At 33.7% G+C, this 144,179-nt stretch overlaps 2 protein-coding genes across 2 annotated transcripts in view; one reads left to right on the top strand and one right to left on the bottom strand.

Moving 5' to 3' along the window:
- The window catches only part of LOC118194961 (uncharacterized), a 35,043-nt gene extending 7,546 nt beyond the window's left edge, over positions 1–27,497 (bottom strand). The window contains exons 1-3 of the mRNA XM_085824191.1: positions 27,360–27,497; positions 15,193–15,432; positions 1–2,266 (exon numbers count right to left, since the gene is read on the bottom strand). The exon at positions 1–2,266 is cut by the window's left edge and continues 7,546 nt beyond it. Of these exons, the coding sequence (XP_085680317.1) occupies positions 1,448–2,266; positions 15,193–15,423 (1,050 nt within the window). The 5' untranslated portion in view covers positions 15,424–15,432; positions 27,360–27,497 and the 3' untranslated portion in view covers positions 1–1,447. The remainder of the gene's footprint in view (positions 2,267–15,192; positions 15,433–27,359) is intronic.
- A 29,093-nt stretch (positions 27,498–56,590) lies between these two features.
- LOC118196522 (tyrosine-protein kinase Src64B-like) lies at positions 56,591–139,447 on the top strand. The gene is made up of 11 exons (XM_035367982.2): positions 56,591–56,747; positions 76,684–76,814; positions 89,263–89,356; positions 100,973–101,071; positions 108,918–109,018; positions 113,447–113,599; positions 116,692–116,856; positions 123,865–124,124; positions 124,234–124,384; positions 126,040–126,171; positions 139,091–139,447. The coding sequence occupies exons 2-11, from the start codon at positions 76,715–76,717 to the stop codon at positions 139,297–139,299; spliced, it is 1,464 nt and encodes a 487-aa protein (XP_035223873.1). The 5' UTR covers positions 56,591–56,747; positions 76,684–76,714; the 3' UTR covers positions 139,300–139,447.
- Positions 139,448–144,179: the final 4,732 nt, after the last annotated feature.

Below are 144,179 nucleotides of genomic sequence, written 5' to 3'. Positions count from 1 at the left end.
CAATGCTTTAAATTTTCTGAATTGGTCTGTAACATATTGTCTTAATTTGAAAAATTAAAGGATAATGGATTATGAAACTGTAATATCTCTGGAAATGCAATATGCTAAATTATGTGGATGATAAATATCCTGGGACCATTGAGACAGTGATAATAAAAAAATGGGAAGACTAAGCTAAAGATGTTTCTAATGTCAGAGACAGTCAAATACCAAGAGTACATAATGCATCAGAAATATATTGTGAATATTTTTGGCTTTCATTTTCAGTACTGTACAGTAACTTATACTCATCTCTGAAGATTATAGATAGTTAATCTTTAATCTAATTATATATTATATCAAATATATGTTACCGTGAAAGACCGAAATTGCAGAATGTCGACTTTCACCGGAGAATGTCAACATTCACCAAATATGTCGGCGAAAGATTGAATATTGCATTACATTCTTGTACATTCGGACCTTCACCAGTGTATGTCAACAATCACAGATATGCCCTGGTGTAGGTCGAAAAAAGAGGAGTATATGTACACGCTGTCATTGCAAAAGAAAGTATTCCACAAATAAATGCAATTGTAAAAGCAAGGGTGTCTTGTGCAATTCAAAGTGTCATAATAGTTTAAGTTGTTGCAATAAATAACATTTGAATCACATAATTTAATAAGTTTTAAACTTCTATGATTTTCCTTTCTCATTTTGAATGTACTGTGAGTTTTAAGTTCTTATATTCTGAAGTTCTTTTTTTAAGTCTCAAGTACGTTTTTTCGCGACTGAATTACGGAAAAGAAAATATAATATTCTTATATGTTCAACATTCACCATTAGTACATGGTGAATGTCGACATTTACCGGTGTAAGTCAGAAATAAGAGTATTTGGAAAATATTTCGGACAAACACCAAGCAACTATGTGAATGTTGACATTCACCTGTGAAAGTTGACATGCTCCAAATTTTGGTGTTTCACCGTAACATATATACAAGTCAAATTTTTTTTTTTTTGCTTTTTAAGTTCTGTAAAAATAAATTATAAAATGCAATAAATAAAGCAAAAGTCCATTAAGTTTGGCTTCCACAAAGAATTAATAAAATATGTTAAAACTGAGTGACATTATTCTGTTCTGTTTTTGGCTTTCATTTTCACTAATGAACAGTAAAATCTACTCATCTTTGAAAATTATAGATCACTAAATCTTTAAACTAATCAAATACTATATCACATATATTGCAAGTCACAGCTATTTTGCTTTTTAAGTTCTGTAAAACTGCATTAAAATGAAACAAATGAAGCAAAAATCCATTAAGATCAGCTTCCAGAAAGAATAAATAAAATATGATAAAAAATTGAGTAAAATCGAGTGACATTGTTCTGTTCAACTGAGCATTATCTGTACGATAAAACAAAAGAGAATGTCATATTTATTACAATTCTACATAAATAATACCCAGTTACAGTTGCGTACTATATAGCTCTTTTTTTGCATCATGGATATTAGTCTCATCTCCATGATTATCTGTTATCTCATAAATTCTGCCAAGTTCCATGGCCCCCCCAAAGCAAACATGACGCTTATTTTTAGTTACACGGATCGACTGCCACCACAATCTGAGATCAGGAACAGCAGACCTTGCTGTTACAATAACAGCCAAAATGTTTTTCAGGAGAAACAATGTAACATCATGATCATATAAAGTCCAAAGATACACACGGATAACAAAGTATGGTATGTTAACCAAACCAAGATGCAGACCCTTGTACAATAACTGCAATCCCAAAGAACGTGCCTGAGCACCAAACTGTGATAAACTTAGCTTATACAGTGTCATAGTAGGAAGAATGAAATTTATACAGGAAAGCACAAGAACCGCATTTTCTAACTCGTAAGTTAGTACTATTTTTGACTGTGTTGGGAAAAGTATACCTAAAAATGTAACACTGTCAAAAATTTCAAACACTGTAGAAGTAATGAGAAAGTAAATATAAGCTTGGTGATCAGAATGTGGCTCAGCATTGTTATGTGTTTCTACAAGTAGCAAGAAAACAACTGCAGCAGATGCTATAATAACTTTCAACAATTGGGGACCAAATGCTGAATCAGCGTCCAAGGACTGAGCTACATCAAGTTTGAACAATAAAACAACTTTTGCTGTTAATAAAGATGAATAAAAGAACCAGACAACATATACAAGAGGTAATGAGCCAGTCTTTGAAGCTGACACTGTAGATGAACTTTTCTCACCAGTGACTTCAGGTTTTCTTTGTCTTCCCTGCACGGAGAAAAAATCATATCTAAATAAATATTAATTAAAAATATTAAAATACTTTTATAATGAACATCTGAGTATGCATAATTTAAGACAAACAATTTAAATAGTTTAAACAATAATTAAATCCAAAAAATTATGTTACAGATTTATAACCAGAAATTTGATATATAATTTTCAGTTCTACCAATAACCATTTTCATTATACAGTCAAAAGTTGTTAATCCAGACTCATCGGGACTTCGGCGATTCCGGATTATAGATCATCAGTTTAAATCTGGTAAGATGGCATGCAGAAATTATAATATTAAAAATATGAAACTGTAATTTATGAAATAAAAAAACAATTATGATCTAAAGGGTATCAAAATTTACAACAACAACAACAACAACAACAAAAAAAAAAAAAAAAAAAAAAAAAAAAAAAAAAAAAAAAAAGCTCAATATTTATTTGTTTACTTTATTAAACATTTCTTTCAATGTAAGTTGTTTAAGCTGCTTCGTTTTATGTGATAATACTTTCTCTTTAATTCTATAAACAGACATAAATTCTTGTTCAGTTACAAAGTTCCGCTGTTCAAGTCCTATAATTGCTGTGTCGAGAATACCGACTAATTTGTCATCTGAAATTTTTTCGTTTTCAATAACCTCTGTGTCACTTTCTTCGCTATCGGAAGCGAATTATAATGACGAGGAATTTTATTTAAATCATATCAAAGATGGAGTACATCAAGATGAATTACTACATTTAGTAAGGAATTACAGTCAAAAGTCATTAATTCGGAAACCAATAATCCGGACCTCAAAGATACAAACTTTCTGCGCATGCATCGCGTTGACGCGAGCGCATAGGTGTTTAGCGTGGGCATAAGACCTTTACAGCTGCGAATATGCGTGTGTGCATGGGCATAATACGTTTACGCATGCGCGTTTAATGTTTAAGGGACGGTATAAGCTAAAATTATCTAATTATCTATTTCAGTTAATGTTGCAGATAGCGTTGTTCCTTAATCTTCGAATTGGATCTGGCTTATTATTTTTTTGCAGACTGTTAGAGCAATTCTATAGAAGTAAGCTTGAACTTTCGATTATGTCAAATAGAATTTCCGATGCTGGAGCTCCCAAAGGATCTACAAAGCGAAATTATGTTTCAATGTCCATCAAACAAAAAGTGGAATTGCTGCAAAAAATGGATAAAGGCATAATCCTTTGTTTCTCAACCATTCCGAAATCTGTTTATCAATTTCACGCTGCTCTGCAGGGGGAGGAAAACGACGCGGCGTGCAATGAATTGGAAGTTGATCTGTCTTCAGGCAGATCAACCTTAAAAATTGTTGTCTTCAGGCAGATCAACAATTTTTCCTTATCTTCAGGGCAGATGTTTTTATTTTATTTGGCTTATAATTCCTTACTAAATGTAGTATTTCATCTCGATGTACTCCGTCTTTGATATGATTTAAATCAAGTTCCTCGTCGTTAAAATTCGCTTCTGATAGTGAAGAAAGTGACACAGAGGTTATTGAAAACGAAAAAATTTCGATTGACAAATTAGTCGGTATTCTTGACACAGCAATTATAGGACTTGAACAGCGGAACTTTGTAACTAAACAAGAAATTATGTCTGTTTAATAGAATTAAAGAGAAAGTATTATCACATGAAACGAAGCAACTTAAGCAACTTACATTGAAAGAGATGTTTAATAAAGTAAACAAATGACTATTAAGCTTTTTCTTTTTGTAAATTTTGATACCCTTTAGATCATAATTGTTCTTTATTTCATAAATTACAGTTTCATATTTTTAATTTTATAATTTCTGCATGCCATCTTACCAGATTTAAACTGATGGATCTATAATCCGGAATTGCCGAAGTCCCTGTTACATCTAAACTCTGGAATATCAGCACCACTACATCTAAACTCCGAACTATCAGCACCATTACATCTAAACTCAAGAATAATCCTGCATAAGAACGTAGTTAGAACTCTGAATCTGAACTCGAATGACTGTTAGATGGAGAGTGCGTATTTTTCTGTAACCTAATAATTGTAATAAAATGTATAAATGTATCTAAATATAATATCTTTATTTATACAGAAGTGTCAGTCTTTATGCAAAAGCTTGGAATTATTTAGATATTTCATCGAATAAGAATTTGGAATGGAACAAGCTCAGCTCCCGGATGAAAGAAAAGATAAGAGATCTTTTTTACCTTTTAGAATTCTATTGAGAGACACAACAATTTTTTTGGCATCCCTGCCGGGACACAAACCCGGGGGAAAAAAGGGGAATCCTTATCAACGACAATCATGAGAATGGAAATCTCTGTCTGTTTCAAGAAAATCCGGAAGAGATTCATATGCTGTTAGGAGCGGACACCGCAGCACAATTGTTCACTGAAAGAACTGAACATTTTGCGGGGGATTACGTAGCTTTTGAGATCAAGTTAGGCTGGACTTTAATGGGCAAGATTAAAGAGAATGCGAATACGTCGAGTTCCCTGTCCGTTCTTTCTTTATCCTTACATGTTTCCAATACAAATTTGTCCAATCTTTGGCGTTAGACACCTTGGGGATTTCAAGCTAGGAAAACAAAATGAAAAGTTGGAAGAAGAAACACGAAAACATTTCTTAAAAAGTGTAAAACGAGATAGCTCAGGGAGATATGAAGTAACCTTACCCTTTATTTTAGATAAATCCGTCTTATCCAGTAACCGTACTATGGCAGAAAGACACCTCGTCAAAACCGAAAGTAAACTAATTAGCACACGCAGAAGAAAAGATTACGAAGAAATATTTGATGAGTGGGAAGCGAAGGACATTATTGAGGTAGTAACTGAGGAAAAGGAAGAAGGAGTGCACTACTTGTCACACAGACCTGTAATAAAAGAGTCTACTAAAACTACAAAGATATGACCTGTTTTCAATGCATCTGCACGTTCTAAGAATTCACCCTCTCTCAATGATTGTTTGAGTAAAGGACTAAATTTAATAGAAATTATTCCACGTATATTGAATCGTTTTCGAAAATATCGCATAAAAGTGTCATCTGACATCAAAAAGGCTTTCTGTCAAATCAAAATAGCAGAAAAGGATAGAGATTTTTTAAGGTTTCTATAGTTCGATAATCAACATAAGTTTAAAATTTACAGACATAACCGAGTTGTTTTTGGACTCACATCAAGTCCGTTTCTGCTAGCCGATACACTTAGTCACCTTTTGACTACAGTCCCAGAAAAGTTTGTAGAAACTTCTAATATTTTGAAGGATTCATTTTACCTCGATAATTCGTTAATTAGCTTGAATCAAGTAGCTGAAGCTGAAAATTTCGTTCAAGAAGCAAGATTGATTTTGCCTTCAGGGCATTTCAATTTGAGATGTTGGCGATCAAATTTTCGCATTGACGTGATCGATGAGATAGAGAATAAGACGAAAGTTGTCCCAGTATTAGGCTTAGTATGGGATTTAGAAAAAGATTGTTTGAGTTGCAAATTCGAAGAAACATTTAACTTGAGGGAACCTATTACCAAAAGAAAAGTTTTGTCAATTACCCAGAAAATTTTTGATCCCATTGGCTTTACTGCACCGATAACTGCAATTCCTAAACTAATTTTGCAAGAAACCTGGAACCAGAAGATTAAGTGGGATGAAGAGCTTCCTCTTCACCTAAGTGAGCAGTTTGGGACTTGGTTGAACCAATTGCCTCTGCTATCTCAGATTGAAATTCCTCGTTGGTTAAATATTGATTACAAAAATGAAGATACCGTAGTGCTCCACATTTTTTCGGATGCTAGTAAAAGAGCCTATGCCACATGTGCATTTTTAAGAGCTGAAACCATCGAAGGTGTAAAAGCTCAGTTAGTAAGCGCGAGAAGTCGAACAGCCCCTATTAAGGAACTTACGATTCCATGACTTGAACTTCTTACCTGTCTGATAGGTGCCAGGCTTGGCAAAACAATTCTGTCAGATTTGAAACTTAAGAATTGTAGAACAGTGTTCTGGAGTGATTCTTCTACAGCTTTGGGGTGGATAAGAAGAGATCAAGCATGGGGTACATTTGTTCACAATCGAGTACAAGAAATAAGATCGCTTACCAGAATATCTGACTGGAGACATGTACCTGGAAGTTTAAACCCAGCGGATCTCCCATTGAGAGGATGTACTATTGAGCAATTACAGAAATCGGCATGGTGGGAGGGCCCATCGTGGCTTTACCTACCAGAAGATGAGTGGCCCCATGTAGAAGAAAAGCCTGATGAAGAACTTATAAACAAAGAAAAAAGGAAAACGATTCTGACTCTTCTAGATCATAGAGACAATTTGGACCGGTACTACAAATACTTCTCTTCATATAGAAAAACCGTGAGAATGATCGCTTGGATTTTCAGGTTTTATCACAATTTAAAGAACAAAGATAAAAACCTCACTCCTGATGTCTCAGTTGATGAATTGGAAAATGCTGAAAAGGCACTTTGTAGATTGGTACAGAAAGAGTCATTTACAGGCATAAACGATCCCACTATTCGTGCACTGAGACCAATCGTAGACCAAAATGGAATTTTAAGAGCCAAAACGAACGTCCTACAGCGTCAAGATAATGAAAATTTCCAATATCCTATCATTTTACCTTCAAAACATATTCTTGTTGAGAGACTAATTTACGAGAAACATCTAGAACTCCAGCATGCTGGTGTCAGCACTTTAATGACAAATCTTAGAGAAAACTTTTGGATATTAAAATCCAGGAAAAGTATTCGAAATATTATCAGAAAATGTGTAAGATGTAAAAGATTTGTTGCACAAAGAGTGGAAGTCGAGCCAGGATTTCCACCCGAAGACCGAGTCAGAGAAGGGTCTTCTCTATCTCCGTGAGGGGTCTAAAGAGTGGATATTATTGAATACGTGTGCCATTTATAGAGCCATTCACCTCGAACTAGTTACTTCTCTATCTACGGAAACTTTCATCCAATCTTTACGTAGATTCATTGCCAGAAGAGGTAGACCTTATGTGATATATTCTGAAAACGGAACTAATTTTGTAGGGACTAACAGTGTTCTTAAGAAAGTTAATTGGAATGCCCTATGTTCAGCTGCTTCTATCCAAAGGATACGATGGAAGTTCAACCCTCCGACCACCGCCTGGTGGGGAGGTTGGTGGGAGAGGCTTGTGCGAATGGTGAAAGAAAATTTAAGAAGAGTGTTAGGTCGAACGTCCTCAAATTATGAAGAATTATATACTATATTATGTGACTGTGAACAAGTGATTAATTCACGACCTATCACATACGTATCAGAGGATAATCAAGATCCATCACCACTGACCCCTATGATGTTCCTGCAAGAATTGCCGTCATCAGGCATTCCTGATATGGACTACGTTGATTCCAAAGAACTAAACCGCCGAGCCAAATAACGACAGAGAATAAGACATGATCTACGAAACAGATTTTGTAATGAATATCTTGGTCAGTTGAGACAACAGGCAATAAAGAAGAGAAAATTTCAAAAGTTGCAAGTAGGCGATGTCGTTCTATTGGAAGACAGCCAGACATGACGCATACATTGGCCTTTAGCCAAGATAGTCGAGCTTTTCTCCAGTAAAGACGGAATAGTTAGACTAGCGAGGGTCAAGACAAGAAATGGAATTCTGCTTCGTCCAGTGCCCCGGCTTTTCCCGTTGGAGATCTCTACTTCCGAATCCATTGGCCCTCTGTTCCCCGACAGAGCACCTCGAGATAGAAACGACCATGCAGCTGGTCAGGCTGATCAGGCTGCTAGTATTCCAGAACCTGCCTCAAGTCCTCGAGTGATGACCAGAGCTGGACGAGTTGTTCGGCCTCCTCATCGAATGGACCTGTGTGTATTGAGTTCCTCCGCATCATCGGATCTCAATGGTAGGAGGTGATGTTACATCTAAACTCCGGACTATCAGCGCCACCACATCTAAACTCCGAACTATCAGCACCATTATATCTAAACTCGAGAATAATCCTGCGTAAGAACGTAGTTAGAACTCTGAATCCAAACTCAAATGACTGTTAGATGGAGAGCGCGTAATTTTTCTGTAACCTAATAATTGTATATAAAATGTATAAATGTATCTAAATATAATATCTTTATTTATACAGAAGTGTCAGTCTTTATGCAAAAGCTTGGAACCACTGTTTCGACTGTTCCTTGGTCTCTGGTGTGTACCAGTGAATCCATGTTTCGTCAACGGTCATGAAACGACGCAGAAACTGCTTCGGATTGCGCTTAAACAGTGTCAAACACTGCTCTGAAGTGGTCTCACGGATGCGTTTGTTGTCCGGAGTGAGCAAATGTAGCACCCATCGATCCGACAGCTTTCTGATGCCCAATATTTCATGCAGGATATGACCCATGCAATTTTTTGAGATGCCTACTGTTTCAGCTATCACGCGCACCTTCAATCGGCAGTCTGCCAATACGAGATCGTGAACTTTTGTCATGTTATCCTCCGTGGTAGCCATTTTTGGGGCACCTGGGTGTGGCTCATCAAAAACTGACGTGCGACCACGTTGAAACTCGTTAAACCAATTTTTGACGGTCGCCATTGAAGGAGAAGAGTCACCGTACACAGCATTCAAGCACTCTTTGATTTCGCTGCACGATTTCCCTTCCAAAAACAAGAATCGAATCACGGACCGATACTGCTCTTTTCCCATTTTTCTAAAATCCGCGGACACGCCCGCTTCTACACGTGGTCAAAACAAAACTACAAATCCAATATGTCTGAAATTTTTGACAGTAGCCATCTACAAGGATGTACTACACGATAATAAATTTCTCTTACGATAGTGGTGCCATCGAGCGGTGAGGCTAAGTACTTATCGGAAAAAGGGAGTCTTTACTCAGGAATAATAACTAACATGTGTAATCAAGGTTACACGAAACCCAGTGTGTTTGGAGAAGATTTTTCCATTTTTGGCGAAAAATCGCTTAGTTTGGCGTCTTTTCTTTAATAGGCAAAAATGATCGACAGGATTTTCCATAAGTACTTTTTTTTCCGTACAGTTTTGCCATTGCTCGCTTTGAAATTGTTCAATTTGTTAATCAAAAATTCGTTGAAGTGTTACAAAACTAGAAATGGATAATAAAACAAATTCCAAATTCAGGCTTCCAGATGCTTCTATTTGAGTGAAGGACTATGTTATTCTAAATTTGAAGTCCCTCGGTACCTTAATTTTTTCACAGTATGGGGAAACATACATACATATACACATACAATATAGGGCAATAATATTTGGTAGCAACAATTCCAAAAGTAATTTGCCGTTTATAGTGAATTGAGCAAAATGCCAAAACGAAATTAGTAGGCCTTCTGAGTTAACGCTCCTTTGCGTTATTACTCCTAATAATTTAAAATTAAAGAGGAAGATAAGAAGCGAGTTTTGCTCTATTCAAGCATGAAATTATCCGATAATGGTCAAATAAAATTTACACAGATTTAAAATTGATTAAAAATAAAATTTAATTTAAACTTAAATTGAAAACAAAAAATCTTTCATGCAGATTCGCTTAAAACTGAGATACAGCAATAACCTTGCATAGCCTGGCTAATTGGTCCACCATTTACCCAGACTATTTAAAATCGGACTAACTGAAAAATTAATACATACAGAATATGGTAACAGGTTTAACAAAATCTTTTCTCCCCTTCCTGTTTTTCAATAAATAAAATGCAATTTAAAAATTCAAATTTCTTTATTATGAATGATTTTTAAAAACTCATATTTATGGCAACTTCATTGCCTAGAAATTTTCAGTATCGATGTTTAGAGATGTTTCTTTGCCCTATTCACTTTAGGTCAATTCTCTATAGCAACTAACTGTATAGTTTATTGTTCAGCTTTAAAATACAATCATATTACATGCTCTGACAAGGTTTCAATCATTCCAGTAAATTTTTGCAACTCTTCGGCTTTAATAATGATGATAATGATAGTTATTCAATAGTGGCCCATAGACAGCTGTTGGAGTTCAAGAACGAGGCCTTAGCATAGGTATATACATAAGCAATGGGCAACCACAGAAAAAACTGAAATATACATTGTATTGCATAACTTAAAAATCTTACAAAAAGAGTCCTGATTATATAATGACTTTTTTTATCTTTCGTTTATTACTCTGACTTTATTTAATGTGTTGTATGCATTTTGAAAATATTATACGCAAATAATGTTCTCAAAAATTTACGTTACTGATACATAAAAACAAGAATCCTAGCATGAAGATATTTTCGTTAAATTTTAATTATATTCTTCATAAATAACATTACCGCTTATTATGAAGCGAGCCACACGCGGCTCTTCAGTTTGCTGGAGCAAGTTTTTACGAATTATAAAATTTTCGACTGTACTACAACAAATTATAATCAAAACTTATCAGTGCTTTGCACTTCCAGCTTGTTTGCTTAGCAGCTTATTGCAAAGCACTATTTGCCTAAATTAAGGATACCTTAGTGGGAGACCTTTTAAGGGAAGCTGGCTTCCATTCATGTTACACATGGAGAAAACTCCTATGCAACTGCTAATTCAACAGCTACACATTTTCTGAAATGATGAAAATTTTATTAAACTGAAATGTAGTTTAGGAAACGTTGTTGCAAGTAAATTCACCCAAAGTTGATAAAAGTTATGGGATGTCTATTCCTTCTATGTCAACCATTAAAAAATGGGCAGTTGAATTTAAACATGGTCGTACACCCCTCAAAGATGACCCACGTGAAGGACGACCAAAAACTGCACCCACACCGGACCGGAAGCCATCGAAAAAGTGCGTGATATTGTGTTGAACGATAGGCAAGTGAAGGGGTGTCTGAGATAGCTGAAGCTGTGGTAATATTGAAAGAAAAGGTACAAAACAACTTGCATAAAGAATTAGGGATGGGAATCTCTGTGCAAGATGGGGGCCGCATTTGCTGAATGTAGATCAAAAGCAAACATTTTTCACAGCAATCTTTGGACCGATTCAAATGAGATCCTACCGATTTTGTACGGTGATTTGTCATCATGGATGAGACATGGATTCATCACTATGAAACAACAGTCCAAGAAGTGGGTGGAAGCCAGTGGTTCAGCGCCAAAGAAATCGAAGTCAATCACATCTGGTGGAAAGGTAATGGCCATTGTGTTTTGATATATGTGAAAGGAATTCTGTTACTTGATTACCTTGCAAAAGGGAGAACAATTACAGAACATTACTTCAACCTTCTTGACCAGCTGGATGCCAAAATTCACGGGAAGAGGCCTAACTTGAAGAAGAAAAAAATCATCTTTCACAGGTGAAGAACTGTGCACAGGAGTGTGTTGGCGATGGGAAAACTGTGGGATTTGGGTTAAGATTTGCTCAGCCTTCCCTCCTATTCTCCTGATTTGGCACCCTCAGACTTCCATCTGTTCCTAAACTTGAACAAATTTGTTTCTGGGAAGTGCTTCACATCCAATGAAGAAGTTGAGAGGGTCGTAGATGAATATTTTCACAACCTTCCAGACTCTCACTTCTGAGAAGGAATACTGATAATGAAAAAACGCTGACCAAGTGTGTTAAATTCAAGGGAGATCAGATTATGTAGAAAAATAAAATCATTTTTAGATGAAAGTTGCAGTCTTTCATTGTCAGGCTGAGAATCTTTCACCTTACCATCACACTTCAACAACACAGGCCGAAAAAGAGGTTGGTCTATGTCCAGTGAGCCCGCCGGTAGCACTGCAAAGTGCAATTTGACTAACAAAAAGATCATGCTTTCTGGCAGGATTGCTGTGGTATCTGGAAGGTAAAAAGTATCAAACAGTACACAAAAAGTATCTGGAAAAAGGTAAAACCCTCAACAGTATGGTGTACAGCTAGACGCTATTCCATGTTGACACTGCTATCAAGAAAAAATGTTGAACTGAGTTCTGACACAAAAAGGTAACATTCCATCAAGATAATGCAAGACCACATGTGTCTGCATTCATCGGCTGGGCTGGACTCAGTACGGACTCGAATGGTACTTTTTTGCCACACCCACCATATAGCCCCAACATCGCTTCTTCAGACTAGCCATCTTTCTGGAACATTTGGATTTTCATTTTTTTCTTTACTGGGCTGCGGACCTTTTTCACACCTGCAGCTACATCTTGCTAGTGCTATTTTCCATTCTGAACAGGACATCTGAAATGAAGTTGATCTGTTTTTGGACTCAGGGCCACCAAGTTATAATGACCATATGTCTCCAAAGGGTGAACAGAACTGGCTCGGCCTTTTAACACCTGAATTTTCCAGTTATTCAAAGGAAGCAAAAACTGTTATAACTTTCAGTCCTTGATTATGGCTGCAATTCAATATATTTCAAGCTTTGCAACCATGATACTAAAATAAACCTTGTTGTCAATGCCCATGATAGTTCCTGGACTCACAACACAGTCTACCCTTCTTCAATGATGCTTAATGATACTGCATGTTCCAAGAAATGTAGACAAATGGTTCTCCATGACTGTATTGAAGTTGGTGGTATATATGGCAGCTTTCATTACTAAACATTATCTGTAAGAAGGTGAAATGTTAGACCTGCATGACAAACCCTTTTAGAACTTGGTAATAACATCACCTGTGCCATTGTTAAGATTATAGTCATAAAAATTACAATTTATCTGCAATTTTTATCCACATTTGTTCACTGCTTCATTTTGGTACTTAAGTATTAATGCCACCGCAGCAGAAGTTGCACTGATACGCCTATAAAGAGCAATCCTGTTGTTCACACGCAGTTAATCTTTTGGATTCCTTTTTGCCTTGTTGTTTGCTGATTTTTGATGCCATTTTTTTAGTGCTACGAAAATGTGTCTTGTAATTCGACAAACACAGAAGAAGATGCAATTTTTTCAGAAGCGAAATATTTTACAAAAAAAAAAAAAAAAAAAGTACCAATTTGCATGATATGAAGCTGTATTTTGGTAAACATATGTTTTGGAAATATAATTTAAGATAGGGTGATCAGCAAGAGGGACTTTGAAAAGACAACTGGTTTGAAGGAAGCATAATTGCATTTTGTTCAGCTTTGAGATTCATATACTGTTGATGTCGATTAAATTTTGTGAAAAGCAACTTGATTTATAGAATAAAACTGTTATAGATTGGAACAATTACATGCGTGAATTATGTGTCTTGGATATGGAGAATAAACCAAACAAGAAGTAGGTGGATCAGATTGCATCGTGGATGAAAGTTTTTTACTAAGCATAAAAATAATATTGTGGTCGAGTATTACCGAACAGCGGGTGTTTGGTGGTATATGTAGAGAAACAAAAGATTCATTTATTGTCACTGTTCCTAATAGAACTGGCTCTACCCTTCTTAATAACATTATTGAAAACTTTGCAGATGGCAGCACAATTTATTCTGACAGTTGGAAACGTTGCCAAACAAATAGAATAGAAAAAGAAGAATTCCTACATGCTAAAGTTAATCATAAATACAATTTTATTGATCCTGATACAGGAGTTCATACACAAATAATTGAGAGAATGTGGGGCAGTGCTAAATGGAAGAACAAGAGAGACATAGGGGACAGCGAGACCATTTAGAATCTAATTTAGCAGAGTTCATATGGCAACAGCATCAGGTCAAAGAGTATAGAGACTGTTTAACTGTTTTGAATCTATGTTAAACTCTATATCAGCCCATTTTCCACCAAAATCCGATTGACTACTTTGATTTTAAATGAAGCGTTTTTATTTTTGAAAGTCTTTTAATCTACGATTTGTCGCAAAAATTTTAGGTGTAGATTGGCAGCACTTAAAAACCATCAAATCTGCAGCTGCAGTGGCATTAATAATATGTAAGTTCCCATTTTTCACTATTTTAAAGTCCAGCAGGTATGGAGTGTACAACTTTTAATCTTTTGTTATTCACATAACTCTTCTCTTTTCCAAGATTTACCAGTTACATAAGTTTTGAGTTGTGCACTCAGGAACATTACTGGGAATGACTGATTGTATGCCATGCACTGCCTTTAACTGCCATATGAGACAGCATGTGACAGACATTTCTATTCTGAAGAATTTTGTTCATGTATTTTTCACTTTTCACATTTTTTTTTTTTAATTTATATAATTTTTCTATGTGCTTTATATTTTGATGGTTATTTTACTGTCAACCTACAGATACACAATTTTAGTAATCTCTTGTAATTTGAAACTGCTTTATTTATATTTTTATTCTATTTTGATCTACAAAAAGTTTATTCCTATACTGAAATTCTGAGTGCTTACCTTTTTCTTCTGTTTTATTTATATTTTTTATGTTATTTTGAAAAAGTTTATTTCTAAAGTTTAAAATTCATCATTAAGTTTATTTTACAGGAGTCAGAGTGCTTACTTTTTTTTTTTTTTTTTTTTTTCAATTTCTTTAACTTCCTATTTTAATACATATACATATATATACATGGAAAGAGATACACACGCAAGCATAAAAACTATTCCTTTACAAGCAACATCAATAAAACTTTTAGCCTATACATATTACTAAGCTAAACATCAATTAATATACATGCTTTGGCATAAAGTTACTATGTTACATCCAGATTTTGGAGGGGGAGGATACTGGGATTCAAGTCCAGTCCGCAACAGAACTGGATTTAAATTATCTCCAAGAAATATAAAATTATCAGTATATAAATTATTTTAAATACTTTTCCCTATACATAAAATTAATGGTTGAAAGGCATATTTTTAAATCATATTAAATATAATGACACACTTATAAAATTTAAATACAAATTTTTTTGCCACTATCATGTAAGCATAACTTTTTATTACAAGTTATTTTACAACTATGTTATGATAGAATGAACAGATATAATTCAAACTGAACTCAGTTAAATTTTGTTCACAGCAGAATGAAAACAGGTTATTGAATGGCACTTACTTTCTTTTGATAATGCCTGTAAGATATCACGGCTGCAGCCATGAAGGCTATAAGAATAAGGAAATCGGCCAGAAACCAAAAATACCAAGCTGCATTCCCACCATTATGCAAAATTAGATAATAATCTAAAATGCTTCCTTGCAAAACAATAATTAACAACAATCCTAAGCAATCCAGGACATGTTGAACCAATTTAATGCTGCAGCTGCAAGATGACTCAGTTTGTGTCATGATGAAATTCTGAAACAGAAGGTGAAAAACTCTTGAACATGAAACCGTTTAAAATTATTATAACAACTCATAGTATACAGCAACTAACTTCAATAAAATATACAACTGTATGAGAATTACTGCTTCACTATGTACAATTTTTAATATCTTTTTTACATTACAGATCACACATTTCCTGCCTCTGCAAACAAATACTGTAATTATAATAATAAACACATTTCTATAAATTAAATTTGTGATACCAACATTTTTCAATTAAAGACACATTTACTTGAACAATGTGTGACTAAATATCGTTTGACAAAGTGATTTTGACAATTACTTTCCTACACAATAGTTGACCATGAAAGCAGCATGCCATGAAAATTAACAAGACACTGCAGCAGAGTCGTAGCTAGGGTTTTGCAGCGCCCAGAGACAACTGAAGATTTCGCGCCCCCTACAGCTTGCCAAGGATGAAAAACATTTCATTTTAAAATGTCGTAACATCAGTTTGGCGCCCCTTGGATTCTGCGCCTGATGACAGATGCCCCCCTTGCCCCCCTCTAGCTACACCCCTGCATGGCAGAAAAGTAACAAAATTTGTTTCATGAAACACAGTATGTATTCATAAGTTACAAATCAAATGTATCTCTTTTAAAAGAGCTCCCTTGAGAAATTACACACCAGTCATATTGTCATCTCCAATCTTCATAATACTGATGGAACATGTGAAAGAGAAACACTTTTAAATGAAATATCACACTTTTCTCCATGCTGTCCAACAAGCCAAAACAGCAAACTTTCAAAACATTTTTCAATCTAGAAAGAATAAAGTTTACACAAACTCAGATCTGGAGAGTAAAGAAGCTGCAGAACTACTCAAATGCCCTTTTGAATTAAAAAATCAATAACTGACAGCACTGTGACAACAGCTGTTATCATAGACAAGCAATCAAGTGCTTCAAATTCTTTGCATGCAACTTTTATTTACTTTTATTACTTCAGCTTTTATTTAAGCCTTTCAAAAGTTTCATGGTAATAATGATGATTTAGTTTATCTTAAGACTTGAATTTGCTGTGAATAATTCTTACAGTCAAAAAACAAATCAGCAGGGTTGGGAGTAGTCATTTTGCTTTTTTCAAGACATAATGAACTGTGTGTGCCACTTCTGGCTTTGAAATTTTAGACTATGCATAAAATGTAATTATCACTTTCTTGAGGGAATTTTTCTCACTTTGGATGTTTTTCAATATATTCACACATAAATTTATATATATCTCTCTTCTCAAATATGACTTTTTTTTAAAATTATTCTGGCATATACATGCTTTTGTATCACTTGAAAACTGGTATCCTCAATAAAGTTTCTTTCTACAGATCCATTTCCTTTTATCAAAAGTGTCAGTTGCATTTCCATTAAATTCAACAAAATTTAGTTTATTTTTCTAAATTTTTTTGACATACTGGGAGAGAAAGCAATATGATCTGATTACATCCTATGCTCTGAATAGCATGTGCTTATGAAAGGAAGTAACTATTTCGCCTGGAGATGAAAATGAGGTTACCAGATATCTTGCACATATAAAGTAGCTATAAAGCTGCCAATTCATGCAATTACTCTCAATATTTTATGTCATACTTTGATTTTTTTCAGCTATCAAACTCAACTACTGCATTTACAGTCGAACCTCTATGAACTGAAGTCTCTGTTAGCATAGGCAGCAATCGATTTAAAGAAATCATTCAACACATACAAAAATACTGTACAGAATACAACAAAAATTATTAATATACATAAATTCTCTTATCAGCAATCTCTTACTTTTCTTGCCAATAATGGAATTTTTAAAAACCTTCTTATTTGTAGCATGCAGGATTAATGTTTTCTCTCCTTATTATTCCAAGAATAAATTCTTTGGACATCAGGCAGAACTCTGCAGTACATTATCTACAACACTATCCCCCCCCCCCATGATCTCTTAGTATAGATATTTCTATAAATAGTCATTACTCAGTGTTTTCTTTTTTTGATGTTTGCCAAAAGTGCCCTGCCCCCCCCAAAAAAAAGGGTAATTTATTAAACTGTAAGAAGTTGTTATGATAGGGGAAAACATAGAAAGCTGTAAAGAATTAATAAAAGTAACTCACTGAAAAAATATTTCAACTGAATTTGTCATCTGTGAAATAAACTGTACAGGACTAGAAGCAAAACAGTTTTGAAACAGCAGTTGAAGATTTTTGCTGAAACATTGTTTTAAATAAGCCTTGGCTACAAGGTCAATTCTTAAAAAAGCAAAATTGACAAAGCTGGCTATCTTTTTATGGTTCAGCCAACAACAAGAATATGGAAAAAAAAAGGTTAATCTTTGGATTATGGTAACTTCACGATTTTTTGGCGAAAATTTGGCGACCAACCCTGCTACAGCAACCTGCTAGTTTTTGTCTGGATGCCATTTTGTTTTCACGAAGTAAAGGCATGTTTTTTTTTTTTTTCCCTCAACATTTTTTCCCAACAATCTGCTAGCCGAATTACACTTATGCTAGAACTTTTATGGAACAAAAGTGCTTAATCATGACGAAGATTAGGTGCGAAATTGGGAGAAACTTCAGAATCGCAAACTGCTTGCTGCGTTTTTAAGAACTGCACATATACATGGTATCGATGTACACGTCGACCTATTTTTGCTTAAAAAAAATCCCAGAATTGCACAAAAATGACATTGTGCACACTCTTGACTTTATCCATATATACTGCTAAAGTCCTAGCTAGTAACCTTTATTGCCTTACCAAAATGTCGCCAAACTACCTGTTACCATATTTCAAAGATTAGCCAAAGAAAAAGATGATAATCCCTGGATTGTTTGATACAATTTCAGAAAGAAATGAAAAAGACAAAAACATTCTAAATAGTGAGGCACCAATTGATGATGAATTTGTAGACATATTTCAAAAGTCAAAAAGTAGCGAAGGTATTGTCAAAGATGATGTTTTAGGAAAAGCTAATATCAAAAACAATAAAACAAGCTTTCAAAATTTTGAATTGAAAAAAAAAAAAAAAAAAAAAAAAAAACATTCATGCTGTGGATCCAGAGAACATAAATATTTGGTGATGTGAGTGATGCTGAGGATGACAACGAAACACAAATGGATAATGTAGAAATTAGCTACCTTAAGAATGCTGAAACTTTGACCAAAGCTCTTAAATACTTGAACAAAGTAATCCTGCTTCTCCTATGGAATTTTTGTTGATAAAATATGGCCTGACTGTCAGATTTATATAACTATCACAAAAAAAGAGTAACAGCCCCTTCCTCCTGAAAAAAATGAATATAAGAAATTTCCAAATTTCACAAGTTATGTTCATTTAAATCAAGCTGGAATAAAAGGCTTTATTCCAGTTTTTATCATGAATATTTTGGCACAAAATAAAATCTTGCATTGATTATTAGTTTAAATAAAGGAAATAAATTTCATCTGCAAATAAAAGAGTTTGTTAAAATGTCAAAAGTAGTATTTTTGCATTTATATTTAGAACTTCAAATACAATTTCTGAAAGCCTTGTTGAAATAAAAATTGGAATGCTGTAAAATTTAGTCTCTAATCAAGTTTCTCATTATCTGAGGTGGTTATTGTCAATTACCTTAGATAATTGAAGTTCTACTATATTACCATGAAGAACATTTACACATTTTTTCATTTCTATTCCAATTTATTCCGTTTTACGTTAAGAGTAAATATTTACCAATATTTCATTTATCAAATGCATAAAGGAATAGCTCAGACTGGTATAGCAATTGAAATATTTTTGCTAGATAGGGGGGTTGGAATGCAGAAGAAAACAGAATGCAAAGCAGGTAGGTTGCAGTGAATAACATAAAGAAAAGATGGTAATATAGATGTTATCTATCATATTACCTGTTAAATCTATCATATATATATATATATACATATATATATATATATATATATGTAAGATAAAATTATATGAATCAGAATTATAATATAACTATAAACAATAATTCTTCCTCTCTATTCTAAAATCGTAATAACTTCTCTGCATTGCATCATTTCTAGATCACTCTATGGCCCGTGCAGCTCTGATGATGTAATAATTGGGAACTGAAACTGCCTTTGTAAACCAAAACGTTTCTCTTCGCCGTGCTTCCATCCTTCATAACTACGCACTTCAGCTTTTGCTCTTTACTGTGCTAAGATGTAATTTCGCTGGCTTGCTTTCTATCTCAACAATATCAAAAATGTAAATCTTCTATGGAAAGGCACGACTAGAGTGCCAAGTGATTGTGGCCACAAATATCAGTTGCCAATAAAAATGAATTAAAACTGCCTCGACTGCCAAGTTCTTTAGATATTACCAAGTTAGCATTACTAGCATACTACACAATAAAAATCGTCTTCAATATGGGTCTAATCACGCATCTACAGTGTTCTGTCTTTCCTTCTGTTTTTAATATGACATATATATATATATATTATGATAGATGTTATCTATCATGTGTAGAATTTATTTGACTGACATTAAACTAAGTATAAAAAAATTTCCAAATTAAATTAATGATTTATGATGAGTTCTTGATGGCAAAGTTCCTTTGGTCCTTTCAAGTTCAATAATAAACCCTTTATTTCTTCATAATAAATGTCTTTAATATCAGAAAAGAATTAGGAAGTCTTAGAATGTTTTCTGCTCTACCTAATGATGCAAACCTAATTTTCTGCTCTACATAATGATGAAAACAGTAAAATTCTGAGATTTTTCAGTTTACTTATTAAACAAAGGTATGAAAAAATAGTTTCAACATTAAATTTTAAAAATTAAAACCAATTTTTTAAAAAAAATCACTCCACCATATTGCATTGTCATCATAAAAAATTTAAAAAGTTGTTTAACTAATATTTCTTATCTATCTAATAAAAGAAAGGAGAAAAATAATCAAAAAACATAAAGCCATGGGGGAAGAAAGATAAAATCAGAATTACAGATAACAATAAAATAACAAGAAAAACAGTGCCATTAAGTCCAACTGAATGACATGATGCCAAAGCAGCTAAAATAAATAAATAAATAAATAAAAATATGTAGAAAATCACTCAATTAATATATTTTTATCAATCTTGTTTTAAAGAATTTGAAAACTTTACAGCAGATTAAGACACAATAACACGCCGAATAAATACTAATTCAGAAGTCAAACAACAAAAATCAGCGTTATGTTTACAAAATTTTCACAGGACTAGTTTCGATGGTTTTACCGAACCACCATCTTCAGCTGCAAAACCGCAAATGAACAAGATAGGAAATAATGAGATAGGAAATATAACTTAAAAATAAAAATGTAACATAAACAAAAAATTTGAGTGATTTTTGAAAATTCATCTCCCCCCCCCCAAAAAAAAAAAAAAAAAAAAAAACAGAAATTTAGTTAAAAGTTTCATATGGATTTCACTTAAAAGATGTTTTTCATTCTATATGATTATGAAAATAGTAAAATTCTAAAATTTTTTGTATGCACATTAAACAAAGATATGTTTAAAAAATCACTTCAACATAAAATGTAAAAGAATCTAAGCCAAAATTTGAAAACATGGCTTCATCACACTGTATTGTCATCTACAAATAGTGTGGGCACAAAATTTAAATGAGTTAGCTTATCAAGCAATTTAAAAATTGCTGACAAACTTCTGATCACAGCAACAAACACTATGAGTGAGCTAACTAAAAGCTTATAAAAAAGAAGAACTTACAGAAAGTTGTTTTTTTAAAAAAAAAAAAAAAAAAAAAAGTTCCCATTTTCTAGACAAAATTCCCAAGGTTGAAGATATTTTGCTCAATCTTGGAAAATTTTTTTAAGTTTTTCACTCCGTTCTTGGCATTACATATTCCAGTGATCAGTCTTTGCTAACGGAGGAGATAAAAGAAATAGCACTGCAACTGAGTATGAAAGATGCTTATTTTGCAAGCAGATGGTTGTATAACTTTGATTTGCATTATGAAATCCCAATAAGCAGAGAATTCCAAGCTGTCCCATACAAATTCTGTTGAATATTGCATCAAGAATTTATTCAACAAAATGAATGGATATCAGATGAAACACATTTTTAATGCTGAAGAATTTGGTTTATTCATTTACATTAAACCTTACTTTAGTCAAGAACCTGAGTCTTTAAATGCAATCAAAATAATATAGTCAAGAGACATACAGATTGCTTCTGTTCTGTACAAATAGTGACAGAAAGGAAAAGACAATATCAAGGAAAGTCAGAAAATTGCATTCGAAAGAGCCCAAATCTTGTCATTACAGAACAAAAAAATATAGATGACCACAGACACTGACTCGAGAAAATGAACATAATAATGAGAAGATAAAAATTCATAAAATTATACTTTACATTGATTAGTATTACTGCATATCTGCATTTGTCTTTTCGAAAAATGTCAAAGTTATCCCCACACCAAACAATTGAATACACTGCAATCTTTCGAGATGATTATAATAAATATGTTACGGGTAGAGTAGACTTTAAGGTACCCCTTGTATTATGGTGAAGCTGTTGTTTCATTTATTGCCAAGTTGTTGTTTCATTTATAGTAGCCTGAGTAGTAGAATGTTATGGAAACCCTATTGTGACGTAATCGGGTGCATGATTCTGAGAATTTTTGAATCATGGGATGTTTTGTAAGGGTTTTTGTGGTGTGTGTTGGTTTGATTTCTTTAGACAGTAGAATGGCCGAATGTAGCAAGTTTAATTTGTAATTTGAAGTTTCTGTACGATTTGGAGCAAAAGGGGAAAAAAGCTTTAATTGATTGGTGTGTAAATGAAGGTTTACTTAGTAGCCATTATAAGTGTCCTGCATGTAGGAAAGATATGCGTCTAGTCGAACGTAAAAACCGTTTAGATGGATTTGAATGGGTTTGTAGGAAGAAAGGTTCAGATGGTCATTATGTGAAGCGTTCGATCAGAAAGAGTACCTGGTTTGAAAAAAAGTCATTTCAGTATGATTGATATTTTGATTTTTACGTGGCTCTGGATGTACAAAGCAAACTCGAAAATCATGGTAAGCAAATATTTGCTTTTGGTAATGTTTAAATGTATAACATGTTTTTCCTTTTTTATGTTATTATATTGTTTGGTTTAAAATGTATTTTATTGAGATTATGTATTTTTTGTTTGCCTATATTGTAGAATTTGGTGCTCCTTTGACTGTTTAAGTGAAAAATATATCATTGTGTGCATGGACAAAGTAAAGAGTGCGCAATGACATTTTTGTGCAATTCGAGGATTTTTTTAAAGTGAAAATAGGTCGACGTGTACATGGATAAAGTCAAAGGAGTACGCAATGCCATTTTTGTGCAATTCGGGGATTTTTTCTTTTTTTAAGTAAGTCGATGTGTACATGGATACCATATACAATTGCACATAGTTTGTGCAATTGTTTGTTTTATTATTTTGGCTTTGTGTAGCAGCAATTTTTGGCGCAAAAATCGCCACTTCGCAAGCCAAAATAACGAGTCAAAGAATTGCACAAAATCAGTATCCATGTACCGCCAAAAATCGCTAAGTTTAGCCAAGGGGTACCCTAAACTATACTTTTACCTAAGTTACAAGTGTTTTACAATAAGAGATATATTCAAATCATTCTTCAAAATATTAATACAGAAAATACTCAGAGGAAGATAACATTATCAATCTACCTAGAATTCAAATAAAATAAGGAAAAATTTAAACTGGTTTGCCAAAGGAAAATTATTAATTTCAGAATCTCCAGAGTATTAATTATTAATTTCAGAATCTGAAAAGAATCTCAATATTCGGTTGATCTTTACAATATGGTAACTGGTAGTTTGGCGACATTTTGGAGGCGATAAAGGTTTACTACCTGGGACTTTGGTAATAATGTGAGCAGTACTCAGTTCCGATTACGCATTATTTTGTGTGAGGGAAATGAGAGATCATGGGATATGTCATGTGATATTAATGGACAAATTATGGTTCTTTAATCGGAAAAGGGGGGGAATCGGAAAAAATCTGGAAATTTTGTATTTGGCTTTATTCTGTGTTGTGTGAAACAGTGTTCGTGAATTTTTTGATCCCATGGCCGTAACTAAAGTGAATTTGAAATGGGTATTTATGTATGTATTAATTTAATGTATGTGCTCATTTATATTTTAAGTAGTGTTTTTGAATTTAATTATATTTTAATTAAATCATAGTTATTTTGTGAATTTTATGCTTGTAGGAATTTGGTATACGTTTAAGTTGAAATAAACGTGCATGGAAATAATTTAAATATTTGATACTAAATATTTGTAATGCTTCATGTATGAATTCGTTGGTGACGTGTATAATGTAATAGATGATTTAGAGGTAAAAGTTTTTGGATATTTTATTTATTTTATATGTGGAAATGTTCATATTTGGAAAGGGTAAATATTTTTTTGCGATCAGGTAATTTCATATATGTTCTTTTTACCGGGTTTAAAGATTGAGAAAATTGTCATGTATTTTCGTGAAATTTTTCTAATTTATGAGAAAAAAGCAGTGTACATGGATATAGTGAAGAGTGTGCGCAATGCCATTTTTGTGCAATTCTGGGATGTTTTTTTAAGTAAAAATAAGTCGGCGTGTATATGGTTTATGCGTATGTGTTATTTTGAAAAACGCGTAAGGAGTATGGTATTGTGCACTTTTCCCCAATTTTGCAGTGAATATTTGTGATGATTAAGCAGTTTTGTTAGATAAAATTTCTAGCATAAGTGTAATTCGGCTAGTAGATTGTTGGAAGAAGTGTTCAGTAGATAAAAAGAAAAAAAACATGTGGCGGCGGGGGAAAAAAATAGAGGGTTGCTGTAGGAGAGTTGGCTGCCAAATTTTCGCCAAAAAAACGTTAAGTTACCATAATGTAAAGATCAACCCAATATTCCTTTCAGAAATATTGAGTACAAAAGATAAGATGGAATTATGATTATAAATGAAAAACAGTGGAATATTCTGTGAGCAAATATGATTTTTGTGGAACTTACACAGTGGCAATCTAATGACTTCAAAACAATGCACAGTTGAAGAACGGTTACAGTACAGAGAAGGGTACCCTTTGTATCAGTATAGTTCAATGGTATGGAAACCCTATTATGATATAATCGGTTGCACAATTGCTGTAAATTCGTAACGACTTGTGATGTGTGCGTGTTGGTTAGGAAGTATATTTATTGCTTAACTTAGAAACCACACAACAAAAAAATCAGCGTTGTATTTTCAAATTTTCTCAGGATTAGTTTCGATTTTTTCAACGAACCATCATCCTCAGCTGCAAAAGCGCAAATGGGTTGATCTTTACATTATGGTAACTTGGCGATTTTTTGGCGAAAATTTTGCGACCAACTCTCCTACAGCAACCCTCTATTTTTTTTCCCCCGCCGCCATTTTGTCTTCACGAAGTAAAGACATGTTTCTTTTCTTTTTATCTCCTGAACACTTCTTCCAACAATCTACTAGCCGAATTACACTTATGCTAGAAATTTTATGAAACAAAACTGCTTAATCATGACAAATATTCACTGCAAAATTAGGAAAAACTGCACAATACCATCCTCCTTACGCATTTTTAAAATAACACATACACATAAACCATGTAAAAAAACATCCCAGAATTGCACAAAAACGGCATTGCGCACACTCTTCACTATATCCATGTATACTGCTTTTTTCTCATAAATCAGAAAAATTTCACAAAAATACATGACAATTTTCTCAATCTTTAAACCCGGTAAAAAGAACATATATGAAATTACATGATCGCGAAAAAGTATTTACCCTTTACAAATATGAAAATTTCCACATATAAAATAAATAAAATATCCAAAAACTTTTACCTCTAAATCATCTATTACATTATACACGTCACCAACGAATTCATACATGAAGCATTACAAATATTTAGTATCAAATATTTAAATTATTTCCATGCACGTTTATTTCAACTTAAACGTATACCAAATTCCTACAAGCATAAAATTCACAAAATAACTATCATTTCATTAAAATATCACTGAACCATGTACACGTCGACTTATTTTTACTTAAAAAAACATCCCAGAATTGCACAAAAACGGCATTGCGCACACTCTTCACTATATCCATGTACACTGCTTTTTTCTCATAAATTAAAAAAATTTCACAAAAATACATGACAATTTTTTCAATCTTTAAACCCGGTTAAAAGAACATATATGAAATTACATGATCGCGAAAAAGTATTTACCCTTTCCAAATATGAACATTCCACATATAAAATAAATAAAATATCCAAAAACTTTTACCTCTAAATCATCTATTACATTATACACGTCACCAACGAATTCATACATGAAGCATTACAAATATTTAGTATCAAATATTTAAATTATTTCCATGCACGTTTATTTCAACTTAAACGTATACCAAATTCCTACAAGCATAAAATTCACAAAATAACTATCATTTCATTAAAATATAATTAAATTCAAAAACACTACTTAAAATATAAATGAGCACATACATTAAATTAATAAAAATTACCTTACAATCCTAATTACTTTAAACTAAATCACTGATAATAACAATTTTCCCAATAATACCAAATTCCTTTCCACCTTACATTTACAACAATGCATAAAAATAATATCCTCAAATAATTAAAAATACTAACTTACCTAATCTTCTTCAGAATCTTGATTACGTGGCGGATACACTTTTCTTCCTTCTGTATCAGAATCTTTAAAATCATACTTATCTTTCAAAGCAAGATACCAGGTAAAATAAATAACATAATAAAACACCTTTATTTCTCTCTCGCACAACCTTAAAAAACATTTCTTACTATCCTTTTCAATACCACTAAATACCCATTTCGAATTCACTTTACTTACGGCCATGGGATCCAAAAATTCACAAACACTATTTCACACAACACAGAATAAAGCCAAATACAAAATTCCCAGATTTTTCCCGATTAAAGAACAGTAATTCGTCCATTAATATCACATGACATATCCCATGATGTCTCATTTCCCTCACACAAAATAATGCGTAATCAGAACTGAATACTACTCACATTCTTAACAAAGTCTAACTAACCTAATCTTCTTCCGAATCTTCCTTACATGGTGGATACACTTTTATTATGGATTCAATAAAATTACTGAACGATTTTTTTTCCGAATTTGATAGAATTTGATAAAAAAAAATTCTCTTTATCACATCTACAATTCACTTTAGACAGCGCCATACAATCCCAAAATTATTCAACCCTACTTCACACAACACACAATGAAGCTTAATACAAAATAATATACATCCACAGATACTTATCCAAATTTCCCCCTTTTCCGATTAAAGAACCGTAATTCGTCCATTAATATCACATGGCATATCCCATGATCTCTCATTTCCACCACACAAAATAATGCCTAATTGGAACTGAGTACTGCTCACATTATTACCAAAGTCCCAGGTAGTAACCTTTATCGCCTCCAAAATGTCGCCACACTACCAGTTACCATATTGTAAAGATCAACCCGCAAATGAAATGAAATGATTCAATCGCCAACGGGTTCTTTGCGGATGAAAACCGACATTTTATTCTTATAAAATTTTTCGTTTTCTGAATTTTTAAAACTTAATAATAGCTGTAATTTTCAATGTAGTAAGACAAACGGAGCAATAACTTATTGAGCAACCAGTCCCCCCCCCTGGATTAAAACCATTCTAGTTACTCTGAGATAAGAATGCGCACAATACTCAGGTTTTGATAAGATATTTTGCACTTATTACAACTTTAAATGAAATATAAAACATACATATTATCCTAGCACCAAACCAAAAGTCAAAATTCGAATTTACAAAAGAATCTTCATATTAATAAAACTGACAAATAATAAAAGCGATATTCTCTCTTACCAAACACAGCAGTAATTAATTCTGCGCCGTCCTTTTAAGTTAGTACGAAAACAACGATAATCCATTAGAGAAATCAGAGCTAATCACATTCATAGCAAACAAATGCGTTAATACAAACATCCATCTTTTAAGATTAACTTTGTAAACAAAGACAGACACGCAAAGCAGACAGATGTCTTGTTTTGCACTCGCTAAGTCTTTGTGCCCGAATGGGCGAAAACTCAAGCTCGATGAGAAGAAAAGGTAACTAGAAAGATGGGCAATTTCGTGGTTTCAAAGGAGAGAAAAAAGGAACTTCGTACAATTTTCTACGAGTTCAAAATGCCAGGAAGAAAAGATGGGATAAAATAATTTTTTTTTTAAAAGGCCCATAAGTATAGAAAAGGAGGGGGAAAAAATGGGAAATGAAAAAAAGGAAAAGAAGTAGAAAATATTCCTAAAATTTGTTTGAATCCATGAGTGTAGTGAAAAGGGGAGGGAAGCTATGTTCATTTACTATAAATAGTGTCTCATAGGTGTTTGTGTGTGTGTAGTTAAGGCTCCTCTAAACCAGGCTGGATCACCAACTTTTCTCTCTTGGCGAGGGAGGGAACGCGCTACCAATTTTGGCGCGTTTATCGCACACGCTGGCTGAATGTCTGCTGTTTTTTTTTTAAAGATTTATTTTATAGACGCGCGGCATTCAGCGCACATAAACTTTTCGGATAATTAATTAATTCTCGAATAGTATATAGACGTTTTCACTTAAATAAAAATTTCGCGTATATTTTGTAAACATATTCAAAATAACTTATTCTTTAGATGTTTCAGTTTCGTTAGCAGACTAAAATAAATAAGATATGAATAAAAACTTTCAATAGTGTCAAATGGGGAAATAGTTAAAGCGTAGAGTGTGCAAATAAATTTATCTTAATGACATTTTAACAAAAATTTCCATAAAAACACTGTAAATTCATACTAAAAAAATAACTTAAGAATATGTTGTCATTTTAGTCTGAGGTATATGGAAATAATTGTGCAAGACTCTGAAGAAACACTTTCTTTTAAATGTGTGAAATATTTCATAACATATATGGAAGAAGAAAGTACAGCATTCTGTGTTTTGGATGACTTTCACCAAATGTAATATAAATACGAACTAGAAACCGTAATAAAAAGTCCTTCCTCTCCAATCAGATCACCTTTGTGTTGCATTGTATTTGTAATATTTCTAAAAATCCAATTTTTACCTAAATTAAAAAACAGTTATTCCATAAAAGATAATAAATTTGAACGTATATAGAATGAATTTTGTAATTTGAGTTATGTTACAAAATAATTCATAGTTTATATATTTTATACTAATAATTTAGATAAAACCTGTCCAATTTAAGAATGTGTGTTAACCACATTCTTAAATTGTAAAAGGACGACTTAACCACATGTAATTCATTTCAACACATAAAAGAAAGCTTATTTTTTATTTTACACAGCAACAGCATTTTCATGCAGTCAAGTTTTTTTAATTGTTAGTTATTATACATAATACTTAATTTTTAACACATTCTTATTAGAAAGCCTAACTAAGAAACTTCTTTTTAAAGCCCCACAGTAATTGCAAAGAATGTCGTTAAATTTACAAAAGTATTGAAGATATATTGAACAGCATTATAACAAGAAACTACTGTACAAAATATGTAAATTTAACATAACTTCTTTTTTAGTATTTGCATAGTTTCCTCCAAATGAACCTTAATGGGAAGTTATCTTGCAAAAATTTAAAAGTATTAAAATGGCCTCTATTTAAGATGTAACTGCATTTATAATTATTTTGTAATTGTGAATAGATTATATTATTGCAATTAGATTATGCACTTACAAAATAATTGCATAAAGTAATGAAATTAAGAGTTCACAGATACAATGTAATATAATTACAAAGCAATTATCTAAATTGTAATTATAATCACTTATTTAATACCACAATATTATTACAATCACAATGTAATTTAAATTGGGTACTATATTTGTATACCCTCCACTCAAAAGGAGGTACTGATAAGCCTGGAAGTTATTATCAACAAAAAGCCTGTTCAGTACAGTTTGATGACAATTTCCACCGGGCGAAAAGTACATTCTTAAGCCCAGGCAAATCATGACAATAAAAATCATTTAGTCTCATGATTCACTATATTTCAAACCCTAAATTTGAATTCTGCACCAAATTATTTACCTATATTTTAATATACTTTATGAATTATTAGAAGCGATATGGCAAATATCTTCTAAAAATAACTGTAAAATATTTGTATCCATTAATTGATTCAGATACACACTTTTATTATTTAAGTATATCAAAATAACAGTTTCATGTTCCTGAAATACAAAAGTTATGAAAAAAGTTAAAGTAATATTCTTAGAAGCATATGATATTAGTCACCAGCTGCAAAACAGTTAATTTTTTGCCCTAAATACAAGTTTATTACACAGTAGTCATACGTGTAACTTAATAACATGGTATATAAAAAATTAATGATAATAAGTTTATCAGAAATGAATTAATTCTGCAAATAAACTTTCTGCATTTGAAAATTTTCTACACCTGAGGGGAGGGAGAGATCTAGTAAAATTAGATTTATTATAACTTCAGTTGGACCAAATACCTTCTCTCTCTCTATATATATGCATCACTAAAGAAATAAATAAAATTATCATGCTTAAAAAACAGATGTACCATACCAGTTTTTTTCCCCTTGTTACCCTTTACATTGAGAAATAACAAAGAGTACAACGCTGAAAAATACTATCTTTGAAATTTTATTTAAATGAAGAAACACACACCATCTTTTTATTTAAGCATTACACTTCAAAAACAGATACACATACCAATTTATTTTCACTAGCCTTTATACTAATAACATGCCATATAAAAATGAAAAGAATTATCCTTGAAATTTAGATAAAATGAAGTAACACAATGAAAAATTTATGCACACGGACATCTTTTTTCTATTGCATGTTGTCTGACATGATCCACAAGTGCCTAAAAATGTACCCAAGGAAACACATTTCAATATTAACAAAAAATTGTTTACAGATTAAAATTCATTCATTTCATACCAGTATTATAAAGATCATGCATGAAACAAATCTGCTTTCCCATACTTTTAAGTAAAACTGAACTGAAATTTTATACTGGAAAATATGCTATATTTCTATATATTAGAAACAAGAAAATAATACCATAATAATATACTCATAGCCTAGCAGAAAGTAACATATATAACATCAAACACAGAAATTTATATACTCGTAGCCTAGGAAAAAGTAATACATATTACATAAAACACATAAATTATTTAATATAAAACATACATACCTTCTAAAATTATTTTACTTTTTGTTTCTTATTGGCCGATGTTGATGAATATGAAACGTTATGGGCTCTTTTGTTGATAAGATGCTGTGTAAGGCCTTTGCATCTAGTAATAAAAAAATTATCAATAATTACTTTCTTAAGATTACAGCATTCTGGCATGGCCACATGCGTACATTTATCAATTATTCTTTCAACTAATTCTTTTGTGATGGCTGATTGTAAACGAAGGAGTACATCTTTACATTTTTGAAATTCTCGTTCAGCTTCCCTACATATTTGATACATTCCTGAAGAGATGACCTTCAGTCCACCTTTATTGCTATGTTTTGTAAGAATTGTGCGATGCTCGGGTATGTCAGGTTCCAGCATGTCCTCTGAAATGGTCATAGCTGTTTTACAATTTTCACATATGCTTTTTTTTTTCAACAACTTATTATATATGGCTCCTGCGATGTAATGTATATCATTTTCTTCCACAGGTGGGGGCAAGCGACGTTTCACTGCCACTGCAGAAGAGGTAGATGGCACTACAGAATTGGAGATAGGATGCAAGACCTCCTTTCTGATAGCAACCTCTAATTCAGAAGCATCAAAGAGGCTGTGGTCACTTTCAGAACAATAATTTGGATTATTGATATCTGAAATGAACTGTGATAGGCACACTAATTTCAGTGCTCTCTTGGCTTGCAAAGCAGTAGGCTTTGCACCCAACTTTCGTCTAATCTGTGAAAAGGCATTTTCCAGCGCATCTTGTGTCAACCTGCCTGGTAAGAAAAATGTAAACCCCTCGGAAAATAATTTTTTTGAGAGTTTCACAACACTCAATGTGCTCATAATAATGCCAGTTTGAAATGGCTTCCATGCTTTCCCAAACTGAACAGTTTCAGTCACATGAATGAATTTCAATAAAATATTAAATTTCTCATCTTGATTTTTGATAGTGATGCCTTTTTTTGGATGCCTTGTAGTCATAATTGTAAACCATTCTGCTACAAGTCTCAGCCACCATGCAGAAGTTAATGCTTCTTTTGCAACTTGGTGTAAAATACCTGCTTTTTCAATAGCAGCAGCTGTTTTTACAGAAAACAATTGCACAGCAGATGCCCCATTCATCGAGGAAAAGTGTGTTGGGAAGAGATGAACTCTGTTCAAGTGATGTAGAGATCTCAGGGCAGCATCTGCTTCTATCTCACTTGACCAGAGTCGTTTCACATACACTGAAGATACTATCCTCGATGGCAAGGCATGCTGGTGGCGAAATTCCTCTGGTAATATTATAATACTTGAAAGAAATGTATTTCTCATATTTTTAATGAGATGTGGTACATCTGCAATACTGTGAATGAAAACATCAGGTCCTCCAATGTTGTAATTTGTCTTCCTATCTCTTCTAGAGACAGATACATCCAATGACAACCACATTGCTCTGTTATTGCTTCCCATATCTGAAACAGAGGCTCTTACAGTTAAACCTATTTCTGTAGCTGCTACTACAGTTCTATGAATTAGATCTTTCATGTCAGAACCTGATGTTGAAGGCCCTGTTAATTCATTGGCAACAATCTGTTTCCATGATGTTTTAAGGCCTCTAAGCATTACAATAGTGTAATGCTTAGCTTCCTAACGTAATATTTCCAATGAATGACTTAGACGATGTATCAAAATCTTGATATGAAGCTATTTCCATTTCGTCAACTAAAAGGCAGCAGTTCCTATCAAGAGCATCCAATGAATGAACTTTTGTCTTGAGGAAAAAAAACAAATTTTCTAAAATGCCGAAATTAATTTTTATGTCCCTAATCCTCCTGTTCAAGGTACTGTACGATGGTGCTGGATATCCAGTACTTCTGAGGTAATTATATCCATGTTTGCTCAAAGCAAATCGCATCTTCAGTCCTTTTATAATGGACTTTTCTGACCAGTTCCTTTTTGACTGCACAGCAAGGGTTCCTACTTGCTCATCGGACAAAAATGATGTCAATTTTGCATCTTTTTCTTGAAGCTGTTGCTCAAGGAATTCTATTTTTTTTTAACAACTCTTCATTTGAAGCAGGTAGAGTTTCCTAAATTAAAAAAGAAATAGTAAACATGTTATGCTGTGATTATTTTTTTAAACAATGGTTGACTGAATTAATATATTTGTAATAACAATGATTTTTTCAACAATTTTTTTGGAGAATATTAAATAATTTACCACTTCAGTATTTGGCTTAGGACATCTTACTTCTCTTATCCTCTTGTCAGTTACAGATGGTGGTGGATTTGGAATGCTAAAGAGTGTTGGTACTGCAGTTTTTCTTAGTTTTTAACTATCTTTGCATAGTGACTCAAATTGAAATTCCTCAAAATGATCCTGTAAATACATAAAGTAATAAAAAAAAGTATACAAAATAAATAAAAGTACAAAAAACAAACCACACGAAAGAAATGTGAGAAAAGTGTTTCACACAGTGAGGTTGTGCCAAAGGCAGCAAGCATGAACTGTAAGTAAGTATAGGCAATAAATAAATATGCAGGTAATTAAATTAGGCCCAGTATTATAAAAAACTGAAACAATAAACAAACCATGTCTAACATATCAGCAGCAGCATCTTGTAAGCTTGGGCAGAATTTAATTATCCAATATTTATTTTTTGCCTATAATTTAAAGTGTTCTTTAGAACATTATCCAAAAATTAAATGAAGTAGTGTTTTGCTATAAAATTAAAAACAACTAAAATAAAACTTTATATTTCTTGCTATAGTGCTCTTACAATAGATAAGAAAATATGAGTTCACTTCACCCAACTTTTAAGATACTAGGCCGATAAATACATTTATAATTAGAGCAGACTATGATTCTTGTTATAATTGTAGTAATGTTTATTGCTTTAATTGAAATATTTAATTTTTAATTCTCTAATCATTCAAAACATAGGCCTAATTTAGAAGCACAGTGCCAACATGCATTTTAAAAAGCATCAAGGCCAGTTTAAACGACAATTTTTTAAATTACATCCCCACAGACATATCCAATTAAAGTTATTAAAAACTCTAGAACGTAGTTCAGTAGCTTTCTGAATTTGTAGGCAATTTCTTATTTAGAGATGACAACACAAAATAACGCTTCAGGAAATATTATTTATCATGTATAAAAATCTGCTTTGTAACACATATCAGTAATAACTGTTTATCAATGTCATGAGGATTTAATTTGACGAGATCACATTCTTTAGAAGTATCAAATTCATGAAAGGATTTTGGCTTGGCCTTTGAAATTCATCATTATAGGCAGATTTATTTGATTGTTATGCATGCATTAAACACTACACATGCATTAAAAACACTACAATTATTTTTGAAAAATACACATGCAGTTTCACAAGTTTTCTGTGCTTATTTGAATGTTCTGCATTCATTTCTAAATCTTTACTCCATTGCCAAATTGTATAATACTGTGATTATAAATATATGGTACTTGCAATTATTGAAGTCAGATTATATATATTTTGTCTCATACTATTCAATTTATTCTATTGACTTCAGATGTCAATGTCAAAATTCTGGAAGTTATTTTAACCAAGAAACATTAGTGGGCACCGTGCATAAAAAACTCATCTAACTTTTTAACAATAGTGATTATAAAATAAAGAAAAAAATTATATATCATTCCAACGATATTGCAACTATAGTATAATGTTACATATATCTTTAGCAAACATTCAGATTTTATCTTGACTTTCCAAATTATGATTTGTTTTTTAATAAATTTCAATATGCTAATGATTTTCATGTTACATTAGTATAATTTCCACAATTAGCACAGGAAAACAAAATTTGCGCTTTATATTAGAAGAGAAATTTCTTTTCCACATTCAAAACATCCACATTGGCGATGTTTGGCGACGGGTACATTAACCCTAGACTAATTTAATTATAGCTATTATTACAGAAATTAGCAGATACTTAGGTTATTGTACACAAGAATTTCACTTTACTTACACATTATAAACATCAGAGAAGATATAAACTCTAAATCAAGGCGTAATTAACATTATACTTACTAAGCAAATTTCAGCGCTTGGACCAGGTTTCCAATTGTCTCTTCGGCAATTATTTACCCATATTTTTCTTCTTTCTTCATTTTTAGGAAATTTTACCAATGTATGACCTTTCCGTGAATGATTTGAACAATTAATAGCTGCACATCCGCCCATTTTACACAAAAAAAACAAAAAAATTGTTGCACCGTAACTACACAGCCGCCATTTAATCTCCCACTTGGGATAGCGAATGCCTGCTTAAATGCTAATTGCTTATGCTTATATTAGCCCAGTTTGGCTTTAATAAGCTATATTGATCTAATCCCCTAAGGACAATCAGAATGTCAACTATCAGCTAGTTCCCAGCCAGGAAATCGGAGCGGGTAAGGAAAAGAGGGCCCATCGGCCATAGTGACAAAGTCCAATCATCAAAGTAACTTAACTCTTACCCCTGAGACAAGAGTAATAATCACGTGTATGGAGCTATGAAGATGCAAAAGAAATGAAAATACATGAAATGTGCATAGGATACAGTGTTGAACATGTAATAAACAAATGAAAGTGAAGTAATGTACGCATAAAAATGTGTTATTTACATATTTGAAAACGAGTGGGCTAAGTGACAAAATTGTGATCCCTCATTCTGTGAGCCGTAAAAGGCCTGATATTGTAGTCCTCAGGAATGCAGACATAGTTCAGTACAGCATTAAAGTTTCCTTTACTGCAATTCAAGCCTTTGTCAAAGAACTTGCTGTTAAGTTTTTGCAGATATTTGTCAATATATTCAACTTGTAAATCATCGTGCAGGAGTTTGTTACGGATGTAAAAATGCGCTCCTGTCATGGTGCGTAAGATTGTGTTTTGAGTCACCTGCAATTTGTTGATATCTGAGCTCGTAGCAGTCGCCCAGACAGGGGACGCATAACACATAATTGGTCTTAAAATGGAAATATAAATCTGTCTTTTCCTTCTCAGATCTAACTGCGAGCTGCGCCCTAGCAGTACTTGTAATTGTTGAGCAATTCCTCTGGTCTTGTTTGCAATGTAATTGACATGCGTACTCCACGTGAGTCTTCGATTCAAGTAAACACCTAAATACTTGGCCTTGTTTACCATCGGGACACGTTGGCCGAATAGGTAAAGTGGCTGAACTGAGACCAGTATTTTCTTCCTTCTAACAAGAAGTAGCTGTGATTTAGTCGCATTGATGGAAATCTTCCACCTGGAGCACCACTCCTCAATGTCCATAATTATATCCTGCATAACAGAAATTACCCTGTTAGGCTGAGTAGATCTGACCGCTACAGCGGTGTCATCCGCATAGCAGGCCAGCAATGTATTTCTGTTGAGTTTATCCCGCGGGAAATCAGCCGCATAGAAAAGATAGAGTACTGGGCCAAGACAGGAGCGAATGCCTGATGATTCAGCCTGGTATATAGGAGCCTTATGTGTAGTGAGTGTGTCTGGTTAGCTGAATAGACGTGATGATTGAGGGGGGGATATTTATAAAAGCTTGAGGGTCCAGTATCATAAAATTAGGAGGATTTATGGATTCGGAGCTGAGATAGCGAGTGTGTCGTACGCATAGCAGTTTGCTCTTACTCTTTTGCTGAAATTGACGTAGTAACCGTAGGCGGTCAGTAATTTATTTCTTCTAACTACCTTTGGGTACTTCATAATGTCCTTTTTAGGACACCTGGCGATCTCACAGATGACGATGAGCTAAGCGAGAGGAGCCAAGGCCAACTCTGTCAGTTCTTTTAGGTCCAACAAAACCTTCCCACTAAGGAAAGAAAACTATCTGCTTTCTCCGAAGGGCAATAATTAAAGATGAACATGGACATTGCAGCGGGAACAAGCACTGTTTCGGCAGAGGATAAAGCTAAAAAAGATGAAGAGTATATAAAGACCATGCAGGATATTATCGCGGATCATGGAATTCGGAACTTTCTAGGATATTTGCGATCACCCAAGGATTAAGCTGCAAAGAAGCCAAGGTCGGATTTAGAGCAGTCGCGCGAGGTTGAAGGTTTGACTCAACAAACTAGTGATGAAGGCTTGGATTTTGCCGAAGAAAACGGCCAAAATTGGGGAAAAAGAGGAAAGGATGGACATTTCACAGTCTAACCGATATGAAACATTGCAGGCAGAGTCGTAGCTAGGGTTTTCAGCGCCCAGGGACAACTGAAGATTTCGCGCCCCCTACTGCTTGCCCAGGATGGAAAACATTTAATTCTAAAATGTCGTAACATCAGTTTGGCGCCCCTTAGATTCTGCGCCCGGGGACAGATGCCCCCTCTAACTACGCCCCTGATTGCAGGAAGCCGAAAGCTCAGAAGTAGGAGGAGCCAATCAAGAAGAAACGCCCCCACCGATCGTTTTCCAGCAGCGAAGCGTGGATTGGATGCAGATTGATGACTTTTGCAAAAGTCGTGTGCAGAGGAATTTGAGGCTAATGTCAAGTCAACAGCGATCTATGTGAATGTTAAAACTGTAAAAGACTATCGAAATGTTACGAAGTTGCTGCAGGCGAAGGGAATAACGTACCACACTTTCCAGTTGGGAAGTGAAAAACCATTAGGGGTCGTTTTAAAAGACTTGCCGAACACCATCAAAGAAGAAGCTATATTTGCTGACTTAGAAAGGAGAAAATTTCCTGTTTTAAAGGTTAAACAATTCTGCCGAGGAAAGTCAAGGAACTTTGACAAGCTACCCATATTTCTCCTGGAATTGAAAAAGAATCAAGCTGCAAATAACATTCACCTACTGAACAACATGTTCAGTTTTACTGTGAGAATCGAGAAGTACAACCCCAAGAAGAGGCCGGTTCAGTGCTACAGGTGTCAGGAGTGGGGTCACTCCCAGCACCTGTGCACAAATCCTGAGAGGTGTTGTAAATGTGGTGAGCCCCATCGCAGCAAGGAATGCCCACTTAAGTCAGATGACTAGCCAACCTGCATTTATTGCAAGTTAAGAGTGAATTTTGAGAAGTACGAATGTAGCCTTTTGATAATAGATGGCGCTGATCGTTGCAGCTGTTTTCTGATGTCAGAATAAGGGGTTGCTACCTTTGGCAAGATTCTCGTCGAGGTGAAAATGAAATTATTTGACAAAGAGAGTTGACGCTAATGACTCGGGTAACCATAGCAACACCGCATTAGGATTTAAATAACACAGCCCCTTAAGCTAAGAACAGCATCTGGAGTACTTTAGAATGGAAAATGACTTCATATGGGGTCTATAGGCTTTTTTACAAAGCAGAAAGGATATACATTCAGTGATCGTCTTTCACTTGTGCAATGTTAAGCGCTGTAATGAATTAATACTTTCTATTCGTTCATTGCCTTCTGTAGATTTAGTAAATTTTACTTCCAATATTTAAAAACGCTGATTCGCTTTTCGATAAGATTATAAACTCTAGGATAACAATAATTAATAATCAAAGCTAAATAATTAATAATCAAAGCTATCTTTCTTTCTTCCCCCCTTTTTTGTCCTTGTGTTGCATTGGTCCTATTTTTATTCTTGTTTTATTTAGGAATTTTGATTTGTCTATTCTGCATCGGACATTATAAAATTTTTACCGCATTAAAAAGTAGTAGGAGCTGTAAAATAAAAATATAACTCAATCGTTTTATAGCCAAATTTTTTGTGTGATAACTTAAGACGACCCTCTCTTAAAATGACAAGTCTTTCTGAAAATATACATAAAGCATTGCTTTTAAACAATCGTCTTCATAGAAAACCAAATCTTTTAGACATGTTGAAGATTGTCTTAGAAAGGCTATAATCTATTCTGTAAATTTCTTCAATTTAAATGATATTCGGCATAGCTAGAACATTTGCCGTCTGGGGCGGACTCTGAGTGTGTCCGCCTAGGCAGTCTTTGAATTTATCTCTCCTCTTGGTATAAGCAAATGACTGAATGTGGAAACGACAAAGAAAAAATACATTAAATATCTACCTTTAATTATGAAAAACATTTTAATTCCATCATTTTAAAATTTAAAAACAGACAAATATTTGTTTGCAAAGCCACCTATTACAGAGTACTATGCTGATAGTACAGAACTATTTCTTAAATACAAAATTAATCATTTGTAGTTCTAAAATTATTTTTATTTAAAAAACTCTTATCATAACTAGAAACACAACTGTGAAAAAAATTCTCAGCAATAAAAAGTTACATTATCTAAAGAACTGTGTTTTAGAACAAATAGTAAAACGTCAATTAGGACCCACCTTTTCATATTCCCGTTTCGCTTTCTTTAGTAATAATAACGGAAATAAAACTGAAACACTTCTCTTTAACTGAGGGAATACTTCCTTAATAACTTTTTAATAGTCCTCAACCGAGCTCAGCTCATATTTCAGTTACGCACTGCAGTGGGCGCAAACAAACGCAGCTCATATTACAAATTTACCTCTGACAGATATCGCTCGTATTTGGAAAGAAAAAATTGCTTAATCTCGCTGCCCCCCCGTAGGTTTAATGTACCGATATCACAATTTAATTGATATTCGTAATTTTCAAGTTTTGAATGAATAAAAATGGTATAAGACTGCGTAGCTGTAGAAATCTCTCGGTGATTCCTTTGAATACTAATCTACAGAAAAATGTAGTTTTCTTCTTAAACTAATTTCATAAAGTAGTTCAGAATCATATTGTTCTTTATTTGCTTGAAAGATTCACAGGACTAACCTCCATCAAGTATTATTTCATACGAAATTGGAAATATTATTTCATTCAAAATTATGCTGTCTGTGGCGAACTAGCCCCCTCTAGCTATGTTACTATGTCTGACATCACATGAATTAAAGAAATGAAGATGGAATTTTCGTATATAATTAAAAGCCTTTATTAACTTTATAAGAAAAATACAAAGAAAATGGAAGCAAATTATTTGAATAAAAATGTGCGTCTATAAATTATAAGATATATAAATTTAGGTTCTTATTTCTGCATTTCAACTTTTTATTAGCACTTGGAAGTAGGTCTTACAATTTTTACTCGAATGGGAAAATTAAAACTTGCTTCTTTTTAAAATAGGAAACGTTGCTAAACCACGTGCTATAATACCTATGATAAGGAACTCGCTGAACAATTATCTATTGATATGCAATATACATCAAGTTATGCACCATAAAGAATGTAAGGAGCAGTGTTGCAAATCATGCATTAGCTTCAAATTTTTACCAGTATTAAAACTATTTATTTTTAAGATCCATTAGCGGCCCACTGTAATATTGCTGAAAACAGCTAGATCAACTCCATTTCACATCCCGGCGAATGAGCTGTCTATACGGGAGTTTTTCGTGGTTCCCTCCGCAAGAAAAGATGTATACTTTTATAACGTGTAAAAATGCAACCAGGATATCTTGAAGCGAGGTTGGTAACATTAGCAAAATTGGACTGGCTTTTTATGGATGAAAAAAAAAGTATTAAAAAAAGGTACGACATATTGTTTCGTATATGATACTTTCTGAAAGTATAAATGAGATCATAAAGATTCCGAAGATTTATATAATACCTTCTTTATTTAATGAATGAGAAACTGAAATTGAAAATCGTACTTGCATAAGGATGCCGATAATTAGTTTCAAGGAGAAACTGAGCTTCAGTTTGTGCACTTTACCTCTTGCTGCGGCACCGTTATGAAGGCATCCCAATTTGATTGCATCCTCGCCTTATGATAAAGTTCATTGAATTACCTAAAACAAATTATAGTTCAGCATTCTAACCGTTACGTAGCCAGGGACTGTTCTCGTCACTGGGAGAACTTTAACTATATTTCCTCGAAAATTCATTCTTTTTTACGTTTTCAAACGTTTATTGAGGTCATTATGTTTTAATTGAAAATGATTCATGCAGGTTTTATCCTGTTAAATAAAATGAATTTTAAAGTAAATCTTTCATGTGATAGCAAAAAACGAGTAGAACTATGAGACGTAAGTTTTCCCATTTTTCATAGTACGCATCTTAAAATATATTAATTTACGATAAATAACAAATATTGAACTCAGGAAAAAAAATATGAAAACTAACAGCCTCATGAGTAGCCGAAAGATTAAACCGCTGAATACTGGGAATTCGATCCAGGCTAATGGGTTAGCTGCAGAGTTGGTTTTCAGGGTTTTCCTTTTATGTTAGGTGACTTTCCCTTAAAGTCTCCCGCAAAGGCATCTCTCCTACTAGGCAGATAGCTGTTGCGTGCTTTTCTATATTTGTATAACCTAACCTGAAAACTAGCAACAAAAGAGAATAAAGTATGATGTGTAACGTGTATACGAGCCAGTTTCCCTTAGAAAGTCCTCCACGAAGGCATCCCTCCCTTTAGGCAGATAGCCCTCTAGGCTTGGCCATAATCACACACACACCAGAATAAAGTAAGAAATCTCCTTATACAAATATCTCATTCTTTTATAATCGTTTAGAAGTACCATACAAAGTATTCTGCGCCAATGAAATTATTAGAATGTATTTTTTAATACTAACAAAAGTGATGGTTGAAAAGGATACGGCATTTCGAAAGGGAGCACTTTTGAAAGTAACTCTTTACCTGAAAAAGCAGATGATTTTTAATTCTGTTTTCAATCGAAAACTTGTTCTAAATGCATTGTGCAGGACCTCCACAAAAGTCAATAAAAGTATGCAACCGCCTGTGGCCCCCCAACATAAGTTCGTTTACTCCTTCCTTTCCCCCGTTTGAAAATTTGTCTCCATGTGACTAATTTTTCTTTCAAAAATTAAGACTAATTTTTCTTTCAAAAATTAAACCTATCTGCTGAAGAAGTAATGAAGAGATTCAAAGAACTGAAACATGTGTGTTTAGAAAAGAAAGGTATCTGCGAGAATCGTCCCGTTCGTTATCTAATCACGAATTTCCACGCAAGAGGTTTGTATTTCGAATAATATTCATCAATATCTGTTCTCAATATTGATGCTTTCCTTGTTAATTGCTCCTGGTTAATTTCTGTGTTATGTGCTTTTCCATGTTAATTGTTCAATTTTTACTCAAAGTGATCCCATTAAAGATAATAGCTTCTAAAGGAAATCTGGACTTACTTATAAATCGTTTTCTATCTTTTACCACAATCTTTTCGATGGCATAAAGAACTTAAACATATTTCAAAAACAGTTTGTGTTTTTAACTTAAAATTAAGGGCCTATTAATCTCTTTAAGCTATATTGCAACTATTAGGAATAACTGTTTTAAATTTTATACCAGAGTCTATCAAACAAAACAGCATCATCTAATGCATCCACCTTGGTTTACCGCGCAGTGTAATTCCCGCCGTCAGTTACTATCAACAGAAAGCTCATTTAAAAAGACTTACCCTTAGTTTCAAAGTGCAACTCTTTTCCTGAATATCTTCGCCCGGGTATAGTAATGATGTCTCATCTTCAAAACTATTAATAAATTTAAATCCATAACCCACGATTGACCGAGTAGGTGAAATCATGGAACACTGGTAGTTTAACTGAAGTTCGAATTCCAGCGAAAGGGTTGGCTTTTCGTGATTCTCTCTATATGTAATGTGAACATAAGTCTGCTTTCTTTAGAAAACTGTGATTAAAGATTTCTTTCTTCCACTAATCCAGAGTTTCTTAAACTGTGGGTTGCCAAAAATTTAGCAATTTTGGTATTTCTTTAACTTATTATAAAACTTTTACAATTACCAAATACTTTTAAATAATGTACCTGAAAATACATAAAGATAAGACAATACAGACAAAGAAAAACCGAAAACGTCTCGAAGTATTTTTTATTTTTTATAATAGACACTTTTATTTTACTTTAAAAATTAAAGTCAATGACCTAAAACTGCAATAGTATATTACAGTACAAGTGAAGAAACTGATAGTTTCACTCACGCGTGTGTCGGATTTGCGTAATGCTTATGGGGTCCCGTAAAATGTTCGTAAATATTAGGGGGTCCCCACGCCCAAAAAGTTTAAGGAGACTCATACACCTTAAACCCCTCATGATCTTCGAATATGTGACTGTTGCAAGAATTGGGATATTTTATTTATTTTAAAAGCAATTACTATTAACTCTTTACAGCTGACTACATAATATAGCTGCTTTGGAAACTAGTAACCAAAAAGTTTGTGTTGTCACAAATATTTTTGTAATGTAATCATCTTTGTGACAAAATATTTCGCCATGTTTTCATCTTGCGCGCAGGATATTTTAAAAATGGCTAATGGTACATACTTGAAATTTGATGGAATTCTTTATATGGGCACTATTTTTTAACTGAACCAACAATCTGATGAATATTTTAATATTGAAAAATTTTATGGACGAAAACAATACAAATTTTGTTAATAAAATACATTTTATAAACTCAACTCAAAATAAAATAAAAATTTAACATGAAATTTTTAGAATTTTAGGTTCACAATAGTTTCCAAATGTTATAAAAGCTATATATGAAGTATGGAATTAAATTATGAAACAGAATGTTTTAAACTGTGCGCGCAAGTTGGAAACATGACGAAAAATGTTGTCACAAAGCGGATTAAATTATAAAAATATTTGTGGCAACACAAACTTTCTGGCTGCTATTTCAGAAAGCAGCTATATTATGTAGTCAGCTGTAAAAAGTTGGTAGTAATTGCTTTTAAAATAAATAATTTATCCCAATTCTTGCAACAGTCACCTATTTGAACATCTTACCGGTTTTAAGGTGTATGAGTCCTCATACACCCTGCACTAATCAAAAAGTCACCTGCACTAATCAAAACCCTGCACTAATCCAAATAATAATAAAAGCAAAACCCTGCACTAATCAAAAAGTCACGTGTTTTCCCATATTCGACTCAAGAAATAAATGTCCATATCGTTATCACTTTAATTCATTCCGGTCCCAATGAAAGTGCTACTTTCACCTTGGCTTAGCATCTTCCAGTATCATGGCCATTCAAATTGAAGCTAAATTCATTACTTACACATTATCTAAGTAACACATTCATTCATATTACTTCTCAAAAGTATGCATTAGTATCAGCAGCGTAGAACTCTTGGGCCCCTATGCAAAAACTTTTGTTGGTCCCAGCCCTCAAAATTCAGATTCTAAATAAATAAATAAATAAAGGTTTTAGACTTTTCAAGCCATTCAGAAGGGTTTTTTACGCTCTCACGCTGAGCGCGCAGTCGACCGGTCTGCTGTCGCACTCCTGCTAAGCGAACTTTTTCTTTTTTTGGCTTTTTTACTCGTAGCTTTATTATATTAAGCATCGTTTTCTTCGCATTTACGCCACATACATTTCAACACCAAAATCACAAAATTTTTAAAAACTGAATAGCAGCACATGTTTAGAACACCCGATGCAGCGTTAAGTGTGGGCGTACATTTTTAATTCGTTTCAATTTTTTCTCCAGTTCATTATATTAATATATAGTTTTATAAACGTATTTGTCAGCAGAATTTAAATTTATGTTTACAATCAAATGGTAAATTATTATATATTTAGATAATATTTATAATCATTATAAATTTAGATATATCTAATAACTAGATTTATTCACAATAACTTTAACAGAAGTTTATGGATGATTAAATCCTTCATTTCCAAATACATTTATAAATAATTTAATGAATATTTACGTACTTTGTTAAAGGCAGATACATGCTTTTTGCAAGCATATGCTTAAATACCCATATATATTTAATATTTTTTGTTTTTTGGCGTGGGCAAATCTTTAATTTCTGTGCATTCACAATCTTTTTCGAGTAAAGCAATTTACAATAATTTAGCATATACTAGAAAATTTTACATAAGAAATATGTATAAAAATAGTTTGAATGAAAATTACCTGTATTATTATGAATACCCACTCAAAGTCAATTTTCCTTCGAAATTCCTTCACGATGGCAACTCTTCCTTTAGGCAGACAGTCCTTGCATGCCTTACCCTATTTAATAAAAACGTATCTATGTTACTGACCTAGGTGCTTGATTACAAATAATTTAACATGCATAATTTTATATATTTACTTCTAACCATCAATTTTCAAACTTTTAACTTAAAAGACATTATAGGATACATTCATTATCAAATTCAAATTTTCTAGTAAATATATTTTGGCAGAGCATTCAATACCTCTTTTAGAGATTTTACTCAGTTTAATATTTCTCTGATAATATAATAAATAAAAACTATAAATTTCACATTTAAAAATTAACCTCAATGTCATCGGATAGCAATCTTGATTGACTTATTCTACATAATATTGCTTCATTTTTTGAAACAATTAAAACATTTAATTCATCGAAATTCGCAAATACCTCAAATTTTCATACTGCGAGGTAATCCAGATGGTAACAATATGCAAAGTATATATTCATATATCGATTAATAACATTGATGATGCTTATTTCATTGTCTTGAAACTCTTTCAGAAATAAGAGACCACTCACTACTCAAGAATATGCATTAAATAACAAAGATTTTTCATTCATAATTTTGTATTACATTTAGTCATCAATTAAACAAGTTGCTAAATAAAATTTTAAGAAAGAGAGACAGAACTTTATATTTTTATTTTTCAGTTAACCCAAAGTGATTATTTTTCAGTTATATAAAATTAAATAATAACATGAGGATGACAAAACATGTATTCTATTTAAAACATTTTGGTGTTTGTAACATAAAATAAAAGTAGCGAATCAAGGGTATCGAAAGACGTGTACAATTTTAAAGTTATCGCAAAATCGCTATTGCAAGTTATCGAAAAAATAACCAAAATGTGATTTTTGAGGAAAATATCACTAAACTATAGAAATTTATATTATTCATTGAAGAATGAATGTTTGTTTTATGCTGAAGTGTCTTGATTTTCGATTTGTATGGAACTGTCGTGTGTGGAAATACTACGAAAGCGCTGTAAAGGAAGCTCTGGATGCAAAGAAAAAATCTACAGACCAAAGCCTGGGAGCAGTGCTTCACTCGTCGTATCGCGCTGAGGCCAGCCTAACCAAAGAATCTCTAGGGGAATACTATAGATTCTTTGGCCTAACTAACAAGTATCAAACGTACTGCGGGGTTGGGACCCTCCTTTCATTCTTACCTGCATGGGGTACCTACGCTTTAGATTCTTTGGGCTTTCCCTTCCGGTAACTTTGGGCTTTCCCTTCCGGTAAAAGCTGCTTTGTTTGCCTTTTCCTCCTCTTCCAAAAGGAGAAATAGATTGACAACTGATATACTTTTCACAGCTAAAGTATCTTAACAATAGAAAAAGGTTTTTTTTTTTTTTTTTTTTTTTTTTTGTTGCCACTCTTTTCTTGTGTAACGTGGTTGTATGGTTAAATTAACTTTCAATTATTATAAATTCCATCCACTGCAGAGCATACAGAATGAAAATAACCTAGGATCTGAACTCTGAAATCCTTTTCCATTTTTATATACTCCCTTCATTATCGAATCGCAACCAGCGATCGCTGTTGGAGGCCCTCGGGTGTGCTTTGTAGTACTTGCAGTGTTCTGGATCTTCCGCTGTGGACCACTTTGGACTTTTGAGCAGATATGATTGTCTTAGTACCTATTTATTTCGATTTTAACTGAATAATTCCCCTGAATACGTGATGTATGACTCCAAAAAAGGCGTGACTGATGCTTATCTGGGCAAGTGTTATGCACTAAATAATTTTTATTGCATTGTTAAAAGTATTGGAGAGCTCGTCGCCTAATGACCTGATGGTCAATGGCCTGGCATTTGTTTAATAATTAAAACAATTCTCAAGACCCGTTCGCGGACAAACGTTAAAACAGCTGAAAATTGCTAGATCGACTATTGTTCAAATCCCCAAAGAAATTCCTGCATGGGAGTTTTCGTGATTTTTCCCACGCGAAATATGGATACGAGCCAGTTCACTTAGAAAGCTTCTCATGAAGACATTCCTTTCTTTAGGCAAACTGCTTTCATATGCTTTGCCGTAGCCAAAATAATCCAGTCCAAAGCAATGTTTAAAAGCTACAAACAGAACAAGAAACAGGTTCAATTCAAAATGCCAGGGTTTTAATTGGAATAACATTAATGAAGTTTAAAAAATTATTCTGAAACTATTACAAATTGCTTCTATGTTTTTCATCCTTCATCACGTGATCGTCAATTACTTCAAATATACGAAGCCGCAAAACGCAACAATATCTTAAAAAAATTGATGATAACGTATGAAGATCATGTTCACACCTATTTACATCTAATACGTACAGCGACAAGCCGAAATAATCATTGAAATTTAGGTAGGTATGCTTACCTAGGTAAAGATCTTTCATGTGCTTTACCATTAATTATTATTTGATGATTTAGACTGAGCTGACAAAGCAGACAAAATACCTACAAAGTAAAGTTGTTATCCATTGTTTGAATTCTTCCGCAAGACCCACTTTTTTACTGAGCGAATTTCCGCAAATTTTAAAGATTTTTCGTAATTTTGCCACATAATAAATAAAAAAAAATCACGAATTTTTCTGATTTATATTGAAGTTTCGAGATAGTTACCAATGTTTAAATGCTTTTAATATTTGCCGGCATCCTTGAACAATTCATTTTCGAATACAAACCACGTTACATGATAGCAGATTAGGTCACCGACGACTGAGCGGGGTTCGAATAGCAGCGAATGGTCTGGTTGCATGGGTGATTTCGTGATTTTTCCCATGTATAGCATGGTACAAGCCAGTTTCACTTAGAAAAGTCCTCAACAAAGGCATCCTTCCATTTATGCAGATAGCCCTTGTGTGCTTTGCTGTAATGAAATAAATAACCAAACCAATAGGAACCCGCTAGGAAAGCAGAGGGATACCTTATATACTCCCCCTTTTTAAAGAATGACTGGGGTTTTTAGGGAACCCAATCGCCAAATCCTGGGTCAGGAGGATCATCATTCAACACCCTTTTAGTTCGGCCGCCACTGTAGAGACATTAGATTAATTGGAAAAGCCGGAGAGATGAAAATTAGCAACCGCCTTCGCCGAGAATGGAACCACCGACCTCTGGAATACCGGCCCAGCGTGCAGAACCACTACACCACGAAGGCATGCTAGGAAAACAGGAGAGATACCTTATAAAATAACATATTGTGTACTGTATAATTCAGTTAAAAATTTAATTTACACTTTAACTGTTTTTAATTAGGTAATTTATAGAATGACTAGTTATTATGAAAAATGACTAGTTAAAGTATTGAATTATTAATCTATTACATATTTGATCAGTTATTTCACGAAATAACTAGGTTCTATATGAAATAACTGAGTTATAAATTATAACGGTAACTTATAAAAGCATCTGATAACCACAGAAAAGAATCAAAAGTTAAAATTGCTGTTTTATTAAATTCTGAAAGAACTATGATACTGTCTTTTAATCGTGCGCAACTCATAAAAGAAATGCCATAGTAGAAGGATCTATATACAACAGCTATATACAAGAAACAAGTGAACGTTTGACGTACTCTATATTGATTTAAGAAAATTGGTGAATTCCTGGGAATTTGGTGATCGAAGTTCATCAGATTGGCACTGTAGTAAGAGATAGAATTGTACTGAACGTCGTCGACAAGGACTTATAAGAAAGAATTTAAATGAAAGGGGATATTTCTTTAATAAGCGTTGTAAAAATATCAAGAGCGACTTTATTGAGTCAAACTTGAGCCCAAAATTTAAAAATACAAATCCAATGTGAGAAAATTCTTTATCAAGGATTCGTAGCAAAAACTTTGGTGATCATTATGGTTTTCAGAATCCATCTGAATCGAAAGGTCTGTATCATCACTCAAATGTTACCGAAAACATAAACGTGGCTAATGGAAAACAGTGGCAAAAGTGCGATAAGTTAAATAAGAGATGATATATATAGTAATAAACAAGATTTACCTCAGAACAACAGTCAGTGTGATTTTGTGAACTCTATACGTATTTTAGGAATTGAGAATAGAACTCCGTGAAATCAGAGGAAAAAATTGTTAATGTTGCTGATAAAGTATTAAATTTTAAGTTAGACACTGATGCTCAGATTAGTGTTTTACTATTACATATTAATTAATCAAAAGATAAGAATTCGAAATTTGAGGGAGCAAGTGATTTTGAAGTCTTATGAAAGGTCAAAATTAAAGCTATTGTTATAATTAATTTTAACTTCAGTGCTAATAACAAACAAACAATTGTGGATATTGTTCTTCTAAATAACAGACTATTACTAGAATTAGAAGGCTACGTTAATCTTTTATCTTATTAAATATGTTGATAAAATAGGCAAATGACAAATTACTTTGACAGATAGAAAACACTGAACAAAAACAGCTATAAAATAATTGGGAAATCTTTGAGAGTTTAGGGAAATTTGAAGGGATACGTCGTATTAAAATTAAACAAAATTTTCCACACATTAGTTTGTGTCGTAAACTTGAGGAGAAATTGAAACAGCTGGTACAGAAGCAGATTATCTCTAAAACTGAAAAGTCCCCAGGATGTGTTAGTAATCTTATGGTGTGGAAAAGACAAGTGCTTCTCTTAGACTTTTACAGTTCGACAAGATATGCATAAGATGGGGCAGATCTACAAGATATTAACAAGATGATTGAAAGAGATCATGCCTTAATACCCAAAACTGAGGAAGTGTCGCCTAAATTGCATAATAAAACCCTGTCTATTGTTGTTGATCTTAAATAGATTTCTTCAAGTTGCATTATAAAAACCAGTACACGTTAAAAGCTCTTGCTGCAAGTTTATGCGCCTTCCAATGGGATTATCATGTGCAAGAAAAATGAAAATAATTTTGGTGACATTCCATAATTTATTAACCTTAATAAATACATTTACTTCTCAATGACTTTGTTTTACTATGTTAATTACAATGAAAACGTATCGTAGAATAGGATTTGAGATGAATTATTTAGACTTCTCTTTTCTTTGGAACTGAGTTTCTTCTCATTTCAAGAAGATTTGAAGAAACTATGGTATTGCACTATTGCGTATTATTAGAAAATCAGCATGATTGAAATTCAGCGCAAGACGGATAACCACAAATTCCATGTCTCAAAATTGAAGAACTGAGAAAGAGAAATTATTCCTATAAAAGTTCCCTTTTATTCTGAAATGCTGTCTCTCACACTTTCCAATGAAAGTCGAAGGTGAATTAACACTTATCTTCAGCTCTTCTGATAGGTCTAGTTAAACTGGATAACTAATTATTCACACACCTGGCAATGAATGCAACTGTGTTTATAGGTGGATTTAAAATTCGGCTTATTAGCTGAAGTTTTACAGAATCTTACCTGTTGGCTTACACATGGATCGGTTATATTCGAAGATATAAACTTTGAGCTAATTTTTAAAATATAAATAATTTGAAGATAAAAATTTAGAGCTTTTATTTTTAGAGCTTAGAGATATACTTTTCATTCAAACAATTTAGTTCTCATTTCGCAGCAAGGCAAAAATACATAAAAGATCAAAACATTTTCATTAAAAATTGTAAAATGTAGAAAAACCTAAATGCAGTTAAAACAGTTAAAAGAATGGCTAATCTTTGGAATATGGTAACAGGTAGTTTGGCGACATTTTGGTAAGGCGATAAAGGTTACTAGCTAGGACTTTAGCAGTGTACATGGATATAGTCAAGAGTGTGCGCAATGCCACTTTTGTGCAATTCTGGGATGTTTTTTTAAGTGAAAATATCTCGACGTGTACATGGATGATACCGTGTATGTGCAATTCGTAAAAACACGGCAAGCAGTGGACGATTCTGCACTTTGTCCCAATTTCGCACATAATCTTCGTCATGATTAAGCACTTTTATTCCATAAAAATTCTAGCATAAGCGTAATTCGGCTAGCAGATTGTTGGGAAAAAAATGTTGGAAATGTTGAGTAAAAAAAAAAAAAAAAAAATGCCTTTACTTCGTGATAACAAAATGGCGTCCAAACAAAAACTAGCAGGTTGCTGTAGCAGGGTTGGTCGCCAAATTTTCGCCAAAAAATCGTCGAGTTACCATAATTCAAAGATTAACCAAAAGAATTTTTATAATTAAAGTTTCTAGGCAAAAACAAACAATTCCGCCAACGGGCAGGAAGACCAAATTTTAGGTGCACGCAATTGAAAGTTAAATTTTGGTCCCACTGTGCAAAAAAGGCATTGAAGTTGGTGCACCAATTGACTTCATTCTCTGTTTTACTCAAGGAGGTTAGAATAGAAGGAGGGAGGGTTCGCAGTTTCCTCCACTATCGGGAAATGAAACTCCACCGAACAAGCGGCGTCCATGTTAGTAACTTCAAAACATTGCATTACCGCAGTGAAACGTACGTGTTTTTAAGCTGTTCCGTGCATGTATTTTCCACTAAAAATATGTAAAATTTATAATGAAATGCTTCGCTATTGTTAGGTTTTGTTTTAAAGTTATAAAGATGATATCCGTAATTTACTACGTACAGAAAATCATTAAGAAATAGTTTGAAATCTAAATGCATGTGCATAACATTAAAGCCTTTAAAAATAACGTTTCTGAATATTTCAAGAATTTGTTTAGGTTTTATTAGCAACCTGTTGGGTGTACTTTCCAATTTTTATTTTAAGAAGTGATAGTTCTGATTTATTCACAATATTGTAATTTATTAAAGAATCATTTAAAATAATTTTAACCTGAAATTAATAACAGATAATTATCTAAAAAACTAGTCATAAGTTGCATTTTTTTTTAAATGAAAGTTTTAAATAGATTCTTTTCACAACCAACAATCTTATAACAACAAGAAAATAAATATTAATAAAATAAAACAGATTTATGTGAATTCAGTGATTTCAGTTTATGCGCGTTTCGTATTTATGAATCTCAAAGAAATAGCCTTAAATTAAGCTGAATTACAGAAATATACCTATATTTTTCGATATATCTTTCCACATGTTCAGTTGCGTAAATATTTTACTTACTTTTATCGCTATACTGCTGACAAATTTGTAAATTTATGCAAAAGAAATTTTAACAACAGAAAAATTAGTTTATCTTGATCAAATGCACAAATTATATCCCTAACAGTTCACAAAATTTAAAAATAAATAATAATTAATACATAAAGAAAAGCATTATTTTGTTTAACACCTTTACAATTCATAAAAATAGTAACAATTTATGTCTTACTTCTCATGAAAATTATCAAACGAATTACCTAAAACGTTCAATTTATACAGTTTAAATCCTAGCATACATCGTTGTATATTAAGGAATAAAGATGCCAGCTATAAACAGAAACATTAAAATGTACACATTTTGATTATTATTAAGTCCTTTTTTTTCACATCTGGAAAGAAAACAACATGACATTGTGATATTTTTTACCTAATTTATCAAATTACATAAAAAAATAGAAAATCAATACTTACGCGTGAAAAGTAATCCTAGGAATCTTTTTCGAAAATCTGTTTGTGCATCCACATACAACACAAGGTGACATGCTTCAAAAAGAAAAGAAAAAAAAATATTGCAATTACAGACTTCCTTGCACATGTCACAGCGATAACAGGAACATGGCCGCCAAGCTTCACCATTTGAGTTGAACCTTCCCTCCTTCTATTCTAACCTCCTTGGTTTTACTAAGAGTTTCAATTGTAAACAAATGTCATCCTCGTTAGGCCTAGCGTCCCTTAAACATGTCACTTGGCTCGTATAAACGTTATACATGGAGAAACCGAAGAAACCATTTAGGCTGCCGATTCACAGGAACACTAGCTGTTCGGTCAGGGTGAACTCCTGGCCGAATCTGATCGAACATCTAGTTTCCAGCAACTTTACCGCTAGGTTGCTGGTGGGCTCGGTGATTTAAGCGAAAATATAAATTTGGCTTATCTAACACGTAATTATAGCAGTTGTGATTGGACTTGTTTCAACTACTACATTCAAATCACACTATTTAAAACCTACTTTCTCAAAAGTCTGTCTCAAGAGTCAACGAAGCTATAATATTACACGACTTTTGCAAAAATTTTGATATATCAGTATTGGAGCTTCGTGCTCAGAATAATGCATACCATGCTGCCCAAGCTGCTGCAATTGCTCAACGAATACTAGAAGAGTACAAATTCAGAATAACAGCTTAAAACAATCAACATTGCACGTACTCTGAATTTTGAGGGATAAATATGGATGATGTGTAGAAGAATTGGTTAATTACAATGATGATGAACTGATTGATAATGATTTGTTTAACTTCACAAAATTAAAAATTTGTAAAAGAAGAAAGCAGTAACCAGAAAAGTCAAAAGGAGAAACAGTCGAAATAATCAATATTATATTGTAAAAGTAAATGCACAATGTGCGTGCCGCTAAAACTCAGAAACGAGTCCTAGTACGATCAAGGAAGTTATACTCGTATGGTGTGGTAGCTTGCTGTAAGTAATCGAAATATGTCAAATGATTTCATTTGCGGTTTGAATTCTGACTTCGTTAACACTTCTTCTGTATATGTTCTTCACTTTTACTATGCTACAATAAATCTCTATGGATTTTAAGTCAAGACCTTTTATATAAAATACATGTAGATAGCTTATACACTTTTGAAAATTCATAATCGGAAAAGTTGTAGTCATATAGATTTCCGGTTTGGTGAACCCTTAATTTAATCTGATTTTTATTAACAAAAACATTTTGCAAAGATAATGCATTCACTTGCTCATTTCTAAAATGATAAATTATTAAGACAGATTTGTTTCTTCTTTAATTCCATCTGTTTTCGCATGGTACAAATAGTCTTATTATATATTTGATCGCTATCCTTACATGAATATTAAGGTTTATATATTATGAATTTTCCCCAATATGTTTAGAATTAAGAGCTCAATCATTAAACAGTGGAAGATTAATGAAATTGGGAGCACATCCTACTGAAAATTCTAGAATTCCTTAAGATACAGAATATATTTATTAACCATTTTATCAATTAAAAAATACAATTTAAAAATTCCATTAATCCATGCCTGTTATTGAATTAGATAACAGACTTAAGAGCTAGCATTACTTATCCAAGGCTATGACTACGTTAATTCTCTTGAATTATCTTTAAACATTTCTAGACTTTTTAATGATATATTAAAGAAAGAAAACTGATGCAATAATTTTAATTATTTAAGACTAAAATCCTGCCATTTATCTCCTGGCAGATACGTATGCAGGCTGATTTGTTTAGTACAAAAACATATAAGACATAAAAGAATAGCATGCAAAGTATAGATGCGCTTCCCAAGAAAAGAGAAAGGTTTTAAATTAAAAACATTCTGACCTAATATCATAAACAATTTTCTCTTACAGTTAATTTACTTTATTCATGTACTCTACTTAGCATACAACATACCACGCAGTGTCATGAAATTTGCACTGAATGCTCATGTTAAAGTTAAGCAAATGATTAAAATATCTTACCAATCACAAGAATTACGTGCGCGCTACGACTTGTACATTAAGCTGTTATTCAAGACATACAACGGCTGTGAGAAGTTATCAGGACTGGTATTCCTCTTTACTTGCTTTGGAAACATGAACTGTCCTGACTCGGAACAGGGAGCTTACTCAAGCTATGTTCAGTAATTTGTGAAGTAGACAATACACACAGGAAGGGTATACGAAACCCTTTATTTTTCTATCTTTACAGAGATTTCCGGACTTCGGAATACAGAGACCAACCACTTGTGGTCTGAACGTAAGAATATAAAAATATTAACTAAAACTCTTACTAAACTAACTTTGGATTAATATACAAGTGCCTACTTTAAGATTGGCCGTTAATTAACAAAAGCCGTATGTAGTACAGAGAGCTGCTAAAACTACGATACGTTTAAAATTATCAAGAGGATTAAACCTCTGGCCTTGAAGGCAACCAGCAAACGAGTAAAACTACTATGGCCAGCGGCCTGCTTCTAATAACTCCTTCCTCTCTCTTGCTTGGCAAAAAGCCACAACTTAAGTACTTGGCGTTAGCAAGACAAATTTGCATAAATAAGTAAAAGCTTTTAATTCTGGCCGGAAGTAGAAAATAAGAAGTGATAGTAAAGATTTAAAATAAATAAACGTTAGTAAAACTTAGGATCCTTACAAAGTATGTGTTTTTATTATGGTGTCTAGAAAAGAAGGCTGCAATGTAATAAAGGCATGCTTTATTTTACAACGGTGCCTTCGAATTTAGCGAAATAATGTCATGAAACGGAAATGGCGAAAACAGTGAAATTCTGTAATCTGATTCAGGTTAATTTACATTTATAGACCTTCCTTACTGGTAGAACGGTTAATAATGCTAGTTGCTTTATCGTTGGGCTCAGGCGCGAATCTTGGAGAAGTCTTTGATGTTTGTATATGTGTATAGTGTAAGGCATGGGAGTACTTAATACTGGCAAGCCTAATATCCTTTTCTTGAGGCATGGTGATAAGGGAAAGAGGAACGGAGATCCTAGGATATGTTCTTCTGTAGGAACAGTGACAGATCTCTAGGATCTATTATTCATTATACTGTTTTTTTACGAAATTGGGACGCAGCTTCTCCCCTGCTAACGAATGTATTTCGGTCACTGCCTGCGTACAGCCCAGCCCATGTTCTGGATGATGAGATAACTAAGTGACCGATTGATGTCTGTTTCCGACAAATTTATAAAGTGCAAGTGTCTGGCCATTTGGAGCAACACAACATTTGTAAGAGTTGGTTTACATAAACCAATCAAGTGGAATTCTAAAGGGGAAAACTCTGCGTGTAATGTAAATATCTAGGTTGTAACAGGTTTTTTTTCTTGAATGAAACAGATTACACAGATAACACATGAAGTGTTAATAGTATTAAGACGCCGAGCTAGCTGCAGTTAAGCCAGGACTTAAAAGAGATTTATCCCTGAGTTAAGCAAGGTCATCTGAAAAGGAAATTTCGCCGTTTTGTGTGACCCGCAAGGATGAACCTATCGTTTTTTATATAACGGTATGTTTTGCGCCTTTCCAAAAACATACTCATACTAAAGTTTTACATTTTGTTTGATGGAAAGAAAAATATATTTTTTAAAATTTTAAACTGTATTGAAATAAAGCAAGATAAGCAAATAAATAAATAAATAAATAAATAAAGCTTTTCATTCACATTATAATAAGTACATGTACTTGACATTTAAAAAAAAGAATGAAAGAAAGACAGCAAACAACTTTATTATTTAGATTTTTGGTTACCCGGATGTGTTGTTAGCAAGGAGGTTAGAACCTCTTTGGTTCTAACCTCCTTGCTAACCTCCTTGGTTGTTAGTAACTGGGTTATATTAGTGATTTTACGCGTTAAAAGTTTAGAACGGTTTACGTACGTTTTTATAACCCATTATCAGCCCTTTCTACGCCACTATCGAAATCTTGTTTCAGCGAATAATTTAAATAAACACACGTTAATGAAGCAATTAAATTAATTTTAAATCATTTTATGGTCTTATAAACTAAAAGCAACAAAAATTGCTGCATCTAATTAATAGCTCACATTTGAAAGCAGAAATTTCAGATATTGTTTTATGGTCAGTTTCCAGCAGTATCTTCAAGGGTGAAAAACTTTTCTTTTCTTACTTATTATACATTACAAACCTAATGTTTTGAAGCTTCAGGAAAAATAATTTTTTTTTTCCTATTATCGGACAATCCCACTGTTCATTTAGTTTCAGAGATGAAGCAAAAACCGTAGTGAAATGAAGGGATGTTTCCAAAAAATCATAAAATGTCTGAAATATAATTCCTCTGTTCCCTGAACTGAATTCAAATCGAAAGTATAAATTCGATGTTTTATTTGAAGAGTTTTATCAGCTTCAGAATTTCATCCTTATCACTTTCTTATCTTCTTAAAAACTGATTGTTGATGACAAAGCTTTCTGCTTCAAACTATTGTACATTTTTTTAAAACTCCTATCCGTCACTATCTCTCCATGCACGGACGAAGGCTGAGAAATCGTCTGATGCCGAATTTTGATCGGAATATTATTCTGGTTCTATCCAAAAATTAGTAAGTGAAACAATATTTTTCTTTTGCTTTTTCATGTATGCTGTCAGTAAATTCAAAGCTTTTTATCAGACACTTTAAACATTAAACCGAGTATAAAGAGAAGTAATATTTATTATCTTCTATTTAGCCCACTTACTGATAGCCAACTAGTAATTGGCAACAAACCGCAATATTTTCCTATTTTCTGCACAGTACACAAATCTACCAGATTTCTGTAATTTGATACAGTTGTGTCAAGAATTACTTTCCTTTTGAAAGCGTGTTCTGAATTTTTTGATATTTATTTTCCTGTATGGTACTTTGCATGGGTTTATGATTTGATATAATTATAATTTATTTAACATAAATAAATTTCTTAAATATTTCTTACTTGAATATTTTAAATTCTACTACGTTATTTATTTCATAGAATCTACCAATATTTAGATTGGATGTTTTGAATAAATCAAATTAACTTAATTTTGTTTTGTCCTCATGTTTTTTCCGTTTCGTAGAAAGCTTCTACGGAAGTTATGAGCTACCTTAATGGTGGAAACAATCACTAATCGTTTCACGAGGGAAATATTGCTTGATCTGAGAACTTAAAATTATAAAAAAAAAATCTGACATTTAATTATACTTACAGAGTATATAATACTCTCCATGAGAAGCATATCAAATAAATGCATTTTAAAAAATTTCTTTTAGGTTTATTAATAAGAAAAGCCCCATTTTTTCAAAAAGCTTTAAGTCCAGCTTTAAAAATTAAAAGGGAAAGGAACGATGCATTAATAAAATTTCTATCATACGAATTTAGTTTTCATGCCAGTTTTGCAAAATAAAATTCAAAATTTGTAATGGAATTTAATTTTCGAAGTATGTGTACTGTAAGATGGCTGTCTTTAAAAATTATTTTTGATGCAAATACGTTTTTACTTGGTGGAGAAAATGGGAAGTTTTGTTACATTGGTATGCAAGTTGCAAGACATATTTATACAGTCCAGCTATGGAAATTGAGGGACTTTTGAAGTCACCACCTGACAGAAACAAAATAAGAAATTAGTCAGCTAAGTTAATATTTATAATTTTGAATGACAGTGTCACAATAATTTTTATACTTTTGCCTATGGAAAAAAGAGGCGGGATTCTGAGACATTGGTCTGAGCTTTTTAGTTAAAAAGATATATTCAGTGAAAGCTATGAACCTGAATACAAACAAATTCTTTCATGGCCAGGTCCAAACATAAGTGAGGCCCACCAGCAGCCGAGCGGTAAAGTCGCTGAACACTGGTAGTTCGGTCCGAGGTTCGAATCCCGCGAACGGGTTGGCTGCATGGGTGTTTTCGTGGTTTTCCCCATGTGTAACGTGTATACGAGCCAGTTTCCGTTAGAAAGTCCTCTACGAAGGCATTCCTCCCCTTAGGCAGATAGCCCTAGTGTGCTTTGCCATAATTAAATATACAACACCAAACATAAGCGACAAATTCATTGATTTTCTGAAAACGCCAATTAAGTTAATCTCTCAAACTACATCTAAATAAAATATACTTTAAATTATTAAAGTGTTTAATTTATATGTAGTGCCAAGTGTATTGATCATCGAAAATACTTCAACCCGACCTGGATGCTTCTGCATTGCATGAGGATAAAAACGAAAGTGTATAGCAGTAGCCGGTCAAATTTGAAAGAAGCAATGAAAAACAGTGTACAAGAATCGTCACAGTACTACATCCAACAAGATGATAAGCATCATAAAGATCTCTTCTGCTGTATAATCTGCATACTATATCACACCGCAGTATTGTCACTATTTATATAGCTGCCAGAGTTAAAAGAAATCTACAGTGATACTTGGATCTTTCCAAATCGATAAGAACTGTACATTATCCGAGAAAGATTTGTAATTGCATCTAATTCAGAGAAATACTTAAGTCTATTTATAGTTTTCAAATATTCTAGTGGCATCATACCACAACTATTTGCTTGACTTAGAAAAGTGAAGTGCTCAGCCATATTGCTCTTCTCTATTACAAGGAAAATATCAGACTTTCCGAAAATAATCGTCACGACAAATTCAGGGGTGCAAGAATGTAAACTTAGCATATTTAGCCATAGATTGGCAAACGTAATACATCTGTGAAGGCTGAAGCACTGTAAGGTCAGCAGTTTTACTTGTCGTATACACTTATGTGACTCCACTGCATAATGAGGTGGTGGAAGAAGGTAGAGTTGCAAACAAAGCTGATATATGCAACAGAAGTAGGTAATGATGGCACTAAACTTAGAAAGAATTTCCTCCTTTATCAGTGCATGCTATCATGTTGTAATTGATAATATGTCTGGCTGGTATCGGAAGATCCGAAGTTTGAATTCCGTTGACAGCATAATTGGTTTCTCGAAAAATTGTAATTAGCTTTGTTGTGGAGCCCAACTAAAATGTGGTGGAGAAAAATTTGTTATCAGTTGAATTTCGTGACTGTTTCTTCTGCAGGCATTCTTTAAGTAGGGAAGAATAAAATTAATTTTCACCTTCTCAGTCGCATGCTATCAGTTTTTAATTTGTAGCACGTCCAGGCTGCATCGGAAGATCCGGATTATGCATGCCGGCTAGGTGTAGTTGAATTTTTACAATAACTGCTCAGAAAAAACTAATAGTTTCTAAATATACACTCATAACTAGATGTATTACATATGTCGCATACAGCAATGCTTATGTTCAGAAGATAAATAGTTTTTTGATGCGTACTGAATTTTAACTTGTGAACTGCTTCTTTGACTCACTTCTTTAAGTGATTCTTCAATTAATTGCGAGTTTCATGCGTCTTCTTGAATTTAATATGCATATGCTGATATAATAGTGCCACTTTGCGTTCCATTCTACCATCTCAAAAGCCAAAACAATTTGTTGCATCCTGTTTTGTGATGCGTATTTAGCCCAACTGCTGCTAAGGACTTTTGTTGATCTGGCCAGGGAAACAACTTCTACACAAAATGTTGAACCATGCCATCTGTGAGTCAATTCTGCGTTACGTTCATGGCTAATATTTGCGCCAAAACATTACAAAAACAAAAGGATTACAAGCCATTTGGATAAGTTTACAACATATGCATTATTCGATAACGTTGCTTGGTAGAGTTCAGATATGTCCGTGCTCTGTATCCGTACTCAGGCAATAGTCAATGCTGTACAGTATTTCCAAAGGATGCTTTCAAGGTTTACCAAAAGCTATTTTCTGAAATGATGCTACACATAGCTAACACCAGCAGTAACGTTTAATGTGTCCGTTCGAGAACATACAGACTCATTTCCAAACTGTACTGATGAATGTATCTCTGCATATGTTTCCATTTCACATATTGAATCAGACAGGAACGAATTTCCGCGATTGTTAGACGACTTTCGCACATTTCATGAATATTAAAATTCTCTACGAATGTCTATAAAAATTATAATAGTTCTCTTATTAAAGTTTGAGACAAATGTATTGAAAATTAAGTACAACAATGATCTAATAGGTGAGACTAGTAAGCAAATTCCAGCTAAAAGAAGCTGGCTCTGTTGCTATTTTCAGGATATTACCCATAAGTAATAGGAAAACAAATTAGTTTGACTTTGAAATGTTCTCCTCAAAGCTGTGTACCTCATTAGGAAGATGATCCTCGCAAGCTTTGCCGTATTAACAGTAAACAAACACTGTAAAATAACCCATTTTCAAGATCCAAACCGGAAATTTGAATACTGAATTATTGCTCAATTTTTACTAGATTTAAGGAACATAAGAAAATGACATTCTCAAGTCGATCTGCGCAATTTGTCAGTACTGAAAAACGGGCTACAATTATCCGTTTTTATAAATTAAAAAGAATACCACTAAATGAAAAAAAAATTTTTGAAAAAACTCAGCTCTCTTAAATAAAAATCTGATGTGTCACATGACTTTCTTGTACGGAATATTAAATAATACGCATTTTTCCTGCATTTCATTTAAACTTACTTCCTCGAATTTCATTAGAGATATATTTCGCATTCAATTTATTCAATTCTCACTTTGCGGCAAGACAAAAATACATAAAAACTCAAAATATCTTCATTAAAAATTGAAATATATAGAAAAGCATAAAACACCAAACACAGTAAAACAATTTTAAAAAATTAAAATTAAAATAACAGTTTCTATGTAAAAACAAGCAGTTTGGCCAGCAGAGAAGAAGGCTTATTTTTCGGTGCACAAAACTAAAAGTTTCCTATAATAAAGATACAATAACACGCTGAACAGGTATTAATTTAGAAGACAAAGCTTTTGCAGCTGCTAGCTTTTGCACCTGAGGATGATGATTCGTTAAAACCATCGAAACTAGTCCTGTGAAAATTTGAAAATATAACGCTGATTTTTGTTGTTTGACTTCTAAATTAATAAAAATTCTAAATTAAATAATTTTAGTCCCACTCGGTAAAAAGGTACTGAAGGTGCAGAAAGATTTTAATTAACTTAAGTTTCAAATATAAACAAATATGGCAAAGTTTCAAATATAAACAAATATGGCAGCTACGGTAAAAAAATTAGGCTTAGTCGCACTTAAATAATTTTTAAATTGTTGATAATTCTACAACTTTTGCATAACTAAAGGCATAAAAACCTTAACTGGAAGACAAGAGTAACGTAATTAAATCATTTTTAAAGCAAAAAATTGCACAATTTACCAACATATAAAAATAAAAAAAATTGAGCTCACTGAGCCGAGTAAAAGAGTGGGTATATATATATTTATATACTTTTGGTGCTGCCGATTACAACCAAAATAGGAGGTGCACAACTGCATGTTATAGCAGTCCTATATACACAATTTCAACGTTTTGAGGCAACTCATTTTTGTTATGCGAGATACATACGTACGTACGTACAGACGCCACGAAACATTCTCTTCAGAATTTATTTTAAGGCAGTTTTATAATTTGCTACCCTAATTATAGATAGTATGTTTATATAAAATCTTAAAACTTAAAACCCATATAAGCACACCTGTCCATGTATTTATTATACAATGTCTTAGTTGAAGCCTTCTGTCAAGATGGGCTTTCTCTGAGTCAAAATATATATATTTACTGCATGGCAAGATAGATTTCATAAAAATTAATAAATAGTTTAAAAAAACAGAAAAATGTATAATATTATGCGCAGTAATAGAAATTTTTAGATATAATTTGAATGATTAAAAATCTTTTTCTTCATATAATGAGTAGTAAACATATGACCGGTGAAATTTTTAAATATGCTTTGAAGTCCTATTAGCGCATCCACATATGGAACATGAACTCATATTTCTTCAAAAACTTAGATGATGTGTAAACTAAGATTCAGGTGTAAAGCCATCTGGTTTTACATCTGTTTTTATCTGGTTAGCAGGTACTTTAACCGTGAAAAATTTCGAGTATCATATTTCACAGGAAATATCCATTTTGACAATTCCTGAATCCATTTGGAAGACTTTTTTGCATGACTGTTGTTAACCAGAGAACAGGGGCTCCATTACCTAGCTGACATGATGTCTGCCTTACACGGATTAAAGCCCCTGCCTCCAGAAGCTGTTTATTATGACTAAGCAGAATAAGTTTACAGTGGCATACAAGGCCTTCAAGAACACAAGAACATAAGTAACATAGTCATAAAAGACCCTAAAGAAAGCATGTTACAAGTAGTACCTATAGCATTCAAACAATAAACCGAGTATACTTTCATAATTTGTACTGAAAATACGAAATACTTTTAAAACTGAGTCCAACTAATTTAAATAAAAACTATAGTACAAACAAAATATAATACATCCATTACTGCATTATACACAATTAATATCAATTAGATTCACAAATTCAAGAAGAACCATTCAATTTAGGAAAAAAAAATGCATAAAGATAAACTAAGACAATAATAAACTGCCAAATAAAATTTTTTCATATGAATTCAGAATTAAGAACCAATAACTATGATACCTGAACAATATTATCATAAAATACACTGAACCTGAGATATTATTACAATGCAAAACATAAATTTGGTTTAAAAACAAAACCACTCCAAGTAATATAAAAACTCTACATCAGGTTTGCTGGCGACGCGATAGAAATACAGTACAAGAATAATGCCAACATAAATATATGAAAAATTCCGATTCCAAAAACCACATACATTCAAAAATAAGTCAAAGAAAATTATTATAAAATACTGCCTTAAATGCACATTTTACAATAGAGAACTCAAGTAAAACCAATAAAATTCACAAAAACAGGTCAACTATTCAATTCAGAAAAGTGCAAAAAGGTATATAAAATAATTATTCTAGATTAGGTTTGCTGGCATCGCTAAGACAAATGCAATACTAGAAAAATGCCGACACAAAATTTTACAGAATTTCAAAATCAAAAACAAAATGCATTCAAGATTAAAGTAAAGAAAATTAATATAAAATAACTATCATGAATGCAAATTTTTATAATAGAATGCACAATTAATGCCTATCAAATTCACCAAAGTGAATCAATTCATTTACAAAAGAACGCATTAAAATATGCAAAATAATAAAATTGTCACAAAAAATTTCTGTTAAAATTAATTAACAATTACAAAACTAATAAGCTACAATTAACTGTTACAATTTATAAGAGCATAGATGCATTCAATGTCAGATACGTCTGTTCTACGTAAAACCACTTCTAATTTTAAATCAGTAACATAAGTAGTGGAAACAACAAAACTGAACAATAATAAGCATCAAACACACAAAGTTAAACAATTACCATTATACAGTAAAAATCTAACAGTCGCTGAAAGTCAATTACTCACTCCCAATAGAGATGATCTGAGAGAATTATTTACAGAAAAATTTAATGCCTGACAGAAAAGCATAATTTCCTTAAATTTCTTACTCTCACTAGAGTTTTTTAATATCATTTCAGCCCATTTTGGCCTGTGTTGATCTAAAGGTTTATTCAAGTGAAGGTTTTTAGTAAATGGACAGTGAAAGATAAAGTGTTCAGGGTCTCCCAACTCCCCGCAAGAACAAAGCTCAGTCGTACGTAGTCCAAATCGAAAGAGATATGTATTAAAAGGTCCATGACCAGTGAAAAATTGAGTATAAAAATTCGATGTGCTTCTTTGACTGAGTGAAACTTTTGGAAAGAAAGAGAAGACTCGTCTTCCTGTGGAGTCATTAGTCCATCTTTCCTGCCATTTCACAAGCAGTGTATTTAAAGTCTCGCTCTTCAAGTGTGAAAAAGGCAATTTCGTTGGATTTTCAATTCCGTTGATATCATTAGCAGCCCATTTAGCTAAAGTATCTGCTTCTTCGTTGCCCAGTATGCCAACATGAGCTGGCACCCAGGTAAGAAGTGGTCTTTCAGATGAATTAAATCTTAGCAATTTCTCTTGAATAACTTGTACAATCGGATTTCTATTCGTAATGTCTGAGATAGCCTGCAGACTAGATAATGAATCACTGAAGATCTTAGTCTTGCCCAATAGATTTCTTTTAACATAAGTGAGAGCAGCGTTTATCGCTAAAAGTTCTGCCTGAAAAACAGTATTTCTGTTATCAAGCCTTCGAGTCCATGTATATACCTTTTGAGTATTGTTAAATACACAAAATGCACAACCTGTTCCACGTTCAGTTTTAGAACCATCTGTAAATAGAGCAATGTCATTGGCTACTGGAGCCGTATAGTATAAATTGACTGCAGATTTGAGTTTTAAAGAGGCAGGATGGCCAAGATTAGATGGAACCCGTAGTTCATAATCATTTACTAGGTGATGTTGGTTCCATAAATCCCCGTTCAATCGTAATCGTAGGATCCGTCCTAAGAAAGAGTCTCTTTGAGCCTGCAGATCTAATGGAGGTATACCCGCCAAAATCTGCAGTGAGGCTGTCGAGGTTGTTCTATAACCTTTGGAAATAAGTAATAGCTGATGCCTCTGTATTGAATTCAGTAAGCCACTCATAGTTTTGTTCATATCAAAACCCCAAATGGAGACTCCGTACAAAAGAACTCTTTCAGTGATTGTTTTATACCACAGCCTCAAGATTTTTGGGGAAGTACCCCAATTAAGGCCCATAGTCTTTGTCATGCCATTCGTAAGAACGGCACATCTCTGTTTAAGATGTTTCACATGTGGAAACCAAGACAGCGTATTGTTGATAACAAAGCCTAAATATTTCAAGGTGTTTGCACATTTTATTGGCCTTCCATGGATTTTTATAGACGGATTTCGACGCATTTTTCTTTTCCTACCGATAAACAACATAGTAGTTTTTTCTTCGGAAATTCTTAATTTATGCATGTCTGCCCACTCTACAAACTTATTAATCGCTTGTTGAGCTCTTACTTCAATGTCCTTTACGCCTGAGATAATTAACAGAAAATCGTCGGCATAAGCTTGCAAAGTTACTTGTTCAGTATTTTCAAACATACCAAAGGCCGAATTAGCGACTAAGTTCCACAGGGTTGGTCCTAAACAGGAACCCTGTGGACAGCCTCTTTGCAAATCTTTTATTAAAATTTCATTATCCAGGGTTAATTGAATTTTGCGTTGTTCCAAATAATTTCGAATTAAATTCAAAATTTCTACAGGGCAGTTTGCGCTATCCAATGCATCAATTATGTCAGGCCACCAGACCGTGTCAAATGCACCACGTATATCAATGGAGATGATTAACGTGTGCCTGTTACCATCCCTGTTGCGTTTTACTGTGTTTAGCAGATTAAAAACAGCCATTTCAGTTGAAACCCCCTTTTTAAATCCAAATTGAAAGTCGCTGATCACTTTATTTTCAGTTAGAAAATAATTTAGTCTGTTCAATATTAATTTTTCAAAGAGTTTATTTAAAGAAGAAAGAAGACTCACTGGTCTATAAGAAGACAAAATAGCAGGATCTTTACCTTTTTTGCCAAATAAAACTATTTCGGCAATTTTCATCTGCCGTGGAAATAAAGCCAATTTCCAACATGCTCGATATAAAGATAACAACAATTGGGGGAATTCTTTGAAAAGTATCTTTATGATAATATTATCAAGACCGTCTGGTCCGCGGGCCTTCTTAGATGGTAGAGAACGAATTGTATTTTCTAATTCCTCAAGCTCCAGGAGGGCAGAGTCACTTAAAGTAGAATTCCAAGTTTGATTTTTAAATTTTTCTCGCATTACTTTATGTAAATCCATATCGTCAATCTCCAAATCCAATGGAAATAACTCATCTAAAATTTTTTTATATTTCTCTCCCAGAGAAGTACAGTCCGGAGCTACCTCTACTGGCAGCTGAAGAGGTCGAAATACTCTGTCCACTGCAATCTTTTGAGTGATGCCATAAGGATTTTCAATAGCAGCACAAAATGCCTTCCAAGATTCACTTTTTGTCTTTATAATCAATCTTTTAAAAATTGCTAGTTCCTTCTTATAAGAAATTTTAAATGAATGCCTTATATTGTCATCCCTTTCTTTTTGCATACGTCTCCTTAAAGCACGAACTTTGTTCCTTTTTATTGTGAGCGAGTCAGACCACCATGATGTAGAGGTTTTAATCCGTACTCTTTTCGACTTATAGGACGCTGTTGCTGCATCCATCAATGAACCAATAAAAAAGTCGTAGTTATTTTCTAAATCCTCTCGAGAAGTATTAGATTCAAATAAATTTATAAATTGAGAAATTCGTGGACGAAGTTTCTCAATAAATTTTTCATGTCCACCATATGAAGTTTTAAATCTACGTTTCAAAATTATGTCTTCCGAGATTCCAATTTCAAACAAAATAATTTGATGATCACTAATAGACAAACCTGTCAACACCCTCCAATTTGTAATAGAAATTGCAAAAGGAGATGAAGCTAATGTAATATCAGGCCAACCCTTGGCTCTGACAGTCAAGAATGTTGGCTCTGAATCGGGGGAATTAAGAACACACAGTCTGTTTTCGTGGATAAAATCAAGAACTTTAGCAGCCCTATGATCTTCTTGATTTCCACCCCAAAGAGGACTCGTAGCATTAAAATCACCCGCAATAAGCAAATGATCATTATGAATAATATGTGAACAAAGTTCGGTTAAATTGCTATCTAAATCGGCCGTCGGTGGAAAATAAACGTTAGTAATATTAATACTTCTATTGATAAATTGCAAGCGAATTGTCACCGCATCTAAAGTTCTCGCAACAAAAAATGGATTTAGAGGGCCGTTATATATTATCAACGCTTTAAGAGAACCAGAAAAGAATATCTTACTACAGTTTGGTAATCCAATAATCTTGCCATCTTTGACATAAGGTTCTTGTAAGAGAGCAAGCTGTATTTCATTTCTAAACATAAAATCAATAAAATTTAAAGTAGCTGCCCTTGATCTCTGTAAATTTACTTGTGCACAAGTCAGACCCGAGATGCTCTGAGTAACAGGTATGTTCATTGAGCCTGTCACTTCTGAGTGTTGCTGAGGTGAAGAATCTCCTGCCTGTATAGCGGACATTGTGATGAGCTAGCCTGATGTGATGTCTCGTACTTCGTTCCTGCAGAGGCGTTGGAGTGAGTACAATTGACGCAATTTGCAATGCTTTCGGAGCACTCCTGAGTAAGGTGGCCCTTCCCGCACTTTGCACAGACCGGTGGATTTTTGCAAATTAGACTTAAATGACCAAAGGCTTGACAGTGATAACAACGCGTCACTTTATGAAATTCTCGAAAGAAGCACGATGTGAAACCAATATAGACTCTCTTCAGGTCCTTCAACAATTGTGCCTGTTCTCTAGACACCTCAACAAGCCAGTTGCACGTACCGTCTGTTCTGGATCTGGGTTCTCTTGGAAAAACAAAATTCTTCTCACCTGATGATAAGAGTTCTTGAAAAGCAATTTGTAGTTCCTCAGAAGTAGTATCCTGAGGAACCCCAAAAACTATGAAAGACACTCTTGGTAGTCTTGGAATTCTCAGGTCCAAATGTTCTTTCAAATCCGAGTTTTCCAAAATGGCTTTTTTCAATGTCACCAATTGCTCTTCCCCTTTACAACGAACAAGTAACTCTTTGGCTCTTGTTGGACGAACTTGTAAAATATTTACTCCGAGCCTTTGCGGTTTAATATTCTGAACTAATTGCGTCTTAATACTGTTTGGCGATCTGCTTGTATCTTTAGCCTTGATAATCAAAACGTGATCCTGTTGAGCTGGAATCTTCCTTACCTGTGAAGGCTTCGAAGTGAGCCTAACAATTTCTGCAGAAGATAACTCCGAATTCACTTTATCAAATTTACCGTCTAAACTATGTGAATGACAAGCCTCTAAATCAGACGCTATTTCCGAATGTGGTAAGACAGTGGCTTGGTCAAGCTGTGTTAACTGATTAAATTTTAACTCAAGTTCCAAAAGTCTTTTTTCCAACAAAGAATTCTTTTCCTCCAATGAAGAGACTCTTTCCTTCAAGCAGGCGTTAAAACCTTCCAGGTGAGCTATGTATAATTCACGTTTGTTTGAATGTGATCTGATATTGCTTACAAACTTTTTAAGTTTCGCTGCATCTTTATTATTTAATTTATGTTTTGCATTGGCATCAACTAAAAATGCTAAGATACCGTCATAGGATTCATTAATAAATGATAGATGGTTCCCAGTTACCTTTTCTGGAGCCAAATCTTGTACAGAGCCAGGAGAAGATTCAAAGACTGAAGAAACTGAATGTGCCGGGGAAAGCGTAACATTAGAATGAGACATTTTATTATAATTCTATAAAATGGGCTTTTCTGCAGAGGGAGTTACTATATAATCATAAAACCCTTAAACATATGACTTAAAAGTGAAACAGAAATAAAAACACTATGAAAAACAAATCGGTAAGCAGAAAAGAACCAATTAAACAAAAATCATTAATTAACAAAAGACTAATTAAAAGTAAGTACGATTTGAATTATTAAATTAACAAAATGGACCCCAAGGAACATTATAGCACAGAAATGAAAACAATTATCACTTGACTTCAAGTAGTAATATAAGCATGAATTTAACATATAGTCTATGGAGTTTTCCAGGAAAGAACCACAGTCTCAGAACGTTAGTTTGACAAGTTCAAAAACATTACTTCTCTAGAGATTATAATCAGTAACAACATATAAATTTAGAACATATTTTCTATGCGTATGGCAACTTCCGGTTACAGACTTAAGAATTTCGAAGAACAGTGGTGTAAGATAGCGTCCTTTTTGTACCATAGTATAAAAATCTTAATTAATTATCCTAATTGTGATAAAACTGTCCAAAAATTTTTTGTAAGTCATAAAATCATAAAAAACATTAATATTTAAAAGAAAATTGTAATTAATTTCACCAAAAGGACCATTAATTAATTCGAAAACAGTCTCTAGCTTAATATCAGTCTATGAACACAAAGTACAATGTAAACAAATACAAAATTGAAGATAAATCAGTAAATACTTATCTAAAATACATATGACGCAAATCGATGCAATCCACGGAAGCTGTAGAACATAATTTCTACACCTGTTTGGCACAAAACACGATCCAAAACTTCACAAAACGAAGACCCCATTGCTGGAATCTCGCAACACTAAACCACAACTAATTATCCAAAATCACCATAACTTTGAAATTTGCAGGTCGAATTTCACAAAATTGGTATCTACTTGATCAGGAACACTTTATGCACACATTTTAAAACATGAAAAATACCGACGAAATAAATTGTAAAATGGATTCAAAAGAGATTATTTTCATGGCGCAGTACGTACGTACGTATGTATATATGTACGTAGTACCACTGTCTCATAACTCAAAGATGATTATTTGTAAATCGCTAAAGTTTTGTGTATGGGAATGCTATAACATCTAGCTGTGCACCTCGCTTTTTTATTGCAATCAGCAGAACCAGAAATATATATATATATGTTCACGGCGGGAAAAAAAATGGGAAAGTTCTATTTTTCCGTTCTATTGGCCCGTCTGACAAAATTTAAACTGGTGTTTTCATGTCTCGAAAGCGCAATTTAGGATATATATATATATATATATATAATTTATTTCCTAAACAGTATTGATTAATTGATTATATTATCTCCTAAGTTTAATTAAAGTAGAATTATTTTAAAAGTGTGCATCCATACTGGTAAGTTATATTTTGAAAGGTGTTTTGAAGTAATTTGAAAGCAAAATGTTAATAATGTTTTAACGGGGACTGGAGTTAAAATCACAAAACACGAATTTTTCAGGAATCTCTCTATATACTAAAACAACGTTCACTTTATCCATATGGACTTAACACTTATATACATAGTCATAGAGATACTTCTAAGAAGTCTATTTTCAGCCAATTTAAACTCTACAGCATCAAAACGCAGAGAGGAAAAAGAGGAAGCAAAATAAAAAATAATGCGAGATTTTTATCCACTTTGGATACACTTGCATTGAAAAAACAATTGAAATGTTTTTTTGACTCAGACTGTTTTCCCAAGAAACTTCTCAACTGGTTACACTCCTGTACTAATAAATTCCTTATCAAACTAAAAAAATTCATTCAAGAAAGCTACGACGACATACAAATCATTAAAGACATGATTCTTGATTTTAGTCTTTTCAGACTCTCTAATAGTCTCACTCAACGCAAAATTTACTTTAAAGTCAATTTTCTGCATCCGCAGTTTGACAATATTCATTTCTCAAGAATCATCAGAGATTGTAAAGATTACTTCCCCGCAGTTGACACTATACCAATGATTGCATTTAAATATCAAAGGACCTTAAGCAACTTGCTTACTAACCACCATGAAATAGATGAAACTGCAGAATGACATTGTAAGACACCAATTTACAGCAATTACGTAGATTCTCATCACCAGCACATAATTACTGGCAACCTGAATATCATACAAAACCATCAACTAAAAACACTAATGAGTTATGGTACAAAATTTAGACCAGTCAGAAACATGACTACAAATTACTGTTACAAGACTTTCGAAAACAACATCAACGAATTTATAGTTAAAGCAAGCTATCAACTGAATTTTCCCATAGATACCTTCTTAAAATGGAAAGCTAAAATTCTTCAACGCATATCCACAGAAATCAGTCACCTCAAATTTAAAAGTACACTGAACTGGTCGCAACTTACATCTGATATTAGTAAATTAAAACAGCTTTTTACTATTACAAAAATAGATAAAGCAACTAATAACTTTAGTATTATATGAAAACAATTCTACACTGAGATTATTCATAAAGAACTTCTCAACGCAACTACTTATCAATCAGCCAACCTTACAGAAACATCTATAATAAACAGGATTAAAACTTTTCATAAGAAACTCAATATTACTTTCAATGCAAACTACAACAGATTTACTAATCTTTATGCGATTCCCAAATTCCATAAAACACCATTAAAATTTAGATTTATAGCTAATGGAACTAATAATTACAAGAAAAATATAGACTATTATTTTTCAATTCAACTTAATAAAATCTGTAAATTTATTTTCAATGATTGTAACACTAATCATAACTATTGCTGGATCATTCATAATAACACTCCTGTCATTAATACCATTCATACCATTAACATCCAAAACATTAACTGCTATGATTTTGAAAACTTATATACCTCACTTCCTCTAGAAGAAATCTATACCAGTCTACTTGATCTACCAAAACTTTTCCCTAATATACTCAATATCATGACTCTTGACAAATGGGAAACCTACCTAAAATGCACACTTTTTCATAACTACATCAAGTTTCAAAATCAACTTTTTAAACAAGTCAGAGGATTGCCAATGGGCTTACATTCCAGCACCTCGATCTGTAATATCTTTTTATTTGTCAAAGAATTTAACTTCCAAAAAAATCTACAACCACAAGAGTTAAATTACTACAAACACACCTACAGATTTGTTGATGACCTTATTACAATTAATAATTTTGGTAAAATTGAAAACTCCGACATTTATCCGAATTGTCTTAAACTTAATAAAACTAATAATTCACAAAATAGCATAGACTTTCTAGATCTTCAAATCATTAACTACAAAAAAATTTTACTTTTTGACAAAACAAGAAACTTCAATTTCAATACTAACAAATTAATAAATTGGAACTCCAACATATCCAAAAAAGTAATTAACAATACTATAATTAATCAAATACAACGAATTAAAACTATATGCACAGATACAATAGATTTACAACGCGAAATTTTGATCCTTATCAAAATTCTCAAAAATAATCTAATTCCCTTTCAATTTATCAACCATTGCCTTAAAAGAGCAGGCGTTAAATACTCACTCTAAATCATTTAACTGATAGGGATATGATAATTTATTCCTAAACCTGAGAAGGCGGTATAAGTTGGATGACTGTCAGTTGAAAGATTTGTATATAGTGTAATTACTCAATTGTATATATTGTAAAAAGCTAATTGTCTTCAGACATATACTGTTACTATACTGTTACTAAAAAAATGGGCCTATTTCCTGCCTTTAGACTGTCTACTAGCTCTTGGATAGCGAAAATGCCTTTTTCCTTTCTTAAATTCTTAATCATTGCGACACGACAATTAGCCAGAAATTAATTAATTTCCATTCACTAGTATTTTTAAAAAAATCTTAACAGACGGTCTCTCTCAGATAAGAACTCCACAAAATACATCCCTCAAGAATTCAAAGTCCCACCCACTACCATAAATTTCTTCAACCAAGTCTTACCGACTGATATAATTCAAAGCCCCTACTGCCGCTAAGAATTTTCGGACACCCTACACTTCTGAGTCAGACACGAAGAGAACACACTGCCAACTCCCCCACTAGAAAGAATGTAAGTTACTTAATACCTTTCTGGCCTTTATATCTTCATGTACATTCAGTGATCTTATTTATATTATTTTCTATTTTATTTTTATATTATTTTTATATTATTTTTATGTTCTCTGTGATTTGTTTTTGCAAAGTTTGCATTATTTATCTTTTTTATAATCTTCTATGTTTATTTCAACTTTACTTTGATTTCGATTTCATAATGACAATTTCCAATGTTTAATTTCTACAAATAATATAGTACTCAAATACATAAAGATGATAGTGTCGGGGACGATTACTCGAGTTTTACAAGATTTCTCTACAGTAATTGATTTTTACTCCAAATTGAATTGACTAAAATGCTTCATGAGAATCAGTTCTTTGAGTAACAACTATTCGCGGAAATATTTGGCCTGACTAGAATTGCCGGTTTGGCTTTAACTTATAACTCGAGTAAAGACGAAACACTTTCATATTTACGTATTTTTATCAATTATTGATCATTGAACGGGAGTTGGTTTGTTCCCCTTGAAAAGTCAACTAATTTCCGATCAATGACAATAATTACATGTTTTATTTTTTACTTTTACAATTGTAATATTATTCCTCGTGATGATTTAACTCCAGTCCCCGTTAAAACATTATTAACATTTTGCTTTCAAATTACTTCAAAACACCTTTCAAAATATAACTTACCAGTATGGATGCACACTTTTAAAATAATTCTACTTTAATTAAACTTAGGAGATAATATAATCAATTAATCAATACTGTTTAGGAAATAAATTATTATTAACTAACTTTGCAGCAATTGCGCAAGTAATAATAACTTGTATTCGCACTAAATGGATTTAAGTTCATACAACATTATATATATATATATATATATATTAAATTTATATATAGCATTCTTCTAACAATTTTTTTTTTTTTTTTTTTTTTTTTTTTTTTTTTCAGTTTGGCCAAGATTAATTCACTTGGTGCACTTCTTAATATATGAAACCAATTTTCATTTCCCTTCTATTATGCCGGAGCGGTAAAAAAAGGCACCTCTTTCCTACATTTTTACATTGTGCATGAGAGGCAAAAAAGTTACATCGTTTCTCCTTCCAAATAATTTTAGCAAAGTGTTTAAACTACATCTGATGTTTTATCGCTTTCAACAACAAATATGCCAAATTTCAAAACGCGCCAATATATAAATTCACTTATATCTTCGGAAATTTTGAATAAAAAATTGTAATTTTTTGCAGGTATGCTTAGAAATACATCTACTTTAAGATTATGTTAAAATTTTTATAGATTATAATACAATTTTTTTTTGAAAAATTTATAAAAATTATCAAAAAATTAATAATAAAAAATGGGTGAATTTTATTTGGAAAGAACCTGAATTTCGAAATTTGAAAGGAAGAATCAAATAAGCTTAATAAAAAAGGAAAGATAAATAAATATATACCAAACTCAATTAACAATGAGGAGGTAAAATTTTGAGAGCTAATTTTTTAAAAACTACTCGTGCGATTTTTACAAAACTTGGTAGTTTGGCGTAATTTGAGTCGTAGAATGGAAATATGGAAAAAAATTGGTATGTTATTTCAGAAAAAGTCCGATTTTGTGTCAAAATACCTATATTAGAACAATGCTATATATAAATCTAATACATATATTAAATCGCGCTTTCGAGACATGTGAAATGCAAGTTGAATTTCGCCAAAAGGCTCAGTAGAACGGGAAATATAGAACTATCCCCCCCTTTTTTTTTTTTCTGCCGTGTACATATATCCACTCCCTTACAGGACTTAAGTCCTTACTGGGCCTTTATTTTTGCAATCATTGGTCGTAGTCATGCATTTGCAATTATAGAAGAGCTTTAAATGACAAAAATATTCGTGTTTTGACAATGTTAAATTAATAAAAATTAAATGTTAAATTAAATTACGTCCAAAGGGGCTTTTTTTTAGCGTTTAGTGTGTAACCTTTATTTATTAAATATCATGCTCTTAGCACTTAAACGATAAAAGTCAGTTCAATAGCAATGTCGCAAAATAATTTTAAAATGAGCATATCTTAGAATTTCCGATACACAGTTCCGCGCGCTGGATATAAAAAGGTTTTTCTCCCACAGAGTGTTGCCATTGCTCGCTTTTAAATCGTTGAGCTTGTACTTAAAAATTCGTTAAAGTTTTACAAAATATGAAATAGATAATAAAACAAATTCCAAATTTCAAATTTGGTCTTCCACATGCCCATATTCGTAGGAGGATACGTCATTCAAAATTCGGTTGCTCTATGTACCGTTGTTTTATCATAATGCGAGAAATATACATACATTTATGCAGATTTTTCATTATTTAATTTCTCCAAATATAATGCAGGACTCTAACATTTGGTGGCAACAACTTGAAAAGTGATTCGTCGTTTATAGTGATTCAACGCAAATCGCAAAATGAAAATAATAGCCCTTCAGGGACAAACCCCCTTTGGACTAATAATAAATTTTCAACAAATAACGAAATCTAACTTTTAATGCGACTGCTTTTACCACTTGGATACTAGTGGGCCCGTCAACATGATGAGTAATTTTCTAAAGTATTTTCACCCTTCTTTCTGCATGCCAAATAATGTTAATTGGTTAGAAATGCACAAATATTGCCAAACTGTTGACAAAAATTTACTGCCAATGCTACACAAAGAATCTGTGAGCTCTGGTAGTGATAGTATTGTAGGCCGTTAAGTGTGATATAAGAAAATAAGAATATCAACGTGATGTTTGGTTTTGTTTTGTTTATTTAATTACGGCAAAGCACATGACAGCTGTCTGCCTAAGGAGAGGGACGTTCGTGGAGGACGTTCTGAGGGAACTAACTGGTATACCAGCTAAACATGAAAACGCCTATGCAGTCAATCCGTTCACCGGGCTTCTAGCCTCCAAGTGAACTACTACCACTGTTCAGCGATTTTACCACTTGGCCACTGGTGGGACCGTCAACATGATGAGTAATTTTGCAAGGTATTTTCACCCTTCTTTCTGCATGCCTTTGTGGTGTAATGGTTAGCACACTCGGCGCGTATCGAGAAGTCCAGGTTCGAGTTCCAGCGAAGGCATTGCTCCTTTTTCAGATCTCTTGCTTTGAAAAAAACCCTAATGACTGACAACTTTATTAGAAAGTATTGTGTATTTACTTAAAATTAAAATTTTATTTTAGCAAATAATAAAAAATATATAAAAATTGTCTGCCAAAGCCACCATAATTTTGTAGTATATATCATTATATGAGAAAATTTGATAGTGTAAAATTTTTTGCAAAAATAGTTTTCCTATATGTTAATTATTTTATTTTGTGAACTTTATATAGAAATTGAGTTTCTACTTAAAAAAGAATGAAAGAAAAAGAACCCTATTCTGGCCCTTTAAGAGAAATTGAGCCTCAGTAATTTATACCAATTCTTTCCCATCTCTACAGTACTGATCAATGTCAAATAAATAAATAAATAAATAAAATAGATAAATAAATAAAATGCGAACACATATGTTTGGATAAAATTAACATGTTTCTGGAAGGACAATATTAATTTTAAAGCAATTTCAGTAAGTTATGTGCAATACCTAGAAACAATAGAACAAATCTGTAATTAGTGACGTGTTGAGTATCTGTTCCATATAGATAGATTGCTATGCATATTAAATCAACTGCATACGAGATTTTGCTTAAATGCCTCATTAGCTTGAGAGATTACAATGCGTACATATAAATGAATTTTTCGAAAAATCTTTATTTTTCATTTTCAATCAAAGCAAAAGACCTATATTATGAGCAATCATATGAGGAATTTTTTATCAGAATTTTGTTTTTCCCAGCAGGAATAATTTTTGTACAGAATGGTGTAAAATAAATGACAAACTAAAGTTTGTGTCCGTCATCATAATTAAAGATGTCTCCCAGCAGTAAAGTACATTATTTAAAGAGCTAACAGCTTGTTTAAAAATGAAAGTTTGCATTGAACGATAGGAAGTGTTATAGAGAAGCGAAAGTTTGACGAATAGAACCGGAAGAGAGTTCTTGATATGCCTAATGACTTTCTCTTATCTCTGCTTTTTAATAGCTTGCTTTAATTGTTTATTTTTCAGCTCCAGATGATAACAAAAGTCTTTAAAAGCCATGGGAATTTGCTGCCATTCCAAGCCCGTGAATACAACTCCTAAAGAAACAATAAATTTAGATACCAGGCAAGTTCAAGAAAATGGAGAAAATTTAAAAGGTGAGTTTTAATCGGCAATTTTAAAGATTTTGTTTTATTTCTATTTTTTAAATTATGACGAATAAAATGTATTTTAAATTAGTAAATTATTACCTAGAAGAAGTGTATTATAATTTATTACAGGAAATATATTATAATTATTGTCCTAAAGACAGAAGCCAAGATTCAATGTTTCAGTAAAAATAGGACTAATTTAAAAACATTTTTACATTAGCAAATACAAAGAAAAAATTTTAATCATTTTGACTAGCTTATGTGGGGATGTAAATAGGGAAGTGGAATAGGGACACGGGCATTAAGTTCAAGATCCTGGAGACCTTAAAATGAAATTGACGAGAAAATATTTAATTAAGACACAATAACACGCCGAATAAATACTAATTCAGAAGTCAAAGAACAAAAATTTTTTGTTGTTTGACTTCTGAATTAGAGAAAATATTTATTAGAAATTAAGACTTACTTAAAACTTAACTATTGGAAAAGAAAGATTATCCGGTATTTACATAGCTTCAAATGAATGTAATTAAAACCAGGAAATTACAGAGAAAAGTCACAATGGCCAATTTTGTAAAAATTCATGAACAAATGCCATTTATTTCAATAATTGTTCATATCTGTCCTTTCGATTCTTAATTTTGCTTCCCTTGACCGGAAATACACATTAAGTTGTTTAACTATAATTTAATGGAAATAAAAATGTAAGTGAATAAAACGCTCTTCATGGGGGGGGTAGGATAATTATTCAGGAATTGTTTTTAGTTTTGGTTGGTTTTCATTGTCACCATGCGCCTAAGACAAAGGTTTTGGCGAAGAGATAAAATGCATAGAATAATTATTCTAGCCGCTGATATTGCAAAGCAGTGATGTATCAAGTAAAGTCTCAAGGAGCCGTCCAACCGAGATAGTGGATAGCGACGTTGACTACCGTACCGAACGGCCCGGGCTTGAATCCCGGAGAAGGCACAGATGTTTGTAAATGTATAGTGTCTGTGCGGCATGGGAACACTCTAAATATTCGGAGAGTCCAAAGTCCTCTTGAGAGGTTGACGGTAGAAATAGAGGTGTGGGAGACCCTCGGACCCGTCCCCTTGGGATGCTGTAAATCAAAATTGGGGGGGGGGCGGAACTGAGCAAAGTCTAAATGTCACCTGTATGGTGCTAAAAGCTCTTGCCAACAGCAGGCGCAGTCTTGCATTCCTTGCGACAATATCCATGTCACACATGAGGAAAAGTAGGAAAACTCCCTGTTTGCCTGGATTCGAAAACAGGTCGAACTACCAGGTTTCACTTTTTTACTGCTCGACTGCTGGTGAGCTTCCCAAACTAAAGAGGAGATCAGATGAAGAAATAAAGGAAGCCCACTGGTTAATTCTAAAAAAATCTTTAATTGATGCTTTCTCGAGATTTTGAACTAAAATATATAAGTCATAGCTGATTAAAGGAGTCAGGTCTTCTAATAAATTCTGGTCTTAGGCGAGAATCGATTCTGGTTTCCGTGGACAGAGCTAGGATTTTTGCATTAGATTTGTGTGCAGCAAATCTTTCCGCGTATGATTTATTAAATTAAAACGTTTGGTGTGTTTTGAAATCATCTAACAGTGTTCAAACTCTCGGTGGCCGTTAAGTCTAACAACAAATGAAGTTTGAGAAGAGTGTGAAAGACGTTTTTATTTAAAACTAGGAAGAACAGAAGACCCGGTGCTTACAAATCAGCCAGTCACTTGTGGCAATGTAAATTAGAGTAACAGTCAGTCAGATGTAAAATTTAAACTAAATAAGCTAGTAGCCAAAGGCTACGCAGATTAATTTAACCCCAAGTTGACTCACAATCTAACCGAAGAGGAGATTCAGTATTGGCGATTATAATGCAAGGCGAAAGACTGCAAATCTTATCTCAACCTAGTAATGACCTCCAGAAACAGAACGTCCTTAGTTTTGCAATCTAAAATCCTTATCTTAAATACCAGAATGCCAGAATACAAATTAGCTCACTTAAATAAATTAAGTGAGCTAATTTGCATTCTGGCATGGAACCGGAAGGAAGAAGTGACAGTAAAGTTCTAAATCGTAAAACAACTGGTTAATTAACGTACAGAAATTCTACAAGGTTGTTTCTTGGCAAATTTTACATTTCACATCTCCTAAAATTGGTTTTTGTCCCAACCGCAGGTTGTGCAATTTTGTTCCTCTTCTCGTTTCTTTTAGAAACGACCAGAAATGGACTTTCGCCGCATCTGAGCCAGTGCTCTTAATGGTTGCATTCTTCCTGTGTATGATATAACATCTGACAACGGTAGCATTAAACAGTATCAGTGCATCTACTGTAAAGCTCACCTTTGGTGATCACAGTTTTCGGCTTTACCACGTTGTAGACACGTCTTGACTTATTCTGTAGTAAAGTGTCAAGAAAAAGTGGGTAGAGTCTAATTTCTCCTTTTCAGCGTCAGATAGGCAACTGGATGCTATTTATCAAGAAACCTAGTTCAATCAAATCTTATAAAACGTTTTAACGCAAGCCCTTCATATAATCTTCAGTGGTTTTTCATCATTGGGAATGAATGATTAAAATTTGATATTCTGTGATTTTAGCAGTTCAGTCATGTTCCGGCGAATATTGTCATCAGCGACGTCAATTCGGATAATTTCATCTTTCGTTAGGGGACCTTGGGAGACTTTTATTCCAACACTTGCAAAACACAATTTCAGATTTTCCCATGAATATCATCGGACGTTAATATGAATGGGGAGAGCGACGTTTGCGAATCTCTATGGATAATAATTTTCTGATAAGATGTCCTTGGTGTTGTTTGAGTGTTAAACCGTTTTTATGGAGACATTTTCAGTAGGTGTCAGACTCTCATTAAGTTGTTTATTTCCTGTAGGTATATGTCTCTGATTCGACATCGGTGAAGGCATCGTTCTTCGTGTGATACTGACCATGAAATTTGTTGAGCGGTGTTTGGGTTCTGTGTGCAAACTATAAGTTCCCCTATCGTGGGAACACTTCCTAAGACTGAGAGCTATTTAAATTTCACTCTGACATAATTAAAATTTGCATCGAACTTTAGGACTTAAAAAAATTAGCTAATTGGAGAACGAGCGCAGGAAAGTACTCAAGAGCTAAAAAGAACTAAAAATGAACTATTAGAAAATCACTATCATAATGACAATCATATTTATGTAATCATTGATAATCACCAAACAATGCAAGTAAATTTGCAATTTAGGGGAAGATAATAACCTAATATTTTTAATAAATTAAGAGGATTAATATATAGCTCCGGCTGTATAATTAAATATTTTTCTGTTCGATAATATCTAGAAATTTACTTTAGCTGAGGAATTAACATTCATTAGAATAAATTCGATGTTTTTTAAAAATAAAAACGATTAAAAGAAAAAGTATTAGAATAAGTTGGGAAAGAAATAGCGGTTGTTTTCATTTCCATTTCATTGAGATGTTTTGTTGTTTCTTTTATTTGTTCATTTCGTTTGTCCAAGTATTATTTCCATTTTGTCCAGTTCGGAGAACAAGTGCTCGCTAGAAGCGAGTAGTAAAAATCATTGACACTGGATCAAATTCCAGTCAACGGTCTAGATGTATGGAAGTTTTTTGTTTTTTTTCCAATGAAAAAAATTAATACTAGACAGCTTCCTTTTAAATATCCCCCTGTGAAGGCATGCCATTCTTAGGCACTTCGACATGTTTTTCAATAATTCTGTAAGGATTATGTTAATTTTATTAACAGTTAAATTTTAAGTTCCTTTCCTGTCAAATTCTTAACTTCAACTTACTACTTCTGGCCAGAACGTAGTTTTGGAATTTGCTGAATATTTAATGAGGAGCGGTATTTAAACCACGAAGTTACTTACTCAGTCAGAGAGAATCAGAGTTTCTGATTTACACGCGTCTGCCTTTTTGGCCACTCTCTCTCTCTCAAGCTGTTATTACGCTCGGCCGTACTCAGGCCCTTGCTAAGCTTCGTAGTCAAATAAGTTAAGGGGGCCAACTCGTTTTGAACCTTGATAGCTTCGGCTATACTTCTTTAGTTAATCTTAGTTTTAGTTTAATTCTCAGTCTTTTAAGTTCAAGTCCAAGCGCGGCCTTTGCTTGTACACTCCCAGGCGGAGTTTCGTTAAATCTTATTGGAATAATAAAGGGTTACTAATTCAGAAGTCAAACAACAAAAATCAGCGTTATATTTACAAAATTTTCACAGGACTAGTTTCGATGGTTTTACCGAACCACCATCCTCAGCTGCAAAACCGCAAATGAACAAGATAGGAAATAATGATTAGATAAGATAAGAAAGCCTGGACAAGATTAAGCAAGTGGATGGTAAAATCATCGAAACTAGTCCTGTGAAAATTTTGTAAATATAACGCTGATTTTTGTTGTTTGACTTCTGAATTAGTATTTATTCGGCGTGTTATTGTGTCTTAATTAATAAAGGGTTAGTTACCCTTCTATCTTGTTGTTTCTTGTCACCGAACACAAGCGATTATTCGCTTATCAGTTCATAGATTCTTCACTTCCAACATTAATTTAGAATTCTAAAGTCTGGAACTCTACAATTCGAAAAATTCAAACCAATCAGGTCACATTTCGGGATGTGGGGTTTCTTCAGTGCTACAACACGAATCGTAGACAAAAGCTGTCTTAATATATATTTTCCCGATAAGATCAGCGTCCTTAGAGCCATTCAGAACTCTTTTTTCAATAATGTGTAGGGTTTATATTTATTTTAACTAACATTTATTTTAAGTTTAAACTATCTTTCCTGTCAAGCCTTACTTTCCCCTGGAACTGCCAATGCCAGAGTATGTAAATTTTAGTAGAACGCGCAAGGATTCAAATTATCAGCGGAAGTATTCCGAGTTAAATAGAAAGGAAACGAGTTCGAAGTGTCCTGTTCTTACTTCACGAGCGCGGAGGTAGTTAGCCAGAAATTGAAGAACCCCGCGTTTCGGCCTGTGTGCTTGTCTCGGAGAATTGTTAATCGTTCAACGTGATATTCAAAGTTTGCTGAATTAGCAGCGGTATTGTAAAACGCGGTTAGGTCAGTTACTTTTAGAGAGCCTCGTAGTTAGAGTCTTGTTATTACTTTCTTTTCAGGTTCTTATTTTTATTTTACCGCCGGGTCGGCATAGTTTGTGAGCGTCAAGAGCACGCAATTGTAAGTACTTAAGTTGAATAAAAAGGGACTTAAACCCTTAGCAAGACTCTGTCTATTTTCCAGTTTCAACAGTCACCTCTTGGTTGCGTGCAAGTTGGAGGCGCGCAACTCTACATTGGCGCCCGAACTTATCGAACTGAAATGGCCGAAAATCGGATGGAAACCGCGGGCAACACCAAGAAATGGCAAGCCAATTGGAAGGATTTGGATACCTGGTCCAGACTTTGAGAGCGTCAGTCAAACCAAACGTCAATTTCGACGGAAAAAATTCGGTGGCGATATTTCTAGAAGGCCTAGAAAATTACTTTCAGCTCTACCCTGTGCCTGAAAGACAAAAGGTTGCCATCGCCATATCCGCACTAAGAGGTCAGGCCGCGCTATGGTGGAAGAATATAGGCAAATTTTTATTAGGGGAATTTGGAAGCCAGACATATACATTTGAAAATTTCAAAAAATCGTTAGTAAAGGCCTTCCCCATAGTGAAAGATCGAGCAAGGCTGGAAGCCGAACTATATAGTTTCTATCAACGGGATATAGAAGAGTTGACGGACTTTATTTTGCGAAAAATTAAGCTGACTGATATGCTATATGGGAAGAAACCCGACGCGGAGATTATTTAAATAATCTTACCAAGATTGTTACCTGCTGTTCAAGACTACTTCGAAATTAGAAACCCAAGCACATTGCAGGAGTTCTTCGAATTGGCGGTGAAGATTCAAAATCGCAGAATAGCGGAAAAAGCTAGAGGGGCATCGTATTCTCAAAGTACCCGAAGGAAATCTTCAAATGAGCAAACCAGAAATGCAAACCGCTCTTATGGAGGAAAGAGCTATCAAGCTAACTCATCGAACCTCGAAGGTCAAGGCCCAAAAAGAAAATTCGAAAACAAACATCCGCGTACCCAGAAGGCACAAGTTGAAAGGAAAGCTTTAAACGAGTAGAGGGGCCTGTGAAAGCGAGGGTCCAGACCCCGGAAGTTTTAAAAAAACCCTCAAAAAGACATTTAAATACGGTCATCGTAAAGAACTCACATCTACCAATTATACAAGTCCTGGTTGGCGATGTACCAGTAGAAGCCCTCATCGATACAGGAGCAGAAGGGAATTTTATGAGTGAAACATTCTTCAAAAAGAATTTTTATAGGTTACGATTATTTAAAACTAAAAATACCGAAATTATAGCGGCGCAAGGAAAAACCTGTCACTGCATCGGGAAATTATCATTAAACATACAGGTAAAAGAGGAAAGCCTCAAAGTATTAATTTTTGTAGTGAAGAATCTGCAAAATCCTCTTATTTTAGGTATGGAGTTTTTAAGGGCCGCGAGGGCCAAATTGAATTTTCAAGACAGTTCCGTTGTGCTGGAGATGGACCAGACCGTGGTGGAACCTGTGGAACAACCGCAAGTGGACCTTAGCCATCTGAATGACCATGAAAGTCAAGCTATCCAGCAAGTGGTGAGTAATTTTTCTAACTTGTTTTCAGAAAAGCCTGGTAGTTGTCAAATAGTTACGCATCAGATACAATTAAATGCCCAAAAACCTTGTAGGACTAAACCATATCGTTATGACAAGCAAAAAGACGTAATCATCGAAGAACATATTCAGGAGATGTTAAAGAATAAAATAATAACGCCCATAAATAGTGAGTACGCGAGTCCAGTCGTACTATGTAGGAAAAAGAACGAGTTTCCTTCTTCGGATAAAAGGGCTTGGAGGTTTGCTATCGATTACAGAAAACTAAATAGTATTACTAAATTCCCAGTTTACCCTTTGCCGGTTACAGAGGAAATTATTAGAAAGATCAAATCTACAAGATACATGTCTACTTTGGACTTAACGTCTGGCTACTACAAATAGCTATGAGACCCGAAGACATACATAAAACCGCGTTTATAACAAAATCGGGCACTTATATTTTTACGCATGCCCTTTGGGTTGTGTGGGGCCCCATCAACATTCCAGAGAGCTATGGACATTGTTCTAAAGCCTGTCCTAGGAAAATCAACTTTAATCTATCTAGATGATATAATTATAACGAGTAGTATGTTGGAACAACACATTAAAGATCTAGAAGTTTTTAAATTATTAAAAGAGGCCGGTCTTACAATTAACGCCTCAAAATGCAAGTTCGCAACTAAAGAACTTAAATATCTCGGTTATAAAATTTCGCAAAAGGGTATAGAAACGCAAGATTCAAAAATAAAAGCAATCAAGAATTTCCCACCGCCCAACACCGCCAAGAAACTTTCTTCTTTCCTTGGGTTATGTTCTTACTATCGGTCTTTCATAAAAGATTTCGCTAATATTGTTGAACCACTCTTAGTAGTTAAAAGAAAGAGAAGTAAATTTACGTGGACAGCGGAAGCAAATACAGCATTTGAAAGATTAAAAGAAACGCTCATCAATGCCCCTGTATTGAAATTCCCGGAGGGGGACGAAAACCTGGAAATTGCAGCAGATGCGTCGGACTATGCGGTGGGTGCGGTTCTTATGCAAAATAGCCATCCTCTGGCATTTTTTAGTAAAACGTTGAATCAGACACAAAGGAATTAAACAGCTACGGAGAGAGAAACATTAGCCGTATTAATGGCTGTACACAAATTTCGAGTTTATTTCGGCAAAGCGCCAGTAACAGTCTTTTCGGATCATGCGGCTGTTGATAGACTTTACTCGGGGAAAAACCTAACGCCCAGGTTAATAAGATGGGCTTTAAAACTTAAATAGATTTTATATAATCTCATAATCAAATATAAACTGGGTAAGGAAAACAATGTAGCTGACGCACTTTCTCGTATAAAACTGGACGATGAAGGAAATGAACTTAAATGCGCTGTGTTGACTTCAAAAATTTTAGATTCTAGAGATACGATTATCACTGAACTTAAAGCTGATCCTGAATTTGGAAATATCTATGCATATTTGAAAGACCCCGAAAGCTTTGAGCACACAGATATCGATGCGATAAGAAATAGAGCAGAAAACTATGAAATAATAGATAATTTATTATTTTATACGAAAACAACAAACGAAAATCTCGAGTACAAACCAGTCATCCCAGCCTCGTTTCGATTAAGCATTTTGAAGGAATTACACGACGCGAAAACAGCGGGTCATTTAGGGGTCAGAAAGACTTTAAAAAGGGTACGCGAGGCGGTATATTTCCCGCAATTATACAAAATAGTAACGGCGTATGTCAGGTCCTGCAATCAATGTCAGTTAATAAATGATATTAATTACAGCCCGGCCGGGTACTTAAATAGCATTCGCGCTACATTTCCGAATGAAATTTTAGGCATAGATCTCCTTGGTCCCTTCCCCCAGAGCGAGTTAAACAAAAATCGTTTTCTTTTAGTAATAGTAGATCATTTTTCAAAATGGATAGAAATTGTTCCACTTAAACGCGCGTCAGCCAAAACAGTCGCAGATGCATTCTTACACAGATACATTTTAAAATACGGTGCACCGATAAAAGTCATTAGCGATAACGGAAAACAATTGATTAGTCAAATATTTGAAAACATATGCACTGGACTTGGCATACGCCATATCAAAATGGTTCCGTATAGACCACAGGCAAACATAGTAGAAAGAGTGAACAAAAACATTGTAAAAATAATTCGCAGTTACGTTAGCACACATCACAAGCGCTGGGATGGCTACATAAATGAATTAACTTATGCTTTAAGAACGGCAAATCACAATACTACGGGAAAAACCCCAGCAGAATTATTTTTAGGCAGAAAGTTAATTACGCCTTTAGATAAATTATTCTTTGTGCAACAAAGAGAGCAAGAGTTTAAACAGAAAGATGTGCAAAAACTTATTGATCAGGCGCTTAAAAGCTCGGATACGGCAAGAAATAAGCAAAAAGTGTATTATGATAGAAAGCGCTGTGAAGCAGATTTTAAAGTAGGGGATAAAGTATTGAAGCGGAAATTTTCTTTATCAAGTGCCCCAGACAATTTTACTGCAAAGTTAGCTCCAAAATTTGAAGGCCCCTATGTAATTCAGGAAATCAAAGGAGTCGTATTGTACCTTAAGAACGAGAGAGGAGAGATATGCAAAGCAAGTCCCGACCAGGTGAAAAAATACTATAATCCAAATGATTTTGAAATCCTTAAAAGTTTCTTGCAGGACTCAAGTCTAAAAGAAGTAGAAGGTCCAGAAATAACGACAACCGTTCCACCACCCAAGAAGCAGAGAACTGAAGAGAGACCTAGCCCTTCTACAACCCAGACGACGGTACCAAAAAGAAAAAGTGAAAACTTTCAGACTCCAGCATTTAAGAAAAACAAGAATGAAAAGCCACCGCGTAAAGAAACCTTGGTAAAGAGGAAAACACCACCTACAACGTATCGCAGTAGAAATTATACATCAAGGAGAACGCTCCCAGGGCCAGAGAGTCAGGTGCAAGCAAGGCCGCCGTTCCGGAAACTAAAACGACAGCAGGAGGAACGAAAATACCAGGAACTACAGAAGAAATTCAAGAAGGACTCCAGACCGGAGGACGTCAAGACCAGTCGGCCAAGAGAAAAACGAAAAAGACAGCAACCCGACGATTACTCCGCCAAGAGGCCAGCATGCAGAGGACGCAAAAGAAAAACTAATGTGGACGACACTCGGAGGTCAGTAAGGAGAAGATTGACGTCCATAAAACCTATAACGTGGGAACAATTTTGCCAGAAAAGAATGACGGAGTTTCAATCATCGAAAACTCAAAGATAAGTTAAAATCTTCTATAAAATTTTTCTTTTGTTCCGAAATGTTATGCATAAGTACGAAGTTCTATGTTTTGACGAAAGTCAATATGTCTCGGTTGAGACTTAGTTTTGTTTTACTTTATTTAGCTAAGGCAAAAGTATTATTTTCTTTAAATACAAATCTAAGAACAAGCAATTTCTGTTGGTCGAAAGACTGATTCTGTTAGGTTAAAGCCAAAATTTGGCCGAAGATAAAAATAACTTCGTATTCTTGTATTAATAAGAATTTTAGTTTCAGTGCCGCCAGCTTGGCGAAGAATTAGTAAAGTAAAAATTTATTTTTTCTTATTCATTTTATGGTAAATTGTAAAAATCATATGTATTAAAATTTTGTAAATATATGTAAATACTTGAAAGTTATGTAAAAGTAGAATTTAGTCTAGAAGCATAAAATTTTAGATGCTAAAAGTAAATGCTTAAAAGCAATGAATTCAAAATTTAAGTATTAAAACTGTAGATAAGTCATGCTTTAGAGCGAAAGCCTGCATGTCTAAAGATGAATGAAGGGGAAGTTAGAATGAATGTGTTTTGTAGGGTTCTCCACCTACACTTGAATTTTTAAGAATGTTAAAGTAGCTCATCGAGTTGTAGAATGTCGAGTAAGGTGTGTCTATTTGGTCGTTGAATTCTAACAAATCATGGTGGTTAGGGAAAGTGTTGTAAGACTAAAACACGAATATTCCCGTTTGACACCACACATGGTGGAGAGCCAGGGTAAAGTTAAATTAATGCTTGAATAATTGAATGAATGTGAAGTAAGCAGTAACTAAGGAAAACGAATCGTTTAAAAACAAAAATTTATTCAGTGTCAAGAAAGTGTAAATTATAATGTATTTAGAAAGATACTGATACTTATTCCTTCCAGATGCTGGAAGGAAAAGAACAAGATTGATTGATAAAGTCCAGGAAAAGTTGCTGTAAGAAGAGAGATTTATATAAGTATTGACAGAAATGAAATTTAGTATACATTTTGTTACATAAGATTTTTTTTTTTTTTTTTTTTTTTTTTTTTTTTTTTTGTGTAAACGAGGCTCTTACCAGTTAGTTCAGAATTATAGAAACTTTACAACAGGTCATTTGTAGGACCCGCTTCCAAGTTTTCCAAATTCTGGCAGCGGCAAATGTAGGGTTTTTATTTATTTTAACTAACATTTATTTTAAGTTTAAACTATCTTTCCTGTTAAGCCTTACTTTCCCCTGGAACTGCCAATGCCAGAGTATGTAAATTTTAGTAGAACGCGCAAGGATTCAAATTATCAGCGGAAGTATTCCGAGTTAAATAGAAAGGAAACGAGTTCGAAGTGTGCTGTTCTTACTTCACGAGCGCGGAGGTAGTTAGCCAGAAATTGAAGAACCCCGCGTTTCGGCCTGTGTGCTTGTCTCGGAGAATTGTTAATCGTTCAACGTGATATTCAAAGTTTGCTGAATTAGCAGCGGTATTGTAAAACGCGGTGAGGTCAGTTACTTTTAGAGAGCCTCGTAGTTAGAGTCTTGTTATTACTTTCTTTTCAGGTTCTTATTTTTATTTTACCGCCGGGTCGGCGTAGTTTGTGAGTGTCAAGAGCACGCAATTGTAATTTCTTAAGTTGAATAAAAAGGGACTTAAACCCTTAGCAAGACTCTGTCTATTTTCCAGTTTCAACAGTCACCTCTTGGTTGCGTGCAAGTTGGAGGCGCGCAACTCTACAAATGTACGATTCAGAAATTTTACAACTGTCATTATTAAGTGATGTACTTCAACACTTGCTCGTTAGATGAGGGCCGATTTACAAAGCATAATAAACTATATGAAAAGCTCAAAATTTTTCGAAAATAACTAAGCGGAGAGTCTTTGACAAATATTAGGTGGCAGATAATAATTTGTGACTAATTATGAAAACGTGTTTATAGCTTTTGCAGTATGCAGTCATTTACTGAATTTCTTCAGGTTTAAAACGCTGTGGGTTTAAAACGCTGGTTTAAAACGCTGTATAAGATGCACCCCTTAATTTCAGAATCAGCAACAGAAAAAAATGACTTTTATTTTCTAGAAAATTAAGATAACTGAAATGAAATGCAACTCTGAAATATTTCTTTCTAATCAACTTGTATTTATCAACAAAATTATATTTATTTATTTAATATGGAAAATTAATTTTGGAAAAATTAGTAATTCTGAAATATTTGTGATTCCATGTAAGTTTCGTTTTAAGATCGAAAAAATACGGTATATAAATTGCAAAAATTTCTTTGCAAAATCGGAAAAACATGGTATATGAATTGCAGTATATTATTTATTTTTTTGTTTACAGCATATTTGCATTGAACGTGTTTTGTAAAAGAAAGCATTTATATGTAAATATCCTACATGGGTTGCACACCGTCTCTATACGAATGATATTTAAAATGTTTTATATATTTGTACTTCGTTTTAAGAAACGGATTATATTTTATAGTCTGTACTTTTAAAAGAATTTATTGCTTTCCTAACTGATATCCCTAAGTTCTGAGCTTTTAATTTCTTATCTTAGGAAGGTTAGCTGTTGCATTGTTTTCTCTCAACACAAGAGACAGTGCTATAATTAGTTTTGAAGAAGGTGATACACTTATCATAGAAGATGATAGGTAAGCTACATCTTTTTGTGTAGAAACTTCATGGATTTCTGAAATACGTTGATCATTATGATTCTTTCGCATTAATGAACTAATCATGGTTATTTTAATGTATATGAAAAGGAAAGAAAGAGAGAAAGAAATAAATCATAAAATAACCGTAAAACTATCTTGATAACAAATTTAAAAATTTGACATTAATTTGATGTAATTTTAAAGAAAATCTATATCACCTTACAGATTAGGATTTACCCCATTAAACAGTGGTTCTATTACAGGAATGGATATTAAGCTAAAATGACTGTTTATGCACATGTAGTACTCTAAAATAACTATATTGAAGTGCTTGATGAAATTATATATATATACGTATATATTTTTTAATTTAACAAATATTCGCTATTCGTATAAAACTAATCTAAAGTTAATTTAAATTTAAATTTTAAATTATGAAATTTTAATTGCATACAAATAAAAGATAAATATTGCTGCGAACTAATTTACAGTATCATTTAAATTCTAAGAGCACATGTAAATTCAGTGTACATATCTAAAACCATGAAAAAAAAAATAATATTCCAAAAATTAATCTCAATTTTTTTAATGAATTTTTAAGACCAAATTAATTTGCATGAGTGCATAATTGTTGAGCAGGCAGGAAACAGACTTATCAAGGAAAGCCTCCAAACCTAACCTTCAATTACTCAATTCGTGTTCCGTCATCCATATAAACAAGAGTATAGTAAAATTCAAAACCAAAAATAAAACTAAATGTTGTGAATTACTAAAAAAGAAATTCAAACTGGTAGGAATTTTGATAAATTTAGCAAGTAAATGACTAGGAATTAAAATATTAATAAAATGTGAAAATAATTAAGAGAGTAAACCAAATTTTTTAGAAAACCAAAGTAATTTAGAAACTCTCCCTATTGGAAACTTCCCCCACACGAATAATGCATGTAAACATAAAATAAACTATATACAATCTATCAAAATAATAAAAATAATACTAAAAAGGGTAGTAAATAGCAAGTTTTAATTTAATTTACCTAGAACTAGAGTAAATATTACTCTTACTTACTTTAGTTCTTACTAGAACTAAAGTAAAAACCACACTGTATTTATGTGTATATAGGGAAAACACATAAATTTAGCAGGGAAATTGAAAATATACCATGTTACTGAGTATTGATACAAATTAATCCACAGATATTGACGAGGTAAATTTGCAGTCAGTACATAGGTATAGCAGAAAATGATTTCTTTGGAGTTTTTAAATAAGTGCCCTGTCACTTAAAACATACTTTTATAAAAACAATAAGAAAATTTACAGAGATTTCTAGTTTTTTCTTGTCGATGTACAACTTACGGCGTATTTTTTCTTTTAAAGCCATATTGATATTTTTTGAGATCCCCTTTCAAGTTATACAATTAAATTTGAAACAATTTTATTCACCCTTTTAATCTAACAACTTACTTACTCATTCCATCACTCCACGGTAACCATCTTTGGTACTTCCCACCTATATCTTCATTATTCTTTTCGATTTCCTTTAGTATATCTGCTTATTAAGAAGCTTTTACTCTTTCAGTCCTTTGGCTTAATTAAATGCCAAAGACTTTATCGTTTTTGCGTTTTTTCATCTTGTGTCTTCTGTATTTTCTTCATACCAGTTTTCAAAACCTTGAACCTCAAATGCTGCTACCTCTTCTTCAATAGAACTTTCTTTTATGTACTGATGCATCAGGAATCAGTTTCTCTATCATCAATAAGCAATGGGCTTTTGAATTTCATTGAAAACTTAAACAGTGAAATTCGTAGCATCCCAAATCACGAGCTTCTTCCAAAGATTTTTTTCCAGTATTAGATTTTTTTTTTTCCAGTATAAATCTTTTGGGGAAGAAGTTGTCAGGGCTACTGTTCCTTCTAACTGACTTGGGAAACATGACAGAAATCCTGAGTGGGAACACAGGGAGCTTACTCAGGCTACGTTCGTGTGTGTGTGGAATAGACAAACAAGTTACGAGAGAAGGGTTAACGTTACCCTTTATTTCTCACAGCGTACAGATGCTCCCACACTTGGGGATACAGAGATCAACAGTTTGGTCTAAAATATGAAAAACAAGAAATATTCACTGACTAACTAATTTAACTAATTAAGAATTAAACTTAAATGCTTCACAGAGACTATTAACACAAAGATTGGACTTTTGACACTGCGTACGTAACGAGCTAAATGCAAATACTACAATACGCCTAGTATATCAGCAGGAACTAAGTTCTGGCCTAAAGACAGACACGAACTGACTGAAAAGCACGCGCGTAGCAGGATAGCAGAAAGTTTCTCTCCCTCTTGGCTAGAAAAGACTTCTTAAATACCTTTTACAGTTTTAAACTCATTAACACAAAAAGCCTACTCTCGCTTATTCTGGCCGGAAATGGAAAATAAAAGAGAATAGCAAAGTTTAAAATAAAATAAACGTTAGTAAAGCTTAAAATCCTTATAAAGCCATTAATATTTCGGAAAGTTGATAATCTACAAAGTCCTGTATCTAAAGCTCCTTAACCTATTAACACCGTAGCAGTTATCAATGTTACCAAAGTAAGTTTTATCAGAATAACGTAGGTAATTTCGCTTCAAATATCTGTAAGATTTAATTAGAGATTCTTTCTCGAGATTGCATTTTCTCAGCGTTCTTGCATATTATTATAGGCAGTTCTTATTCTCGAAATGAAGCTTTATTTAAACATTTTTCGAGCACATTTAAATTGTCTTACGTTAATTTTTAGCATTTTGAAATGCAATGTAACTGGGCACGTTCCCCCCAAACGAAACTGTTTTTAATGGTCACGATATAAGGTATTTCTCCCACTTTCCTAGTGTCCTTCGTGGTGTAGTGGTTCTGCACACTGGGCCGGTATTCCAGAGGTCCATGGTTCGATTCCCGGCGAAGGCGGTTGCTAATTTTTCATCTCTCTGGCTTCCAAAAATTCCTAATGTCTCTACAAGTGGCGCCCGAACTAAAAGGGTTGTGGATGATGATTCTCTGCACCCAGGATTTGGCGACTAGGTCCCTTAAAACCCTAGTCGCCCTTTAAAAAGGGGAGTATATAAGGTATTTCTCCCACTTTCCTAGTGTCCTTCGTGGTGTAGTGGTTCTGCACGCTGAGCCAGTATTCCAAAGGTCCGTGGTTCGATTCCCGGCGAAAGCGGTTGCATATTTTTCATCTTTTCTGCTTCCAATTAACTTAATGACTCTACAACGATACATCTAACTTTATAAGGAATTTCTGGCCTTTGCCACTGCTCGCTCTCTCGATGTAATTGGTAACACGTATGGCTATCAAGCGGAAAATTTGAATCCCGGCTAGAATATAACTGGCATTTTCTTTATTTACTGCTTTAAAATATAACATAACTACAACGTCCTAATAAATTATTAAGAAAAGTTTTAAAATTAAATTAATTTAAACTTTCATTTTTTATTCACCTTTTTTAGTATTCATAATATTTCTGTTTTACAACACATCTTACAAAGTGGGAGAATTACAAATAATGGAATTGCATTAATCTTGCGAATGAAATAGTTTTCCGAATCTTGTTAAATCCATTAGAAAGAATCGTATTCACGTTAAATCCCATGATGAAAAAAACCTCATTCTCAGCTGAAGACTTCGTATCTGTCATGTCAGTAACTCTCTTGGTCAATTAAAAAGTTAGAATTATAACGTAGTCTAAAATTGTTGACCTAAGCCTGTGTCACATTATGTCTTCCTTTTATAATGTAAATTCTAGGTTCTCTCTTGTCGAAGAACGAAAACTCATAGAAAGAAAAATACTTCCATAATTCATGCAGTTTCCAATGCACCTGCCACGAACGTTTGGAACTCCGAGATACTCTCCCCCAAAATTTGTGTGGAAAGTAGAAGTCTAACCTCTTTGAGGTTCTGGCATAAAATATGAACTCAAAAACTTCATTTTTCCATGAAATATGGACTCAAAAACCACAGCGAAAGATTGTTTTAGCTGTCTACAACAGAGCGGTCACAATACACAAGATGCCTTAGGTCACTCTCGAAAATGATGAGAGGCGACCTAAAAGGTTTTCTCATCGTTATTATGGTAGTTCTGACAGTTTTCCATGCAATATTTGGTACTGTAGAATTCCACCGTCAGCTTTCGCGTTTCTTGAAGTTTCCCGATGAAATCATATAAATTTTGGTCGTTGATATCCAGATCATGGGAGCCAATCAAATTAAAATTTTTTTAGAAATCTACCATGCAGCACTTAACTGTTTCACAGCGAAGTCGTCCGAAATTCCCATACATTCAGACATCGACAGGTCGCTCTAACGCCTGTGTGCATTTTGTACTTGGTGCTTTCCCCCTTATTATTATTTATATCTTTATCGTTATCGTTACTTCTAACTAATTAATCAAGGTAAAACAAAATTGCTTACCTTGTTCCAATGGGTTCTACCAGGGCCACCGGGTTGATCTCCTTCGTGCATCTCCCTGCAAAATCTTGAAGGGGATAATCCATAAATGATATATACTTTCTTTACACAAACATATTTAATGAAGACGCAAATGGTTACAGAATATTTACATAATGAAAGGTTTAAATGTTCGCACGACGCAGCGTGCGACTTCTCAGTTCCGTGTTCTCGTGATCTCTAGGCAAGAGTTCCCAGTTTGAGATGACGTCACTCAGCCATCGAATCTCAGCAAGAGTTGAGTTGCAACATCCTCTTGCCCGGAAGGACAATTGCTGTAATTGTCCTTAATACATTCCAGCTCCACTGGATATAGTAATTGCAGTGGTCTTTTAATCGTATGTCCATTGGGCAAGCAGACAGCACAGGCTCTCACCTTGCCATGTCCCCCAGGAAAGACTTCCATTATGATGCCCATCTTCCACATCAGCCGTGGAATTTTATCTTCATGCACTAATACAATAGTTCCTTTCTTCAAACAAGTTTCTGTTTTCGCCAGTTTAGAATGATGAGCAGACTTTAAATTCATCAAATATTCCTGCCTCCATTTTCGCCAGATTCTTTCTACCAGTATCTGTTGATGTCTAAATCGACGTGTAAGACTCTCCTTTGTTGAAGTTAATTTAGAGCTTTCTTGTGACAATGATAGTAATCGTCTTCCTATTAAGAAGTGGCCAGGGATCAAAGATTCTGGCTCTCCTACATCCGAGTATGTAAATGTTAAAGGTCTGGAGTTCAAATATAGCTTCCACTTCTGTTATGACTGTCTCTAATTCCCTGAACATTAATGATGATTTGCCTAGGATTCTTTTCAGAACAGCTTTCAGAGACTGAACCATACGCTCCCAAAAGCCTCCCCACCATGCCGCCCTCTCAACTATAAATTTCCATTTGATTCCTTGCTTAGAGACTCGTCTTGAACTTTATTGCTTTTCATCACCTCGTTCAATAGCTCTAATTCTTTTTTCGCTCTTTTAAAGGTTTTGGCGTTATCGGTATACACTATTCGGCACAAACCTCTTCTCGCTATGAACCGTCTAAATGCAAGCAAAAATTTTTCTGTGGAAAGGTCAGCAGTAAGTTCTAAATGCACGGCTCTGGTTACAGCACAGGTAAACAGTAAAACGTATGTCTTAGATAATTCTTTTCCACTTTTCACGTACAGTGGACCCGCGTAATCTATCCCGGAGTTTTCAAACGGAAAGGCTGCTCGGCATCGGCCTGGTGGGAGAGGTGCCATATCTTGCATGACAGGTTTACTTCGAAATATCTTGCAGACATTGCAATTGTACAGAACACTTTTAATTTTTCGACGAGCCTTCAGCAAAAAAAAAATTTATCTCTTATCTGATTTAAAGTATCTGCTATTTCTCCGTGCCCTACCACCTGATGACTGTGAAGAATAATTACATCAGTCAAATTATCTTTGTCGGGCAACACGATTGGATGTGCTTGTTTGTAATCCAAATTTGAATTTTCTAATCGTCCACCAACACGAATTACACCACTTTCGTCTACAAATGGACTGAGGGACTTCAGTTTTGATTTTGAACCTAATTCCTCGTTGTTCTTCAATGCCCGTATTTCATTTATGAAATTTCGCTCCTGAATACGTTTGATCCAATAAGTTTCTGCAATTTCCAATTCGGTAACCTGCAAACATCCTGATAATTTCGAGGTATTTTTAACATTGTTGATGAATCTTAAGCACCACGCAGTAATTCGGTAAATTCGGTAATTTTGGGTTTTAAATAAATCTTCGGAAGGTTCGGTAACACACGAATTTACGAAAACTTCCTTTGATGTTTTTCTTAGTTCCTTGTTGGAATCTTCAATGTTCTTTGTGGAACAGAAATTCGGTTTTGGCCAGTGTTCCATTTCTTCTTTCAACCACGTGGGCCTTCCCACCATATGCTATTCTGCTTCAGATGTTTGACATTTTCACCTCTAGTTAGTAAATCAGCTGGATTATGTTCACCAGGAGTATATCTCCAGTTCAAGACATCTGAATTCTTCTGTATTTCCTTCACTCTGCTCTGAACGAATGGCTTCCACCTTTTCACATCACTTCTAATCCAATGTAACGTTATACTAGAATCGGTCCATATATATACAATTAAATCAATGTCCCGAAGTTTCTTTTGGATGTATTTTGACAAGCGGGAGCCTATCAAAGCACCCATCAATTCCAATCTGGGAAGTGATAATTTTTTCAAAGGCGCTACTCGTGATTTTGATGTAATGAAGCTAGTACGAATGATTCCATTTTTCGAATAACGAAAATACAGAACAGCCCCATAGGCCTTCTGACTCGCATCTGTGAAACAGTGTAACTGTAGACCACCCTTTATATCCCTTTTCCCAGCACCTGCAAACTGATGTCTTGGTATTTCCAAACTAGAAATATGAGCTAATTCATCACACCAGCTTTGCCAATTCTTTCTGAGATTTTCTGGTATTTCACTGTCCCATGCTATCTTTTGTTCCCATAAATCTTGCAATAAAATCCTAGCTCGAATGGTGTATGGATTTAAAAACCCCAGTGGATCAAAGAAACGTCCTACAAATCTCAAGATTTCCCTTTTAGTTGGTATGTTATCTATCCTTTTGGCATCTTTTACCAAATTTTCAATTTCTATCAAAAATGTATCATTTGACCTATTCCATATGTATCCCAATACTTTAGAACAAGTCGAATCTTGTGAAAACTCTTCTTCATTCCATACCCTTTGTAAATTCGTTTCATTCGTTTTCCACTTCCACATGTTAAATCCACCTTCTTTCAGTATGCATATAATATGTTCCGATTCCTTGAATGCTTCTGATTCTTCATCTGTTCCAGCGATTAAATCGTCAACATACATATTTTCAGTTAGCATGGAAAATACGTTCGGATACTGTGACTTGTATTTGTCAGCGTGTACATTAAGAGTTGCTCTGAGAAGAAACGGACTAGATGTTACTCCAAAAATTACCCTTGTCATACGAAGAGCCTTTATTTTGGTTCCATTTAATTCACCATCGTTCCATAGAAACTTGACTGCGTTTCTGTCTTCATCAGCAAGAGAAATCTGCAAGAATGCTTGTTCGATGTCAGCTGTAAACGCAATTCGATTTTGACGGAACTTAAGGAGCAATTCCAGTATGTCTGGACACATCTTGGGACCTGAATGTAAACAGTCATTTAATGACAAACAATTCTCCGCATGTGACGAAGCGTCAAAAACTACACCCAGATTTGTAGTTTCCTTGTTTTCTCTTATAACGGCTTGATGTGGCATAAAATACGTTTTTGGTCCAATTTCAGTGTTAGTCTCTTCGGCGATTCCTTCTTTTAAGTATTTATCAATTACTTCGCGATATCTGTCATAGAACTGTTGATTATTCTGAAATCTACGACTTAAACTCTTAAATCTAATTTTAGCAATCTCCAGATTATCTCCAAGCTCATTTGAATTATCATTCCAGGGAAGACGAACAATATAACGATTGTTTTCAAATTTCACAGATCTTTTAAAATTATCGAAAACTAAATTATCTTCTAATTCGAGTTCCTTATCCGAATCATAATTTATCCCCATAGAATCGAGCTCCCAGAGATTCTTCAGCAAACTAGACAGTGATTCGTTCTGGGTATCTTTATTATTATGAACCACAACCTTCATAGTATTCATATTAGTTTGTGAAATTCCGTAAGCCCTTTCTGTTCCACTGATGGTCCAACCCAATTTTGTTTCAACCGCTACTAAGGGATTAGACAGTCTGTGAACCTTACCCGTAACTATTTTCCAATAAAAATCTGCTCCTATCAGCAAAGAAATTTTCGGCGGTTTATTCCTTTGTCCCCATTCATCGGAAAGTTGTATGCCCTGTTTTTTAATAAGATTAACTATTTCATTTCTAAGGGAATGAATATGTGATCCGTTAATGACAGGAATAATTAAAGCTTCTATTTTGATTTCATATCGATTCTTCGAATTACACAAAATGAGCCTGGTTTTTTTAACATTCTGCGCTTCAGACGTCGTGCAACCGAAAGAGAATATTTTTATTTTTTCTTCTCCAATAACGGGAAGTTTTAATTTCTTACAGATGTCCTCTCTAATAAATGTTCGCTGCGATCCTAAATCAAACAACAAGCGAACGCTTTGCTGGAGCCAATTGCCTGTGTTTATAATTTCAGTTCGTGCTGTCAGAAGAAATGAGTTATTTGCTGTTGCGCAATCGGAAACAGAAGAGACTACTGCGCCTTGAACGGGACTCTGGTCTGACGAATTCATTTCGTCAGAATGTATCAATGTATGATGTCGTCGATCGCAAATACCCCAAGTTAGTTTCGATTTGCACATCCTCGCTAATGGTACCTTTTGAGACACACGAAGCAAATTCCCCTTCGCTTTAACGCTTCCTTTTTTTTTTTCTGGTACAGTCTTTTGACATGATTCTGACGTATGATTTTCAAAACAAAATAAACAGCTATTAGATAGAGATGTGTTTAACGCCGCCGCTGAAGGAATTCTACCCTTATTATAATTTCGATTTCTTTCGCTGTCTCGAAAACGTTCTCGAAACTGCCGCTTATTTTCAAAATGGGATTTCTTTTCAGTGACTTCAGAATCTGTTGGCTTAATTAAAAATCCTGTACGTTCTCGATTTTCTATTTCTTTTCTTAAAAAATTGAACAAATTCGTAATTTTTGTCTGATTATCAACTGCATATTTCCTATTAAATTCTAGTGCTAAATCATTCGGAATTACCTTTATTAATATCGGATACAATAAGGTACTGTACGAATCCGGTAAAATATTACACGATTCTAATCCTCTAATTTGTACTTCACAACATCATATAATTTTCGAAGTGCTGTCACATCGCACGACCTTTTAACCGGAGTCAGAGTTAATAAATTGTTCATGTGGGTATCTATTATTAGTTCTTTGCGTCCGAAGCGATCTTTTAATATTTTCACAGCCTTTTCGTAATTCTCCGCTGTTAACGTCAACCCTTGTATTGAAGTTTCTGCATCGGAAGTAAGAATTGACTTAAAATAGTTAAATTTATCTACTGCATGTAGACTTTCGTTTTCGTGTACAGCTGTCTCAAATCCTGCCCAAAACCCGGGCCAACTGCACACATCCTTTCCCGAAAATGTTTCCAGTGCCAATTTGGGGAGTTTAATTTTGTTCTGCGATTCAGTGACATTTCCACATGAACTAGAATTAGCGCTATGTGCAATAGTATTTAAATATCTTTTCGCGCGTAATTTCCAAATAATAATTTTACTTTTATACTCTTCTTATTATTTCATCTTCTAAATTTGCTACATCAATTAAAGCTTCAATACCATTATCCGCTAAGATTAGTTCTTCTTCTTTACTAATTAACTGAGCAACCGTTTCTTCAATTACATTTTCATCCCCCTCATTAACAATTTCTGTTTTTATCTTATGTATCAGCCTCGTAACTACTGCTCTTATAGCAGATCGTTTCTTTTTTAATTTTTCTAAATCCATGTTTTTGCTTTAAGGAAAATCTATTAAATTTCAGTTGAAATTCAACCCAATGGCCCCACGTTATGGCGCCACAATATTATTATTTATATCCTTATCGTTCTCGTTACTTCTAACTAATTAATCAAGGTAAAACAAAACTGCTTACCTTGTTCCAATGGGTTCTGCCAGGGTCACCGGGTTGATCTCCTTCGTGCATCTCCCTGCAAAATCTTGAAGGAGATAATCCATAAATGATATATATTTTTTTTACACAAACATATTTAATGAAGACGCAAACGGTTACAGAATATTTACATAATGAAAGGTTTAAATGTTCGCACGACGCAGCGTGCGACTTCCCAGTTCCGAGTTCTCGCGATCTCTAGGCGAGAGTTCCCAGTTCGAGATGACGTCACTCAGCCATCGAATCTCAGGAAGAGTTGAGTTGCAACACCCCATCACGTTAGTGCAGGGCTCATTGGTTTCGGGAGTTGTTAAATGACTTGAACTTCTTTTGAGGCGACTAAAAGTAGCTCTCTCATTTGAATGCACCTTCTCTCTCCTTTGTTTAGCTATTGATGCTTTCTAGTTGCAATCCTTTCCTAAGGGGAAATTGCACACAGTAAGTGAAACCGCACAACGATTTCGAAGACAGACAGTAATTGCTTCGCTTAAATAGGTTATTGCTAATGCTGTAGAATGGCATTTGAAAGGAAATACATTCCAATACAAATTCGTATACTCGGGTTTTTCAGATGTTTGAGAGGAACACATTTTGGCCTCTACCGATGCGAAAGAGTTAATGGACCTATTCCCCCATCAGTTTGCCCATAAATTCTAGATTCGAAATTCAGACAGAAAAACAATTGAAGTGAGAGTTGTAGTCTGTTGGCAGAATCCTTCTTCCCTTGTACAGAGATTTCTTTATTAGTAAAGAATTTTGGGATCAATCACAAATTTTGGCCAGAATCTAATACTCGGCTTCGATTCGGCTTTTCTCGGAGTTTATTTTGCTAGCACCGGATGATTTTTGCTAAGTTCTCAATTTCCTCTGAAAACACTACTCCATTCTTGCAGTCTGAGTTTGCCAATGAAATCAGGTTACAACGGTGTCAATTGAAGAACTATTACTATTTTTCTACTGCGAACAAATTATTCATTCTGAAGCAGGATTTCTTTTCGTCATGAAGAGCTCTTTGCCTCCACGAAATAAATTTCTTTGTAAATCTTTACCGAAAAATATTGAAAGAGCTGATACGTCAGAAGTCTTAGAAAAATCTATCTCTTAATTACGCTACCAGTTCTTGCAATAAACTTGATGTTACAAAATGTCTTAATTTTCCAATTTAATTTTCCATTGGGTAATTCATATGCTATTCAAGCACTGTCTTTCAAAATAAAGACTTCCGAAATTGCTGGATGCATTGAGATACGGAGAAATACTTAATTTTTTTAACATTGAACAATCATAAAATATTCTATTAAGCCTTTGAAAGTAGTTGAAGCTTCACTGTCGCTGTCACTTTATTTCAAAAACTTTTAAATTTATGAAAAAAAATCTATATTCTTTTACCATAGTAATCCCTACCTCATTAGAAAAGATATGCAACTAATCTTTTCTTTTTTTACTTATTTCAGTGATCCAGACTGGTACTTGGTTCGGCACACAAAGCGACACAACAAAGGGTTTGCGCCCAAAAGTTATTTAGCTTTAAACGTTACAGTAGGACAAGAAGAGTAAGTAGTCTTTAATGCTTTAATGTATACTTGAAAATGGATTCTAGAAAGATTTCCGAACATATCTGAGTATTTTCCTTTAAAATATGAGTACACCTAAAACTTGAGGTAAATAATATAATGTACATAAGGTATAAAATATGATAAAAATTACTAACGAATTGCTAACTTAATTGGAAATATTTATTTCCTGATTTTATTTGCCTATGTCCTCCTTCAAAGAATCTTTACTGCGTCACTTACGTCATTATTTCTTCTGCAATGATCTTCACTGCGAAACCTGTTGTCTATTCACTGATCAGGATTCAAACGAAAGGGTAACTCATGTCTCCTGCCTGGGTAACTCACATGTCTTCGCTTAGTTGTATCTTCTATTATTTAAAATGTGATCAGTGAATATAGAATTATGGGGTGCTTATCGCACTCATAGTGATGTGAAGAAAAGCATATTTGTTCTAAGAAACTACTTTTCAAGGAAACAAAATTATGTATTCTGTTATCTGCAAATATTCATCGTCTGCAAGTTTCTTCTATTATCATACGTCACGAATCAAAATAGTGTTGCGGGAAGCTCTACGCTGGCGATTTATTTGCTTCGAATTTCTAACATGTTTTTACCACTGCGTTCATGTACGTCGGCCTGAAAGAATGCATCCTCGAATGCGTCAAAAATATCATCAAGTGAATTAAATTTGTGTCTGCTTTCTGCTGCGTCCTTGGAACATGTAGTCTTCAAAATTAGAATTTTAATATTTGTTTTAAATAATTTTAGTTATAAGTAAGTAATTTCAGTATTTCATGATTTTGTTATAATATATTAAAATTTTCTCGTGTGCCTGAATGCATTGATTTATGACAAAATTATTAATGGAGACTAGATCCAAATGTCCTAGAAAAATATCCGAAATTGTTTCTGTAGATAAAGAGAAATTTACCTGCCCAAGATTTGATGCTACAAAAAATTATCGAGTAGATAAATATTTGATATTTTTTTAAAAAGGATGTAGTACAAATAATCTTTCTGAAAAAGAAAAATTAGCTTTATTTCCAGATTTTTTAAAAGGAAGCCTTGTCATTCTATATCCGCAATGTCTTGAAATAAATTGTTGGAATCTATTAAAAATGAAATTTTAGTTTTACTTTTCTACTTCTGAGCATGTTACCCTTGTAATTATATCCTATTCCAAAACCACTTTGCCCTATGTCTTATGCACCTCAACATCTGGTCTGGAGAAATGTTCGGGCACCACCATTGAGATATCCAAATTCTCAATATTCCCAATATCCCACCTTAAATTTTTATCAACCCCCAATCCTATCAAAATCAAACCTCACCCTAAAAAATTATAATATTTTAAGTTAAATTTTAAGGTAGGAAATAATACAGGGGTTGGACAAAAATATGGAAACACCTTTAAAAAAAACATGTTTCTTTGCTTAATATCGTGTAGGAAACCCGTTGGCATCCAAAACAGCTTGCAGTCTTCTCGGAATGGATAAATACAGTTCCTGTATGTTTGCCAAGGGAATACTATACCATTCTTCCTGCAAAACGCTGGCAAGTTCAGATAACGATGTTGGCGGAGGATAACGAGAACGCACTTTCCGTTCCAATGTAGACCACAAAGGTTCGATAATATTCAAGTCTGGTGACTGTGGTGGCCAGGCAACTCATCCTCGTGCTCAGGAAATCAGTCCTGGACAATGTGAGCTGTGTGAACAGGGGTTTTGTCGTCTTGGAAGACACCATCACCATCGGGGAACAAAGTTTGTACCATGGGATGAACTTGATCGGCCAAAATGTTCACATATGTCTTGGCAGTCATGTGCCCTCACACAGTTATCATGGGGCTAGCAGAGAACCACGATATGGCTTCCCAAACCGTAACAGAACCCCCGCCATGTTTCACTCTTGGCATCAAGCAGTCTGTATTATAGGCTTGAGATGCCGTTCTCCAGACGTAAACTCAGCCAGAAGTGGGAAACAATGTGAAAGAAGACTCGTCAGACCATATTACTCTCTTCCACTGTCTATAGTCCAGGCTTTATGACTTAGACACCACCTTTTCCTGTTACGGGCATTAGCATCACTGATGAGTGGCTTCTCAATTGCAGCACGGCCAGCAATTCCCTGTTTATGAAGCTCCCTTTTAATTGTTTTGGTACTCGCAGGGTTCGGTAACACAACATTCATTTCAGCAGTAACTTTGCAGCTGTGGTCTTATTTTTCGTCACAATTGCCCTTAATGATCGTCTGTCACGATCACTCGGGACACACTTTCGTCCGCGCTGTGATTTAGCAGATGATGTTTTCCGCTTTTCAAATATGCGGAATAAATCTTCGATACAGTACCTCTTGAAACACTAAACACCTCGGCTACCTTGCTTACGGAAGCACCTACCGTACGTGCTCCAACAATTTGCCCACGTTCGAAGTCTGTTAACTCTTACATAATGCAATGACAACTTCACTTAACAGTACTCCGACAACAACTGAACTGTTTAGCACATTTGCGAAGTTGTATAGGTGGCGTCAGTAGTCAAAAACGCCAGCGCCACCTGCATATTTCATTAAAATCAATCTTTCTTTTCAAACATGCATTTCACAAGGTGTTTCCATATTTTTGTCCATCCACTGTAATTTTCCTGCTATTATCGATATAGGTAGCCAAGTTAATGTCATTTCTAAAAACATTTTAAATTGTATTGATAATTTTGAAACTGAACTTGAAGAAAAATATCGTCTTTATCTGAAGGTCCTCTGTCTTTAAATTGGTTAAGTTGTCATATAAAATTGGATGCTTAAGTAGAAATTTAGTACATTATGTGGTAAATTCTCATTTAAACTATTTATTATTATCTTCATCTTGTACTTCCTTGTTTAAAATGCAATTGAATTTTACTGATTATGAGGTGTATCAATTTAAGAGAAATATGAACAAAGATGTATGTTTTAAGAACGGAAAATGAAAAAGAATGCTTCAGTAATGTTGAAAATAATGAGTGAGAAAGTTGTGTAAATCACCATCTCAAAGAATTACTAAATAACTGCAGTCATATATTTGCAAAACGTAAATATGGTATAGGGCGTATTAATAACGAACCTCCACGAGTAATACTGACTTCAGAACTTCCTGTAGCTTATAGACCATAAGCGCATCCCCTAAAGGTTATAACAACATTAAAAAGCAAACGGCCGATATTACATGCAGGCTTCATAAAACCATCATTTAAGCCTTATGCTACCCTGTAATTTATAAAAGAGATGATTCAAAAACGAGATTATGCATTGATTACAGAAAACTGTTTTACTAAAACAGATTACGAATTCATGCCTAGAATAGCTGCTGTTCTAGATTAATTAACAAGTGCAAAGTTTTTTTATTATTTTTTTTTTATTAAGCCTAGCATCGGGTTATTGGCATATAAAGTCAAATGTTAAATGAAAAGGATACTGAGAAATTAGCATTTACAACCAATTTTCGTCTTTATGGATAACAGATTACCGTTTGGTTGTAAAAATTCTCCAGCTGTTTTTCAAAGAACCCTCAGATTAATTTTAAACAAATATCAAATTAAGTTTTCTTTAAATTACTTTTATGATATTATAGTATTTCCCAAAATTTTTGAAGAATGTTTAGAATATCTTAAAATATTATTTGACATAAGTAAAAAAGAAAATATAAAATTAAAACGGTATAAATGACAGTTTTCTAAAGAAAGATTAAATTTTCTGGATATGAAGTTTAGGCAAGAAAATATCAACCCAATAATTTAAATATTAAAGTTATTAAAAAATTACAATCCCCTAAAAATGTTAAAGACTTAAAAAGATTTCTTGGAAGTATTAATGCGCATCATAAATTTATTCCAAATTATGCAAGAATTAGAGCCTCTGTAATAAATTTGCTTAAAAGAGTGTTCCATATATAAATGGAAAACTGTGTGCCAAACTGCCTTTAAAAATCTAAAAAGATGCTTTAATTTTCAGACCCATATTAAACTGATTTAATCCAAAATATGTATGTATTTATAAATGCATCTAAATGAGCTATTGGTGCAGTTTCAAGAAAGAAACACCCAGGTGATAATTTCTACCCTATAGGTTTCCATTCTCGAATGTTACAGATCTTATAAGAAAAATTATGTAATTACCGAATTAGAACGTTTCTGAATGCACAGCCGTTCATCTTACACTAAATACACTGTTTTTAAGTGTTTTAACTGCAGAAGCATTTCAAGTAATATATTCCTTTTAACACTATAGGAGTGTTATGCACTGAAATATATTACTACTAGCAGCTTCGCTGCCAGCCTTCGTCTGGCTTTTAAATGTACCGGAAAAGTGCCTGAAGGGAACAAACACCAAACGTTAAATTTAAAAACCGCGCAGAATTTTACTCTGCAGAACGACTTCATCCGAAAAAAAAATTTATTACATATAAAAAAATTACAATAAAATCAGCAATATCCCTTAATAAAAATATTAATTATCCTAATAAATAAATTAACCAACTTTCCGTTGCCTTCTCTCAACAAACGTCCAGTATCCAAGAGAAACATTAAATTTAAAAAATGCACAGAATTATCGCCCTAATTTTTTCAAGTAGTAACAATGCTGGTTTTCAACAGTCAGCAGTCCAGTATACAATTGAATGAAAAACTGTTGCCAAAACCACATTTCTAAAAGAATGAAACTATTCAAAATGATGCGATAAAATCGAAAAGATAATATAAACAAAATTTGATTCGAATTTTGAAGAAGTCGCTTCGAGGTACACTGGCTTTTGTCGAGATGCACCTATATACCAAATTTCGTAGCCCTGGGTCTATTAGCTTACGCGCAGCACGAACGAAAGACACGCAGACTTTTTCTTTTATATGTAGAGATTACATTTATGAGTTTTTATATATTCAGTTATGAAATAGTTCATGAATCAAATGATAAGCCATAAGCTATGAAAGACCATTACTAACAAAATTAACAAATTAATTGACCTTTAAATTTCTCTTTTTAGTTTGAGTACTTCCCCTCTCTCCTCTAAAAATAGTGATAACTTTTTCTAAAGTAAGTTTTTCAAAATCTGGTTTTGTAATCCTGTCTGCAGTGCGATGAAATCTCAGTCAATCAGATTAAATAAGTTACCAACTGCGCACTCCTCTTTTCTCCGCTTTGCTTGAGGCTAACAACATGCTTCACAGCTTTCGCTTTTTTGATTTTGAGATGTAAATTACTATACACAAGAACTGTTGTGTTTATCAAGAGTGCAAGAAGGGCGTAGACTGTACGAATGTTCATGGATAAATTAAAGTGTTCTTTTAATCAAAGCTGTCTTCCTTATTTCTTTTGGTAAATCTACGCATTGGGGGATCTTCCATAGTAATTATGACGCAGATAAGCATCTCATCGTTTAACGGCTGTCTTTAGATATAAGTTGAAATTTTCTGATCTGAATAAATTACATCTTCTAATTTATTCAGTCTCCCACTCAAAATTTTAACATATATATATATATATATATATATATATAATTGTGAAATTTTCTTCAAAGGTAATTAATACAACAGATTCCATGTTTTAGTCCTAGTAAACAGAGATCTTCACAGTAGTTTTAAATAAACATTAAGCATTGGTCCCCCTTTTATTTTCTTTATTGAAAGTACTTGACAATAACAATAGTTTCTTATTATATAACTATAGTTTTCTTATTCCTTTTTAAAATACTACTGAATACTAATAAATTGTTACTAAATACAAGTAAACTGTTAAAATACTAATTTTAAATTGTGCATCTGGTAATTACTACTGAGTGTTGGAAAATTAAATACAAATTTAATAAAATTATACCAGAATTCCTTGAACCCCATTTGGAACTTGGTGTAAAAATCTATATTAGGTACTACGCATTAGAAATACACCCTGAGTATTTAAATTTTAAAAACACCTATCCAGCAGGGTGTCCTTCCCTAGTACGAAAGAAAACTTTGAAGTACCAAGGCATCGGCTCTAAAAGATTCTTGCAGACTGCCGAAGGAACTGCAAGCCATACCTGTTCTAACCCTGCAGACCACTATGGCCTAAATAATTCCCCAATATGCATGTATATGATATTTCACTGTACAATATTTTAGAAAGGTTCGGAAATGCTTAAACCCTAGTAAACTTAAAGGCCCTTGGATGATCTGGAATTTGCATTGTTTCTTAAGCCGTGATTGGCAGCACTGATCCAATGGTGTAATGTCCTGCTGAAAAAAATTTTCTCTTCATAAAGCGCGAAGGTTAAGAAAGGATGTTAGGTGATCAAGAGTACATTCTAGTAGTGTGTAACGAATAAAAATTTAAGGACATTTAAGATTAAGTGAGTTAATATATCACTGCTCCATTATTATTTTTAATCATACCATTATTATTTTTAACAGAATAAGTTTGGCAAGACTGAGCCATGACCCGCGCTGGCAACGCAACATCTGTTATGTTTTAATTCACCGCCTACAGAAAGAAACAAGCTTCATCTGACTGTGATGTCTAATTCTTCCATCGTCACCAAACACAGTACAACATCCAAATGATACCCATTAGCATTTGTACAAAATTAGGATTTTAAGGAGATTTTTTGTCACTTTATGTCTGCAGCATGTGCTTTATTTATGTTCTGTAAAAGCAACCAATCTGAATTTCATCTGCTTTTCAGTTACTTTTTTATCTTTCTGTTAAGCCCACCAAACCTACACTGGGCTGAATATCAGAGGGGAAGGAGAGGCTGCTGTTTTCTCACTCAACAATCGTAATGCCATCAATAATTTAATTCGAGGTAGAATTTGTGACTGCATTTGAAAATGCTAAGGACTTTGCTTTTTTTCAAGATGCAGTGGCCCATCAAGTTTGTCCTAGCTGAACTTCCATGATCAAAATGAGCAGTTAAGGTAGTCATATGTGTCCGTTTTCATCGATTTCACAGTAACGTAGCTGAAAGGGGATGGTAGAGGCGATTTGCCACGGACGCCACTTTTTTGAAGTGAAGTATAATTTTAAAGAAAAACAACGATGAAGCACGTGAGGCCATTGCCTTAGGTAAAGAATGAAGAGAAACGTTAATTTAAATATGAAAAGTTAGGTTTTTTTTGTTTTTTTTTAAATAGGAGTTATAATTGTTAACTTTCAACTTCTCAAAATTAGTAATCATAATTTCAACTTTTCATCTTTGAAATACACCAAGAAACACCGTTCAAAACATCATATTTAAAGTAGCAAAACTTATTAACGCTATTTATGATAATTTAAAAGTATTGCATTCTTGACACTTCTTTCACACTCTGTGCTATACCCCCGAATGTATGATTTCCATTAATCACCTCCTCTTAAGCCCTTTTCTCAGTCAAGTAGCGATTCTGTACTTGAGTTTTAACACATCATAATGATAAAATAAAAAGCAGCAAATGTATTTAAAAATAAATCAACTAGTTTATTAAGAAGAATTTTGTATTACAAACAATCCAATTGAATTAAGAGAAGAATTAGTAAATAGTTTATTCACAAAAAATGTTGTAGTCTTACAGTACTGCATAGACTGTTTTCTAACATTAAAATTTATTGTTTGAACTAACATATGAAAGTTGGTTTACGTTTGTGGTAATGAGATACAGGGGACTATACTTATCTAGAAAACACCATACTGCTGACTCTTTTCTCTCCCTTAAATCTGAATTATAGTTCTTACCTCTCGCACTTCGCCATATTGCCATCCACATCAGTTTAAGGTACAAACTATCATATTAATATCGATGTACTACTTAATTAACATTAAAACTATTGTTCACATTTCTTAATTTTGTAATATCTTTTCAGTTGGTTTTTTGAAGAAACAAATCGGACGGATGCAGAACGATTGCTTTTGCAGCCAGAAAATCCTAGGGGAACTTTTATGATCAGGAATAGTCATATACCAGGCTAAGTTTCAAATCTTTTCCTTCATAAGTTTCTAAGCGTTCTATATCATAAGCTAAAATAGATCATAAATTCTAGAAACCCAACTTTAGATGTAATCTTCTAAAGTTGGCAAAATCTACTTTAGAAGAATGTATATTACGTAAAATATAAATGATATTTTTTAATTTATTTTTAGCAGATAGCTTAGAGTACTTAGTGGACAATAAGAATGGCTAACGGATTCTGATCCCCCAGATTTTTCTGCTTTTTACTAAACTTAAAATTTCTTCCCTGTGGTAACAATAGTATATGCTAACAACAGTGGAAAACATGCAAGCTAGTATATGGCGTATAATTTAGAAAAACAAGCATTCATATTTGCTGCCGGTAACCTTCGTTTCAACCCAAAAAATTATCTTTAAGAACTTAGCTTCGCTTAGTTCCTTGGTTTATTATGTTTAAGAAATTAACATCGTTTCAATTCAAATAATTACTTTAATTTAATTTGTGAATTATCTTCTGCTGCCTTTACCCTGCCTTCACGTTTTTTCGAATTTTTTTTCCTGTGATTTTTATCTATGTTTCGCATATTTCATACTGACAATGTACCCCAGTGGTCTTCAAACTGTGTTTCACGAGTAAAAATAACAATTTCGAAAAAAAAATTGTAAAACATATACACTCTTTGATTAATCTTTATTAACCAACATATCCGCTCGAGTACTACGATAAATCAGAAGGCTTGCCAATAAAAGGGAATAACTTATCGACGTATTAACAGATTCGAAGTTAAAAATCTAAATTTAAACAAGAGCAGCTAATATAGTTTTGGTTGTAGATTCATGCAAAATACCCAGAAGTTTTCACGCATCTATAAAAATTTTAACATGTTTCAGAATAGAGTATTTAAGCAAAAAACCTTTCTCAACTTATATAGCAACCAAAAAAAAATTAATTAAAAACAGAAACAATTTCATCGCAAAATATTAAATGCGACTGCAGATAACATCAATAGAGCTAGACCTCAAGAGTTCGTATGAAGCAGCTGTTAGAATAAATTAATGTCACTTTCGCATAATGAAACTCAGCAGCGTCAAAAACAAACGAGCGCCAAACGATATATTGGAGAAAGGATTCTACCTACATTTTTGAAGTCTTAAAACTTTGAAATCTTAAAAAAAGCAAAGTTTTAAGCTCAGGTCTTAAAATGTTTTTGCACTTGCCTTGTATTTGAGCTTCATTCCTTTTCAACCATGTTACCTCCTTTTTTGGAATATACTCCAGGTAATATTGCCTAATACGTAAACCTAAAGATATTTAAAATTTATAAATGAGTTCTTTTTTCAACACTTCAATTTAAATGTTTGTGAAGACTGTTAATTTTGATTTGTGTTCTAATTGAATTAAGGAAACTCTCTAACTTGTTAAATAAAGATTTCATAGTTATTCTAACTTACGCGATTCTTTTATAAAGCTGCGCTAAATAGAGGACAGTGTACTTAAACGCCTTAACTGTATTAAATGCACGACATATCAGAAGCACACCCCAGTCACTACATATAATGCAATGGTAGGGAACACCTAGAGCACGAGTTAATGCTATTAATGGGTAAATTACATTAATTTTATGTTAAAATATTTTAACGAAAATAATGTATTTTTCTTAATATAAAGTACTCATAACGTATTCATCTACTTTAAATGTTTATTTAAGATAGACAAAGTTTGAAGACTGATGTAGCTTAACTCTTGTTTTTGTTCTCTTAATAATAATGTCTCTCTAAATGTTAGGATGGTCAATGATAAATCGGTAAAAGTTCTTAAAACCCCTCTTCTGCGATATATGATGTCTCGTCCGATATGCAAGATCTTCAGCTACCAATAGCTGATGTTAATCTGTCACGTAAGAACATCGGAAGTAGTTCAGGGGGATAGAATACACAATCCTCGATATCACTATCACTAGAGTTTTGTTCGCAATTTACGCCAAAATAAGGCTGCTGTTTTACCTAATTTTGTAAATGTGTCTGTATTTGTAAACCGAAGAGGGAGCCCTTTTTCTAAAAGCTGAGTATTATTGTAGATCTCAAAACTTACCTTTCAAGAGGTTTTCATCGATAGAGCTTTTGTCTAAGTCCTTGAAAATTTGGATTTTGACACAAGAATAAATGTTATTCTTTTGCCTCCGAAACTGCATTATCTGCTTCAACAATAGATCAAAGTGTGATCAAGTTACTGAAAACGTATTATCTCCGACGTCATTTCGCCGGCTTGAACACAAATATAAAAGAGCAGAACTGATAGTAGAAGTCTTAATGAACGAACTTTCTATATCTTTCATTCAGTGGGATTTATGAGGCTTATGTAGGAGCCAATGCCATTTTTCTTTCAACAAATGAAATCTTTGTGATAGGAAATGAAATGAGCTTGGAAATCGATGTTGAGCTACTGCAGAGTTCCTGAATAACCACGATTAGAACTTATGTTTGACAATTTACTTCAATTTCAGTAAAAGCGTCCGGCTCGACGGACCATGTACTATGATTCTAAACTAATGAGTGGACTGTATAGCAAAAGAACTAACTAGTTTATTGACGGTAATTAACTACATTCAGACCTAATACATGCTCTGGCATGTTGCTTAGCCGAATCCAGATGACCAAGTGAGAGTTTCTCTCCTTATCCAATAGGTGGCGCTGTATTCTAACTTAACAGCGTCCTTGAAAAATCTAAGCCCACAAAAATAATTGTGTTGTTTATTAAATTAAGCAAGGAGTTCAGAATTGTGATAAGAAATCATAAAACCATATATTGTGGTACGTATCGAGTACAACAACTGGAATGTACACAAAAAATATTTTTGCTTTATAAGCAGACTTTAAAAGGAAAAGAAGGATTTTGTGAATCCAGACTTTGTGCTCAAGAGTTTCTAATCTTCAAAGTTTAGAAGTTTAGACTAGTCATTGCAACAAAACCATTTAAATTTACAATTATGATGTAAATTATTTATTTAAACATGCTATGTAAATGCTGTGATATATAAAATTAAAATAAATCCGCTCATTATTTTCGAATTCATCAAATATATCAAATACGAAACATATTATACGAGGGTTGGAACTTTAATAGTGGCAACTATTTATTTACAAGGAATACAAAAGTGATTCATGTCACCATGTTTTACAGTCCTTCAATATAGTCGCTAGCATTGTGTACAACCCGTTTCCAACGATGTGGAAGTCGCAAAATACCTGTAGCAGCGCCTGTTTTGTTGATGGTTTGAATGGACCGGTCTACTGCCGCAAGAATCTGAGGCACAGTTTGGAAGCGAGTGCCACGAAGTGGTTCCTTCATCTTAGGAATTTAGTCACAAGGGCTTAGATCTGGGGAGTATGGTGGATGGTAAAGCACTTCCCAGCCCCATCGCTTGAACAGATCAGTCACAGCTTGCGCTGCATGCGGCCAAGCATTATCATGCAAAATGAGAGGAGCGTTCTGCAGAAAGTGTCGCCGTTTTTTTCTCAGAGCTGGTCGGATATTGTGCTCCAAAAATGAGCAGTAATACTGCGCAGTGACGGTCTGCTGTGGGGGAACGGTATGTGTTAGGATGACACCATCTTTAGACTTTAGACCGCGAGCTAATACAAGGATCCGTTCTTCGCGTCACTCCGCATGCGCGTGACGTAGGCAGGACGAGTCTTTTTGCTGAGAGGTAAGGTAGGTATGTAGTTTACGTGTGGTATACGCGATATTTTTGGTTTTGTTGCGTAGCGTTTTTTCAGCTGTGTTGCCACTATTAAAGTTCCAACCCTCGTATTATTAATTATGCTTCAAACGTCTCTCGCCACAAAAGCGGTCTTTATATTACCACTATGTCTCAATATTTCGAGTCTTTCCTCTATGTTAATTTTAAAACTTTTAAATAATCTCAGTTTTTCTGGTCATGGTAAATTTGCAAGTTACCTGTTTCGTTTCAATCTGAGATCAAATAATGCATGTATAAAAAAAAACGTAAACAAAGATACCTCAAAATGTGCAAAATTTGATACTTTTCATGCCCTACCTTTGATGGCCCTAGATTATGCTTGCAAAAGGATTTGAAAATGTTCGGCGTGATTTGACCCGTGAACTTATATATTTTCGTGAAGTCCAGACTGCTGTTCTCTGTTCTTGTTCGCTTTATGTAATATTTAATGTTCTAGTTAATTTACTTTTGTAAGTCCCGTGTTATGCATCTGTGGTGCACGCGGAGATTGTATGCATTAAAAATATATTACTGGTATAAAATACTCAGAAACCTTTTCTGTTTCTAAGCGAAAAAAAAATGTATAGTTTTATACTTAAATTCAATTAGATGTTTCTGAACATGAATTTTTTTTTTTTTTTTTTTTTTTTTTTTTTTTTTGTTGTTGTTGTTTATTACAATATTCTAATTTTTCCCCATCTAGGTATTTATGCTCTTTCAATAAAAGACATTTCGCCGGAAACAAATGAAATATTCGTGAGACATTACAAAATAAGGACGCTAGATAAAGGAGGCTTCTTTATTTCACCAACCACTTATTTTACCACCCTCAAACAGCTCGTCGTCTACTACTCAGGTAAATGCTTATTTTTCAGGTAAAAGTTTTAAGTGCATTAAAGTGTATGTATAAAAAAAAGGTGGGAGAATTGAGAGAACTTCATTGTGATATTACATTCTCAATTTTATTGGAGAACTGTTTTAAAGAATGCATCTTTTCATACAACATTTTTTATTTAAACTCATAATATTATCGGAATAAAATATGTAAGATTAGTTTTCCACCCAGAATCATATACAACCTTATAAAAAACTGGCTATGTGATTTGAACGTTTTTTAGCATGCTTGATCTGTAGCTTTTTAGGTTATAAGGTATTTCTCCCACCTTCTTAGCATGCCTTCGTGGTGTAGTGATCCGTGTTTCGAGCCCAAAACTAGTGACTCTACAGTGGCGCCCAAACTAAAAGGTGGTGAACACATGACTTTAAAAGACTTTAAAAGGTTGAGTAATATATATTTATCGCCCCACCGTGGGCTAAGTGGTAAGATTACTGAATATAGGTACTTCGGCCATCATTTAAATTCCTGAGAACTATCTGGGTGCATAAAAGTTGTCATATTTCCTTCATTTATAAACTAAAAACAAGCCAGTTTCCTTGAAAGGTTCTCTACGAATGCATACTTTTCCTTTAAAAATAGCCTTTGTGTGATTTGCAGTATTTCAAATAATTTACTCGAATCCTTGCCAGAGGAGGCTGATTGCTAAAGTTTCACTTACAGAAATGAAGAATTTGCAAAAAAATTTTTGCAAAAGCTCCTACTGAAAGAAGGATCTCAAAAAGGAAATCCTCTCATGTGTGTTGAGATGTTGAGCCTTCTCAGACTAGCTGAAGATGTGGATCTTCTAGAGCAGCGGTTCTCAACGTTTTGACTAACGCATACCATCTAAACAAAATTTGAAAACCTTTAGGTTACCACTACAAAGTACTATTATCCACTACAAAGTACTGCTATCACCACCACTCTTGAGCAATGTTCATATCGCATAAATTTACGAGTGTTAGAAGAAAACTCTATCAGGATGTTGGGGTTTTAATTTTTGAATTTAATAGTTAAAAATACTTTGCGTACCACCTATTTTTCTCTTGCGTACCACCTATTTTTCTCTTGCGTACCACCTATTTTTCTCTTGCGTACCACCGGTTGAGAACCCCTGGTCTAGAGAAAATCTGCGAAGCGGAAAGCCACTGTCAATGAAATCCAGTTAGCAATACTAATATAGCAGGCCGTCCAGTCGGTATAGGGGTCAGGAAGCTGACTGCGATGCCGAAGGGCCTGGGTTCGAATCCCGGAGAAGGTATGGTTATAACTGTCCTTCCTTTCATAGGAAAGGCGATGGTGGCCCACCTATTAGGTGTCTCCATAATAAAGAGATGAATGAACTGAGAGTTATGAACTGAGAGTTACTGCGAACTTTGATGAAAACATCTGGCTTGTAAATTTTTCAAAATTAAGGAACTCCACAAAAAAATTTTTAATGCGTCTTGAGCAGCCGAAGCTCACTTTTTTTCAACGCATAGAAATGACAACTGCTGCATATAAAAGGATTGTTGATCCACATGCTCACACTAAGCAGCTGTTAAAAAATAATTTGTTTCCATTGTTACGTTTTAATCTTAGAACATAGATATGCTTATTTTCAATAGGTATAACTATACTGGGACTACCTTTTCTTTCTGGAAGCAGTCATATCAAAAATATATTGAATTATATATTAAAAAACAAGTAATCCACAGAATGAAAAAGCTATGCGAAGACTAACACTTTAATATATTTAAGAGTAAGGTTTATCCTAGGTTGTTAACAGTTATTTTTAGTTAAAGCCACTGTCTTATCTCTCTTAATTTCAGCTTACAATTTCCTGCCAGAATGTGTTTTCAGAATCGCGGTTAAATGCAAATGAAGGAAAAGCAAGTATTTAAAGTTGAAGTTCTACTGACTTCCTTAGAGAGCTAAAGATTCCGACTAGCGCGCGTTCGCCTTTTAGGCTACTCTCTCTCCAAAGCTATTTTTATGCTCGGCCGTACCTTAGGCCCTTGATAGCTTCGTCGTATAGTTAGCGTTAACGGGCCAACTCTTGTAGTATTTTAATAGCTCTGGCTATATCTTTTTAGTTAAATTTAGTTAAGCTTTATTTGTCAGTATTCCTGAGTTCAAGCCCAAGTGGGGGCTTTGCTATAAACTCCGAGAAGGAGTCAAATGTTAAATTCTTATTTTGAGAAATAAAGGGTACTTAACCCTTCCTGAGTTCTGTTCTCTGTCTACTGCACTAAAGCGATTATTCGCTTACCAGTTCTCAAGGTTCCACACATTTAGCTGTAAATTATAGGTTGGAACATTACATAAGTATAACATTAATAACAAGACAAGATTCAACTTATTATTGAGTATACATTGAATAGTTCTTTTTATCTAAAAATGTTTTGAAATGTCAAAAGTAAACCAAATCTCATGCTAGAAGTAAGTTGAGATATAGTGTGCCTCTTACACGCTATAATTCTGAGCTTAATTTTTTAAGCTCTGTGTTTAAAGTAGACTTATTCAGCTAGAATTTGAGAATCTGACAAAGCTTCACTAACTCTTAGACCTCAAAACCCTCTTTCTTTAAAGAGCTTTGTTAAAGAACTGATTAGAAGACTTGAACAATGGGCCCTTTCACATCATCGGAACTTCAAAACGACTCTAACAACGAAGTGAATTTCATCATCCAAATTATGCTGCATTCTTATTGATCATTGTAATTGTGTTTGGAAAATTTATCAGTTTTAAAACCACCGGGAGAGGTTTAAGTTTTATTAAAGAAGAAAACCATACTATATTTAGCACAATCATTTGGAAATGCTCTTTTGTAATCAGAAGATATATAAATATTTTTCTCAGATAACTTAAGGCTTACTTAATGGGATTTGTTTATTACCGAAAATAAGTGCTAAATTTTCATACTTTTGTTAAATAGCTATGCACTTTCTAAAATTTGATAATGTTAACTTTCAATAGTTCAGTATGAATTAATGGTGACAATAATAATATATTAATGTCATAGTTATTTGATTTTTAATCATTATTATTTTTACAATTTATTTATGGATTTTCTTATGAAATTTTCTCAGCCGAGGCGAATGGACTTTGTTGTAAACTACAGAAACCTTGCCCGCGATTACGTCCGACTCTTCCCGGGCCGTCTCCGGATATCCGAGATGAATATGAAATTCCATACGAACAATTACAGTTTGTTCGACAGTTAGGTAAAGGAAACTTTGGAGAAGTCTTTTATGGTAAGTGAAATTGCATAAGAAAATGCGGGAACGGTAATTTTTTTGGTTTAAAAATTACTTTTTTTATTGTTATAATTTTTCTTCAATATATCTTTATACTGATTTCAGAAATTTATCAACAAATAGCATTTTTATATATACATTTCGCATAAATGAAGTTTTAAGTGATAGCTTTATAATCCTTAATAAGTAAATTTACTAGATGATAAATACAGCAACAAAAATATAGCAATCTTCTGGTAAGGAATTTTGAATTCTAATTTAGTTTGATATCAGTTCTCTTCGTGCAGTATACTCGAATCTTAACAAAAGGCACACTTACTTTCTTCGCTGCCATGGCCAGCCTTCTATACTAAAATTTCATGTACTAATATTTGAAAGTTTGAAACCGAGCGAGCTCTTTTGAAACTCAGGTGCCCAACAGATCCCAAAATTCTTCTACTATATTGGTGTTATGTGTAATGTGGATATGGATATTCCATAGATAAAACACACTGTTATAAAATTAGTACATAGCAGAATTATTTTTTAGCCTAAAGCAATCGAAGTAAAAAGCAACTGAAATTCTAATTATTTACCCAAGATATTCTTTAATCACATAGATGAAAATATGTCTTATAGTTGCTGTGTATCATAAACTTCAAACAAAAAAAAAATTTGTTTCGAAAGTATTATTATACATTTTGTAATTCTATAGCTTAACAATTATAAAACTTAAATTCTTATTTAAAGGTTGAAGTGATGGTATCATGTAAATTATTGCGCATTCTATGTTGGAGGACGACATTCTGAATTGCACCACTGAAACTTTAATTAATTTTGCAATATACAACTTATCAAAACTAAAAATGAAAATGGCCCACTTTCGTATTTATTAGTGACAGTCATACTTAATAACTACTGATGAACTCCTAGATATGTTTTATTGTAATCTAGGCCCACGGAAGCTCGTCTGCATCATTTACAACGCAGGCGATCCCCAGTCAAAGTAACATCGCTGTTCCACTACTCATAATCTTTCACCTAAATTTTATGTAAAAATTATGAGTTTCAAAACACAAAAACAGGAACAATTTTTAATAGAAAATCGGCTACTGAAACGTTAGAAAGGATTCGAACAGCATATGGTGGAGCACCAGTCAAGAACACAAGTATACGAGTGGTACAACCGCTTTAAATGTGGGTACGAAAGCGTTGAAGATGAATCAAAGATAGGGCCCCCTCAACCTCAAAGAATGATAAAAATGTGAAGAAAATTCTTCTTTGGTAAAAGCTAACAGACGTGTAAAACCTCAGCGACTTTCAAATATAGCTGGGAAAGAAATAGTAAGTTAATTTTAAAATAGATAATAAGGAAAGTTTGTGCTTGATTTGTGCCTTGGATTTTAACAGAACAGCAAAATAAAGACAGAAAATCTTACCACGAAGATTTGCTGAATACTGCGAGCTAGGACAATAGTTTCTTAAAGTGTCATAGCGGATGATGAAACCCGGTATCTATATCATAACTCAGAAGCGAAAAGACAAAATGCACAGTGGAAAGGATCGTCTTCTTCTATACAGTAACAAAAAATAAGGATATAAAAATCAAAGACTAAGGAAATGTTAACTGCATTTTTTGATTACAAAGGACTTACTCACCGTAAATTTGTTCATGAAAATCAAGCAATCAGTATTTTTTCAAGGGGGTACTTTTTTTTGTTAAAAAACAGGATAAGGCGAGTTAGGAATCCTTTGATTCTAGGTAATGTTTTTTTTTTACACGATAATTTACAGAGTTCCGTACAACATTGTTTGTACAACAATAATCTTATTAAAAATTCAATTGCAGTGATAAATCACCCGCCATATTCTCCCGACTGATTTTTTTTTTTTTTTTCCTTTTCCAAAGCTTAAGATGGCTATGAAAGAACAGAAATTTGGAAACGCCTAGGGTATTAAATCAAACGTTGCGCGTATTTTGAGAATGGTTAGTTCCAACGCCTATAAATAGGGTTTTGATGACCTGAAAAAAACGCTGTAAAAATTGGATAGACTCCTCTGGCGATTAGTTTGAAGAAGATAAATTTATTTGAAAGTTAGTAATGTCTATTTTTATTTAAAAGAAATTGTCCATGTACTTTATGGGTACAACCTTATACATATGCTATCAAGTGTAGCGAAAAACTGAAAATTCTGTCTGGTACAATAACCACCTTGTTGTTTTATTTTAAAAATTAAAAAATCCCATGACTCCTCACTGACGCCTCTTGAGACTGAAATATATACATATTTTTTTAATTTTAGAGTGGAATTAATAAATTTAATGATAAAGCAATGAAATTAAAAAACAATCTTATGTATTTAATAAATTTATGCAGACAGTCTTAATATGAGGTTAGCTACAATAATTATCTGGGACGCAGACGAGTTACTTGAAGCTTGGTTAACACGTGGCAACAGGTAATTCTTAGAGATGTAAATATAAGGTCACAATAAACATAATAATGCTTTCAAAAATGAATATCTATATTTATAAATTTCACAGCTGTTTCATTTTGTCGTGTCATTTGAAATTCTGAAGTATCATTTCACTTCAGAAAACGTGTAATTGCAAAAATCGTAAACCTTGTAGTAACGGTAAAATTCAGCATGAGTTGTTATATGCCTTTGAATTCCATGATTGCGTATTCTAAAGGTCTTTCTGACGAATCTGACGAAGTTAGCCTTACAAACATTCTTACTTAGTACAGTTAAAAATTTTTATCAGTTCCGACATTGCTAAGATCTCAACTGCAGAATCTCTAGTGTTGAATCATATTCTACCTCTTACATTGATAGCCACTAAAAATCAACTAAAATCTAAAAATTTTACCAATAATGCATTTTTAGGAATGAACAGAGAAGTTTTCTAAAAAGTTAATAAAAATTTACTCGTTTGTCTTAAATAATTTTTGTATGCTAGTTCCAAAATGCAGTTCACATAATAATTTCATTCTGCTGTCACTGATGCCGCATTTCTTCTGAGTAGGAACTCAAAATTTCTGATGAGAGACAAGATGCATACCTATGAGACATTTTGGTACAGTACACTGGTGGGCAAAAATTAAGGACAAAGTTCAAAAATTAGCTTATCAGCGGAACAAACAGGCACAGCAGTCTGAAACACCAATCAGGAGATTGACTAAGGTCAGGTACGGTAGCATATGTGCATATAATGCAACTAGATGTAATGGGGGGGAATGTCGGAGGGGTATAAAGGTCGCCGGAGGTGTAAGCTCAGCATTTCTGGGAAGCTATTGCACGGCGTATATCAGTTTAAACGACATCGAGTTGCTGCCTCAAAGTGAAATGTCGAACAATCAATCTGTTAGACGACATCTGCATGATGTTACCCGAGTTCGAATCATTGGAAAGACAGAGGAAGGTAGAAGTGTGAGAAGTGTTTCTGCGGAGTACAGGATTGCTCACAGCTTCGTTTAATGACTTTGGAGAGCATTTTATATTACAGGAACAGCTGTCCGATGGTTAAACAGTGGTCGTCCACGAGCAACCACGACAGCAGATGACCGGTATATTTTCCTACAGGCAAGAAGGAACAGGCAGCAGACAGCAAGAGAAATCTCAAGACACATTTAGCAGGCGATTGGACAACCGATATCGCGTCTTACCGTGGCCAAGAGGCTGCATGATGGTGGTCTGTTTTGCACGACGACCTGTGAGGTGTACACCATTAATACCTGCTTATCAGAGAAGGCGTTTTACGTGATGCAGGGAACACCAGAATTAGACCAGTAATCAGTGGGGTTGAGTAAGTACTCTTTACGGATGAGAGTAGATTTAGTTTGAGTGGCGATTCTAGACACAGCTGGAGAGACAGGGAAACACGCAATATCCCTTCCAAAATCATCGAAAGGGACCGGTTTGGAGGTCGCGGAGTTCTCGTTTGGGAAGGCATCATTCTTGTTAGTCGTACAACCCTCACATCTTCCAAGGATGTTTCGTCACCGGAACCCGTTATTGCAACGAGATTCTCCTTCCTTACGTGCGTCTTCTCAGAGGTTCTATGGGTCTTCAGTTCATCTTCATGGATGACAAGGCTCTACCTCATCACACAGTTCCTGTGTGAAGAGGTGTTAGAGAATGAGGATATTTAACGTATGAAATGACCGGCAAGGTCTCCGAATCTAAATCATATCGAGCATGTATAGGACTTTCTAGGGAGACGAGTGGCAGCATGTAACTTATTGCCAGTAATGATTCCGGAGCTGCGATTGGTGTTACAAGAGGAATGGGCAGCAATGGCCTAACAACTCATTGAAAACCTCATACTCAGCATAGACAGATGATATGAAACATGCACAGGTATACCACAGGATATACATTGTATCATGTGGCATACCTGTTTGGTTATACTTTAGAGGCTTCGACTCTAAGGTATAACCAAACAGAATAATACCTGATCATCGGAAGAAGATCTACTACACTAGCTGCCGCCACAGCCAGTGCGTGCCCTGCAGAACAGCGGCATTTATTGAAAGCATAATCAAAATGCAAATACAATGCAATTTTACGTACACTTAATACATCTTTGCATTCAGTGCTACGATTATATTCAATTAAAACAATAACACAAGCAAATGTTGTCACGATGCTATTTTCATTATTACAAGGCTAAAAAGAAACGCAAAGCCTATTAATGTACATAAACAAAATTTTGAAAGGGCTGTCCTTTTGTATATGAATTCAAGTTTGCTTTTCTATATATACTTATAAAAGCTCATAATTCGATACTAATCTAATAATAATTCTGTTAAAAATTTTCAGAGTGCAATTGATTCAAATTAAGTCACTAAATTATTTGTAGTTGACATGCCTGCAAAATTATTATGTTCGCAAGTCAAGTTTAATAAAGTAATAAAAGTCAAAGTTTTTGGTCTTTTGAACTGTTCTAAATCAAAACTTTTGATTGTCAGACCTTTGAGAACATAGTTTCAATTCCTTGAAGATGAATAAATTTTCACTGTAAATCTGTTTATGTGTTTATGACCAAGCAGGCATGTCGTGAATAAGAACACAGTTCGTACATTAGAGTTCAGATGACATAATGTTATATACTGTTGAGAAAGATAAGAATATTGGTGCTTAGTTATTTCAATACACAGTTCACAGCAGTCAGGGGAGATCATATCCCCTACTGAAGGCAGGATGCTTCTTGCTGGACATCTTTCACAAGGATGTTTCTGCTTCTGTGGCATTGTGCTCCATGATACTTTTTCAATAAAGTTCCTTTCTATTCTCTTGATTTCTTTCGTGGGAAGTTCGCTTACATTACCAATGTTTTTACGTCTTGGTGATCTTATGGTATTATTTGTGTTGATTTGGAAAGTTTTCGCACAATGTTATATTGAAAAAGCCGTCTTGTCCTTAATTTTTTCACACCAGTGTATTTTGTAGTACTGTGGCTACTTATTCCAGAAGTGTCATATGGTGTTTGTTTCCAGAAATATTCAAAATGCCGTTAATCATGGCAACAAAACTATCTCAACCGCCTTTTCGATCACTATTGAGTTTTTTTCTCGAAGAACCTTTTATATTTTAGGATATTCTTTATTCGTAATCAAACGAAGACTTATGTTTTAATTTTTGCAGATAGTTTATGGAAGAAATCCTACAAAGGTAGGGGTTAGCTCTGTGTATAGAGATATGACAAATGTTTTCATTAAACTGTATTTAATGTGCAGTAGCGGCATCAGATTCTTCGGAGATCCAACAAAATCTCCCACCTGATATTGTGGTTCTCTGTAAAAATTTTAATTCGTCGTGTCTAGTTCCTCCTCTTTCAGAACAGGCAGCAAAGAAATTTTCTGAAACCGGTTTGCTCAGGTTAGGTTAGGTTATCTGAATATGACACACCACAGAAGGGTTATCTACCAAACTGCACGAATGCTTTCGTGGAAGCCTTTCTAATACAGATTGGCTCGTATTTACGTTACACATGTAGAAAATCAAATATATAGCCAGCCTTTTCACGTAGGTTCGAACCGGTATCAAATTACTTGTATTCAGCTGTCTTAACCTCTCTGTTACTAGTGTGACGAAACAAGTTTGAAGACGCTATAAGAATGCCTCCAATTCGAAGTCTTTAATGACTTTCCTGCCGTGCTCTTCAAAACGCGTAATTATAACGTAAACTTGTAGTAAAGGAGAGATTGAAATTTAATGACCGGTCCGTTGTACTTACGATCGGTTTAAATATAGAAGAAAAAAGTTTACTAATAAATTTGTGTATTTTTCATACATATGCATACTGAAAAAAGTACAGTTTAATAAAACTGATAAAGATAAAACAAACCGCATCATACAAAAATCAAACGAGTTGCTTAGTTCCATATAGCCTTTCTCTTTCGTTTTTCACGTCCAAACTTTTTTCACTAAAGTGAGCTATCAAGATATTGGTACTTTTGCAAAAACGCAGACTTTTCCGATAAATTCATAATACACGTTAAAATGAAATTTCAGCAATTGATTCTTCAAAAAAAAAAATATCTTATGATTCAGACGTAGCAAAATGAGTAAGCTGCAGAATTGTAAACTGAAGATACGATTACTTTATCGGAGAAAATGCTGCAGTTTTCTTTTAATCTGCTAGATTATGCATTGTTCTCAAAGGGTCACGCAGTCGCTTTGGTGGTGCTGTTGTAACGAAGTGCAAGAAAAAAAATAATTTAATGAAAATTGTTCTACTGATCCGAAAAGCAAAATTTTAAAAGAAAATGAGTAATTTCCATCTTTTCAAAGCGCAGGCTGCTGTAAAATGATAATTCGTGCCGAAAAACGGAAATTGTGTTACATTTTATTCGTCTACCGTTTTATTTTTTTGTCCTTCTACATTCACCATTTTATTTCAGTTGGGAAAAACTAAGCTTGGCTTCGTGATACCTTTAATTATTATTATTATTTTTTTTTTGTTCAAATAGATGCTTGAAATGTAGCGTTTATTCTCTAACTATAGTTTTTCACACACAGGTTACTGGAATGGAACTCTAGAAGTAGCTATCAAATGTGTGACAAGTCATGGTGTCCAATCTGAAGACTTCAAACGCGAAGTTGCTGTAATGAAGGCCATAAGCCATCCGAAAATCGTGCGCTTATATGCTGTTTGTACAGAAAGAGAACCCTACTGTATAATTATGGAATACATGCCCAAAGGCAATTTGCAGCAGTATCTTAAAACTACGCACGGGCAGCTGTTGAAACTGCCTTCACTAGTAAATATGGCAGCTCAGGTATAGAGCCTATTTATAGTTACATGACATAAGTGCTTATGATTATAATAAATATTTATGATATTTTATATGCTAATCGCTCCTTTTTTTCTTTGTAACTGCACTTCAGATCTGCGATGGGATGCAATATCTAGAATCTAACAACTTAATTCATAGAGACCTAGCAGCTAGAAATATCTTGGTTGGTGAAGGAGACATTGTAAAATTGGCAGATTTTGGACTGGCCAGGATAATGGATGAAGCTGTTTATGTAACCAGTGGTAAGAAATCATAAAGATTTATGAAAGAAGGAAGTAACTGTTCTTTTGTATTTACTTTTTATTCATAAACTTATAGAAGGTCTGAAGGAACGTTCATACGCATCCCTTTTACTTCGAAATGAACATATACACGTAAAGGTCTCTCTCTGTCAAAATGGATATATCCAAATAAAACTGACCGCAATACGCTCTAACAGAAAAATAAGGAAATGAAATCGAATTTGAAAAATGCAGTTATGCAAGATTGAAGAAAATGGTCATTTACAAAGTTATAGAACTTTAACTTACCGCTATGAATCAACATTCAGAAATGGACCACAGGGAAGTAATTATTAGTTGTAAAGTTATGGGAAGCTTTTTGATTACAAAAAGCATTGCAGTATTAGAAGCATTGTTACAAATTAGTCAAAATTGAAAAGTAGTACTATGTTAGTTAAAGTATTGAGGTATTAATTCATGCGCACCGCTAATCCCTTTCTTTCTTAGGTTTGATATAGTAAGCTCATATATCAAGATAGGGTATCTGAAGCGTTAACATACATGAAAAATGAGGACTTTCTTTTCTTAAATAAAGCGGAAAGCAAGACATCTAAGGTAAAGTTAGAATCAAGGTATAAATACTTTAATTATGAAAACAAACATCTGTGTCAAAACAATTATTTACATTTTTGATATGGAATAAAATATTAATATGTACAGTAATTAGGATTTTTGAAGTAGAAAACACGATAAATGAGAAATATTCTCGCCGGGACTCGAACCTGGACCTCTCGAATACGCGCCGAGTGTGCTACCTTTACACCACGAAGGCATGCAGAACGGAGTGAGAAAATAACCTTATATGCTACCACTTTTAAGGGTGACTGGGGATTAGGGGGACCCAGTCGCCAAATCCTGGTGGAGAAGAATCGTCATCCACCCTCTTTTTCGTTCGGGTGCCACTGTAGAGACATTAGGATTTTTGAAGTAGGAGATATGAATAAATGCCCTCGCCGGGACTCGAACCTCGACCTCTCGAATACGCGCCGAGTATGATAGCGTTATACCATGATGGCATGAAGAAAGGAGTGAGAAAATACCTTACATAGTATTCCTTTTAAAGGGCGACTGGGGACTGGGGGGACCCGGTCGCCAAACCCTGGTGGTGAAGAATCATCATCTACCACCTTTTAGTTTTTTTTTTTTTTTTTTCTTTTCTTTTTTTTTTTTTTTTTTTGTGTGTGTGTGTGTGTTGTGTTGTGTGTGTGTGTTTTCTTTTAAGGCATTTTGATTTGCATAACGTATCGTTTAAAGTTACTTTCTTATTGGTTAGCTAACAGCATAAGGATTATCCTAGACATTTGATAATCAAATAACGCGTAACTGTTAATTATTAGTCATTAGTGCATTTCTTTATGTCGACTAAGTGTTCAGTAGATAATACTACCTAATTTAACCGTTTTCTTCTAATCTCCCTTCATTGGAGGGTTAGATTCGATAACTTCCATAATATTTTTACCATATTCTCTGTAATCGCATTTGTTAGATCTGACATATCTGCTTGGTTACAAGTAGATCTAACGTGTACAATCTGTATCTTTATTCTTAAACCAGGGTTGCATGCCAGCTTTCCCTTAGACCCTATATATTTTATATATTTATAAGATTATTTTCAGGAGGAAAACTGCCAATAAAATGGACGGCACCAGAAGCTTACACTACTGGACAATTTAATATAAAATCAGACGTCTGGTCCTATGGTATTGTTTTGTATGAGATTTTTACTCATGGAGGCACGCCTTATCCAGGTAAGAAAAGATTAAAGTGATATTAATGAAATGAAATGCAAACGTAAGTTGTTAATAAGCTATGCAGTGTATCAGCAATGATCCATTGCCTTGCATTACAAAATGGGACAGTGTATTAATAACAATACATTACATTTCAAAACAATATATTTATTACAGCCTTTCAATTAGTATTGATAAAATCGAAGAGAGTGGAGAAAAAAGAAGAATTTTAATAGAACATTTTTGGGTACAAATTATCACTAAATAAAACCAGTAAATTTTTTTAAAGCAGCTACCTTCATGTAATACTTGACATTTCATATTAATATGTTGTAGACACTTTAGTTATTTGGAAGAATGAAAGATGGAAAATTAGCAAACGCCTTCGCCGGGAATCGAACCACGGACCTCTGGAATACCGGCCAGAACCACTAGACTACAAAGTCACGCTAGGAAGACGGGAGAAATACCTTATAATGTTAATGACGTTATTAGATCAAAATCGTAAAAAACAACCTTATATTTAGCGTAGGTATAATGAAACACTCAATCGATTTCGAGGGCAGCTAAAGGTCCCTCCTCATCAGGAGAAAGAAATACATAGAAAGAAGAAAATAGGAATCACAGAAACACGTGGTGCTTATCAGCACTGCACGTGGTTATAACTAGATTTTTAATCAGAGTTGCACTGGCCGCCTACTTTTACTGAGCCAGGCTGTCTGATCAAGCATAAAGAAATATTAGCGAAGTTAAAATAGGGAGCGAGGGGCAAATGCACATTACGCTCAAAATCTGAACTTCAAATAATGGAAAGCAACCACTGAACGGATTTTTATACCCTCTGGTAGTACCAAATGCGAGGAGGTAACGCCATCTATCGGCAAAAATAATTGAATTAAGACAGTAGAATTTTAAAGACATTAGGAAGGACTGGATTGGACTTCAAATCATTAACTAAACTTTCTAAATCTTTGTGAATGTAAAAAGCCTCAAGAAAATCCAATTAGATGAGGATATTCAGACTGGTAAAATAATAAAACTTCAGTAGTCTTATAATTTAGACTGCAAAAAGAGTGAAAATTTTTCGTTCAGATAATTAATTCTTAGACACATGTATAAATAACAAGAAAATAAAAGGCTTCAAGTACAGTGCCGTAAAAGCATAGAACATTTATTGAAATGTATGAAATGCAGCTAAACAGAAGCTCTTTCCTTTTAAAATCGTGTAAGGAATTACTGCATTCCCTCTGTGAAAGCTGTTGTGGTTAAGTGACTAGTACTTTCAGCTACTCTTGGAAGATCCACTACTGGAATCTTGGAGATGGCACAGTTGACTTTTTACGTTTCATGCTTTGAAATAGCCTCATGGTCTCTACAGTGATACTTCAACAAATGATATAATGGATGAGAACTCATCACCAACTGTGTTTGATCAACGAAATCTTGTGCCTTTTACAGTCCTATAAATTGGAGGATGTCTCTTATCCTCCAATTTATAGGACTGTAAAAGATGAGTTGTCTCTTATGATGCATTTCTATGCGTGACATTATATTCAGTTAGTAGTGTAGGATCTGTAGTTCGAATCCTAGTGAAGACCCAGTTGATTTTGCACGTTCCCTATTTTGGAAAGCCTGACATTCTCTCCATTTGTAAATAACAATGTAATAAGCGGCTGTTTTGCCAACAAGACTATCAGCCTATTTGCTCTTTATATGGAAATTATAAACTACCAGCGATACCCAGCCAAGAGACCACCGGCATTTATTTATATAAAAATTCTCTTGTAAATTTTTATACATATACATAGTTTTGTTACATTTTTCAGTTACATATTATTATTTTGTTACATACATGGTTAGTTTCTTATTACAATTTACTTTTCTTATTACATTTACAATTTTGTTATAGTTTCTTACAATATAATTGCATTTTATTATGCTATATTATTACAGGTATTTTGAAAGATTCTGTAATTTATTACCATTATTAAATTATTACAATTAATTATTACCATTTGTTATTTAAAATAATTAAATAATAAATGGTAATAATTAAAATTATTATCATTAAGTAAATTATTACTATTTATTATTTGTAATTTTTGTTACAATTTATTATTCCATAAATATATTTTGTTATATGTCGTTACAATGTATTTTGAAATGATCTGTGAAATTAAATAATAGAAGATACGTACATTTTATCAGAATACAAGAAGAGAAAAGAAAAACAATATATATGCATATTAATTTATAATGAATATAGTAAAAGAATAATGAAATAAAATATTAATAAAAGAAATAAACAATAAAATAAGAATAAAATTAAATATAAAGTAAATACTATAAAGGTTACAGTATTAAGGAATATAATATAAAACTATAAAACAAATATAACATTAAAGATCATATAACAATGTTATGCTGGATTTATAATAATATTGTTAGGTTGCTTTTAAATTGTCACAGATGAGTATCAGATATGTGAAGAGCGCATGCACTTTCTTTTGTAAGATTCTGCACCTGATTAGTTAATTGAACCATAGTACTTTGTGCTGTATAATGTCTGAGACGTAAGTTTCTTTTTATGTCACAGTCGAATAAATAGTCATCAAAGTCTCCTTTACTGCCACAGATGCAGTTCTCTGTATGATGCAGTCCAAATTGATAAAAATAAGCTAGATTTGGGCTACGGTCTGTTAATAAAAAAGCTATGGCTCGGGTTGTTGCTATTAAATTTCTTGAAAGGTGTGGTAGGGAAATACGAATTCTTCTGCCTGTGTCTGCTAGGGTCAGTTGGACTTCCAAGCTGAGAGTAAATCTTGCTCTAATTTGCGGAACGATATTGCATATGGTATAAAAGTTAAATTTTTCACAGAACCATATGCAGCTTCTTTGATTTTTAAATCTGCGATATCGTTTCTAACTATTCTCATGTGTATTATTGTCCACTGTAGTTTAGGTACTATGGAAGCATAAAAGTTCGTTAATAAGCGATTAATATCTCTTACTAACGGAGCTCGATTTTGAGCAGTTATGCCATGTATACTGGATAAGCTGTTTGTTATCATTATGCTACGGAGTGATTCTTTGGAAGTTTTATTGCTGCTTTTATTACTGTTAGCTCTGCTTCAAAGACAGAATTATTATTGCTCAGTTTCGTCCTCCAAGTTTTCATCGGGCATCCACTCTGAAATGTATGCAAACTCCTATTTCGGTTTTGGAGCCATCTGTATAAATTTAAAGAGGAAAAGTCTCTGTTGCATAAAACTGGTTGAATTGGTATAGAATTGGTTAGCAGATTACATATAAAATGGTGTTGGTGTATTTAATTATGGCAAAGCACACGAGGGCTATCTGCCTAAAGGGAGGGATGCCTTTCGTGGAGGACTTTCTAAGGGAAACTGGCTCGTATACACGTTACACATGGGGAAAACCACGAAAACGCCCATGCAGCCAGCCCGTTCGCGGGATTCGAACCTCAGACCGAACTACCAGTGTTCAGCGCCTTTACCGCTCGGCCGCTGGTGGGCCACATATAAAATGTTATGAGGGATTAGATAATTTGTGTTGTTATACGAGCACGTTTGTTGAAGTCTTGCTACTTTTATTAGTACTCATACTTTTTGTAGAGTTAAGGTTATTAGTGGTATGACAGGTAAAGTTTGTAGGGCATTTATGGGAGTTGTTCTGTAGACTTATTATTGAAAGAGGGAAAAGTCTTTGAATGGAGAGCAGGTGCTTTGTGCACGTTTATTAAGATTCCGTCTCCAGACAGATGCACCATGTAATATTATTTTTCTACTCGTATAATAGATTACCAGATTTTTTGTTACCCCAGGTACTTGTTGTTGCAAATCTTAATGAATTAGAAAGTATGAGAATTGTAGTTTCCAGATAATTTATGTGATGATACTAGATTTGCCGATTATCTGTTGTTATTCCAAGAGATGTTTTTCCCAAATGCTATTTTCCCTTGTGATATTTTGATTATTGGTAGTAGCAGATTTCTTTAGAGATGTACCCAGTGTGGGAAAGTATAGCGCTTTGCATTTAGGAATTGATATTTTCAGGTGAAATTCCTATATCCAGCTTTTGAGTATCTGAAGAGATGTATTGGAATTTTCTTCTATTTCTTTTCTGTTATTTCTTTGAGTTATTAAAGCGTAGATGTAGGAATCTCATTGTCTTGCCGAAAAAGATGAGAAATAATGTGTTGAACTACATCTGATGACGATGTTATTCCAGGAAAAATCTATTATAGAAAGAAGAGGTGATATGAAAACTTTGTTATGAGCTATTTTAAATGACGATCCATATTTGCCTTAGTATTTGAGCAAAAGCCTTGCCAACTTTTCATTTTTTCAGATCTTATATTTATTTATTTTATAAAATGCTGTTATTATTAACAATGTACCAAACGGAAGGTATTCACCTTTTACGAGGAGATCGTCTGCAGATGCATAACAATGTTTTTTTTTCTGCTTTAAAAGTTTCATTTCTGCTTTAAAAAGGTTGAATTTAAAAATTTTTAGCAAAAAGAAAACTGCGAAAAATAAATGTTGGTGTTTTAATAGGGTCGTCTCAGTTTTATGGAATTACCAGTTTCTCTTTAAGCAACAGTTATAAAAATGTTTTTGTGTTAATCTTTCGAGAGGAAATTTGCATGCTTTATATTTGCTTCTTAGGGTTCTCACTGCTTCGTTCTTTCATTAAATTTTGATTCCACCAGTTTGACTTTTCTATAAGTTGTTCTGTGCTTATATGTAGTGTTGCAGGGGTTTATTATTGTTTAAATAAAGTTATCCATAGACTTATTCACTTTTGTTTTTGTTGTTGCTGTTTCGAAAGATATAATAATATCTTTTGATTTATCTATTTAGTTAGTTTTGAAATGCCTGTGGCCACAATAAGATATTTTAAATCGACATATTGTCATAAAACTTAAGCTCTGCTAGAGTTGAATGTTAATGTATCTGATCGTTGAGCGATTCTTGATCTATTATTTCCATTTCCAAAGTAGAAGTGCAATGCTTGGCGTGGCTAGAGTTTATCCATCCAGCTTTCGGGCTATCAATGTTGAGAATGTTGGAAGATTGCCTAATGTTAGTGTAGATAAATTCTTTTCCTGGATGAATTATAAAAGTTATTTACCTCTGTGGTTTTCTTCTCTTCCTTCTCTCTGTGGTTCCAAACTTGACAGTGTGCGTTAAAAAACTCAGGCTATTATATGATTAAAATTAGAAGAAAGATTAAATGAATCTATTTCTTGTACTATTTCTGTTATGTCAATTGATGGAGGAGCATAAAATGGTGTGCAGTAAATATGAAGATTTAAATTTTCTACTTTATTGTTACATTATAAAAATTTACTGACACTGGTACTGGGGTCATGGGACCTATATAAATTATCGCCGACTTTGCAGTATTTGAAAGAAAGGAGAACATTCCTGTTGGCAATTCTAAGTTTCTTGCAAGTGAGATATAATCTTCTTGAACAAAAACTAGGGTTGCATTCCTTTTTTGCACACGTTTGAGAGCATGAAGTAGAGTGATTCTAGCTCCTTACAGATTTAATTGAAGCATATTCAAAGAAACTGTGTTATCAATTAGATTCACGCTATTTGATGTCATTTTACTTGGCTATTAGTTCCTTTAGTTTGTATTTGTAGGTACGACAGTTTCTGGCTTTTGCGCTGTGCATGTTATCGAAGTTTGTGTCTTTAACCTGATTATTTCTTTTGAAGTTGATACAAGTTATCTTATCCTTATTACAATTTTTGTAAATGTGTTTTTCAGTACAAAATGAGCAAAAGTTTAATTGTTGAAAAACTTCGCCTGGTGGCCAAGTCCTTGGCATTTGAAGCAGAGAGTTAATGAAATAAGGGCTTAATGATGCAAGAGGTGAAGCCTAAGAAAAGTTTATCTGATGTTGTTAAAAGTTGTTGAGAGGGGATATCTATAAACTAGTTATTCATAGAATCTGAACGCATTAGATGTGTTCTAGGTGACATAACCAAGCGCGGGGAACTGAAATATTTACTGGTAGAGAACAATATTGTAGGGTTCCCCTTAGTTCCCTATATAGTTATTTTAATTTTGGTATCTGTTCTGAATTCTTTTTTATTTCCCCTAGGATTTCCTCACCAGTATGCAAATTAAATAGGTAAACGAGAGTACTTAAACGGTGAAAACGAAAAAATTAGACAAAGCGTGCTTTCGCTAGTGTAGCGAAGGTTTGCTATTTTGTCTTCCAGCTATTCATCTCAGTAGGGCTATGAATTCTGGCCGTCTAGTTAGTATAAAGCTGGTGTAGGTTTCTAAATCAGACTGTTAGATTAAATTAAATTGTGCAGTCTAACATTTCACCTTACCTTTTGAATTTATTGTTAACTTACATTTAAATTCTCACCGCCAATCGTCAGTGCTGTTAACCGTGCCTTTCTGTTAAACAGCTGTGATTAATAAAAGGGCTTTTACGCACTTTCCCTATTGTGTTTATCTTCACGCCTGTGCGAGAAGTCGCCAGGTTAGACTCTGAGATCTAGACACATTGTATGATAGCAAAGTCAGATCTTACAATATATCTTCAGCTGCTGCTGAATTTCGTACTCTAAAGATGATAATTCTTTGTTTTACCTTTTGAGGAATACACGAGGTTACTGTTTCTGTAATATTAGGAGTATTATTTATGACTTTTTTTAGTTTTATTAAATTTTTCTGATTTTTCGCAGCCTATTAAGAGTTCTTTAAATCGTGTAAATCTGGTACACTGTATTGTAAGAACTAATTTAACAGGTGTTTAATGGTTTTTAAGTTTGAAGCTGGAAGAGGAATCTTTCTGGGTCTTTAAATTTTAGGAGGATGACGTGATCGCTTTTCTCGGGAACATGAGTTTTTGCGGAATTATAAGTGAATTGTGGGCGCTCAGTAATTTGACCTCTATTTCTCTTCTTTTTACAAGATACTTCAATGAATGGAGCTTCCTCTTTTAGTTCTTTCTGATTATTACTAGCAATCTGAGGTGCCAATGAAGTCGGTACTATAACTGAAGAAACTGTTTGGGGGAAACTAGATTGTGAAGGAAGTTCTATTCCTTCTATTCTTCTAGTTCAGCACAATATATTTCTCTTTCTATTGCCAGTTGTCTACATTCTTTCGCGAAGTTAAGCAATTCTGTGGAATACTTATTGTTAAGTTTATTTTTGCTATCAGATAAAAGGGCTAGAAATTGGTCGCATTAAGCGCCGGATAGTGGGGATAAATTTGACAGATGAAGAAAGTAAATCAGAAGCTATCTAGAATTTCTGAAGGAGCACGGGGAGATGGTAGGAGCTGTTAATGTAACTGGACACGCTGGAAAAGTGGATGTTTTCTTTGGAGACATTGATTGTAAAATAACAAGAGAAGAAAATCTAATTGCTGTTCTAATGAAAATTGCTATGTTTTGTTATCACTCTAACTAAAACAAATTTTACATAGAGTTTGTAAGAAATGGTAATAACTTTATAGCTATAGAAGAGATGAGTTATAAATTCTAAACTAAATGCTATTGGTATAATTCTTAAATGCGATATAAAGATAACAGATAAAAATTTATTGTTTGTTTTAAGCTAAAATTTGAAGCGTGAAAGAAAGTCATTATTGCAAAAATATTTAATATTGTATATATTGAGCTTGTACTTTGTTTGTGCTATTAAGGAGATGTGAATAAAATTTGTTGCAGAGTTCTGTTGAATAATAAATAGTACTAATGGTTAGTAATAAACTTAGTAAATAGTACTAATAAACTAATTAGTTGGAGAGTGCTATTTATTTAAATAAAATATAACTGAAAAAATAATAATGGTAGAAATTAACAGTTATCATTTAAACCCTATAAAAGTATTGCATGCATAATATCAAATACTAAATGTGAGCAAGATAACAATGGCTCCTATTAATTTAAAAATGAAATATTTATACATAGAATGTAAATAAGTGATTCTGTTGACTTAATATTTTTAAAATACTACTAATAAAAATATATCAATGGAAAGATAATTTTAAGCAGTAAAAGTTATCACTGAGTTTTAGTAAAAACTGCTAACACCTTCAACTAAAATCAAATTAAAAGCTCATAACCAAACGTTAAGACGTTTGTCAATTGTTGAGAACTGTTGAAAGTTTAATCAATCAGGTTGAAGAATAAAAACTACAATAATTTGCAAGTGTAAGTCCAAATGCAATGAAACTTACATCAGTCGAATCCGCTCTGATATTAGCTTTCTGGAGATATTAGTTTTGTCCGATAGAAAATACTTTATACTCTTTTAAGAAGTTTAACGTAAAGAGCTCAAATAAATGCAAAAAGATGTACTATCTCTACTTGTAAGTGAAAACCAATAGAAGAAAATATCACACAATCCCTCTCCAACTAGCTTATATCGTACATTTTAAGATAGCAAATATTTTAAGGGAGCTAAACAATCGCAAATAGGATTTCTTTGATTTTTGACAGTTTTTAATTTTGCTTTAAGAACAGCCTTATTAACTTAGTTATCCCAGAGCATTTGATATAAACTAAATTTTTATAGCAATCAGTAGTAATTCTTTCATAAACTGAATTTTGCTTTTGTTTACAATGTTGTTGACTAGTCATATACCTACGATGTTACGTCTGGCTATGTATAAACCATACATCAAATATTCACTTCAACAAAAATTTATATTAGCTACATAAAGTTAAGATGAAAGATCCTCTAAATCAGAACATAATCAGGCTAGTTAAAACTTTATAAACCATAACTGCATGTTAACATATAGTCCATCAAAGTGCAAGTGTTTCATGCAGAACATGCGGAATTAGACCAGAAATTGTTTCTGTCTAAAAAAGGACACAGTTTTACATTTTGTTGTGATGATACGAGTATATTTAGATAACTGTAAATACATTTTCTTATGTTCCACTCTGTTAACTGGCTTGAAGATATTCGAAACATTTATTCACACATTAAATGATTTTTATACGGTAGCAGCATTGAAAAATCCCTAATCCAAGATAGTAGAATAATTTATATTTTGATTTGTGAGCTGGTTTGAGGATATTTGAAAATCTGTCGAAGTACCGAGTAATTTTTCTTAGAATTTTGAAAATTTGTTGGTTTCAAGAGCTTTAAAGAAATCTTCAGGTACTGAAAATTATACAAAACCATTTTACTTGGAGAAGTAATAGAAGTTGGTATAATCATCATCACGAACAACTAATAAACTTAGACCTAGTACCATCTCTTGGCTGTATTAATCGGACTGAAAATATTATTGATTTTATGGCTTTAGAAACTTTACACTTTATGCATGGTTTCACAAAGAAATTTTGTACATTTATTTATCCCCAATTATAGTCAGCTATTTTAAAATAGGTAGTTTAATGTCGTAATATCTAGTCTCTTATTTACGATCGTAACTTAGGCGAACATCACAGATGGGAGCCGAAGCTGTTGTTACCATGGATACGAGAAAGGTCAGAGTCCTTGTTCTAAAATAAACAGTTTAGAGGGTTTTTTTTTTTTTTTTTTTTTTTTTTTTTTTTAACTTTAACAGATTATAGATTAGATTTTTTTTAACTTCCTTTTTAATGAAATTAGAATAACACATTATAAGAAACAGGCCTTTATTATCTGCAATCCCTTACCATTTCCCTAACAATAGCAAATTTTTGTTTTTAAAAGGAACTGAAGTATAAAACGAATTAGAATCACATATGCATCCCAATTTAAATGCATACTTTTATAAATCATCTGTGTTTATCATGTAAAATGGAAAATATTTCTCTCTTCCAAACGAATCAGATAGATATGTAGAGGCATAAAATAATTCAGATACAATAAAAGCACCAAACCTTTGTGAAAACAAATTGGCCTTGCAAACGGTCAATTTGTCACAACCACACTAGTGTGCAAGACTTAAACAATAAATTCATTTTTAATATACAAGCATGAAATTGTTGAGAAGAGCTTTTTGCGATCAGCACAATGAAAATACAACTCAGTAGAAAGGTGTTGCATATGCAAATATCTACACCATGACGTCAGACGGACGTCAGGGCATGCAAAACACGAGGAGTCAACGCGAGCATTGCAAAGCAACTTAAAAAGAAGAAAGGAAGTCGCATTTCCGAGCATTCTTAAAATATTCCAGGTATTCACGAAAGTGATATGCAAAGGCTTCTTGAAAACATCAAAACTCCCCTACACGTAAAAGAAGCAACAGTCTTGATGAAGGGCGTAGTTTGACATCTGTCGCCAAGAGTTTCGAATTCATAAAAGTGTTTCACGAGCTTCGGATGCCTTCCAGACGATAGGTAGAGCTGTAAGAAAAGCTGATGGTGGTCGGGAAAGAAAAACAACGGGACTGATGACCTATATATCGCCTTGAAGACGAAAATAAATCGAAACTAGGGATCCAGCAATATTTCTCAGCAGTTGCGCATAGCAGTCGGATGACAGGCATCCCGGTTTACTATGGCCCAAAGATTTCATAAAGGCGGCCTAGTCACCCTATTGCAGAGGCGGGCACTTATTTAATAGACAAAAACTGGGCCCTCCATTATTGGGGTAACGTCCTCTTTATCGATGAGCGAAGTCATAATCCCTTAGAAAGGCCCTTTGGTTTATTGTTCTCCCTCTTGTACAGGCAGTTTTGGTACCAATGCTATTCCGTCAAAGACGTCGTTTTCCATTCGTTCCGTACGGTATTTCATCGCGCCGTTTAATTTTTTTTACATCCTTTTATTATCATTTAAGTACTACATTGTGCTTCTCTAGTAGGAATTTCATGTATCCCAGTTGATTTTTTTGCGAAATTAGGCCAAAACCGGAGAACCTGCTTGCGTTTTGCACCCTAATGTATATTGTAATTATATGTAAGACTGTAAATATTCAAAATTCTTCTAATGTTCAATAAATGCCGGTGTTGCGGAGGAGAGGCCTAGTCCTCTCTCCTAGTACTTGCTATAGTAAGTGGAGCTCGCGAGGTCTAATGAACCACATAATATACTTGGCGTCCGATCGGGCTTCACGTGACCTCATGGGATGTAGTTTTCTGTGATAGATAGTGCCCCAGCTGGCTAATGCCCACATTGCCAATGGTCAACCAATGTGTCTCCACTGCACTTCAATCTGATTCTGATTAACAACAACATTTTAGGCTTCCCTGCCCCGTGAACTAAATCACACTACAGGTCTACTCCCCCTTTGGGCACGTCGTGGAGGTTCAACCTCCACTATTACCCTCCAGAGGAGCAGCGCACCACCTGGAATTCACCAGCCAGCACCGTTCGTCTAATGCTCCTACCAGTCGCATGGGCGAGCCCGTCGCAGTGGGCCGTTACCCAGCAAACCGGGGGGAACCAAGCCCTCCGGCTACGGTTCCACACCGCTCAGGACATGCCAGTCCCCGAGGCCGGCCAATAAGTGACCTTTCCCAGGGGCTTCAGAACCATCAAGTTCATAAATTTTATCCCCCGTGGCCGAGACTGCCTAGGTACATATCCTAGCCAGTAGCTTCGCAGAGTTCTCTACGTCGACCCCCGGGGGAGTGATTCTGATTAAAGCATTATTATTCACATCACTCTCTCTTTTATTTCTTGTATTTTCTTCTCTGCACACTAGTACATGAGAAGTGCGTTTTCGGCCTACATTGTTATGTAATTCCGAATCATCTTTGAGTAACTTGCTCATCTCTGAAGTTTGTATACGTTTGAGCTAATCCTCCTGTATGCATACAGTGTCCACAAAATTTATTACGCGACCTTTATTTTAGCAACCGTTGGTCGTAGACATATATTTCTAGACACGAAAATGCAAGTACTCATGTTTTGGTATCTTCGAAAATAAAAAAATCAACTGTAAAATTACGAAATTTATCTTTTTATACCCTCCTCCAATCTTTATACTTAAATTTTGGAAAATATATTTCTCCTTATAAAAAATAAAACAAAAGCGTTTTGTTCCCGTACCACAAAAATTGATTCAAATATTTAATTTCAAAATTTAGAATAATTAAAGACATTTTCAACTTCCTTTTAGATAAATTATAATAATTCGAGGTAGATTTTTTCCACCTTAAATGACATTCAACTGTTTTCTTTTGTAATTTATTAATGCGTAGCATTCTTATTTTTAAGTTCAATACAATTGATTACAAATGCATGTAAGTGCTAGGCTTAAAGAATTTCCACAGAAGGTAATTTAAGTTTCCAAAGCTAATAGTATATTACTTATATCCTAATGAAATTGTATTACTTTAGAATCATTATCTAGTAATAGCACAACAATTCGTTAAACTAGAAATATTTTTCGTTATTCGTTTTCATTACTGAAGCCTATCTCTATTTCCTAGAACACGAATTCTATAAAATTTTCTTGATAATATACTCGTATCTTTCAAATAAAAGAAAAAAATTATAGTGATCAATGCTTTTTAATATAATCTACAAGAAAAACTTATTTAATGTTTTGGTATCATAAACCTTTCCCTTATCTATTTTTTTGCTTTTAGTTACATGCAAGAGCAAGCATTTCGCTTTCATATTGTGTATAGCACTTGAATATGATCTTGAACTTTGAAATGAAATATCTGGGTCAATTTTTATCACTACTCAAATTTTTAGTATATTTTTCATAATGGGCATAAAAGTTTCCTAAACAGAAGTATAGGGATCGGTTGAACATATAAAAATTAAATTTCGTAATATTTCCCAAAACAATTTGTTTTTAATTTTAAAATGCCAAAACATGAATATTGACGCAATTTGAAACATACTGTTTTTGAAAATATATGTCTACGACAAAAGGTTATAAAAATAAAGCCTCGGAAGAACTTTAGTAAACACAGTTTATATAACGTTATATACTTGCATTTATATTCCTTGACTTATCTCAGATTCATTTTTCAGGTATGAAAAATCAGACAGTTTCCGAGTTGATAACGAAGCAAGGTTACCGTATGCCAAAACCTACTGACCCTGAATGTTCTGATGCTGTTTACGAAATAATGTTACTCTGCTGGAGGACAAACCCAGATGAAAGACCAACTTTTGAATTTTTATTTAACTATTTCTCAGATTATTACATTAGTTCTGAAACAAATTACAGAGAACTATGAAAACATAAACGAATGTCTCATGATAATTATATAACCATTATAAAATGCATGGAGAAAAAATAGCTGACATATCGCAGTTGATAATGTTGCAGCAAATGCAAACTGAACTACACTGTAAATAAACCGGCCAAGGATGCTTACAACTATATTTAATGTATGGAATTAATGTTGCACCGAAATTTCTTTCTTTCTCTAATTTTATTCTGTTGTCTATATTTGTACATGCAAATAAGTCTAATTATTTATGTATAACGGTTATTTATATAATATTAGGCCTGATACCAGCTTAAGGCTGCAGTATTCGGGCGCAAAATCTTAGATTTTACACAGCACAAAAGTAATCATCCTTATAATTCCACATGATCCTTATAATTCCATATGATCTTATTCAAACCCAGATCAAAAACTTTCGGGATCAGTATATGACCTAGGGTAGAACCTAGGGATCAGTTTATTTTGGGCTCCAGGTGAATGAAATATTATAAATTCAAATCGAAGAAAAACCTTTATTCAGCTGCCGCTTGTCAGAATAACCTAATAGACACCTTATGACGGCTGCCTATGTCACTTGTAGCCGATTCTGATCCTATTACCTATCCCTTTATGAAAACAAGAAAAGTTGTTACTGAAGGCTCCTGAAAGTAAATTTGTTGGGGGAACCGATGCCAATATCCCCAAATTTATTGGATCAGATCCTAGTAATAATTATTTAGATAATTATAGCGGAGCGCAAAAGACCGTCTCTCTTCTGGCAGGATACTTCATGACAAAATTTTCATATTGTAAATAGCTTGATTTATAAACAGATAAATAAATAAAAATTTCCTCCGAATTTTTCTTTCAGAATCAACAAAACGGAAATATTATTGATTCAACTATTTCATTTGCTCATTTATAAGCAAGTTGCATTATTATTGATAACATAATGTTAAGAGACAATAACACGCCAAATAAATACTAATTCAGAAGACAAACAACAAAATTCCTGGGGTATTTATAAGATTCCTTGCCAATGTGGTTTAATTTACATTGGCCAAACTAAGAGAGCCTTAAAATTTCGCGTCAAGGAACATGAGGCATATGTTAGAAAAAAGGAAACACAGAAATCTTCTGTTGCGCAACATTGTTGGTCCGAAAATCACACTTTTAAATTTTCTGCTGCCAAAATTATTCAAAAAACATCTTCCATTGGAGAACTGGATTTTCTAAAGGCATTTCACATTCATAAAAATCTTTCTGTTCTAGTTAACGATCCTAATTCCAATCCAAATTTGCCTTCGGCCTTTAAAGAAATTATGTTTTAGTTCTGGTTTCACCAACAGATGACGCCACTTGCTTATTCTTGTCCAGGCTTTCTTATCTTATCTAATCATTTTTTCCTATCTTGTTCATTTGCGGTTTTGCAGCTGAGGATGGTGGTTCGGTAAAACCATCGAAACTAGTCCTGTGAAAATTTTGTAAATATAACGCTGATTTTTGTTGTTTGTCTTCTGAATTAACATAATGTTAAATGAATACATGTTTTAGTTTAATAACAGGAGTAGAATTTTGAAAGTTGCATTGTTCGTGGATATCATTAAACTGAATTACGGTTAAACGTCTAATATTCCTGCATACATTAACGAAAATTTCTGGCAATAAGATGGCTTTTTTTCCTGTATCCTATAGAATGACAAAACTAGACTTATAGTAAATGTTAAGTGTATTCTAAATTTCTTATCATACTTTTAATATACCAGCATAATATAGTGATGTCTATCAGAAAATAACCTCTTCTGTCTATTGAATTCAACCTGCCATCTTTTATTTATTGATGGAAATATAGGAATATACGGAAAGGGTTCTGAACAGTGAAGTCTGAGGTGAAAAAACTCATCCGTCTATATTCATTATAAAGTTATTCCCAGTGTCTGCGTTTATACGCTTATGTTGTTTTGACTCATCTAACATCCTGATGCTCGTCCATAATGTAGACATATTATTTTCATCAATGGATCATGAGCATATCAGAAATGTGTTGATACTATATACTGCATCCTAGTATTATTGCCATTTTAAAATTGTATCCCTAGAGACATATTCTCTTAATAATTAGAAGCTGTATAAATCATAAACATTTCTACTGTATTTGCATATGTTCTCATCATTTTCATTTTAAAATATACATGTGGTGTTCACTTCGTTTTCGTATATCACAAGAGGTCAAACTCTCATACCTACAGGTACGTTCATAATCAGACATGTTATCTACCACTTAACGTATGTTTATATGATATATTATCTAGCGATTAACTTATCTTTATATGTTACGTTATCTACCGATTAACTTATCTAATCAATCTAAGAGCCATCACAAGAAATTTGTTTACTTGTTTTCCGAAGTTACAACTTGACATCGCACCTTAATTCTGTATTTCTGTATTTCCAACTACAGAATAAGGCTGATGAATCTTCTATTTTTCTACGCTAAATCTATTACTGTTCCCCCTCGAAAGTAATTATTTCCACTTTTGAATACCACAATGTTAATATTTTATTTAATTCTCTTAGCATTACTACATTTAATTCCTATGATTTAGTTGGAAAGTGACCGCACACATAATTTTATCCCTTGGTAACTAATTTTTAGAACGCATATTCTTCTTTACACATCATGAGTGCAATATGCCCCCCCCCCACATTTTTATATAAATTGTCACTTGGTTAGACAATGGCTGAAGCGGAGAAATAAGCAACGCATGTTAACACAGCGATATGAAGACAGAAAAGTTATTCTCTATCTCAACATATAACTTAAAATGTTGTCGGTTTTTAGCTAAAGCTTGATTTTGATAGGATGGAAGTGGATTATAATTCAATGCTGTTTATTGTGAATTTGGATATTTCAATGGCTGTTATGTCGTGGAGCAAAAACAATTTTACTTCACACCTGACTGCCACTGGCTCCGACATAGCAATGTGAATACTCTACATCTAAAATTTAAAACACCATTTCAGAATTTTAGATGTTTATTTAATAGAATTCTATTCATATATTTGCATACACACTATAAATACAATAAACAAAATTTGAACTTATCTGCACCAGCGTGACTAAGCCTGGCATAATATTCTGAACTCGACGCAACTTTAGGAGGAAAATTACCGCAAATTCAAACACAAGGTTTCATCCCTTCCAACGCAGCTAATTTTCTAAATATATTTTACTAATATCTGTAGCGGGACAGCGGATTCATTTCATTCACCCAAAACTCAAATGTGGTGACGCAATAAAAGACGCAAAAAAAAAACATCGACTCAAAATCAAAATATTAAAATCTGTAGAATATCATCCGCTGTTGCCATTCCAGCACTGCCAAGTTTTTCTCCCTGCAGCTGTTGCCAGACTTATCCTCGCTGTATGATGAGAAATACAACATCTTCCCACCGATTTTCTCAAAATCAGACATTGCGCAAAATTTTCTTACATTACGAATAAAACAAAACAGTACTATGTATTAGTTTAGAAAACACATAAAAGAAACTCGGTTAACATACAATATATATGACAGATCATACTAAAATGAGAACAATAAAGAATAAACTTCTAATTAAAGTCATTGCTAAAGAAAAGAGGATATAAGTCCAAAACGTCTATATTGTACATTATTTCTATGAGCATGTCCTTGGTTTTAAGAGTCTACCGTATCTAGATCTGTTTTCAGTTGCCAGAGTTAGCATAGGATCATTGGTAGTTGAAACTTCTAGTGGATACAGTTTTTTTATTGGTCTTACAAAATATCCACTGCTTGTTTTTACCTGTACCACTCTGGTAACCCCATCTCTACTACTGAATATTTTACAATTTTGCCCATTGGCCACATTACACGTTTTTTATTGTCTAGTTCTATGAGGACTACATCCCCCACCTTTAGGTTTTGACATGAAGCGCTTGCCTTCTGCACTAGTTGAGCCAGATATTCCTTGCGGAAGCGACTTCTCAGTTCTTGTCTCAACGTATTGCAGTAATTTACACGCACATTCAGTTTCTGGGAATCGATGTAATCCAGATCTGGTACCCCCACTTGTTTTATGTCTTGCAAAAACAGGGAAGGTGTCAGAGGTACGAGCTCTTCCGAATCATCATAGATGTATGTTAAAGGACGGTTGTTTAATGTGGATTCAACATCACACAGGACGGTCAGTAACTCCTGGAAATTCACCGACAATCTCCCTAGAATTCGCACGAGAAGAGTCTTGGTGGAACGAACTAAGCGCTCCCACAATCCCCACCACCACGCAGCCGTAGGGGGGGTTAATTTCCATTTCATTGGAAAACACTCGTTTTCTGTGATTTTTCTCCAATCCAGGCATCTCAGAGCATTGTCTGCTCCGGTAAAATTGGTTCCGTTATTTGAATACATTGTCGCAGGACGGCCTCGTCTGGCAATGAACCGTCTCAGAGCCTGTAGAAACGTTTCGGTACTCAGAGAGGTGACAGGCTCCAGGTGAATTGCCCGGTATACGGCGCAGGTGAACAAGACGACCCAAGCTTTACTCTTTGGTCTCAGAAGTAAAGGTCCGCAAAGATCGACTCCAGTTGTTTCAAAGACTGCCGAATCTCTTATTCTGTCAAGGGGTAACTGGATCGGAGGGGTAAATAAAGCCTTAGCGGTAAATCTCCTACATACTACACATCGACGTACGCAAGATCTTATATTACGTTTCGACGAAATGATCCAGTATCGCTTTCTTAACTTAGCAGCTAATATCTGCACTCCCGCATGACAGTTCTTTTCATGATACTCTCTTATGAGGCATTCAGTTAAGTAATGCTTGGACGGAAGCAACAGGGGATAAAGGAAGCAGAATTCATCATCACGTTCAATGATTTTAGTTTT

The sequence above is a fragment of the Stegodyphus dumicola genome, chromosome 9, assembly GCF_044657685.1.
Source record: "Stegodyphus dumicola isolate Sdum_Otavi_A_Nest chromosome 9, ASM4465768v1".
Taxonomy (NCBI): domain Eukaryota; kingdom Metazoa; phylum Arthropoda; class Arachnida; order Araneae; family Eresidae; genus Stegodyphus; species Stegodyphus dumicola.
Note: the sequence above shows the minus strand (reverse complement) of the source record. Positions and strands in the feature narration are given on the sequence as shown.

Coding starts and splice junctions, on each gene's coding strand:
- LOC118196522 (XM_035367982.2), top strand. CDS start 76,715: ATGGGAATTTGCTGCCATTCCAAGCCCGTGAATACAACTCCTAAAGAA. Junction 76,815..89,262: donor AAATGGAGAAAATTTAAAAG/GTGAGTTTTAAT, acceptor TTCTTATCTTAG/GAAGGTTAGCTGTTGCATTG. Junction 124,125..124,233: donor TAGTAAATATGGCAGCTCAG/GTATAGAGCCTA, acceptor ACTGCACTTCAG/ATCTGCGATGGGATGCAATA.